Here is a 144,179-nt window from a genome sequence, read left to right as displayed (position 1 = left end):
GTCAGGCTTGTCTGGACAGAGACACTTGAGGAGTTCTCCAACGGAGAACTTTTCATTTAAATGTGTGTACCCCCTTTTTAAAATGTATTTATTTATTTATTTATTTATTGGATGGTTGGTTAAATTGTTGTCTACGGGATCTGCTTAAAACCATCAGAGTACATACAAAGAACAATATGCAGTGATTTATGGGTTACAACATAAATCACTGCATATTGTTCTTCGTTTCTGGTTTACACTCTCAACCAATCACCCTTCCCTTTTCATCCTGATGACAGTAATGTCCTTGAGATGCTTCTGTTTCCCATTTGCAATAAAAAAAAAGAAGAAGAAGAAGAAACACACTAGTGGCTGCTTTGATGTGAGCTGTGTACATGTTTACATAAATTTTAAAGGGTAAACTTTTTTAAAAAAGCCACCAGTATTCATCACAGCACCTGTCTCCCATTGACCTGAGGCCAGTGGACATGTTGAGTTTCAGCTCTGAATCACACTATAATGCACTGAAAATAAAGAACAGATGAGTCACTGCAGTGGAGGAGGGGAGGAAGCTTTTGAGTTTCGTTCACAGCAAAGCAAATAAAAAAAGTGTGATACATAATGTAAAGAAATAGCTGTGACAGACATGTTTTATACTGAATGTAAGTGTCAAGATAAGTAGACAGGAGAGATAGTGAATCATAAAGATGAAGCCTCTCTTGTCCTTGCGGCAAAAGCATGAGAAAGAGGCTGATATTGAAAAGTGAAACCATCTGTGACGATTTCTGTGTTTGGACTACACACACACACCTCCAAACTCACACATATTCTTAATGATTTATTACCCAGGTATTGCCTTATCTCCATATCCATGACACTGGTCCAGCCTGCCGTAAATAACCTTGTGTCCCCTCATTAGTAGGACAGCCATGTCTCCTTTGGCCTCATTGGTACGTACCCTCACACAAACACACACCGTACCCCTGAGACCGGGCCGGCCATCACCATCATAAATCCATGGGGCACGCAGTCTGGCAGCAGGGGATGGGCAGCTAATTATCCAGACAAGCAGAACTGGGCATGGAGGTGACCCAGACGCACACACATTGGGAAACCCAGAGATACGCAGAGAGAGATACAGGCCGATGGCAATGCATTTTGGGTCCTCCACTGGAGGGGTGATCTCCCCACTCTCACTTCATCACTGTGAGTTAATTAATCAATTGGCTTTACCCACTTGTTGCTCATTAGAGTCACAGAGGGTCAGAGCTAAGCATTCACTGAGTGGAAGGCAGGGAAACAGCCCGGACAGGTTTTCACTCCATTACATGATCTCATTGGATGAAGACATAATAAGCATCCCATTGGCCAAACATAGCTTTTTTTTTTTTTGTCACCTGCCGGGCTACCCACTCTCAGAGTCTCTGCAGCAACTACTAAGACTTGTGTGACTGCTGGATGTGTAACTAGGCAACTGTTTTTGATTTGCCACATCAACTTTATAAGGTGATATTATGTCAGTGTGTGTTTGTGTATGTAAGCTTGCCACACTGCTTCCAGGTGTCCAGGACAAATCACTTACTGCAGCTTTGATGACAAGTCATGATTATTTTGAATTTTTGCTAGTGATTTTCAAATTAATGCAACATTTTAGATTTCTGGATGCATTTGTTCAACCATTCTGGGTGCCCATTGGTTTACATTCATTTCATTAAAGTAAAAAAAAAAAAAAAAATCAATCAATTAGCTCTTGAAACCTGCCTGACTTGTGTAATCCATCACCGGGGACATCATGTCTGCATTCATTTTTTTCAGTTGCATGATCGCTGCATGGTAATACAGATTGATCTGAAATGTCTGTACAGCATAATGATACTGTAACTTTGACAAGAATTAATGCAGACCTGGTGGTCACTGTGATGGATTGCACAGCTCAGGAGTGTGTTAAAGGGGTATTCCACCAATTTTACACCTGACATTTAGTGAAAACAGTTGTATAATGTTCTCTGTGATTTTAGAGGGGACTTTCCAGAGCTTGAAATAATGAAAGAAGGTATTGAACTACATTATTGAAAGTGTGGCATCCAGCGATTTCGTAACTTGACCCAAACTAATGAGTAAAATTCAGGATATCTCAGGCTCTGCAGCTTTGGACCGTTCTTCTTTGAATCTGTCTCATGTGAGTCCCCTAACTATACATTTATATATATATATATATACACACACATATATATATACACACACATATATATAAATTATAAGTAAAAGGACATTATTTTACCTTACATACAATGTCTGGCAATGCAAGATCACAAGGCTACACAGACAGCCACACTCATGTTCACACCTGGACATGACAGGAGATAAACATCTAACACTCTGAAAGCGAAAATGCAGAGAGGTCAGAGCAGTTGAACTTGAACCTGGGTCCCTCTAACAAGGTTTAGATATTTTAAGGCAAAATCCATAAATGTAGACTCACAAATGAGTCAAACCACTTCCTCTCAGAGTTGGCACCATGTAGCTGTCTCCCACCTGGTGTGATCACGCTCCAGTGGGTCAGCTCGGGAGGGGGTAGGCGGTGTGGGGAGAGGGAGCACAGCTCCCCAGCCTCTCAGCCCGGCTGCTGATAAAGTCATACTACTGCTGCTCTGGGTATGTTTTGGGGGTGGCACTGACAGACAGGCGAAGACGACCTGCTGTGCTGCAAGGTGCCATGGAATAGTGAGGTGGATGAGTATGTCTGTGTGTGTCTGTTTGTGTGTGTGTGTGTGTGTGTGTGTGTGTGTGTGTGTAGTCGAGTTGATGAGCAGACTGTGAGTGGGCTGTGTGTGAAGTCCCAGCAAGCCTTAGCACAGAGGGGGCGAGAAAGAGATAAGGAGAGGGGGGCAGAGATGACAGCCAGGAAAAGACAGAGGCCAAAATCAGCTGAATGACACAAAAGACATCGAGTTTGACAGCACCTCGCTGATAGATTTGTCACATGGCATGAGTTGATATTTTGGTAATTGAGGAAATGTATATTTATACTAACACATTTTGCCCAGCGTATATGACATAGAGGCTTTGAATTACCACGAAAAGGCCAAACCGTTACCACCACAACACAGACTGTTGTGTGTCAAGCTCTGCTTCTGTTTATCAGAATCTGTCACATAAATCTGTTGTCAGGGGCATCTCTTCAGCATGGTAAAAATGGAAAGGTAAAACTGCATACATGAAAGGTTCTTAGCTACCATGCCAAGTTTTAGAGTTAGATGAAAGGTAGCTTTCTCTTTTATATGTTTGTTTTTGAATATTTTGTGGATGTAAGTGTAATTTATTCAGCACCACTGGACGACTTCTGCCTTCACAATTTATGACCCTGAGCAACGTTCAGAGTCAGTGCAGGAAGTGGTGTTCTCTTTACTTAGTGAGGCAGAGTTTTAGGGTGTGGAGGTCAGGGTGGTGGATGGGCGTGGAGCCTGACTTGGATGTGGGAGACCAAGGTTCGTGACCTGTCTCAGATCTGCAATTAACAGTGGGTTTTTTTTAACCCATGACTATGATCTTTCTCTAAGTTTAACCAAGTCATTTATTTGCATGACCCTGATCATGACTTCACCACAGTGTATTTGTCATTATGAGAATCCACACTGTAGTTTCCATGTGCAGGTCTTTTAGAACAACAAAAAAAAAAGACAGACATTATCAAAACATTAGTTAAACTTTGGTTCAGTGTGAGTCAGAATTCTGAATTCTACTCATTCTGACTTTTTTGGTTGTAAACTGAAAAGGGTTACGATTCAAAGGAGACCAGGGTTATGAGTGTAATCAGAAGTGTTGATGTGTCTGGTCACAGGTTGAGGCAGTATTAACTGATTTTTTTTTGGCCACTGGGGTGCATGAGAACAAGCTGTACATATAATACCACTGCCATCTTATCACCTTATAATGTTCTTATAGTGGTTGCATTAGCAAACAGCTGCCTATTTATACACCCAGCAGACAACATTACTATGTTTCTGGCCACCTGACAAATGCAACTCAAATATTCACTTTCCCTTTAGCTCTATCTCGTACAGTAGGTTTATTAAAGCTTTTTCTCTGTAAACAGTTGCCTGCTGCTGCTGAGAACAGGATTGATCAGAGTGTAGGGAATAAACCAAAACATTAAAGTTACTGTAAAAAGAGGTTTGGCCCATTGTTAACACAGGAACATTAATTGGTGTGCAGCTTTAACTTGCCTTCACAGCTCGATAGACTTCCCTTATATATACATTTGTTCTGCAATATTTTTTTTGCCTTTAATATTTGTGAGTCTTTTTAAGTGCAACTGTAAAAACCCAACATACTCCTTAAAACAAATACTACAACTAATAATAATAATTAATTAACATTAAAATTGCATGCCATGCAATCTGACGGTGTCTTTTTATCTTTATTTGTTTCTGTGAAGGAGTTTCCTTTGTTTTTGTTTCCTAATATGTCCTACCATGGAGTATGGCAGGCTCAGATCATCTTTTCATATCAAAACGTGAAATATAAATGGACCCAGAGCAAGATCTTTAAACTTATTAATCCCAAACCTCTGTCATGTTTCTTTCTCTCCCGCCCACCACCCTTGACATTTGTCAGAGCTGTGTCCCAATGCAATCAAGTCTGTGTTCTGCATGTCACACAGCAGCACGGCTGCAGCATGAAAACCCAATCAAGAGCACCAGCAGGAAACCAGTAGCAGCTAGCCACGCTCAAAATGGGATTACAGTCCAGTTAGCAGTAAACTTACAATCAGCATCTGTGTAACACAAGGCAAAAGCAGTACCTCCCCTGTTCCTCTGCTACTAGTGAAACCATTTTTTCCCCCAGGTTGTTTTTATGCTCTAGTGCAGGATAATGCTCCAAAAAGTCTGAAAAATAACTGTGTCTCAGCCACAGATGCTGAACAAATGGCAGCTATTTTTCTAGAAATTAGGTCTGAAAATGAACAGGTGGTTCAGTTACAGGTACATGCAATTTCATGGGAATAAACTGTCTCTGACAACAGCCCAGAGAAGTCTGGAATCAAATTGTCTCAGCTCTGTAAAATGGCTAAGACTTAGAATGCAACTCCACTGGAGCCAAACCTGAAACAAAAGCTGTCTTTGAGAGATATTGTTGTGCTGCAGAGTAGCCAAGCAGCAGACTACAAAGGCTTATTCCAGGCAAGGAATGTATGTTTCAGTGGATGGATGGAAAACGGAGGTTAGACTCTTGCCACCCCAGCAGTCAACTGACAAATCCATTTCAGTGACACACTACTGTACGCTGTGGACGGATCTGCAAACTGTCAACCTCCCACCTCCAGCACCAATCAGAGAGCAGAGGCAGGGTCATTATTCAGGACAATTAGCCAATGGGCTGGGTGTCCCCCATCGTTACTCACGGCTCATTTGGTCCCAGTCAGATGATGGTGCCATGTCCACTCAGGCTGCGTGTCACTCAGGGGGGCTGACACAGCCAGCTCGAGATCAGCTCATTCAGGAATACAGCCTGTCTTATTCACAGACAGCGTGTTAATGTGTGCATGCATTTATCTGTACCCTGCTCATAATAGGTGCTATAACAAAAACAGGAATAATATAAAAGGTGAAAAGAAATGCAGAGGTGGAGACACACTGACCATTCAGACAGAGATAACAACATAATAATAATAACAGGACGCTGAGCATCATCAAGCGTCTGTGGAGGGAAATATTTTACCGCGTTTGTCAAACACAAAGGTACTATGCTGTGCCTGATGCAGTGACAGCAGGTGATGCTTCAAGCAGCGGTCATGCATGTATGTGTATGTGCACAAGATCATACACACATGCCGAGACATGACTAATCATGTGTATGCATGACTAATCTGGTTAACACTCTCCTCCACCAGTCTGGCATGAGTGTATCATCCAGCAACCCACAAACTTGGATGGTCTGCTTGTTTGTATGCCTGTGTGTGTGTGTATATATATATCATCTTGGCCATTTACAATGTAGATAGCCTCCAGTCTGGCCTCCTTCGGTCCATAGTGGTTTATGAGCACAACTTTGTGCAACCATTTCCAAGGGTGTGACGTGGGTAAATAGAAAGTGGGATTTTATTCCCATATGGGCTGCTGCCCTGCCCGTGTCTGAAATTAATCATCAAGCACAGATGCTGCTGTAATGGTTGAAAAGAGTTCTGAAACAGATGAAACTCCAATAATTGCATTAAATACATTACATTGCATTCAATAAATGAATTAGATGGTATTGAGTAATACCTTAGTCCATCCATTCATCTACTATACCGCTTGATCCGTCAGGGTTGCAGGGGAGCTGGAGCCTATCCCAGCTGACTACGGGCGAGAGGCGGGGTACACCCTGCACTGGTGACCAGTCAGACACAGGGCCGACACAAAGACAGACAACCACACATACACACTCACACCTAGGGACAATGTAGAGTGGAGCAGCCAATTAACCTAATGTGCATGTTTGTGGGATTGTGGGAGGAAGCCGGAGTACCCGGAGAAAACCCACACAGGCACAGGGAAAACATGCAAACTCTGCACAGAAGAGCCCAGACTGGGGTTCAAACCTGGAACCTTCTTGCTGCTCATTCAAATTCAAGATACCTCCATTGTAGTAGTGCTTACACCTCCAGTTTAATATACACTGTTGCCCATAAAGTTGGAATAAAATATATTTTACCTCTTCTCATAAAATGATTCTGACAGTTTATTCTTGATAAAGTGTATGTCTTCTCAAAACTTTATTGATCAATCTCTTCCAAATTATTTCAACTTTATGGGCAACAGGTTATATTTTATACTTTTAGTATTATTGCCACAGTTTTGTCAAAGATTAAAAAAAGACTGAAAAATGACCGTTGAAATTAATGTGATCTGAACTGTAAATTTAGATATTTTTATTTGAGGGCTCGCAAAAATAACTTTCATCTTACAAGTCAAAATGTGATTAGAGATACATGTGTCTTTAATCGATGTTCCTGTCTGGTACATCCACTACATCCAAGACGTTTTATGGCATTTGTGTCATAATTCTATCTGGGGATTTCTGACAAGTAAAGACATTTCGGAAGATATAATACATTGTGATTCCCATGTCAGATTACAAACCTGACAAACATTGATAAGTCACTTTTCTTACGAAAGTAATGTCACAGTCCTCCACTTTTAAATTTTTACAAAAGAGACCAAAGGAACAAAGTAAAAAAAAAAAAAAAAAGTTAGTATGTGCAAGCATTAGTTTGGTCCTCTGCAGATAAACTAAACTTACACTGCTCTTAAGCAAAGGTTATACCATTTACTCCCTTTGTACTCTATACTAATGATCTTAAGACAAGGGGCAATATACTGATGCTGGAGTAAACCTGAGCCAATAGTGATTTATAGGATAGTCTGTATCAATAAGTTTAATTGAGGGAATACATACACTTTTAACACCCATTGTAGTATTGCCATTGCCCACCAGCTTCGATGTGACATTAATAACAGCTTGAGACATGATACAACCCTATAGAGTTTACAGCAAGTCCTTGGTACAGGTTTCTTTAAAAATTCTACATGTTCCCCACATTTCAAAAAAGTGTTGCATAACACCTTTGGTGGGAAGTTCCATAAAGCAGAGTATAATTTGTAGGATTTATAAGCAGGTGAATATATTAAATGACTCCGGTTTCCATTAGGCATGTTGCACCAAATTGTTTATCGACCCATATCTCAGCGCTGACACTCTCTGATTAATGATGTTATTAAGGAGGGAGGAGCAGTGGAGGGGAAGATGACAGGCCATTGTATGTCTGCCCAAAAAACACTGACCATTAATGTGTGTGTGTTTGTGTGTGTTTGTGTTTGTGTGCATTTGTGCATGTAATACTGAACAAGTCCATTCTGCCGTGTGTAAAATTAAAAATTTAATATGCACCTGATCATACATTTGTGTTCATTGGTGCATCCATGCATGCCGTATGTCCATTGATGTCCAGTAATGAATTGCTTTGGATGAACTGTGTGTAAGTGAGGGAGTGAACATACAGACATGCATGCACAGCGTGTATTGACAGACCCATCAAAACAGCAGTGTGAAGAAGCCCAACAGCGAAGTGCTTTGGTGCTTTTCCACTGCTCTGGGGTAATTTCTCGGCTAAACACGTATTCCAGTCAATTACTGCAGTAAATACTTATTTTGAAAAATCGTCCCCCATTCTGGATTGCACTTCTTGCCAAATTGAGGTGCTTTCATTCAGGATGACAATGGCCCTTTGAGTGTGGTTAAGAGTTCAGCCCGGTGTTTTGAACAGCATGCTAATAATGTTAACCACATGCCAAGGTTTTCAAAATGACAAGATATGATCCAGATTTCAGTGTTTATGCTCTGTTCTGCAGTGATGCCTGCAACAATACAGACCATTTTCCACTGCCACTGTAATGACGGGGAAGGCGAGATGATGTCTCACAATCATATGTTAGGAGTGATCAGTAGACCAGAACCATCTCTGGCGAAGCACTCTGTGCCTTTGCAGAACTACTAGCATCATAGAAGAAAGTTTTTATGCTGTTGTCCTCCTAGTGCTATAAGCAATCCCCATCACCCTGTCCACTTCTTAAAGTTTTCTGTCAGCCATCAGTCCCACTGGATGAAGCTCCAGCCACTGGATGTGAGCCCAGCCAGACAGAGATACTGTACGTCTAGGTGACCTTTGAGCTGTGGCAGGCTGCAAGTCATCTGACACTTGTCTCATTCACATCTGCTCCAGGACCCATGGGTCGCTCGTATGCGTGCTTGGGCTCACATGGCATGTGTGTAAGTGAGACGGAGAGAGTGAGAGAAGCGGCCGTGCCTCACTACACCTACGACGGATCAGTCGGGGGGAGGAGAAAAATGAACTAATCAGCCTCTCCAGTGGTGAAATCTCACCCAATTTATTTCCAAGCTAACAGGCGTTGGTTAATGAGCTGAAGCAAAGCATCCTCTCTCTTCCCTTTCTCTCTACTCTTCCTGTCCTCTGCTGTTCCACTGGTGATTCTGCACACCAAACCAATTACTTCCGAGCGCATCCATCCGTGTGCGCGCACGCTTACATTAGTGTGTCCAATCACACGTGTTCACAATCTAGCTCGAAAAGAGAGAAACACACACACATGCAAATGAGCAGATATGCTGTAGTCTAACAGACACACACAGACAATAAAACAAAATATCTCTGTGCACGTACTCTGAGCTCTTTGTTTGGTCTGCCAATTACTGAAAGTTTGTGAAAGGGTAAAAGGGCTGGTATTTAAGAAAACTGAGAGACCCAGACAGTGTCATTACCAAAAGATTTTACCAGACATAATATCTATGGGAGTCAAAGAGAAATAACATCATTCTGACTTTTTGTTAAGGCTAAGGGTGCAGCACACACAGCTCTCTGTCTCCCAGCTATATGGTGAAAAATACATAATTCCTTGCAGACTTTATAAATGCAAATCCACTGTGCCATTTGAACTTTTATGCTCATGCCAGGTCTTAAGAAATCTTTTGGAATGGCCATTTGGGTGAAACCTCTTTTATAGTCTTTACTATTCTGTGGTTTCAAAACTAAATTCTACATAAGCAGTGGGAACACAGTGAGAAAATGTTTTCAAAGTTCACATCCCTCTAAGCATTGTCAGTTTGAGAAGTTTCAGAAGTTGCACAGTTCTAAGAGACTCTGCGCTGTGTCTACAGAATATTATCAAGTCAGGAATGACCTGGTTTTCTGCATTAATTAGTCAGAAAATGATATTTGATCTTCATCTAAGTCACACGTATTGACAAAGAGTGTGTTTGAGCTAATAACACACAAACAATTATAATCTTCCATGTCTTTGTTGAACACACTCATTAAACATTCACCTTGCTGGTGGAAAAAGTTAATCCTTGGATTTAATATCTGGTGGAACATTCTTTGCCAGCAGTAACCTCAAACAAGCGCTTCCTGTAGCTGAGGAACAGACCTGCACAATGTTCAGGAGGAATTTTGAACCATTCTTCCCACAGAGCTGCTTCAGCTCAGACGTATTCTGAGGATGCCTGGTGTTAATGGCTCTCTGAGCTCATTACTCAACTTTTCCAGAGCTTCAGCTGATGGAAAACCACCACGATATTATCCTTTTAAGATATCTTGATAAATTTGGAAATGTCATTTTCCCCTCAATGATGGCAAATTACCCAAGCCCAGAAGAAGAGGTTAGGAGGCCTTCATTGTCATGGTTACAAAAATAAATAAATAAATAATTGGTTATGCATAGGAAAAAAACCCCAATGTCCTCCTCGACTTTGTCGCTCTTTATACTATGGCATCTTCCTCCTTTGCTCCCATCAGGATTTCCATGGCTACGAGACGTCGCCTAACAATAAAATGTAACAGCAGGTTGTAATGAGCTACTTGAACAGTCTCGAGGACAGTCTCGAAACAAGGTTAATTCAATCATCACAAAAATAACTCCTAGAATGAACTGAACCTCACACACTGAACAGAACATATACAAGCTTTAGACTAGTTTTCCCTCTAATCACTGTCCCTGTGATGCAAATATTCAAGCCATTTTTAGTCAGTGTCAACAGTTCAAGCTCAGCAGCTTTAAAATGCCTCACATACTCTACCTGAACCTGTTAACCTCCAATCAATAACTGCTGTACTTCTTCAAATAGTGACCAGGGCCTTTATTTACCTCAAATGCAGAAGGTAACAGGCGTTTATTTGAAGCAGGCTTGTATTAGATAGCCTTTTTCTCTCTGTTTGACAAATACAATTAGTCATACTTCAGTGTGAATTTTGTTCTGCTCCTGTTTTCTGTGTTAAAGCTGATGCATTACGCTGTTAGTGTAAACTCTACACCTCTCTAAAAGTTTCAAATTAAAAGACCTCCAGGGTTTCATTGGATAGAAACCCTTCATTTCTTAACAGGGCCTTTATTTTGAAACATTTGCAGGCATAGCATGCGCAACAACAGATGTTCAGGAGCGAATGAATGAATCAAACATCACCATTGTGTCAGTTTGACGACTGTGAAACATAGCGGCTCCATTTATTGGAAATATTCTCCAAAAACAAAATGTTTAACAGTAGATTACAGTAGTGCAGCTTGTGTGGAGTCTGACCTGAACACGTACCAGCATGCACATTATACAACAGGCACCAGGAGTTCATCTATTCTTGTTTTTTCCCCAATCTGTATTTTCGGGCCACACCCCTGGCTATTATCAGAGACCCGGCTAATGGCTTTCATTTGAGGAAATATGGTATAATACTTAAGGGCTCAGTCCACCTATAAGGTGCCAATACTATTGAACCTATCAGTGAAAAAGCATTCTCTAAAAGTAAATGGCTGAATGGCTCAGGTGACCTTTTGAGAAAATGCCAGTGGAGCCTTCCAGCAAAATCCCACATTCCTGGAACAGCAGTACTGACGTTATGGATGGGGATTTGCAAAATCTGTGGCAGTGAAAGGTGGACCAATCTGGTTTTCAATGAGGGCAGTTGGCTGACCAAAAGCCACTCTCTCTAACTTCTTTTATATGGACCACAGAGATGACTGACTGGGAAAAGCAGCAGAAGACAGATAAGAAGAAGGCAGAGTGAGAGAGGACTGGGTGTACTATATTCTCTCATATATGACATTAGGTTTCTCTCAAATGTATGTAGGCTACTGTATTTCCTATATAGCACAGTGAATATGGAAGTACTGAGTAAAAGTATAATCAAAAACTTATTTTTATTGAGCTTGTCACATATGTGTCAGTCCTCTGTTGAGCAGGCTTGAGAGTCTGCTGCTGTCATATAATTAAAAGGATTAGTGGCAGTGTGAATCGTGTTACACTTTTAAAAAGGAGCACTGAATGACAGATTCATTGTGCTCCACTGAATATTAATGTACAGATGAAAAATACATACAGTTCTATAGTACAGTATAGTATCAATAATAGAAAGGGTTGTTTTTTTTTATTCCAATCTCTGATCTGATAAATGTGCAAGTTTGATTAAAAGTGACAGTATTTTACTGTAGGCAAAAAAAAAAAGAAGTCAAAATTTACATCTGTGACAGCGTTCATAGGAAAATAATCTCATGACCAAAAGCATATGCAGCAAAATTTGTGAGTGCAAAGAAATTGATGTGTCAACTCTGATAAATCATTTCATGATTTCAAAGTCCCTAGAGGAGTGCTTAAAATGAGGTTACATGGACAGTTTATGCTATTTTTAAATGTGTAGGACGAGTTTCATGTACCCTTGAAATGCAATGTAAGTGGAGTAATAATAAGCGGGGAATGGTAGCTACAGATTTCACTGCTCTCTTCATATTCTGCATCCCATTCCTATCCTATCCTTTACCTCCGTGGCACCAAAATCCATCGTATTATCCATGTGATTAAGTGGTTTAGCGTGCATCCCACCGTGTAATCATCAGCATCAACCTGAGATTGTCAGGGCTGATTGGCTCTCATCTGCATGTTTTATGCAGAGACACGGCGGAAAAGGCCAAGAGTTCATGGCCGCAGGCACTGACACCAATCATTGCTAGCACCGGGCACCTGCCTGTCATGTTCCCATGATAGGAGTCTTTTCCTTCAGTGCAGTGGAGACTAGGCGCCCCTCTGGGTGCAGAGAAAGAAAAAGTCAGAGGGAGAGCAGTCTGTGCCGGCTCAAACGGAGTAGCTCAATATTCTATCTGAGCTGAGCTTCATGAAGGAATCAATAGAGACACAACATATTTAAGTGATGTCTCTCGTTCAATACCACGATCTGAAAGACTCAAAACCAAGGAATGATCTAAATCAAAATGTGCCCAAAGATCTTTGCTTCATTGTAAGAATACAGGTTTACTTAACATAGGATGGGAGGCAGAGGGTACAGTGGAACATTCTTCCTGTTGAGGTCCTGGAGGCAGACCCTCTCTCAACATTTAAGAGTAGGCTAAAAACTTTCCTTCTGGACTGCCAGGGCACTTCCCATGATGCACCAAGCCCTGTTCTCCTCCTCTCCGTCTCCATCTGTTTGCATACATAGCTCATTAATGCATGTTACTAACTCAGCATCTTCTCTCTCCCATAGTCTTTGGGTTTTCTCATCTCTCTCCCTCTCTCTCCCTCTCTCTCCCTCTCTCTCCCTGTCACATTCTGCAGGTGTTTCTGCCTCCTGAGCTGCAGAGTCTGGATCTGTGATTGCAAACCACCTACTGCCCCCATGATCCTGTGCTATGTTCCCTTTCCTCCTGCTCTCTCTCTCTTTCTCTACCCCTCCCTCCCTCCCTCCCTCTCTCTCAGATGGTTGCCCACCCTGAGCCTGGTTCTGCTCAAGGTTTCTGCCTGTTAAAAGGGAGTTTTTCCTCACCACTGTCACCAAGTGCTTGCTCATGGGGCATATTGTTGGGTCTCTGTAAATAACATTATAAAGAGAACAGTCTAGACCTGCTCTAAATGAAAAGTGCCCTGAGATAACTTCTGTTATGATGTGGCGCTATATAAATAAATTGACTTGGCTTGACTTCTTCACCTGTGTTTTGAGTGGGTCTTTTCTACTCTGCTCATCTCCTCCAAACTCCTTTTACACAGAGACAAAAGGCTTTTCTTAGAGAGGAAGAAATGGCAGCAATTAAAAGGCAAGTGGCTTTAACAAATTCTGTATCTCTGAGCGCTGCTTGGATAGTAATTAAGTCCTCCAGAGTGTTGCAGCCATTAGAGCTCCCAGCAACCAAATGAGGACACACCCAGCCCAGTGTGACCAGATTAAAAGAAGAGAAATCAGCCCCTCGCTGCTCCCAAACGGCCGCTATCGCTTCTGGCAGTCCATCCGTCTACAATGTACGACTTGAATCACCTTCCAATCAGTATGAAAGTGACATAAACCTCCCAGCTGGCTGCTTAACAGCACTCATATAACTGTATTTACACCAAGCCATTCACAAAAAATATTGTCTCAAAGCTTTTCAGAAAATGTGTGTACTTGTCTTTTGGGTATATTTTGTGGGATTACAAACTGCTTGTAAAATATGAACAATAACTTACTTTTACGTCCTGTCACTTTCTTGGCAACATCCAGCTTGAAGAACAGACACTGTGGTTGCTGTCAAATAGTGACCATGGTGCTCTGGTGAAAATGAAACTCTAACACTGTGTTTATCTGCTCTATTAAGCAGCAAACATTAGCATGTCCGGCTTCTAGCTTCCCTACAGTTACCTGACATCACTTCCAAGGCCAAGAGTTAGCTCATTATTAACAAACCACATTAGTTTGTGAGGAAGCAGGGTACTTAAAAAAACTCATTCACTACTAGCACATACACTATGTAATATTTCCCTACAAGCCTGCCCTGGATGCTGTCAGAATTTAGGCTAACATTAGCATATCTTGCTCTTTTATTGGATGTGGTAAAGGCTAAACTCTAGTTCAGTTGTTACTCTAGATTAGGGGTCGGCAATCTTAAATACTTATAGAGCCAATTGGACGGTCTCCCACAGGAAAAAAAACACCGAGAGCCACAACACCCTTTTGACATCTAAAATTAGGATAACATTGCATATATCGATTTTTTTTTTTTTTTTACCTGTATCCTATGTATAAAAAAAACTATAGTGTGTTGCATTCATTAAATCAATGAACTGCTACAGAGAACACGAAATTGTATTTCTGCATATAACAAAAACATTTTGAACTAAAATACTCACATTTTAGTGTCAACAGACATCGAATAAAATACTCAAGGTCTCTTTGAGTCCTCCTCATACTTAAAATTAAAAGTAAAAATCCAGCGAACCAAAAATGCCGTCTGTTTCTAAGTTCCGTCATCATTTTATCGCTTGTACTGGACCATGCAGTCAACAAAAAAAGGCCTATTTCACTGAACAAAGCGAAATATATATATTTGCAAAATAATAGCCGATTAAAATATTTATTTTGCCTGGTTAATGTGATTTTTGCTCCTGAACTTCAGCGCACAGCGTCTGTACATCAGGGCTGTAATCTGTCGTCTGTGAAACTTTTCTTGGATTTATTCATTGTTTACCTACCGGGGGTGGAAAAGCTCAATAGCTGGGTTTCAGTTAGGTGATTATGATAACGCACGTATGCGGAGCGATTTCATATGGAGGAAAGGAAGTAAGTTACATGTCAAAGCCAATGGAGGAAATATTAGCAGAGAGTCTGTATTGTACGGGTTTAGATCCCGTATCGAGACGGAGATACACACAATTAATCAAACAATATGTTGGACGTGACCCGCAACTCATGAAGATGAGCGAGTTTTCAACGGACGTTAAAGATTTGCCGACAATCGAGGCTGTTGAGATCAACAATTACCTCGTACTTCAGACCTCTTATTATACGAAACAGCAAATGAAAGCCTACAAAAGCCTGGAGGCATATAACTTGTTTTGTGAGCGGGTGGGTTCACAACCTTGGTACCAAACGGCTCAAAGACGATTATCGTTTGGTGTTTATTCTTATACTGGTTAAGTATAGCTAGCAGCTAGCAATAGCGGCTATAATGTAAACAAACACATCTTACAGGGATACAATACTAATGTATGACATGACAGCGAAATAGCATTTGGACTACTGAGTCAACGTCCCGTAAAACGCTAGGGCAGCCTAAAAAGTCCCAGTGAAGTCCATATTAGACTACCGGCAACTTAATAATTATTACTATGTAAATGAGTATGAGAAACCAAGTTAGCTAGCTAACATACCTTTGACGAAGTGATCACTGCAGACAGGGGCATCAGCAGACTGCTCCTCCGGACAGCAGACGTAGGTTTAAGATCCACCTTTTACGGCGTTGTTCTGTAAGTTTTTTATATTTCTCACCTTTGTGGGTGACTACTTTTGGTACTTTTTCTTTTTCTCTATTGGAACAATTTGAGCACCGGTAAACTACACAAAACAAAACAAAACATAGACATCATTCCACAGGGTAGATTCTTAGTGTGTCACTCAGCTAAAGGCTGAAACACTTCCTGCCCTCCATCCGAATTTGGCGCCCTCGCGCCGCTGCGTCGTGACGTCACGTAAAACCCACCGCAGGGTGTCGCACATCGGCGGTTGTGACGCGTATTTTCAGCGACAAAAAATTAAAAACGTTTTATTTTAATGTTACAAGATCACCATAATCTTCAAATTTAGAATTACATTTTAAAAACGAACGAACTACAATAAAAAATACATTTAAATTAAATACTCAATATTAATTTTCCAAAGTCAGAGCCAGAACATAGGGATGAAAGAGCCACATGTGGTTCTGGAGCCGCGGGTTGCTGACCCCTGCTCTAGATAGTGTCCAGTCTGCCAAACTCACCGGTTAATCCTTCCTAAAATCCTATTCTCTTGAAATGTACAAAATGAAAACATGCTGTTTGAAATTTCAAAAGCATGTAACAGGGTTATTTTGGAATGAAAAGAGTCTTTTTCATGCAAGTAACCAGCAATAAGTGCATTAAGACCCCATAAGGTTAAAAATGTTTTCATTATCTGTCTCTCTTGGTTACAGCACAAGTCACACACCTTATACTGACTGTAGTGAACATGTGCTTGTAGATAAGCACTGTTTACAGTGTCAGTGGGACTGAGTACAGTTCTTTCAATTTGTCCCACTCTTCCACACCTCCTGAAGAAATATGACATAGAGCTGCTTGGGGGGAAGCAAGGAAAACCCTTTCATTATCCCCGGTGTCTGCGGTATGGGAGAAATCAATAAAAGTGTCCATGCTGGATTCATCTATATTCTACTGTGTGAACCCAATACCCTCACATGGGGAATAGAAGATGAGTGGGTGGTTTGAGGGGAAGAGGTGAGGGAGTTTCAGAGGCAGGGAGGCTCGCTGGAGGGGAAAAGGAAGCTAGAGATGGATAGGTCAAAGAGTTATTTATACACAAAGTTTTTTAGTGCACTCACACAGGTTGGAGTAACTTCATCAGGTTAGAGCAACTTTGGGGAAGCTGAGAGAGTTTTCTAGATTTAGATGCAGGTGAGATCCAGTGGCTGCACAAATATTACTTGTGATCCATACCGAACCGCACAGGAAAACAGAGCTCTAGTTATTAGACTTGTTCCAAAGTCTAAGAGATATAAATGGAGACAAAAGCGTCTCTGATTTTTCTGAGAAACAAATCAAAGAGAAACATAAGACTGTTGGAGACGCGCTAGATAGAATAACAGACATTTCAACTGTGGAAGTCATGCTAACGAGGCACTTGTTCAACCTCTGCGAAAATCCACACCCACACACCTAAGTTCACACACACACACACACACACACACACACACACAAACACACACACACACACAATCTAACAACCACATCACCTGTCACTGGGAGCCTCATTAAGCTGACAGGCGCTGGCCTCTCAGGGCAGGCCAAGACGTCAGAGCCCTCTCCTTCCTGTCATGACATGATGGATCTCTCCACCACTGGCTGCCAAGCTGCCACTCAAGTCCACCTTCCTGTGGGCGTCCATCAGGAAACACTCACTAAGCATCCTGTTGATCAGCTTATTTGTATACTATATGTCCACCTTTTCCATCCACATCCAAATGTGACTGCATGTCGAAGGGATGATCAAGATTGGCTCTATTAGCAAGTTTTTCCCTGTCTCTTGCTGTCAACATGTGAATGGATGTATATTCATGGTGTACCAATGGCTAACTTTATACTGTACTCTATACTACCATAGCCTGTTTCCAGACGTCTGAAGCACCGCCCTCGCCTCCAGTTTGTTCAGTGGTTCATGTCAGTCTGACGTGCTGTAGGATAGAATACTAGGATTAAGAAGGGGGGCATCGCCTTCTTTCATTGAAAGCTAGCTACCTACATCCATAACTCAAGTGTGGATGGGATGGATGCAGGTGAAGGGGCAGCAAAAGAAGCTGAAATAGGCTATTACCACCTTATGAAGTTGTGTTGGCAAAAACCTATTTACAAACATGTTGATTAGTGCACCTTTTAAGGTATGTTGAGCTCGAAATATCTGCAGAAAGATAAAGTCTAACAATTCCTGCTTACCTTCTTCTACCCATATCCCCTGTCAACAGCATCACAAGATAGGTTTTCCCTTAACAAAGCCAAGATTTATTTAATCTTTGATGTAATACTGTCTTGTCAGCACAAGTGTTAAAATAACTCTAAAAATCCTGAGAGGAGTGAAAGTTTTGGTGTAGATAGGAGAAACACTCAACAGCTCATCACTGATGACAGCTCTGACTTTGATGAATTCCCATAAGAGTTTTGGTATCTTAAAGTCTTTGAGGAGAGCCGATAAACTGTCAGCACCACTGATGATCGAGTCTGACCGGACAGCTGTCAGCAAGAGCGTGACAGGGAGCGCTGCATACAGATATTCTGCAGTGTTGTTGGTTTGTGGGAAGCAGGTAGTTCAGTGGTCACGACACTGATAAGGTGAATGCAGGTGTGGATGAATATCTCTTGTTAAATCCTTTCCAATCACAGGGAGATGTAAATATTGAGACTCAGATGAACTAAATAAACATTTTAAGCACTTTGTCAGCTCTTTTCAGATGTGGAAGGTCTAATACTCAGCGCCTAATATTTCATAAATTCAGGATTTGTGACAAGTGTTACATTTGGATCTGATCACTGAAGTGTGTGTGGGGTGGCTGGCCCAATATCTCAACAAGCCTCATTCAACAACTCTAATGCACCACTTTGACCTGGTCAGCAGTTTCATGATGACTGGCCACAGATGACGTATTTCATTTCACCTCAAGAAAACCTTTGTGTCTGTTTTAAGACAAATGCAATAAAATGCATGGTCGGATGAATATTTGTTTGCTCATTGTCTGCTAAGAAAAGTGGTGAAAGTCATGGTAAAGCACAGTGAATATAAGTCTACTAAACTGACTTGTGACTTCTTTAGTAAGAATAAAAGAAGTTGGTTTGTAGGAAGATGTGTGTGTTCATACAATTTACAGCTAAAGCTGACTGAGGAGAGAGATTCTCAGCTCAAATCACTGATGTCAAAAAAACACGGAAAAGAAATATACTGTTTCCTTCACACTGTGGCCACAGTAGAAGAACGTGTTCTGCATTTCCTTGCACTCGCACACAAAATAATGACTGAAAAAGCCACGGTGTAACTTGTAGCTTAATCGGCAAAGCTAGGTATATGTAGCCCTGTATTCAATTTTCACCTGTATGAATGAAGAACAACTTAAAAGGAGGGGCAGGTGTGGATTTGATAGGAAATATCAAAGTACTTAATATTAATTGATATTACATCTTGTATGTCTCTTATTAAAAGCATGTTTTACTATGTCCAGACATGTCCAATTTAATTATTTTGTTGTTGACATAACCAGGTGTAGTAACACATAATGTGCTGTACTCAACTAAGCGCATTGGACAATGGTGATATAACTAAATTAAGTAAACATAGCAAATTTTTTTTATACGATAAGGTGGTGAAATGCTGCTGTAGAGTGTATTCCATACTGTCTGGAGTCTGTGAACCTCCCAAATCTGATATTAGATTTGTTTATTGACAGTCTTACACAGAGCCCATTAAGCCTTCATGCAAACAAATGTTAACCTCTCACTAAAATACTAACGAAGCTCGGAAGCTGAACACACAAAAGCACTAGGTCAGACACTATTTTCCAACATCAGCAGACTACCTGGAGACATTTGGGACACAAAGTTGAATGAATTATTGAATATTTTTCTTCAAACATTTCTCCTGAAGCACATCCAGACATCTCACAAAGTGGAAGTACAGAGGCATTGTCAGCTTTGGTGATAACAATCTCAGACACCTGACACCTCCACTGCCAGATCCCTCCGTCCAACATTCCTGTGTGTCCCTTTCTCTGTTTGTATCATCAAAGAGCAGCTGGTGGCAGGCGGTGCCCCTTTGAAATATGCGTCTGTCCGGTGGAGCCTTTTGACAGCAGACAGCCAGTAGAGCACATGGTGGCCTGGCCAGCTTGTACCAATTTAATGCTGGCTGCTCTCATATGCAAGTCCCTATGGTGACCCAGTGACCTGGGAACTACAGAGCGGGGGGCTGTTAATAGCTTGGTAGACATAGGTAATGAGTTTATCAATTAGACGGAGACTTGCTCTCATTTGTCCCTGTTATGATGTCGTGTTTTCGAAAGGGTTTCTAGGGAAGGGAAGCTAGGTGAGAATTTGTAATTGTCATTTCATTAAAGGATCCAGAAGCCAGTGTTCCATTATGCCTTGTTTTGTTGTGAGCAGATGTTTCCCATGCAGAGAAGGTTTACTGGATTTGCACAATAAATTACCCAGAAAAGACTGCAAGTGATGATGGCCCATTATCCTGACAAAGATAAAAACTGTATCGTAACCACACATTGAATTTCTTCGCATTCTGGTCTCAGCCTCATGCACACACAGAGGATACATAAAGGTGTGCATATATGTGCTTCTGCTTAAACTTGGGTGAGCTGCCAGGAACAGTGTGACAACGTGTGTGTTATGGGAGGTCACTCAGTATTCCTCTCAGCAGCTGGCCAGACGCTGTGAGCGTGAGGGTCCCAGGAGGTGAGCAGGCAGAGAAACAGCCCAAACCGGGGATCTTATTCTCACTCCACATCCGAAGCCTTGAAGGCCATGTATTATTCACGTAGGAAGACAAGGGATACACCTCAGCATGAGGGATGGCAAGAGGAAAGAGAGGAAAAGATGAAGGGAGTGACGGCAGCAAGCTGAGATGTGAGGATGACAGCACTTGAGGGACAGGAACATGTGAGCAGGAGATAAAGTGATACAAAGAAAGACAGACATGAAGTAACAAGACTGAAAGTGACAATACGATATCTTGATAGCAGAACAAACTGTGTGCCGTTGAGAGCCATGCTTCTGTGGCAAACACTTGAGCGTTTGATTTCACTGATTAGCGCACCTTCAGTCAGAGGGGAGGAACTAATCAGTGAAACCACCTGCTGTTGTGTTTGGCTCGAGCAGAATCCTGCGTAAACATAACTTCAACTGCACAGGGTTGGAGGCCGCTGAGCATGACAGTAAAGGCTCCTTTGATTGCCGTAGCTTTGCTGAAACCTCAGACTGCATGAAGAAACTCACACATATAGTACAGTTAGAAGATACAGATCTTCCTTACTTTGCATTTGTATATTCGTATAAGCAGGGGTGACAGTTTGTGCACATCACTTTCAGTGTAGCATTTAGTAGCCTAAATTTAGCACTTAGGCAAAACACCTGATATTTCACTCAGGTGTCGAAAAAAAACAAAAAAACAAAAACAAAGTGAGAAGAGGGTGAATATTGGACTTAAATTCATATGGACAGAAATACAACTCATCCATAACTAAAGTGAAATGTTGCTCTGAATTTGCTGGATGTTTTAATTGGAAACTGTTTGTTAACAAGCCACCCATATCAACTTTATGTCATGTCAGTGTTGTGTCTACTCCAAAGTGGCCAAAAATCATAAGGTCAATCAAAAAAATCTAATTATTGCAAGTGTAAGATTTTAGCTTTTTGACAGTTGGGGGTTTAAATTTATTCACTTTCTTTCAGCGAGTTAGTTGAGGAGATCAATACCACTCTGTTTGCTATATGAAGGTAGAGCCAAGAGATGGTTTGCTTAGCCAGCAAACTGAAGAAGCAAAGGGAAACAGCCAGACTGTTTTTTTTTTTTAAGATAAAAAAACTATCTACCATCACCCCTAAATGTTATTAATTGGAGCATTAGAAAAAGTTCTTATTTCTTTGTTGATAACTTTGAGCAATTTCTTCCTGCTGCAACCTTCACTGTTACTTGTGCTTTCACACATTGTCAGTTTCTCTCATTCGCACATTCTTGCATCATCATGTCTGGTCAGTCGTCTTCCTGCCTGTGCTCTTCGAGCCAGTTGGCTGTTGGATGCTCTTTAAGTATCAGGGTTTTTCTCTCATGCAGCCCACCACCTCCCAGTGACCACCATGATCTTCAGATTGTTCCAGAGGATTCAACCGAGAGGTTCTACTTGTCACTCGGTTCAACTTGGTTGTGTCTAATTGCCAATAAGATACAATTACTGTCTCAATAAATTGAGCTGTATATTTCTAACTGATCTCTCTGTACTGATCTGCTGTTGACAGGGATTTTCCATTGTTTTCCACCATCTGCCGTTGCAAACAGCTCAAGAGGTTTTTTGCTCTATTCCCACTGGAAGACAGCGTCTTCTTTTCGTGCAGCAAAGCGCTGTCTGTCTGTGTTTATAGAGCTTTCCAACAGATTTTCTGTGAATTTCAGCACAGCGGGGTATTATTTAAAATGCAGCAGAGTGGCTTGTAGATACTACCAGCCGTCTCAGCTTTGATTGTTCACACTAAATATATTAATGTCTCCAAATTAATGTGCTAATGATTTTTTGATGGTAAAAGCTGCAAGCCCATTTAAATTCTGACAGTGTTTCATCCATGTGTCTTCCCTCTTGCACCAAAGACCGCCCACACTAGCTTACCCACTCCCACTGTGTCATGTCTTCATCCTCAGGCTAACCAACAGTGGAGGTCAGTGAGGATTTCACTCCATCTCTCTCTTTCTCTCTCTCTCTCTCTCTCTCTCTCTCTCTCTCTCTCTCACACACACACACACACACACACAGCCTGCCTACCTCAATGACTCTAACAGACTCTCTGCCACGTACAGCTCTCCTAATTGTATGCACCACACACCTATCAAATTAAATTAGCACACAAAACCCTCTTATGCTATCACTTGGCTGACTATTCACCCACTTAATTAATCCAATTAATCAGAAAAGGTATATCCACCTAATCAAAACATGTGTGTCGTATCTGGCAGCATCATCAGTATCCACCTACCACTGCTCAGCAAAGTGTGAAGGGTGAGACGAGGAGACGATGAAACTTTAATTCTGGTTTTCCTCCTCATTTCATTATCCTCAATCATCATGACATTTTCCAAAGCCTCGTACACACACACACACACACACACACACACACACACACACACACACACACACACACACACACACACACATACACACACACAGCTATAGATTACACACAGATCAACCACTATACATATATACACACTCACACACACACAAACGTGTGGTGTAGCTGTGCCTTGAAGATTACTAATACAGTTCTCATTAGAACAGTGTTTTCATATTCTGTGTGTAGAACATAGAGTAGATAACACACATTATACAGCACTTTTTGGGAATCCATGCGAGATATAGAACCACAGACTTCACAGGAACAGTGATGTGCCCATCACTATTTCATGTTTGAATTAAGACAGGCCCATACCTGTCCTGGAAGGGCAGCCTTAATAACTGGTTGAGAGTTCATGGATGGTGGTATTGCTGCACGCTCATGTGAAATAATAACATTCCAAGCTCATTCTGCTGATGTACTAAAGAGGGGTCTCTGTATATGGAAGCCTTTTGGTCAAGGCTTCCTCCAGGGTGTCAGCAGCCATGCCTGCCTCTTTTGTCCTCCTCCACAACGTGACTTTGCTCAAGGACTTCTGCAACTCCAGTCTGATCAACTTCTTCCCCGTATACACACACCAGACATCTCTCTGTCTCTCTCTGCCCCCTCTGTCTCACTCCTCCTCCCCTTTCGTCAGGCTCCATTGACCATACAGATGACAGTATATAGACTATGGCACCAGTGTATCGGAACCAAGAGCTGAGGAGAGGGAAGGGAGAGGAGATATGAGACAAAACGAGATGGATAGAGAGGAGGAGAGAAAGAGAGTCAGTCCTTCCCAGAGCCTGTCAGCTTTTTTATTACTGTGATGTCTGTGCTTTTATCACCGTGCCCGCCAACAAAAATCTCTTAAAGCCAGCGGGGCAGCAGCTACAGAGACCTTACTGAATGGTGAGTTGGCCTGAACGCTCATTTGATCTGCAAGGCACTCGAGCATTGCCAGCGAGTCAGACCTCACAAGGGTCGGAAAGGGCTGCAGGCAGGATGGTTCACCTTGTTGACCCTGTACATGATGGAGGGAAGGGGAATGGACAGCCAGTAGCTGTGGTCAGTGTCACACACGTGTTCAACCAGAGATTTGTGGACAGGCGGAGGATTAGAAGACAGTGTTTGTACCTGACTCACCTTACACTGTGGACTGCTGGGAAGAAGGCACCGAAGCTCACGCAGAGAAGTAGATGTGTTTCAGATGTCAGCGCCCATATGTCTGGGTAAAAATGGAATGAAGATAGAAAGAAAAAAGCTGTGACTTAAAAAAACATAACACCATCAAATTACTCCAGCCAGGGACCTCTGTTGCACGTCATTCCCCTTCTCTCTTTCCCCTCATTTCCCGTCATCTCTCTGGTGTCAAATCTCTAATGAAAGCATAGAATGCTCCAAAAAAAAAAAAAAAAAACTAGAGATGTGTGATTTAGATGCTTGAACCTGGACTTGTCTCATCTCACTGAAGAGCTGCTAAATCTTCTCGAACAATAGAGTGTGAAGCAAATTGATTATCGATTTTAATATTGATTTAGGGGCTCTGCTGTAACGTTACTAAGTGTCAAGGCACACGTTCACTCATGCATCCTTGCAAAATACATGGTACTCGAAGCTGCTTGATGCAACGACTACTTGTTCTCTCAGTCACTAACTGGATAATACATTAAACCTGCAAAAATAAAAGGCTTCAGACCACTTGGGGGAAACAGAAACAAACTGTAAACACAACACTGACAGGTGGCAGTGATGTGCCAAGAAACACAGCGATGTACAGGACTGAAAAAAGTTGGCTGGCTAGCTTAGAGATTTCTTCTTTTTGAAGACAGCTGTGTGCTGCACCTGGAAACAACGCTGATGAGAGCGGTGGCAGTGAACCAAAACATTTAAATTGCAGGCCAGAAAACCAAGGCAATGAGTTAAAAAAGACGCTAAAGTGCTTCGTATGAGTCGACAGGAACTGCGAATAACAGCTTTCACATACATGAAGTCACATGATGCATTGTTAATATAAAAATATTGATTATTGCTGCTTTAAGTTTACACATTTAATTCAAGGGAATGGACTTGTACCATCCACTCCACTGGCACAGCAGGGCTGTATAAAATTGGATGTGCAGTTAATGTAATATGTTCCGTCATTGTGGGCTGTCTGGCTGTCTTTTGATTCCCTCCAAGGTCAACTCTGTCAGGAGCGTTTGCAATTGATCAGCACTGCAAATCTGCATGTCAAATTTCAACGTGTTGAACCCGACGTGTTGGCTCTAAGCATCGCGAAGATTTCCTTGGTGTCTGTGAGCGAATGCAGTGATCATGGCAATTTAACTGCTTGAAATTTTGCTGTAATAAAGGCTGGTGTGACTAAACCCTAAGAGTAATATTCTGATTCTGAGTCATAGTATATTTAAAAGTATGAATGATGGGAGACTTCAAATGCCTTCTGCGCTCTCTTGCTCACTCTGATTGCATTAGCGGGGACGCAGCCACCTCAGCTTTCATCACATCTGGCATACAGTAAGTAGGCATTAGGTTTCATAAAAGGGTGACATGACACACCTCTTGTACTGATAGAAACTGGCACTTAGAGTCTGTCTGGGTCGTGTCTCCACACACACACACACAGACTTCGGCTCCCACAAAAAGCAGCCAGTAGATACTATTACACATCGTCCTCACCGCTGCCCATCTTGTCATCATCCCCAATGAATATTTAATTCCTCTCCCCTTCACTGGCCTTCTCATCAAACGTCTGGTATTAATGTGCCACAGACGGTGTGCTGCTCCCCTCTCCGCCTCCTCCCTCCTCTGCTCTACAATGACTTGTGTCCCGGCCAATGCATTATGACTGGTAGGGGTGACTCAGGCTGGGCAGCATGCCACTGGAGTTTGGGGTGACATGAATGGAGAGGGGTTATGTTAGGTCACACACTAATACAATTCAGAAAAAGCAAGACCAGTCATAAGTCTGTGAGGATTTAAGAAACTCGAAATAAATTCACTTACAGTAAGAAAACTAACCTCAATTCAAAAGATTTTGGGTGACAAGGATTTTGCTGTTTTTATTGTGGGTGTGGAATCATCTCATGAGACAAGCAGCTCTACACATTATCTGGTTTAAAAAGCTTCCACTAATCCATGTTTTGCTGAGGACTGTTTATAAGTCCTCAAGGATCCTGAAGGGTTCCTGGGATCCAATTTGTGAGCTACTTAGAGGCTGTGTAAGGCACACAGGTAGAGCTTTGAAAGCATCTGTAATGACAATGAGTGACACGTGTCGTGAAACAGCTGTTCGCATAAAATCATACTGGGATGTCAGCAAATTGTATGATAATGATCCCTGAGGGAAAAGTGGCTGCAACAGGAAAAAAAAAATCATAAATATCCTTTTCTCAAGAAATACGAGTAAGGTGAAGAAAAATAGAAGACTATGGTGCACGTCTACAACAGTCTGCCTTATGAATTTGAGCAACGTGGTTATTTGATGGAACTGCTGACCACGACATGTTGCTGTTGCTTTCATTCCCCAGGTTGCTTCAGACAGATGCTGAGCTGAGAGGCTCACACTAATTGGCTGCATCTCATCAAGACAAAATACCAGCAGATGAGCCCAGTGCAGTGCAGTCTCTGCTACCATCAAAAGGCTGTGTGCGTTCAGTAGCAAGCTCTCAGACAATAGCTCTCATTTCCACAGGAGTGGTCAGAGGATATGAGGAAGCAGCCCTTCCTGTGCAGGATCCACATAAGCTACATAAGATGTCACAAACATGGCTGTGCAGGAAGAAGGCGAGACAGAGCAGTGCTGAAGGGAGAGATAAGAAACAATGAGGCGCAAAAAAAGGACCACCACTTCACTTTTTGATGTTTAAACTGGGAGGAACAGGCAAAAATGAGAAAAATGAAACAGCAGAAGAGCAGAAAAGACTTACTTCCAGATTACAAGTCCTGAACGGTACAGGAATCTTCCTCTTAAAGGAACCTTGACTTCAACTCTGGCTATAAAATTGACGAGAGAACATACAGTGAGCTATATCCAGTGATAGATATGAACAATTTGTGAATGGCTATACACTAAATGTAAATATATCAGCGTGCTGTGTAAATACTGCATTTCATAATAGCTACTGTCATCATGAATTGTTCTATAAATTTAACTCTCACACACAAGAGAGTGTGTTCATTGGCAGTAAACAATGTCAACATGTCCCATGAGTCTTAGTCACTGTCACACCGTCAGAGCCTCATGGGAGGTGTTGCTGTTGAACACTAACAAAATAGGCTTCATTTGTTTTAAGATGTCTTTGCTCAAATGCCAAGTGTTCAAATGTTACTATCCAGTGCACCAGAAGCTTGGAAGATGGACAGAAAACCCCGGGAATATAAAACCAAGGGAACAGAAGCTATAGCACCTAGGACTCTAAAAGAATAAAGTCGAGCATTTAGCAAGGTAAACACCAAGATATTGTTCTCAGAAGTTGGTGTACTGAGCCAAAACTAAAGTGTCAGTAAATAATGGACTTACGTTCCCCAGGTAGCCAGAAACAAAACTCCAAAGGGAAGATCATGTTGCTCTGTGTCTGGATGTGTAAGTAAGCAATTATTTGCTAACACACCGGCCACAACAACTTGAAAAGCTAATGGTGTGTCAGGGATGTGTTTCTGTGAGAGTATTTTAGCCCATAGTGGTCAAAGGTAGGCCCTTTTCACAGCAGACATGTTGACATACTGCAGCGGGAAAGGCAGGTGTGATTACCAACATTAACAAAGCTCTATTCCATTCAAGCGTCCCAGTTAAGTCAGGCTAGTAGGGCAACACGTGCATTACCAGGGCTGTGGAAGAGGCTCAGCTGAGTGGAATGAACTGAAGCCACTGTTAATGTTATTAGCTCCACCTGTGCTTTTACTGTTTTAACAGGTCAAAATGTCTGACGTGAAAAGGGTAAAAACTTTCAAATACACACAACAAAGTTCTTTGCTTAATTCTAAATTCACTAACTGCTGAATTGTTACCACAATAAAAAGTGTTTAATCACAAACACTAACTCCTGGTTTCTGGGTTGCTGTGGATTACTGTTGATAGATGATGTGCTTTGTCTGCTATTGGCTGACAGTGGAAGTTAGACAGGATTTTTTTTTGCCCCCATTTAACACATTAAAACCAGAGAGTTTAGACACATAAGCTGTTTTTGTCTATAAACTTTAGTATTCACCTGACACTGGATGTCCTTATCTGTTAGCAATGCTACCCTCTAGCACTATTGACCTAACAAACTGGTAGAAATATTTTTGCAAGGCTTCTTCCACCCAGCCTTCTCTGGAGTTGGGCATACTTCAGTTCAATCAGAGCTTTGCTGTCTAACACATTTTACATTATCCAGTGGACAGCACAGAGAGGCAGCGAGGCCAAGCTCTCAAGACAGAGCACAGAGGGAATCAGACACATTAGAGCAATAAGATTTGGGCTGAAAGTCTTTTACAGACAGCTCTGCTCTTAGAGCATTTTAACCTCTCTTAGCCAAACATCAGCTTGTCGTGGCTTTGCTCCGATTTGCTGCTTCGGTGAAAAGAAGGAATAATGAGATCAGTCTGATACTTATTGATTTTCTGGGAGTACTCCACTTTTTTTTTTATCCTTCGCTAAAGTAGCACAAATCAACTTTAGTTCTTTGACTCTTAAAGGATGAGGGTATCTGCATTTCTTGCCATCTTTATGAAAACATTCATGCCTAGCATTACACTGCCCCCTAGAGGCAAAACCATAAAACAGTTGAGCTAATTTTCTTCCAGTCAAACTTTATTCATGATCTCAGAAACAAAAACAAAAACAAAAAAAAATCAACTGATTCTGACCAAATGACAATAACACCCCACCTCCCTCACCCTCCCTTTCCCACCCCAACCAAACTAATCAACTCCCCCTAAATGTGGACTAATTGGAATATCTTTCAACTCAGTAAATAGTCAGTGGCCTTTTCATCTTTCAGTGAAAGTCAGCCACAACTCAGAGCAGATGAACTGAATACAGAAAAATAATTGGGGTCCATAGTTTTCACAGTGCATTACACAGCTGAGTGGTAAGACAATGAGCTTATGAAATTACAATTCTGCCTTATCTTTCTAAGTTTAACTCAAGGTCATGACAGAATCTTTTTAGATATTCTCACTTACTGTCACGTCTGTGTGTGGGAGTCTTCTTAGAGTTTACATTGCTCTTTAAAATAGCTTGTCACACACTTCCTCTGACAGATATCATTCAAAAAAAAAAAAATAACAGCCACACTTCTGAAAGCCATTCACAACTGATTAGACACATGTTAATAAATTAATCAACTATCAGTTATCCCCTGTAGCTCCCTACCTGCCACCCCCCCCACCCCTGGCCACCCCCACTCAAAAAACAAAAACAAAATAAATCTCCTCACAGAATTCAAACCCATATATCCAGCATCTTATCTACCATCATTTTCCTGAGCTAACAGAGAAACTGACATCAAGTCAATCTTGCATCACGCTTAACAGCTTATAAAATCCCATCAGGAGTGGATGGACAACACGTGGGCGTTCTAGATTTAAGTGACAACGGTATAAAGCAGTTATTGGCTCGTCAGCATCTTTGGCTGTGTTTCAGTCAGAGTTAGCAGTCAACAGAATCCTGTTTGTTTGTGATGGCATTATAGCGGTCAATGCAGTTTAAGTTCAAATCTATGGGTTCAAATAAGAGACAAAAACATATTAAGCTTGTGAAATGATGCTTAAGATAATTCAAAGCTTATAGTAATTCATCACCCTTTGTAGATCTGTTAAAGGTCTGTGGATATTACAAAGAGTTTTGTAGTTCAGAGTGTTCAATGGTCAAAATTTTCTAGCACAAATATCATTTGGACATCCTTAACTTCAATTTCTCTCATTATTTGTTGAGAACAGGTTCACAAAGGTGATATACAGCCAAAAGATGTTTCTCAAGCTGAAAATGTTCTTGACCCTTATTTGAGCCCATACAAACCAATATAAACCATAAATCTTACAAATCACAAAGCTAATACTGGTAGTTATGATTAGATCTAAAACTACATTCTGATGGAAAATTCCCTTTGCGTATTGTCTGAATCGAGCCCAATGCTGGTAGGCGAGACACTTTGTTTTCCACAGTGCCTGACAGTCCTAAACAATGTTAGATAGATATCAAAAGCATTCAAGTGCTTTCAAAACACAAACAATTTTAGCTGACCTAGATAAATTACAAATGTATAAAAATGGCTCACAAATATTGACAATGTTTTTTTTAGACAATGAGTGTTCTGGGGAAAAAAAAAAGGTTCTAAAAAACATACAAAACAACCTGTTAAATGTCAGCTATCAGTCCAGTGAATCTGAATGGCTAATGAGGTGGTGGTCATTGCGTGTCGAGTGGTTCACGTTGGGCTTCACATGGGGCTAAATCACATCTTAGCGAGCTAAACAGTTTACCAGCACCTGTCATTAGCCGCAGCTACTGAAGAAGTTTCACCCGGCTAACCCAGTGCTTGCCGCGGCTGGGATTGCAGGTGCCAGTGTGCTATTTAGCGTACAAAGGTGTGGTCTGAGGCGAGCCGTGGTTGTGGCCTCATGTACGCCTGGCTTTCTGTCTCTTAGCCTGGCGTTTGGCTTCATCCACGGCGGCACTGTCCCCACTGGCTTGGGCCATGCTCCTCACTCCCTGGATACGGCTCACGACCTGTAACAGCAGGGGGATCACCTGCAAAACAGGTCAGCAAAAGGTATTAAACAAATGCTTTTTGGATTAACAGTTTCTTACTTGAAATATTAAGAAAATCCCTGAAAAAATGTGATTAACTTGAATGAATGAATGAATAAATAAGAACAGATTATGAGACATGAAAACTCCACAAAGCAGGACGTTCTTCTTTATGTCGTTCCAAATTTTAGGATTTACCACGATAAGGCCAAAGTCCAGTGATGTTTAGACCAACTAAATGGATTCAGAAATTCGATAGTCGAGCAAGAAAAGCTCTTTAAACACATTGTCAGGAGCATGTACCTTCTCGTGGTTGTAAGCTGCTAGAAGGAGCAGCAGAGTGAGAGGCAGAGCTATGTAGGAGCCTTGGGCAACATCCTGGTCAGGCACTTTACGCTGTGGGAAAGCGCACACACGCGCACACGCGCACACGCGCACACACACACACACACACACACAATGTTAGATGAGACAATTCCAAGAGAAACAGCCCGATCAATACTGTTTTGATTTAAAAAAAAAACAAAAAAAAAACAAACAACAACCTGTCTCTCTGTGTAAATCATGATTCCTGTTGTTCTTTGCAGTGAAAGAGGAACATGCTCTCCTACAGAAAACACTATCAAACAGCAGGTACCGTTTAAAATTTGGTTTTAAAGAAAGGATCTGTGTCTTACAGTGGGGTTAAAGGTGAGCGTGACGTGCTTGTGGTAGCCAGTGGAGGTGAAGGAGACCTGGGGCAGAGTGAAGTCATACTGCGACCGGGACAGCGTGGAGTACAGCATCAGAACATAAGTCTGGAGAAGACAAAGAGAGGTGACTTTAGGTCTACCAGCAGCATGTCCAGGGTCATGATTATGCCTAAGGCAGTCTATAAATTTAGTGAAACACAGAAGCACATTAAGACATTAAGGAGACTTAGAGCCACTGAATAATGTAGAGTACTGAAGTCTGGCTTCTGGTTTTATGAGTCTGAGCAAAATTTTTCAGTTGTGTAGGATTCACTTCATCACTTAAGAGTTACCTCTCCATCTCTGTCCAGAGGAGGGAAGTGGAAGAAGAGGGACTGTCCCAGAGAGACGCTGTTGATTGGATTGTCCAGATTGTCGCTTTTATACAGCTTCACCTGGACAGACCAAAAGAGGATAAAGTAAGTAAAAAAAACAAAAAGCAGTAAAACTTCAACCATGCCAACTCTGCATAGACCTGTCATGTGACCACTGCGGGGAAGCTGCAGAGATGTTTGAAATGCAGGGATAACGTAAACTAAGCAGTCGTACCGATAGTGTTGGGAGATGTTCAGGGGACGTGATGACGTTTCCGCTGAGGTCAAACTGATTGATCTGCCTGAAGGCGATGATGTTGACCCCTTCAATGTCACTGCTGCCAACCTGAGAGCAAACACATGGAGCTTTATGTACAGATACAACCTTGAACTCCTAAAAGAAAACACCAACTCTGCATAAAGCTTTGTTCAAGTCACACGGTATGATAATAACAGAGAATTAAGAGGAATTAAGGCATTTCCAGCCTCGCCAGAGAGATTAGGGGGCCTGCACTTTTCAGACAAGCTAAAATTATGAACTGAGAGGTTTAAACTTGCAATGGGATTATTGCTGCTTTTGTTCTGTGTATAGAAAAGGACCCATGTGATAAGGCTGCTGATAAGTCATAATCACAGGGTTCCCACAGTCATTTTAACAATTCAATTAGAAAAGTTTTCCATTCCCTCCAATCTAGTTTTCATGACTGTGTTACTGCAGTGCCAAGCACAAAGGAAAGGACGATGACATTGAAAATATGTTAATGTTTGGTTCAAAGTTTATCCTTGACCTTAGAAACAGATGTTGAGAAAACAGTCTCACAACAAGGTGGACTTAGTGGCTGTTCCAGAGCCAAAGTTAACTTCTTTAAAATCTTTGTTTCAATCACCCAATTCACTATTCTACAAAAAAGTAGTATATCCTCACATTTGAGAGGCTGGAAAGAGCAAATATATAAAGTCTGACAAGTTACATTTTAGTTTAGTACATTTCTTAAATTTTTAAGTGAATGACTGTTTACACATCTGGAAAGATGGGTGGACTGTTTACACATCTGGAATGACAGAAAGCCCATAGTCATTTTGTTGCTTACCTCTATAGCTCTGTGTTGTGGTAGCGCCCTCTCTATGTGGTCGTTGCCTTCAGCACGCAGCTGAATCAGATATTTGCAACCAGGCTGTGAGAAAACATTCTCTTAATTAAGTCATTTAAGGTTTACAGTAAAAAGACTAAAGAGACACAAGTCTCAAAATTAACTTTTTGTTCTGTCTGCCAATGGCTGGTAAACATTTTTTCAACTGGCCATAGAACTGCATAAGATACGATGCCATGAAAAACAGTTATTATTAATTACCCATTTACTGACCTTTTTACAAAGAAATTATAATCATGAAAATTTCAGATGCTGTTGTAAGGATACTCAACTTTTATTTTGAAATGTTATATGTGATATGTCAGACCATTGTGACTCAGTTCGTTCTAGCTTGAAACTCTCCAATCTGATTTTAACAGTTCCTCGTGTCCTCACCAGCAGACCCCTGAGTCTGAAGCGGCCCTCCTCATCTGTGACGGTGTCCTCGCTGTAGAGGCTGCACTCTCCTTGACCCATCGCCTCCACGGCAACATCCCGCTCTGCATCCCCGCTCAGAGACTGCACCGCACCGTAGCAGCTGAGGACAAACGCACAAGATCGCGACACTAATAAGGCACATGTGGAAAGGGAATTACGGGATTCACACACAACCAGCACATAAATACACAATACTGTGCAGAAGTTTCATGCACTTTAGACATTTCGATTCTTATCCATCGCAGAGTACCATTAGCAAGGCGTCTGATCTGTCTCAAACTCGTTTTGCATCATGACAACGAGCCCAGACATAAAGCTAGAGGCATAAGGAACTATCTTCAATGACTGGAAGAACACAGTCCTGCAACAGATGGTCCGACCCCCACAGATCCCAGATCTCACCATCAGTCAGTCTGGGATTACATTAAGACACAGAAGATGCTGATACAGCTGAAACCCACAGGACTGAGGCAGGTTCTGCAAGTTGCCTGGATTCAACCTACCTGCCAAGCACCTTAAAAAGCTGTGATTTGATTTAGGTTGTATCTGTTTACTGCACTTTGTATGTTGTTTACTGATAAATTCTATTCCTGGCACTACTTGTGATTCTTTTTACTGCTAGTGGCTAGAACTTTTGCACAGTACTGTATATTAGAGTCACGTAAAGTAGATGCTGAAACAGAAACATTTATGCTTGTAGGGCAAACTAAACAGGAAATAACTGTTTGTGGTAGGTTTGTATACCTGTATGCAGTCTTAATCCCAGTTATATCAATACTGAGGTTTTGACCTTCCTCCACTGTAATCATCTGAGACGCAGGCTCAAAGCGGAACTCCTTCATCATGGGTTTGAAGTAGTACTGACCAGGACTCTGAGGAGACAAAAGCAGTGATTATGTCAAATGAAAAACAGAAAACGTATACATCAGGCAGAGCACAACAGAGGTCAAAGCATCTCTACAATCAGCCTCACAGCTTGGCGGACTGATATCTTCCACCACAGAGAGAAAAATTACAGTGGTGGAAGAAAATGAAGAAATAGCTGGATCCCTACCAGGTTATTAAAGGTGAGCAGGCCAGTGTCCTGGGTCAAAAGGTTGGAGCGAAACTGTCCTCCACTCAGAGACAGAAGGACGCCTGACAGGGGCTGACCATCCTCTGATTTGATCTGTTGAAAGAAGGGAAAGCGTGGGAAACTATAGGTTACAGATCACAAGATTTGACAACTAACAGATTGATTAGACTAATCAGAAACAGAAACTGCACATATTTGAAATAAGTGTTAAAACTGTGGCCGACCTGGGAGGTAAGCGATTAAACTCCTTTAATCTTTTCAAAATAAAAGATCATGTGGACTTAACGCCCGTTGTAATGAATAACGAAGCCAATCTCTCAGACACGTCTCGAAAATCATGAAATCACTCAGTCATGGCTCAAACTGTGAGAGTCAGATTGTGAAATAGTGGGCATAATCAGGCTGACAGGTGGGTTTAGTGTCTCTAATGTTCTATTTCAGAGGGGATCTACAAAAGAAGGATAAACAAGGGCACAAAACTCTTTATAAATGCTGTACAGAAGATTTCAAAGCAATTTATCACACAGCCTGAAAGGGAAACCAACACTGATCATTTCTGCCAGGATCTCATGGTTGCTGTAGATAATTGCAGACCCTTTTATCAAAGGCAGTACAAAGGCGAGGCACTGACAGCACACACAGCAAAGCAGAAAAACGGATTCAACTATCAACAGTGATTTTTTTTTTTCTTTTAATTATATTTTACAAAAACATACATTAGGAACTAACAAGGGCTTTTCATCATGTCATTTCATATTCACTTTAAACCACATAATCAGTGAGAGTAGTAAATGCGAACAAAGAGCGTTAATTGTAAGTTGCTCTGGGTGAAAGTGTCAGCTAAGTACTGCGGATGTCACAGCGGCTGGTGATTACTGGGATGTAATATGTATGTGTATGTGAGGAGGGTGGTCACATGTACCTTGAAGGTCACACCAGCCAGAGCGAACGCCTTGAAATCTCCCTGGGTTCCCTCCACAGGACTCAGGACGAAACCCTCTTTACTGGCACTGATGTCGTACTGTCTGTCGCTGTGAAGAGGACCCACACTGGAGGACAGAAAGGAGAAATAAGGTGGTGAGGGCTGCATGTCTATAAATATGGTTACTTTACAAGCCAATATATAATACAGAATGGTAAGATAAAGTTAAGTCTGACCAGTTGATGATGAAACAAGAGAAAATACTACTCACAAAAAGGAATTATTACACTTTAACTGGATAATGTTGCATAACTGACATCTTCTCTAATGACTCTGATATTTTAAAGTCAACCCAGAACCATTTCTTCCATATTCCTGCGTGAGGAGAACTATTTTTTTTCGTTCAGGGCTCAAGGCAACAGCTCAACAACCCTCCAGAGACCCAACACATTCAGAGGATCTTTCAGGGGGCAGAATGTGAAGGAAAACTATCATTTTGATATCTAAAATATATCATTATAAATAAAAGCACCTAGTATGTAAGAAAGTAAAATGTTGCCATGGAGTCAGTTAGCTGTAGGCTCCAACTCGTGCCCGATATTTCTGGTTTACATTTGTTAACATTGTGGCAAACTGCCACCTTCAAAAGTTTGCCGAATTAGATATTAGCTGTTCCTGTTTGCAGTGCACCCATGGATGTGCAGATGAGTATCACTGCATTACTCTGACACTGAAGAAAACTTAAAAATGTAATGTTTCTCTGGCAAGTTCTGTTGTAAGGAGAATCGTTTTTTCTATGATTTCTAAGTGGATTTAGGGATTTTTATTTTCAATAGACAGAATCAGACAGAACTGTATTCTCGGGAAGTTGCACTGAATCTAAAATGATGTCTATTCGTGTCTGTCTGGGCAGATGTGACTCTCTGCAAGCTGCTCATCTGCATGTAAAACAACACCTGTATGACAACTGGAGAAGAAAAACTGAGCAAGCTTTAATAAACAGTAGAAATCAAAAATACTGGTTTGGTGCCACAGGCTGCTCTGATGCAGTCCTTCATGTCCTAAAAGCCTTGTCACTCCTGTGTGCAGCTTTTGACAGTATTTATCATGAGGCCCTTTTGAACAGAGCGCACAATCCAGTTGGTCTCTCTGGCACAAATTGTGACTTGATGATCCATTTGGCTGACCACCTCTAATAGAGCCCTTTAAAACCCATTTCAACTCTCTGGGCAAATTATATTAGAGTTTTAACTCGAACCCACACACTGATGCTGTTCCTATAGTTCTTTGGGCCTTAATGTATTTATGGATCTGCATATTAGTATATAATTACCTGCTAAGCACATAGCAGTACTCTAACAGCCAATACCATTACTATAATTTATGATAAGATAAATCTATGACGGGTCGCAGGCTCTGGAATATCCTGCCCCTACTTTTATGTCCAAAAGCTACAGAAAGGCCTCTGGACTTGCTCTCATACCTGTATGCTCCCATCTCATTAGTGGCCACAGTAATGAGGACTGCAGATGCTCCTCTTTCAGTGATGGAGATCTCGACACCCTGTAGCTCTGGAGACACCTTCCCCTCCAGGAAGAGACCTGCACGTCCCGTAATGTCCACCAGCCGACCTGGACAGGACTCTGTCAACAGCAAGAGTTAATTTTTTTCTTTATGAAACCAATGAAGATAGAGCTAAAATACTGTAAGCACAATAGTATACACTTTTGTAAAGAATTATTATCTAAGAAGCAGCTATAACAAAACAAGGGCACATACAGACATGGTAAATTTGTTAAGATTACAATGTGTGTGAAGGTGTTTACCTCCAGTGATAGTGGCTTCTACCTCAGGTGGGTAGAACAGCAGTTCCTTGGAGGAGGGAGTCACTGTGATCTTCTCTCCAGCCCTGTGAAGTCAGGTACAGTGAATATTAACTCACTGCATCATTACATGGACTCAAGACTTGGTGTATTATTATCACCAAGCCAAAGTGAAACTATTAAAAAAGCACTGTAACATTATCAGTGAGAGCCTGTGTTTTTGTGTTTGGGAACGTTTTGAGCATCGTTAAAAGAAAAAGTTGTGTGGGAAATTAATTTAGTGGAGAAACGTGCTTCCACAGCTAAAGGCTCATTCCACTTTGCACTACTATAAGACACTGAGCACTTGCATGTGCAAGAGGCACATTCCAGAGTGAACTGAAGTGTTGAATTCCTTACTTTGTTATGTCCTAAAGAGCAAAGACAATAAAAAATGAAACTGCAGTGAAAACACGGTGTGACTGACCTGGCCCAGTAGGAGAACTCATAGTGGAATGGGCCTGTCAGTTCATCAGCCTTCTCTTGGATTGGAGGGCTATCATCTCTGGCACCTCCGTCCTCTTCGGCGGCGCGACGCTCCCGCTCCTGACGGCGTAGTTGAATTTCTTGCAGCTGCTGCTCCTGCCGCTGCTCTTCCAAGCTCCGCAGCGGACCCAGCACCAGAGCCGGCTCGCTCTCGATGGACGACCTGACCAAAGAGAGGGTGGGGGAAAAAAAAAAAAAAAGTTGGCAATATAGCGTGTAGATTCTCTGTAGCGAATGTTAGTGACCTTCAGAGCTTGCTAAAAATGAGCTGAGGCATGATGAGTCTCACTTGATGGTAACTGTGACGTCTAGAATCTTGTCGGTGGTGATGAGCCCAGTCATGTGATGCCGCACTGCAGTGAGGGTCAGGATAGTGGGGGCCGAGCTGTTAGACACAGGTAAACCTATGTTACCTTCTTGAATTGAATAAAAGGAGAGCACTCTTACAACCCAGAAACAAATGGACACAGCATCCGATTACTTACGTATCGTAGGTGTAGAAGTCCTGCTCGAACTGATGGCAGGAGCGAGGGGTGACTTTGTAAACACCTGGACAAGCCATTTTTAGTTGATTAATTACTTTGCTCCAGTTTTATATTTAGGTAAGTCTGACACAGACCTTTTGGCTCAAAACACTGCGCTCTAACTATACACAAGGGAGCGGCTGGCGCACCGATATTTTCTTTTCTCAATATGCTAATTCTTACTATGTTTAGCTAATGAGAGGTCAGGAGAATGAACCTTACCGGGCTTGGACAGGCAGAATCGGTTGACTCCCTTAGAGAGGTTGTACATGCCGACGTTCTCAGGTTTGCTGCCATCTTGGAAGAATTCCTGTGCAGAAAAAGTCATTCAGGTAGAATCAGAAAAATAACTGTGGACGCGCCACCGCCCGTTAACAGCACACGCCAGGTGTTGCTAATGTAGTCAGTTACTGATTACTAACCAAAGTGATGGCATGGGAGAGGGAGCAACGCAGGATGTAGCCAATCTGTCTGAACTCCACGCCTAAGACGTCAGAATCCAGAACTTCCACTTCCATGGACTTGTGCTTCCAGCACCACTCCTCATGAGAAATACTCACTGAGAGGTGGAAAAAAAAAAACAAACAAATACGCTCAAATTAAAAGCAACAGAAAAACAAATGAGTTGGTGTTTGTTGAAAAGGATTAAATCCGTCTCACTAGCCTTGGAGGAAAAACATCAGATGTCATGATCACTTGAGGTTGAGGCTTTCCGCAGAAGGATCTCGTAATTATCTCATCTTTAAACAAATGCTTCAGAAAGTAAACTTCTTGCATTACTCTGGCCTGGCAGCACCACAAGCTGAGTAAACACGCCTCAAAGATGCTGTGTGTGCAGATAGCTTGCAGACACACAAACAAATTGTGTGTATTGAACTGTGAGGGAGATAGATGCAGCACCAGAAGGTAGGGAAACACCAGCTGAATAATGTCTGCTCCCAGAAAGCCGGTGCTAAACACCAATTATGATCGAAAGATGGTAATTACTAATTGATTTCCCCACAATCGTTAAGAGAATCATTACTGAGATTTCTTGATGGACTCTGAAATGCAGGTAGGATGGAGGAATCAGTTTATGTGCTATGTTTGCTTTGACTTCTTCCAGTCCAAACCTGTATGCTGACTTTGCATTCAGGCTCCACATAAACGCTGAGGCACTTGTACAACTGGCAAAAATGCATGGTACAAACACTAGTTTCTGATTTGTAACTGCTGTAACAAAGCCTGAACATTACCGTTTTTTATAAAATATTAATAGTAGTGGGTCCAAACCTTTGTATTTCCCAGGCAGAACGTTGTCAAAGGAGAAGCTGAGGACGTCGCTGCTGCCAGACAGAGGCACCGTCCTTCTCTCTCCCTGCCGACTCACTGGTTGCAGGGTTACCGAGAGGTCATCACAGGACGCTAGAGGTCAACCAGAGGACATAAGGTCAGCTTGAGTGAAAAATAAAAACCTCACAATTCAATATTCTTGTGGGCTGAAGCTGTGTCAGGTCCCTCATCTTATCCTAGATCATCTTTTTTACTCCCTTAATAATGACAAGCAATTTAATAACCCACATTTTCATTAGAATACAAATCTCTATTTTATTAATACAAGCCATTTATAACTTCTTTACCTAGACAGTAGACTTTTCCAGAGACAGAAGCCATGAACTGGGTGAAAAGGAGGTCTGTGAGGGGTCGGTCCACAAGGGAGACCTCCAGGGCTTGAGGCTGAAGAGCAAGGCCTGCTTTCACCTCTGCCTCAGGGAGAGACACCTGGACACGTGGAAGTGAAACCAAAGTTATATTGTAGAGAGCCAAGTGTTTATTATACTACACAAACTGAAAACCTAGCTGGTCCTAGGGTCTTACATGGACGCTGTAGTCTCCAGGTTTGGCCTGAAAGCAGAAGGCCCCCTGAGGATCAGAGTCGATGGTCCGACTGGAAGCCTTGTCCTGGCCCTGGTGTGTCAGGGTGACCTTGTAACGACCCTGCTGCTTCATGCCCTCAGGCAGGCGACTGATCGAGATCTGGCCACACACACTAAACCTGGTGTGGGACCAACAACACAACTTTATAATTCCAAAACATATAACTTGATATCTTCAAAAATTTAAGTGGACAGGCCAGTGTACCCTGCTGTGATGATGTCGGGAAGCTGAGGTGTGTTGGGGGCAATCTTCACTGTGATTGGCTCGAAGAACATGAGCTCCTTGTTGACACGGATGGTGTAGGTACCAGCTGTCATGTTCTCCAACCGGAAAGAACCATCCTCCTTACTGACGACTGTGAGCGGCAAAGCAAGCAAGTGTGAAAACGTGATTACAATACGAACCACTGAATGCACTTCCACAATATACTGGCTGCAGTCTTCTAGTAAGGTTACCTTTGATCTGGTTGTTGAGTGACACCGTGGCATCAGATACACCCTCTCCACCGACGCTGTTGAGAACTCGGCCTGTCACTGAGAAACCCATGACTCGGAAGATGGGCTGCACGTGGAGCAACAGAATCAGAACCACATGTAAGTAAGTGTAAGTACCACACCTAAAATAACTAATGACGAATATTTAAACAAGAAAATGGAGATCTCTCTTTACCTCTAGCTTCAAGCTGTTGTGTTCAACCTTGAAATTCATCCTGGATGGAGCAACATCAAAAGTGATCCTTTCTCCTCTGTAGAAAGGCACCTGAAGTGAAGAATTTCACCAAAGAAGCAGGAAAAATAATCATGTTTACATGAAAAAGACTGTGAGAGAGGTAGAGTTGTTCTCAATGCAGTGTGCAGCATAAATTTCATAAATTCATTTTTGATCATATTTATGGCCAACAGTTTTTTTAGCCATAGCCGTAGCCATTCGCTGTGTTTTACATTCAGTAATTATCTCTCTATGTGTTCATTTTTTAGTGGTACTGGTAGAGTCCGCCATTTCTGTTCTGAATTCAAAAAGCCTGCTTTCTATTCTGCAGTTGTGGTAACAGAATGATGTAGTCCTGTACTCCTGTCCTTCGACATGCTTATGTGGTATATTCAAGTGAACTGTGAAAGTGAACCCTAAGAAACATCCTCAAAAAAAACTAAGCATGGGGGACTTTCAGGACATAATGCAGGCACGGCATATTTGTATCTCATCAATCACAAAACAAAAAAACAAAACCCTTACCACAGTGTAGTCTCCACTGGCCAGAGAGGGGAAGATGAAGGTGCCATCCTCCCTGGACAGAGCGCTGCATAGGTAGACCAGGGAGCTGTCCCCAGAATCTGCCCCCTCCACTGGGGAGGTGTTACAGCCACTGACGTCCTTGAAATCACAACAAACACACACAAAAATGGAGTAATCTAAATTTATTGGCTAGGAAACACAGTGTTTCCTCAATCCACCACTTCTTCTTGTCATTATTATATAAAATTAAAGAGAATAATCTACAAAACACTATAATAGAGTCAGACCGTTTTTAAGACACTTTAAAAAGCATTCAATTTTGCTATTCCCTAGCTTCTCTTGAGATTAAACCTGACTTTGCCTGTTCCGAAACACTCAAAATACCAAGAGAAGTAGGAACTCTGTTAAAATACAAGCTGCAGAACACTTTCTTCAAACGCTGAAGCACAGATTAGTCAAGCAGTATGACAGTTACAGTTTCTAAAATAATGTTGGTTTACCTCTCTCTTGACTGCGGCTGAGTACAGTAGGAAGGTGACCTCTTTCATGGGCTCTCCATCACTTCGGACTTCCCCCGAGACATCGTAGCCTCCAACCACCAGATGGTCTGCGGCCGGGGCATTGGCATTGGAGACGTGCACTGAGGTAGAACTCTATCGGAGGACGGCAAAGGTCACCACGTAAGTTACAGCGAGAACCGGAATAATGACACTGTCAGGAGCCGTGTGATTACTGCTGGAGATCATTAGTTTTAAACCTGCTAACCTGACAGGGAACCTTATCAGCTGAGCAAGTCGGTGAGTGATGAAGTTTTCCACACTCAAGTGATGCCGAATTAAAAAGACCTCTGAGATCATGCATTTTCTCACAGCAGACGCCACTCAGACAGTACCACTGTGATACTGTGGTACCCAGCAGTGTGTTATTAAACACTGTGGGGGTGAAAAAAAAAAATCTTAATTTTCTCTTAACCTTTTCAAATACACCAACCCACCTATGGGACAATTTGGAATTGGCAGCGCTCAGTCTTCACACGGACTTGACAAATTATACAGAGTTTGAAAGCTCTAGGTCTAATGATCATATTTCATTCCAACAGCTGTTGACATAGAATTGGTTGAGATGGCTCCAGATGCTACTACAGGCCTTATATTCCCTTTAAAAATGTTTCTATTATTTCTTTGCTTCTGTAATTTTGGTTCAGTGTCTCTTACACTCATTCTGACTTTCTGGTTGTAAACTTTAATGAGTCACCATTCAAAGGAGACCAGGGTTATGACTGGAACCAAAAGGGTTGAAGAACAGTAATCTTTTTATTTTAGGTGCATTATTTTCATCAGGGTGTCTGTTAGGGGATTAAAATACAGAGTTAAAAATACTGTCCACAAAATGTTTGGATGACAAAAGCTACTTCCAACCTGCTCCAGGGTCCAGGAGGGATGGGAAGCCGTGATGTCATAACTTCCAGGGAGTACTTTGAAGAAGGTGTACCTGTGTTAGCAAGACCAAACAAAGGAAAGGTCGTGAAACGGCACACAATTTCAAGTATATATTTAGTGCAGAAACACCTGTGTACCTCCACTGAACACAAAGATGCGAGCCACTTACTTTCCTCCAGGCTGTGTGATGACACTCTGGAGTTTCTCCTCTGTTCCCGCTCGGCTCAGTTTGACTTCTACTCCTGCCGGACCCAGGAGATGGCCCTTACTCAGAACCTGAAAGAGACACAATACGTTAGGAGGGAAAAGCATTACACAACAGTATGAGATATTTAGTGAAATGAAGCAATTTGCCTGACTGATACTTTTCCCAGAAAAGCTTGTAGAATGGTGGATACACTAACAAAATAGCTTTCCTTGGTATGTAAAAGAAAACTGAAAATGAAAAAGACCTGAAATGTTATCCACTCAAAAACAACTGAACCTCACTCTGTCATAAAGCAGAGCGTATTTACATCCTGCATAAAGCCGAAAAAGCTGTTGATCTAAGTGACATTGTTAAGACTTAACCCCCTTTCTGTGCATATAAGGTTTTTCGATTAATGAGGGAGGAAATTCTAAACACATCTCACCATTCCTGAGACTGAAAAACCAGTGAAAACAAAGTTGATGTCTTCCTCTTTAGTACAGATGTCACTAACTCCATCCACATGGAGCTCGACACTGGTAGGCTCTGGTGGGAGTTAAAATCAGAGAACAAAGACATAAAAGCAAGTTCATAAATGATGACAGACGATAATAACAGCTCGCATTATTAATAGTTTGTAAGCTGTGAGGATGCAGCTGTGATCTTACCAAAGCTCCATCCAAGAGGAGGCTCAATCTTCAAAACAAAGTCTCCCTATGTATATATATTTAAAAAAAAAAGTCAGATAGATAATCATAGTCAGTGGGAAAACTGAATATAGGAGTACCTGAATTAGTGTTTGCCATACCTTGTCGTAGAGCGGGATCATGAAGTAGCCATTGATTGGAGCACAATCCGTCTGATATTTCAAGGAACCTTGTTTGGTGTACAGTTTAATCTGTACATGAGAGAGGACACAAGCAGATGATGAAGTTATAATCATAATTACCTCACTTGAAATGTTAATTGCTGTAAGGCCAGCCACAGGCTTGATTACTAAGTTACATGGCGCACTGGTTGGATATCTCGAATCGGCTGTCATCAACAAACAGACCAGTCTATCTGGGATTTGGTTCATTTCACTAATTAACCAAATGGCTAATCCCACGGAGCCGGTGAATGAGCAGGGATTAGGACTGGTGGCCAGTATTTAACGTCTTCCTCAACAACACTGACAGATTTTAAGTTTAACAGTGAGCAGTCATATATAAAGCAATTATGTTAATGTAATTCAACATATGGGTTTTTCAGTCAACCGTGACTGCGCACAGAAAACATGCAAATTAGCTAAATAGCAGGTAGCTAAAATACTGTTTAACTACATTAACCGCTCTAATTTATGTTGGCCAGCTACAGAGAACTAACTCTGAGTTAAAATATACTTCTTCTGCGGCCATTTCATTCAAACTGTCATTCAAGTAAATCTCCAGTCTCCGCCTAACCTTTACCTTACTACGATAAACCAGCTAGCTGCTAGCTAGCTGCTAGCCGGGAGGTCTGCGCTCACCTCGATCAGAGAGTAGTTGATTTCAACGTCGGACTTCACAAACCCCCCGCATGCCACCACTATGTCATCAGAGGACACGGTCAAGAACTGAGAATAGATGATACAGAATAACACCCAGAGGGATCCCATGTCAGCCCGGATCGTAATTCTCAACATTTTGGCTGACTGAGCCGAGCCAAAGCACGCTGCCTCCGGTTCCGCACCAGCTGAGCTGCTGTCACTGACCCAGCAAAGACACTGGCGGCGGCAGCGACCTCTGCTGGTCCGGAGGAGCCATGACAGGACAGTCATGACAACTCAGTGAGGGTAGAAAAGAAGAGAGCAAAACCAAAGACTGAGGAAAACAAAATGATTCGACTTATTTTAATATTTATTTTTCATGCAAATGGTTCAGTGTTAAAGGCAGTCACATAAAAGGCACCTAACTTAAAAAACAGTACATTTACCCAAAATCTGACCAAAATAGTATTCATAGTACAAACACACCCACCGTCCAAAAGTTATTTTAGGGTTACAAAAACTGAGCCACAGTATTGGTAAAGATAACATGGTTACAGGTTAGTATTATAAAATGTATCAGTATGTTTCTTTAAATTATTGTACAGAAAATAATGATGATATAAATGTTAGATTTCAAAACACACAAGAAAAACAATGAATGCATAGGACTGTATTTAAACATAACTGTACAAGTAAGAAAAGGCTAGTGTTGATACTTTTAAAGTGCATAAAATTCAGAGAGTGTTTTCAAACTCCAGTAGTTCTAGTAATGCAAGTCCTTCTCAGAAGGAAAAGATGAGAGACAGGAGTTACAGTATCGGAAAAACACAGCAAAAAAACAAAAAAACAAACAAAAAAACCACCTGGCCAGCAATGACTGTTTTGGTTTACAAATACTTGCTGTGTAATAGTTTTATGGTAGATTGTCCACAACAAAACACTGAAAAAGTACAACGCATTAATGCCAGCAGGTTCACAGAAGCTCCCAAGTTTTCACAATTAAAAAAAAAACAAAAACAAAAACATTCAAACAATTTTTCAAATCCTGTACGTTTGTCCAGTCTTGCACCCGGTCTATATCATAAGGTTGTCTGCCTCACACATGAGTGGAGGAGTCCGGAGGTGAGTGTGCCAGGAACAGCGCTTCATTGAAATTGTTGGAGAAGCTGGTATGGTAGCTGGAAGTGCTTCTGCTTCTGCTGAGCCTAGGTTTGGACGCTTGAGATTTGATCGCTGAGTGCCTCTGGGCCTGGCACAGCTTCTGGATCAGGAAACGTTTGTCACGGCCCTCCTGGAGAACATAACGGCACGCAGACAGTAGTTTGTGTAAGAATAAAAAGAATAAAGAACAGATAAGAATAAAAGAAATAAAAATAAGAAAGGTGCTTGACATGACCGCAGCCAAATCTCCTGAAAACATGTATTCCTGTGCAAACCTACCATGGCTAGCTGATCCCTTAGCTGGTTAATAACCTTCTTGTGAGCTCCAGCAAGTGCAACCACATAGAACATGGCCAAACTGCAAAGAAAATGGAAATACTGTTTAAAAATATAGCCACACAGAGAAAGAACAGTTGCTGCAGGCTGAAAGACCTGAGTGAAACATACCATGTAAAAACAAAGAAGGAGACAGCAAAGGCCTCTGATGAGAGAAAGAAGAGCAGGGCTTGGACTCCATTGGGCAGCTGGGATACCGTAGTTGGCAGCACCTCCCAGGAGGTGGTGTAATTAACGAATGGTCCACAGGCCTGGGAACAGTTTATTCTGTGCAAAAGGGAAGGGGAAATAAGTGTATACGCCAAAAGAATACATAAGCAGTAGCAATGAGTGAATCTACATGTACTGAGTCAATAACATGCAGACAGAAATGAGAATATTCGTATCTCCATTTATACTTAACCAGCTAAAATTCTTCTAATAAAGCTTCTAATAAGCTTCAGACATTTAAGTTAAGACGTAACATGGTCGTTACTCACTGGGCTACACTAACAGTGACAGGCACACAGGCCAGGGCCAGGCCAATCAGCAGCACGCCAAGGAAGAAGAAGTTGGAGCTCGACGCTCGAAACGGGCGCGTGGCTGGACGGCAGTTATTTATCAGTGATACCTGTAAAAGTAAAAGGACATCAGAAGCTGTATTCTTGATTTTGAGCCATGTAAAAAAAAAAAAAGAGAGATAAAAAAATCACCTTTTTGATGTAGAAGATAAAGAAGTACTTGATGGTGCAGATGGCAGGCAGCATCGGGCAGTAGAACGTGCCGATCCAGCAGATGGTCTGCCCGTAGACGATCTCTAGAACATTTTGAGGAATTGCAAATTCCTGCTGGCCCCACCACTTCACCAGCCCACAGTCACAGTACTTCACAATCAGCCTGGGTAGGACAGACCAACGCACGGACACAGTTAGATATGACTGAAGAGCAAAGAGCGGGAAATAATTCCACTTAAGGAAAAGGAAGAAAATTGACTGTAATAATAATAAAATAGTTCAGTGATCTACTGGATTGTTGTGAAGACTTACTTTCGGGGAAACTCCACAAAGATGGTGACTGCGACAATGATGATGAAGTCAAAGATGGTGAGTTTGTACATCTCCTGGCCCACACGGGTCTCCCAACACTGTGGACAACAGCATGGACATATGGAGAGGCACAAACAGAGGGACTGGATTTCACTTGCTTGTGTAATAGTAGTTTAAGAATGGATTTTATACTGTAAAATTAATTATATACCTTAAGTTGTAATAAGTCAGAAAGTACTGAACAAATGAACAAATGAACCACAACAAAGTTTTATATCAAGACCAAAAAGGTTGGTACGGCCGTTACAGCGTGAGCAATGTAAATTTAAAGAGGCATAAATCATTAACATTCTAAAAGGATCTCTTAATAGCTTTGAAATCTCAAAGATCATTTAAGAAACTCATTAAGCACGGAGCTGCTGGTATGCATGTTGACACAGAGATAAAAGTGAATTTGACGCTCATACCTGCAGAATACAACAAGAAACCATCGAGTGCTGTACTGGAATAAAAGAAAAGGACTCACAGAGTAAAGCAAATGGTTATAGCCACAGGTGCAGGGCTCCTCTTTACACGTAGTGATCTGGGACCATAGAGAGAAAAGCAAAACCCCAATACTGGTCAACCGCATGAAGACACACCTGTGAAGAAAGGACGAAAGAAAAAGAAAGACAGACGAGGAAAAGGCAGCAATTTTCAGTCATTCAGTGTCACTGGAACTCCAGCTATTTAGCTCAAGTGTTATATCTTTCACTTCATGAGCTTGTGTTTGCAAATATACTATTTTTCCTCATAGTATTATAAGTTAACAGGACCATCAATAAAAAGTAAGTGGTCAATAAATGGAGGTCAATTGTACCTCATGAGAGTGAAGCGGATCTCGAAGGCAGGAGAGTAGTCCTCATAATTGATGATAACAGAGAAGAGGAGGGGGGTGATGAAGTTGGCCAAGGTGATAACAATCGATGGCAGATACTGATAGATGAGATCCACAATAAAATTCTCCTGCAAAACAGCAAAAACAACATTAATAACATTAATTAAAGGAATTACCTTTTGAGTATTCTTGTTGAAGTTTTCAACAAGGGTAGTCTGAAGTTTGTTTGTTTTTTTAAGTTCCCAGGGGATTCGAGGCATGTATAAGGGATGGAAAAGGAGAAAAATAATGAAAAAAGACAGGAAATGTCATGCTTGCAACAGAAAGCAACATTTCATTACCTTTATTTTATCCATCTGTGCTTTCTGGGAGAAGATGGTGGCTACATAAATGCTGTAGAAGCAACCAGCCAGTACACCGATGACAAAAAGGTTGAGGATGAGGCGGATGAGCAAAATCCGACACTTCTCTTTGCGGGTGCGATCCGCTATTTTCTGCTTGATCCTCTCTTCTTCCAAATCCGTCTGGGGATGTGCAGGTTTATAACGAGGCAGGTAAACAGTCAGTGGAAGCATCGATTATATTGTAATTACAACATTTAAAACATCTCATATGGTATAATTTCTGAAAAAAAGAATATTACATCTGTCTACATGACTAAGAGGAGCTTTTTGAAAGGAAAGAAAAATAGTTATCCAAGAAGATACATAAAAATCATGGACTTCCACCCAAAAACAGGTTTGCTACTGTATCGAGACTGAATCTGAGCTTGTGTCAGCGTGTAAAAATGGTCATTGTTGCACTATCTAACATGATGGCTCCTGGCAAATTTCGGTATATAAACACACCTCGTCCAGCAGAATGATCAACTAACCTTGAGCTCGTAGAGCAGACTGCTCCTCTTCAGCCTCGCAGCGTTCTCGTTGGTGATGCAGAAGTCCCAGCCAGCAAAGATCTTGTTGCAAAAACTCTGAAAGCGATCCTCATCCTGAACCAGGTTTCGTTTGAATCCCGTGGCAGACCTTGAAGAGAGAGAAAAAAACAAAACACTGCCACAAACTGATCACACAAATAAACTGAATTTGTCATGATTTTGTCCTTTCAGTACCTTTTAACGATCCAGATGAGACTGAGGAACAGGTATGCTACAGTGGCCAGCAGGTATGCCAATGGCAGATTATAAGTGATGTGTGGGAAGTGGATTTTGTCCACCTTGTAGTAGCCGTAGAAAAGATAGGTCTGTTCCAGAAAGCCCTGCAGATGAAGCCAAATTGGTGCGTTAGGAGACCACATGGAAACTGTTTTACTCCAGAGACCATTAAATGTAAAGTGCAGGCACTTACTCCACCAGACAGCAGATCTGTAATGTGTTCATGAAAAATAACCAGGCCTCGCCGAGCGCTGCTTGGATACACACTGCACGGGCTACCTGTATGGAAACACCGTAAATTATAAGCTTACGACTATTTTATGCTTAGTTTATGCTCCAGGACGAAAAAAAAACCCAAACCCCTCACCATCGTTCTGGTTGTAGGTGGTATTCCCTGAAGCGTAGGGGGCAATGATGATGGGAAACATGACGAAGCTGAACATGAGCAGAAAGATGATCAGGTTGAGCATGACCAGGAAGCGCAGGAAGGAGAAGTAAGACAGGATCCCTGTGCCAAACATCCCTGAATGAAAAGAAGACCAAAGGGAGAACTTAAGAACAACAAAAGCACAGCTGGTACACTTTCTGTTAGGCTGAAAGTGTATTTAATCATTTCAACCATCCTGAATAAAAATCAATAAATGTCTCTGAGGCTAAAAACACAGGTCTCTGATAGTCAGATCATCTCATTCATCTTTAACCTTCTATCAGGTGAATGTCTCCCCTCCAGAGCTTCAGGGAGCTCAGCCATTCTTGGGCATCTTCCTTCATCCGCCTCAGATACCGGCGGGTGCTTTGCCTCCACTGTCTCCAGCTGCTGAGCTCTCCAGCCTCCTGCAGGCGCTGCGTCCTAACGGGTTACACAGTCAAATTCGTTGCTTATCAAACTATATGCAACTTTTAGAAAACAGTGAGTAATGAGTTTCCAGTCCCTTCAAAAGTGGAACACATCTGTCATTCATGAAGGTGGTAAGGATACTATAATAATGTCTTTCCTACTTGTCTCTGCGTTTCTCAGCCATGGTCTTGGCTAGTTCTCTGATGGGTCTCTGCTCCGTCTGACCCTTCTGCTTCTCCTCATGTCTGCTGACTGTGCTCACGGCCCACTTCCCACTGCCAGAAGAGCTGAGCCGAGCTCTAGAGCTGTTTCTCCGCTTGGAGCCACCAGTCGACGACTTCCTACGGTACAACAGGGACTGGTAGCTGGGGAGCTGGTCCAGCAGTGGGTTACTGGTGACTCTTCCACTGCGATCAGTGTAGAACACTTGAAAAGGTGAATAAATACGATCAGAAGAAGAAGATCAGATCTTACAAAGTTAACAAGTTAACGTTCAGTCAGTTTTCAAGCAAAAATGCTTGAATTTAATGCCTTTGTTAGTCATATCAGACAGTTAACTGAATATCTTTGGGTTTTGGACTGTTGGACTAATAAAACAAGCTATTCACATCCATCTCATTGGGCTGTGAGAAATCATAACTCCATGCTTTGTAAACACTCTGTTCTCAATAAAAACAGTTATGAACAGAAATGAGTGAGACACATAAGTTCTTCAGGAGGAACTTTTCTTCTTCAATATTTTATTCTCTACCAATTTTTATTATCTTGACTGCGACTGGAGATATTTGTATTATTCGGTGTAATGAAGAGACAGCCAGTAAGATCATATCACTGCAGTGGGTTAAATTATTGTTACAGCAAGTACCTTTAAAATAACAGAGTCCACAACTGCACACAACATGCAGCCATCTTACGACCGGACCTTTTAAGCTTTTTAGGACTTTCCTGTAACTTATCCTCAGAAATCTCCTCAAGGTGTAGCTTATGACAGCTTCTGTGTAGGTTTCCAGCGCTGGAAACAAACTCTGTCTGCGACTAAAAGAAACTTGTCTCCCTTGTTTTGTATGTGTCCGACACCAGACAATGGCAAAAACCACAAAGCAGAGTCAGCAAATAAAAACACCAAGAGCGAAATTTCGATGCGGTAAAGAGACTCAGACAGAGACAAACACAAACTAAGTCCCTGAACTCTGATTCTTGAGCTCTTCCTCAGACCATTTATCAAATCATAAAGCAGCAGGCCAAACTTGTTAGCCTGTTGATAGCGGCTGTTTGATCTTAAAGTAGCAGGCTAGCATTTTTAGCCTCTCAGCTAACTGTGGAAGCAGTCCTGTTAATTAACTCATTAGCTTAATTTATCGCACTAACTCCGTGTTTACCTGAGTCGACCTCCATCGCGTCCTTTTCTCATACAATAATTGTCGCTACTTATTGTGTAATATCACGGTTATCTAACAATTAACCTCGCAGACTTCGTCAGCTGGGAGCTGATTCTCCAGCTGTCAGGAAGATAACACAGCCTTTCCCACACAGCACTTCCTGAATGTGGATGCGGCTCCAAAAGCTGCTCTGAATTCACACTGACCGGACTTTATTCATGCAGTTCTATTGTACCTTATCCTATTTCATTTCATTAAATCTTATCTTATTGATTTTAGAACAGCACTATAATCCATGCTTTAATTACTAATCTCTCAAGTTACATATCTAGTTGGATGATGATAATGCAATAAATATCCTACAAAAATTAAGCTGTTTAAATACAATTGAACTACTTTTATTAGTTTATTATATTTATTATTTATTGGTTTGTTTATTTATTAGTTTACCAGATGCAAAACAATAAAATCCCAGCTTGTAATGTATAATATTAGTGTTGTTTCCATGGCTGGCCTTCCTTGGACTTTTGTGTATGTTTTGACCAGGGGAATTTCCCTTTAGTTTGTAAGTACTGGAGTCACGTCCAGTTTTTCAGAGACCTTCCCTTTGAATGACTGAATGCTGTTTGCGGATTGTAGATTATTATTTTTGGCTTATTTATCTATTTATTTATTTATTTATTCATTCATCATTCATTTATCTTTCATCTGTAGAAAAGTTCAATCAGTAAGTACCAACAGAGGTCAGCCTACAGTAGATACAACATGGACACCCACCTTAAATCCTAATAAGGAAAGCAATTAAATTTTAGCCTTTAGGGATTTAATTAATTTTTTTTTTTCATGACTCAAAGCTTCCTCATGAGATTTGCCTGGTCTATGCAGAAGCAGTGGACTTTTACCTTTATGTGTTTAGCGCACACTTCCTGGTAGCCCGACAGTCCTTCATTTTATCTCCCTGACTGTGGGTCTCAGGCTGATTCACAGGTTACTCCTCAGCCTTCGCAGACTCTGTTTGAAGAACTCAGCCATTTTTCTGTGACTCTTGAAAATATATTCAGGGACTACTTTCATATATCTTTTCACCAGGTAAGCCGGGTTTGCAAATGGAGCAGAATGGCTTAATATAATGTAACAGGATTTTTCCTTTATATAACCTATATCCTATATCCTCCCATACACTACTTGTAGTCCTACTTTGTGAGTTTTTGAGTTCTAACTTTCATTTTAGTTTCGTCAGTTTTCTGTAAAATTTTATGAAGTGGCTCTCTGTGAGAACCACAGACCTATGGTACTAAATGTAGAAACCAAACCTACTGAATGAATTAATGATGAACAGATGAGAATGGGACCAAGAGATTAAATTACACGAGCTTCCCCTCGACAATGTAGCTGTCACTCTGAGTACAGAGAGCCACTTGGCCTCAACATGCAATGCTGCTTATTTAAGTTATATTAAAGTTGACTTAGCTGGCAACTGAAGCCTATATACAATATGCAGTGAAGCCAAATAGTCTAATCTTTCTCATGATATCTTAAGAGACTGTATTATACTAATTTATGGTTTTATATATTTAATTGAGCAAGTTGTTTGTACAGTTTATTACTGCTCCTGGACATACAACATATTGAAGAGTGGCTGCGACAGAGTGAACTGAAGGATTGCCGCTGCCTCCGAAGAAGAGCAGAAGGATCAATTTGAAAAATCTCATGACAAGTTACAGCAACGGTGGATTTTTCAACCCTGCTTACCATGACAGCGAGACTCTGGAAATTGATAGAAGGTTTGTGGTAATACACTAACATGAAATGTGGTTTGTGGCTTAAAATAAATGTGCATCAGTGCATAATTTATCCGGTAAAAAAAATCTAAAACTATTATTTCATTTATCAAGGAATGTGTTTGACTGAGTGCTGTTTGTTGTTTGCACTTGTAATCAGGGGGCATATATTGTATGGGGAACGAATGAACAGACATCTTAAAGGAACAGGCAGTTTTGTGGATGTGGTATTTATCCTGGCTTCATCTCAGGGTGCAAGATTGGTTCATACAGGAATTTTAAGGTCTAAAGACTTTGAAAGCTTCTAAAAACCATTACAGTAAATTTCAGAGGTAGATGCATTAGTCCATTAGTCTTTGAAGATTACTCACAAACTTAATCCTACTCTTCCTTGTAGGATATTATATCTGTAAAATTACCCACAGAAGAAAAACATCACCTCCACAGCAGTCATATCTATGACACGCATTCAGTTACAGATGATTGTGTCATGGTCATGACTTGAAATTCCAGTTCCTTTCTGAACTGTTAATCCCAGTCCTCTTAGGTATCATAAACACATACACGTACAACCTCAGTGATAAGAAGTTTGCCTTAACCATTAAACAGTATTTGTTTTATGGGGCCTCTAGGTCTTCAAGTAAAACCCACCACGCGAATCCCTATGCCAGGGAAGCCCCGGCCTGGCGGGGTGACAGGGCAGAGACACATAACACTTCCATAGGTCAGACCAGCGGTGATGATGCTTTTGCGAGAGTACCCTGGGGTGGTTGGCAGGAGGAGAGCTGGAGGGGGAGAGAAAGCATCCCCATGGGCCTCATCTCAACACGCCCCGGGAGCCCTTCATGGCAGCATGATTTCAGTGAGTGGAAGATCCAATTGTGACATTAAGTCTTTGTCTACAAGCTAAAATCCATGCTGGATTGTATCAGAAAGAAAAAGCTAAATGATTTTGTGTTTACTACCTGTCAGTTGGCTCTACAAGTTTTTTTTTTTTTTTGTGCCTTCGTGTGTTACTAAGCGACACTTCTGTTGATACCTCTACTCTGTTTCTTCTTCACTTTTTTAAATTCAGATCACAGTACATTTCAAGTCAACCCTGACTCTCATTATGATCGATCACTGTCCGTTCGACTTCCTTCTTCAGTGTCAGGTAATGATTAAACTAAACTTATTCCACAGATAAAAACTTCTTTTGATAGTCATCGTCTATTAAAAGTTACCATAAACTCTCGTTCTGTTGCCATGGTGTTGCTAAGTACACACAAAGTTGTATAATGTGAGCAATAGTTTAAACCATATGTGACATTCATGTTGATCTATCGACTTTGATTATCAGTTAGCTTAGACAGCCTAGTTGGGTAATTATTAATAGAGGCTGCACAACAAGGAAGTTGGCAAAGAAAACAAAATACAGGGAAGGAAATTGTTTTGGGAATATTATCTGAATCTCAAAGGACATAATCTGAGAGAATGAATCCTAATGACTTGATCCCCTAAACATTTCTTTTTTGTGGTTTTGAGTTAAATATGAACTGTTGGGTGGATTGCCATGAAATTAGGTTCAGGTAATTCTGTATTGCTCAGGATGAACTGAGACTTCACATTCTGTATAGCACCATCATCAAATCAAAATTTAAATATGTTCCGTACTATGGTTTATGGCTAAATACCTGTACAACTTGTGTTTCATGTTAGCATTGTCATTCTAAGCATGTCAGCATGCTGATGATTTGCTTTTAGTACTGTTGTGCATAAGTACAGCCCCAAAGACAAAAACAAATAAAAGTAACAAATTGAAGCACATTATCTTTCAAGCTATAATGGAAGAGTAGATGTTTAAATGTGTAGGCAGCAGCAGGTGTTACATTTAAAAAGGCCAACTTTGCTTCTGTATTTCCCTTCTGCTCCATGAGTTTACAGTTTAAAGCCACTCTTCTCTCTGTCCATCTCTGTGTTCATCCAGGTAACATGACAATGCGATGGAGGGGAATCACAATGAAAAGGATGAGCATGTTCCCTGACACTGATCCTGCCCATGTAGCGTTCACAGAGGATGCCATCAGGAACGAGATGGAGAATGGTAAGAGCCCATGACCGGTGTCGGGTTATTCCGTTGGATTTCTGCAACGTGGTGTGTGACATCTGCTCTGATGGTAGTTGTAGCGTGTAAAGATAACAGGGAGGACTGGACTTGTCATCTTCTGTGTCACAGAGGAACAGAATCTGGTTAAGGAACTGGTAGCCTTGTCAACACGAGACCGAATCCGGGCCATTCGGGACCTTCCAATGAGCTTTGAAGAAAAGAAACATATCAGGTGGGTTTTAAATCACAAGCAGTTAAAAATGATAAATGTCCTTCTCAGAGTCATTCTAGGGAGTAAGTTAAACATTACCCCCTTACCCTCTTAAGGATGTAGCAATATAGATCACTGGAGGAAGAGTTATGTGAGCAAACACACAAAGACACCTGCTCTTTTATTTAGTTAAAATGAAAGCAAGTTTAAAGGTTTTCTGCAGACTGCAGCATTGCGTCACTGTGGCAGATCTTGTACTTATGGACTTTACAGGGCTAATGTCAATATCATACCAGATTATTCTCCTAAATTATTTTCACAGGAGCCAAGTTCTGGCATTCAGGTCCTCCAAGCAGTCTCGCCAGTTCACGTGTTTTGCCGATTGTTCTGAGAATGTGTCACTGGTGAGTGTTTCATCAATCATAAAACCAAACTCTTTCTGAATTTAGCCCTCTGATTCATTACCCATGCTTCTTTGTCATACATGTTACAGGCTGTTTTCTCAGTTTTTCCGCAGGTGTGGTTACAGTATAAGGTCGGCCAGGCAGACCCTGGAACTGTGGCAGGGCATCATGAAAGAGATCGGAGGCAGGTTTGGCACCAGTGTCCTCTCCTATTTCGTGTTCCTCAAGTGGCTGCTCATGTTCAACATTTTCTCCTTCCTGGTCAACTTTGGTTTTATCACCATTCCTCTGCTTGTTTACGACCCCTCACCCAACATACCTCCAAACGTGAGCTTCAGAGGACTGGAGATACTGACAGGAGCTGTAAGTGGAGGCTCTTATCAAACCACCTACCTACTTCACAGTCACAGCTATCCAAATGATCCCTATTATATATATAGTAATTTTTTCTCTAATCAGTATTTTTAAGAATAAAATGTATGTTATATGTGTATATTATGTGTAATGTGAAAGGGTCCATTTGTAATACAAGCCCACAAAGAGTTAACACCACCTGTGCAGTTACCCCAGCTTTACAGAGCATTTTATCATCTCTCAGCTCATTGTTTTGGTTTTTCACAGCTTTACTGTTTTGGTTCACTCTCACCATTGTCATTAGCACTGTTTGCAGATACAGTAGGCATCTGTGTCCAGCAAAATAGCTCTCATAAACCCACTGCTCCAAACAGCAGATGGACAGAGTTACTGGCTGCTTGGTATCTTAGAGCATTTAACAGCTAAAGAGCCAAATATTTCACAGAGGAGTTGATGGAAACCAAAACAGTACTTAAAGATGAGTGAATTATACTTGTTCATCACTGCTTAAATGATAAGGTCAGTCCATGATAGGGTAATTCTGTCATTTAATATTTTATTAAATTTAAACTCTTCCCTCTGCCACGATGGCTACATGACTGATTTTTGTTTTGGTTTCTCCAGGGTTACTTCAACTACACTGTCATGTATTACGGTAGCTACAGCAATGAAACGCTTGTGGGTCTAGTGGACTACGACATGCAGCTGGCCTATTTCTTTACCATTGCAGTCTATATGGTGCTGTGTGGGGTTGCGGTTATTTTCAGGTCAGTTCAGTCCTCTGTATAACACCCGGGATAGCTCTGATTAACTACATTTATCTGAATTTTCCATGCTCTTTTTCTTCCTGGTTTATAGTAGTTTAAAGACAAAATGTCATAACTGATGTTACTTATTTTTCCCATCATGCAGCATGGCCAGTTCATTTAAGACAAACTATGTACTAGCAGAGTCAGCTTCAAACGGAGCATGGCAGCTTCTGTGCAGCTGGGATTTCAGTGTAACCAATGAGAGAGCAGTGAGACAGCGCAAGAACAACCTCCGTGTCCAACTCAAGGTGACTATTATTGCATTTCAAACCTATATAGTTCAGACACATCATAAAATATACATTGAACTAATGGACATTGAATGCAACTGATAATATCTTCACAATGAGTTTTCAGACAAATTTCAGACGGTGAACTATAAGACATAAATTCCTTTTTGCAGACACATCATGTGTCTCATTGCTTTTCCTGTCTGTGTTTGTCCTCTTGCCATCTCTCCAGGAGTCTTTGTCAGAAAAGGCCCAGGGGGAGCTGCTAACCCTCTCTGAAAAACTGAAGCACTACGGGGTTTATCTGGGTTCCTGGCTTCTCTCCACTGGCTTAGCTATTGGCTGTGGAGCCAGCATCTACTATCTCTGCCAATATGAACAGCAGGTACACAAGTCAAGATAGAACAGTGAGACTTATTGTTAAATAGGGGTAGTTGTTTTTGTTGGATATACACTAGAGAATATGAAAGGATGTTCTTCCCTGTCTGTATAATTTAATTATTGTCATTCCATTAAAACTAGTATTAACAGAAAAATCTTGCACAGTTGTGTGTCCTTCTGTTTTTATATGAAGAGAAACAGCACATATAGATAATACTTTATGGCATAGTAAAGTATTTGGTTCTTAAATTCCATATCAGCACCATAACAACCTCACAACCTTAACAAGAGTAATGTGTCAAGTCATTTGCCAACAGCTCGGTTTTTGATTAATTTCATTACATGGAGCTCGTTGTCGAGCACTATCTTGATCTGACCTCCATCTGTTATCTTTATAGCAAGCAGCGGATGTTGCCAACTGGTCTCTGCTTCAGGAGGCAGAGACTCTCCTGGTTCCCTTTGTGGTTTCTCTGATGAACCTGGTTGTCCCGCTCTTCTACTCCCTCTTCAACAAGTTTGAGCTCTACTCCAGCCAGCGTAGACAGGTCTACGCTCTAGTAATCAGGTTAGATGGCAGATATTTTAGTTTCTATCAAGAAGAGAACAAACAGAAGAGAACACAAGAATTAAAGGGCATAAGATCGAGGAATATGTTTTTTGAAGGAACAGAAATTTTGGGAAATACACTCGCTTTCTTGCTGAGTTAGATGAGAATATTGACACCATTTTCATATTAGTCTTTTCAATGTCAAGCTGGAGCCAGCAGATTAGCTTATCTTAGCATAAAAGACTGGACACAGATGGAAACAGCCTGGCTCTGTGTGTAGATGACAAAAAAAAAAAACACCTAGGTCCTCAATCTTCTCATCCAACCCTCAGAAAGAAAACAAAGAGTATTTTTGAAAATGTTAAACTATTCAGTGAACTATGAATAACGCCTGAAATCTATCTTTCTTTTTTCTCACTTACAGAAATGTCTTACTCAAGATGTCCATTCTGGGTGTCTTGTGTTATTACTGGATGAACGTGGTGGCTGAGAAATTTTCGGTACGTTTGATATGAAACAACACTTCATTCTCTGTTTGTAACCAATGCAAGTTTCACCATATCATCCGTCTAATTCTTTCCCCTGCAGTGTTGGGAGTCCATGGTAGGACAGGCTTTGTACCGTCTGGTCATTTTTGATTTCCTTTTTCTGATGTTGGGATCCTTCTTTGGAGAGTTTCTTAGCAAGTAAGTTACGCAAATTATGTTTATTTTATTATTAGCAAATACAGAAACAGGAAAAATTAATCTCAGATGTAAATGATATTCATCATTTCTCCATTGCAGTGTGATTGGGACCAGATTCCTACCACGTCTGGGGGTTCCAGAGTTCGACATAGCCAGAAATGTCCTTGAACTCATCTATGCACAGACTCTAGCCTGGTATGAACAATACATTTAATACTTGTTATTCAAATAATTGGACACTATCTATTAGAACAATTGTATTGTAATTAAGACTCCAGTTTCCTGTTAAAAGTTATTGTACCCTCTTTTTACTCTCCATAGGATTGGAATCTACTTCTCTCCTCTGCTGCCTGCCATCCAGATTGTCAAATTGTTCATCTTGTTTTACCTAAAGAAGGTAAACACAGGCTCACAAGGTTTGGTTTGCCTTGTAAACTGAACTGCCACGATGACACACTGCTATCAGCAGAAACAGTGCTTCCTGAGCAGCTCTATGCTCCTTAACGGCTCATGTTACTGCATTTGTGCACCTGGGTCAATAATTAATTTAAATCCTTTCATTATATTGACCGTGTGCTTTATTTTGTGTTGTGGAAAAGACAAGCAGGGTTTTGGATTGATGGAGTGAACCTTTGGGTTGCATTGTAGTTTACCAGGCAAGATCAAGATCAATCAGTCCCTGAAAAGCAAATGACTTCAGTATAACTGGTAATTTGACCCAGGCCAGATCTGGTGTTGCTGAATGTTTCATGAACATGCTGAATGACCTTTCAAGCAATGCTATTCAAAAGCTCTGATGAGATCCTCATGTTTTCTATTATGGAGTGAAACAGAAATAATGACTTGGCTGAAAATGAGCTTGTAGTTTTGTAAACTTTAATAGCACTGAGCTATTGCGAGAATAATGAATGAAAATGGAGTATGTGTGTGAATGTGTTTGTTCATGTGTGCATGTTTTTGCACTTCCCCAGGTCAGCCTGACCCAGAACTGCCAGCCTCCCCGGCGAACAGGCAGAGCAGCTCAGATGCAAACAATTTTCATCGCCCTTCTCTTCTTCCCTTTCTTTGTGGGGGCCTTGTCCATGGTTGCATACACCTCTTGGAGGTATGTGGATGTGGCCCGTTTTAACAACTATAAAACCTTTATTTCAAGTTAACAGCTTGCAGTCAGATAAGAATATTTTACAAGATCATTACCTTCTGAACAAAATTCCAACAAAACTTGTTTGACACATTCTGCATTTTTTTTACCAGTACACTAATCCCCCCAAATCAAACATCAGTCTTGTTTTGTCCACCTTGTCTCTCCAGACTGACTCCATCAGATCAGTGTGGTCCTTTCCGGGGACTCAACAGTACCTTCAGTGTGGTTGGAGTCTGGATAGGAGATCTGGAAGAGATCCCTGGATCTCAGTGGGTTGTGTGGATCTACCAAAACGTGATCAGGAGTGAAGTCTTCTATTTTCTTATCACACTCCTCATCCTGTAAGTGCATAGTGCAGGTGCTATGCTTTGTGTGTGCTACAGATGCTTTATTGTAAATTCTAAATTCAGTTGTGAATCACATATTGCACATATTTTCAATTATTACGGGCCTCCAGCTCAAATCTAAGAGGAAATTCCATCACAAAATCAAACATTAAACACAAAGCACATCTGAGGCTGATGGGAATGACATTAGACATTTAATGGACCTAACCATTTAATTTAATGGTTAGGTCAACACAATGGACAATCAAGTGTGTTCCATATGTGTTACTGTGGTAACCTGTCATGTCCAAAGCAGGAAACCTTTCAGATCATTAAATTTATTTGTGTGCATACAGTGTGTGTTCGTGTGTGTGCATTCATGTACATTTTAAAATCTCTGTGTCAACTATTCAAACTGATTTCTGCGACATTTTCGCTACCTGGCCATGTTTTTATTGCTCAGGGTCGTCATATACATCTTCTGGCAAGTCGTTCGGGGCCGCAAGGAGCTTATTGCTCTTCTGAGACAGCAGATTGTAAATGTGAGTGTGTTTGAAAAATGTCCCTTGAATGTGTCTTTTACTCAGTTTATTTTGTTTGCCTTTGGGAATACTTACACAACCTTGGGTGTACTTGAAATTCATTTTTTAGTGAAGTCTTTTTTTTTTTTTTTAAATTTCCTTCCCTCTATTCATCTGTTTTTCTCTTTCTTTTTCTCTCACCAGGAGGGGAAAGACAAGTCCTTCTTGTTAGACAAGCTCCAGAACCTCCAGAAATCTCAACCTACTAAAAAACCCAAACAGAAGAATCAAAAAAAGGTTTGATGTGACATTTGTGTCTGGCTAACTAATCGCCTTTCACTCTGGGATTTGTCATCAACCTCACTGAATATTTTCTCCTGTCCTTAAGCAAACCAAACGGCATTCAGATGAACGCTCTTCAGGTGGGCAGTCCAACTCAAACGCTATGGTTCAGGCTTTACTTGCTCGCCAGCGACTCGAAGAGGAAGAACAAAGTTGGAGCGCTGGTGGAGTGCCTGTTCCCTCTGACATCTCCGCCTCCAGCGCTCTGGTGCAGGCCATGCTGGCCCGTCAGAGAGCTGACAGCCAGGATGAAGATCTGTACGAGATGCCTGACAAACACCCGTCATCCTCCAGCGCCTTCGCACAGGCCATGCAAGCCAGGCAGAGGGCTGAGGGTCAAGAGAGGGACGAATACTATGGTACAGCAGGTTCTTCTGAAAACCCTGTCAACAGATCCAGCGCTGTCATGCAGGTGATGCAAGCCAGACAAAGAGCAGAGGAAGACAGAGCCGATGGCACAGATGACCTGCCATCTTCTGTGTCAAGTGTTATGATGCAAGTCATGCAAGCCAGGCAGTTAGAAGAGGAGGAGGAGGAGGACAGGTTACAGTGGGTCCCTGCTCCCCCACAAAACCCGGCTCCCCCAGGCTCCAGCGCTCTCATTCAGGCCATGTTGGCCCGGCAGCAGGCCCAGAACGAGTACGATGACGGTTACTGAACAAAGGGGTCTGATTTTATCTTAACATGGGGACAGGAACAAGACAGAAAAGACAACATAATGGATTTCTTTAAGGTGTCTGAGATCAGTCCTGTCATTTTATAATTTTGCATCAGTTACCGGAAAGGGGTGATTTCTCTGGAATTGCAAAACATTTAGTCCTGCTGTAAAGGCAGAAGAACAAAGATAATTACTGTAGCAGGGCTTTGAGAGAGTGCAGGTTCACCTCTTTAAGCACCTTTTTTACAAATATATTTTAATAGTATATTTCTATGACTGTGTATAAGACTTGTATGACAAATAGGTAGTACAACGTATACTCAATAGGCCTTATCTGGTGCCATTTCAAATGTAATTTCTGTATCATAAACATAAGTTGTTAACACTGTATATAGTGTCTGTGAAATGTGGATGAACACGTGATGCAAATTAAAGAAAGGAAAGAAAAGAAAAATTCATTAATGTCCCATGCATATTACATTGTAAAGTATGGCATTATAAAGCAAAATATCAAGGCCAAATTAAAGCACCAACATTTATGGAATGAAATGTAATTTTGCAGACATGGTCTGTTCAGAGAACACTGCCCTCTGCAGGGACTGTGTGCACAATACCACAGCTCAGATGTTGAGCTTTAGGTTCATCACACTGTTTTCTCAAATGTTATTCTTGGACAGTGGTTCTTCAGTCATATTAAAAATCCTCTCCTCACATTTGGACAAAAAAAAGAACAATATCACTGAATATGCACTGTTTTGGTTTCTAAAGTTTAACTATTAGACACATGGTGTCTCATACATCCACTCTCTGAATGTGCACAAGGTTTAAAGTTCCCACATTGCAAATCCTGGGATTACATTTATGTCTCAAAGTGAAATATAAGGTGACTTTAGAGAAACTTTCCCCCTAAAAGCCTTCTGGTATCAAACTCAAGTAACAGTTGCTTAATATGCAAAACCTGCATTTATATATAACAAATAAACATTGGTATTAACACTAATGCCAATTATTTGCCAAATTTGGTTTTCACTCATATGGATGTGATACTATACATAGACATAGATGATGAGGGGGACAATCCCCCAAACACACCCGGCTGAAATTAGGCCCTTGGAAGCAACAATGGCCAAATCCACCATATTTGTCCGAAACACTCAGAGACACTTTGATGGCATTGAGTTTTTATTTTCCTCCAACCAAAGAAGATACATCAAATAAAATGACATGCTATACTGGAAATGTGTGATAGTCCACTCACAGCTGATCATTCTAATCCTGCCAAGCACTGACCCTTCATGCCACATAAATGTTATAAGTTTCACAGCATATATATTTTTTAATCTGATTAATGCATGTGTGTGTCACAAATGCTTATTTGGACTTCGTAACACAATAGAAGTAACTGATGTGAACATCCAACAAGTGAAATAATACACAATTTTCCACCACCATTCTGTTTACAAACATACTGCACACATACACTCCACAACCTATTTACAATTTATATACTGTATTTAGGCACATCATTTGCAGTAAGTATATGTGGTTTTATTTCACATTTTATGAACACCAGTTGAACTGTCACCCTGTCTCTGTGAATAGACCATTAGATCATTTGCATTGATTTACTGGTTGACTGAAACATGTTTTGTAAGGCTATTAGCATCTGAGAGACCCTCACTATATTTGTAAGGGTATACTTAACATTTTATTTTTAATCTACATTGTGGTAGATTACACAAACCGAGAAATCAGCTTCATTCATGAGATTAGCTCATGTCCAATTTTTCCGGGTCTGTGCTGGACTGCTGAACTTGAACCTGGTGAGACTTGAATCAAATCTCTGTGACCTGTTTCGATTAAGGCAGTGTTGAAATGTATTAGATGGAGCTAAAGATCCTGTGAGGCATTCATCCCGTACTGAGCACAGAGCGGAGAGGGACAACAATACCTCCGTCCGTGAAGCTGCCACACTGAGAGAAATGCCACCACCTACTGTCCCGTCACATTCAGCACTGTTCCTCTCCTAAAGATGCTGCAATGTCGCTCAGGTCCAGAGAGTCAGCAGGTATGGGAGTTTTCCTGCCGCTTTTCGGGGTCTGGCTCGAATAAACCTCCACAGATTTAGAGATGGAGTGCACGGAACGTTCTTGGAAATATCCGAACGCCTCCCTTGCGTGTTCCTCACGGATGCTTTGCTCGAAGGTCTTCCGTTTGTGCCTGAACTCGATGACGGTTTTCGTATACGAGTTGAGGGTGGTGACCGATGCGCCCATACAGCAGGTAAAGGACGCCCAGGCCATGCTGATTTGAACAGAAGAAAAAAAAAATTAGACAAACCAGCACATGCTGTGACTCTGCTGGTGACCCCAGCTTTGTGATGAAAAATGGTGAACACCTGTGTAAATCCAAATAGCACTTTGACATTTTTCCCTCAATATTTTGTGGATGTTGAGATTAGTGCCAATCACTATAAGTCCCTCGGCTCCCCTCATGCATGCGGGGCCATATGTGAGATCAGACAATCATATCGTCATCTCATGTACCTTTCAGGCAGGTTGGTTAATGCCAACAAAAGGTCAAGAATTGCTTATCCTTTAAGATGAATTTTCAGCATACTGTGCGTATTGTAAAGGAGTGAAATATTATCCCCTTATGCAATTCCAATCACGCCTGTATTGGGGCTTTGGACACCAAAGCCTAATCCTACCATAACATGAGAGCTTTGGGCTTTTTTCATTACAGTTAGTGAAGCTAGGGAGAGGTGAGAGCAGAGCTACAACCCACTATTTGGGGCTGCTGCATGCAGAATGGAATTCCTCATCTGTTTGCCTAATAGGTGAGTTGACTTCACTTTATTTATATACCTCTCTAAATGCTGATTCCAAGTGCTTCATATGAAATTCCTAAACAAAAACAAATTGAGTATGATCTTTGAGTTTAGTCATACCAGAAGGACCAGCCATAATCCCAGTTGTAGGGCCTCCAGTCAGGTGGGCCGAGGCTGACGGTGACCTGAAAGACCTGTGTGTACATCACATGAGCCACCATTCCAAGAAGACCTGAAATCATGACATAAGGTTCAAAAGCAAAATATTCACAAGAATTCAGCAGAAGTAGGTTGATTTTTTTTCCACAAGCACAGACTCAAAGCATTTTCATGAGCACACAAATATGCATATATGTAAACACAATAAAATAATACATTTCCAATCTTTTTAGCCGTAAATCCCCATTTAAATAGTTTATACTTGTTCATTCTGAGCTTTTTTAGACATAGTCTACAAAACATATCTTATCACTGCATCATCTTTAATTCCACTGGTACTTTCTGTGCTTTCATCTCATCAACCACTGAGAGAAACTAACAACGTTTTTTCACCTTATGACATTGTCACTGTGACTCATTCTGCTATTAATCACATTCCTGCCTCATAGATTTTCATTTTAGTTTGGATGTATTCAGGAACATTACAGGAAAACTGAAGAACTCCTTGGTTGGAGAGAGATTACAGTTATCAGTGAGAGCTAACTTCATCTTCTAAATTTATCTGAAAAGCAAATTATGTTGTTTGAGCCCTTTATCAGACCACATAACCAGCCATGGAAAATAGAATCACTAAAAACTCTTGAATATAGTGCCTTATACGCAATAAAAAAAAACTCTCACAAAAACATTTCAGTTAATGACAAATAAAATCAGAATACCTGAGAGCACAGTGAAGACAGCAGCGAAGGCATTGAGCTTGAGCCCATCGATGACGTTGCTGGAGTGGACCAGCTCCAAACACATGAGGCTGAAACCTACCATCAGCAGGACAATGTACAACATCTCAGAAACCAGGGAGAGCCACAGCATCCCTGCAAAACAGGAACAGGATTTGATTGCAGTAACATTACATTAAATCAAAACTGAATTCAGTGTAATATAACCCATTGTACAACAACCCCATAGTCAGCTCCAGGGAGGTCTTTAGTCTCCGTGTTCAATATTAGCCTTAGAACAGACACTAATATGATTGATCTAACATGTCGGTGGTTTCTAATGCCACTAATTTAGGCTGATGGTAACAGGAAAGAGGCTGAATTTAAGCTAAGCTCTCCAGTGTTCTCCAAGCCTTATTCAGCTTCCCAGTGAATCAAGCCAAATGTAATCTGGATGCACAAAAATATCTCTGCCTCTTCTTCCCTCTTGTTATTCAGTCATTCTGACACTTCACAGATTGGCAGGAAGCGAGGATTTCCCAAAGGAGAGTGTCAACACAGCTGAAAATCCTAAAACCTAACACCAAATGCTTGTAGCTTCCCCTGTGTCCCCATCATTTTATATTAAAGGGATAATTCCCAAACTGAAAGTGGAGGACTGGCAGACTGAAAAACTGGGAAGTTGGAGATTAAAAATGATACTGAGGAGGTGTTTATAGGCTGTTGAAACAGTGGCTGTGCACAGCTCAGCAGATAAAAATGACTGTAAAGTTTTCAATTCAGTTCATGTTTGATATGATAACTACATTAAAAACTGAAGTTTGAAGAACTTTTCTATTATGATTAGACTGACGATGAGCAGTGGACACTCACCTTTCTCTGATGCAGGGGCCAAATCAATAAAACTTCGGCATCTCTCACCTACAACACAAAAACAAAATACTGTCATGACAGCACAGTATATAGGCAGCTGCACTTTATGTAGAATTCTCTATGCAGCTGAACAGGAATAAGTGAGCCATTTGTTGGCAGCAACGTTCAGAGGAGGACATAGGAAATGTCAAAGGTCAGAGAGAACCCGTTTGGGATTAACAAACAAAAAACTGAATACAGAAATGCTCTTAGTGCTGAACTGATACAGGCTTTAGTCCAAGTCCTAATCTGTGGTTAACTCCCAATTTCTGTCTAGGTGTGTTTCACAGGATCAGCTCAGACAGTGCGTGACCTCCTACCCTGTGAATCTGCACAGTAACATGAAATTCAGGGTAAAAAAAAAAAAAAAAAAGACAAAAAATGAATAAACAGAAAAGTTAAACAGGAGACTGGGGCTTCTGATTTAGTGTCAGCGGATGGTGTGCTGGGCAAGACCACTCAACATCTGGTTCTTGAATTACAGGTACATGCACAGAAAAAGAGTAGAGATATTTTTCTGTTTAAAAAAAAAAAAAAAGCCCTGCAAAAACACTCACGCCTGTTAAACCTTGAACACACTGTGACATGTAATGAGAGCCTGTGTTAATTTAACAAACAGGATATAAAAAGTCACCCTTGACACATCGCATTCCTGCAGATGTGATGTTTTCCCTCTGTCATCTGTCGATCGGAGAGTGTCGCTGGATTTGTTTTAAGTGGAACACTTTAATCAGGTACGTGGAGGGTGGCAACAGCTGTTTTGAGGAAAAACTCATCAAGGCCCCTGTTACATAATCCTTATTAACTCAAGCTGTCTCGCCCCCCCCCCCCCGCCTCCATCGTACAGCCATTTGATGAGATAGACATGTACTAGCAATTCACTCTTGAGAAATCTCAATGTGCAGTTCATGTCTATTCCTGAGGATTGTAAAAATGTATTATTAGCGGACGTACAGGGTTATACCAGAGATGTGTTTCAGTGGATGCTGGAATAATACCTGATCAAGACTCAGCGAGGCAGCCAGAGAGGACTTCTGGGTCCTGATCACACCTTCAGCCTGTACTTTTCATGACCATGATCACTTCTGACACTCATTTCCTTCTCAGCTCAGCTCCCCCTTTGGTTCCCTTGTTATTAAATCTTTATTCCAGTATGATCAAATTGATTGTCCATGAAGCGGAAGTGGTAATGAAGCTTGAGCACACATCATTCACTGTTTTCTGCTCCTACTGGCTTAAGCTCTGAAGCAGTCACCTTCTGCCACTATCAAGTGCTGCACAGTCATCCAGTTAAAGCCCTGGTCTGAGCACAATGTGGAGTGTGAGCGCCGTCCCTCTGTCCTTCTTTTTACTGTCTTTAAACAGAAGCTCCTGTGTGCTGCTGTTTGCTCAGCATTTCATGCCAGATAAAACCAGATAAAGCTAAGCTAAAGCTAAGCTAAAGTTATCAGATATAAGTAGATTGATATTATTGGAGGGTATTATCCTGAAATTGTCACGAAATGTAATATCTCAGGGCGACTAATCTCTATTTGAACTAAGTTACATTATGATGAATGAGGAAGGAAAATGACAGATGTTAAGAGGTGAACATTTGTTTATCTGAGTTTGTGTTTTAAATTGTTTATGGCCAGTCACTGGTTAGGTGAGGGGGGAAAATGCAGTCATATGCTTGGAAATTATTTTTTAGGTGTTATAAAGTAGCTCCTACGTTTTTAGATTTTAGATTCCTACGTTTTCAAAAATTGATTTGATTTTCAAATTAAAAGCACAAATAAAAATATAAATTTCTAACAATAAAATGTAAATGTTTTAAGATAATTTCACTGAACATTATATTGAAAGATGTCCCTCCTTTAAGGGTCACGTAAAGTTTGTAAAGTTAGACACCTCAGCTCTATAAATCAATTCAGTTGTGACATGTGAACAGTGAAATGCCTCCTTAAGCACCAAATAACTGTGACTAAACGTGAAATATAACGTCAAGCCAGCTCTGCACACACACACACACACACACACACACACACACACACACACACACACACCTTCTCTTCTTACTTTCATCGTGGATGTTCTCCTCGCATGAGAACCAGATGCCGGTGTGGAACTGACGGAACAGGAACCTGTCGTCCCCGGTCTCCCAGCTGTAAACCACCTTGTTGGGGTCGGTTTCGTTCACTCCGTAGTCTATACACTGGTGTGTCCGCAGCTTGCTGCACTTCGGCTTGGGGACTCTCTGGGTCCCCACGCACCAGTAAGTCGTTATGAACGCGGTGATGGAGAAAAACAGCGCGAAGAAGTTCAGGCTAACCGACAGAAGGGTCCTGCATCTGCGAGTCGTCTTCATTGTCCGTGAGAAGGATGCAGCGGCGCGCGGAGGAGCGAAAAGTTCATGGGTGCAGAGTGCTGGAATAGATGCGCGAGCCCCGACCAATTCCCAAACACACCAGGTGTGGTAAAGGTCCCATTTGGCACTCCACAGTTTTCAAATGACTCCAGTTAATGCGCAGGATATAGACAGCATCCCTACAGCGAACTCAGCTCTGTGCTAAAGTGTCACATTCCCATCATTAGACTTTTTTCCCCCCCTCTCTCTCTCTCTTTCACATGCGGTGCCCCACGAGCGTCCAGCCTATAGGATGTCACGTTGTCAAAGGATTTGACACTCACAACTTCCATCAAGTGTGGATTTTCTTATGATGCTCCCCCCCCCGTCATTAGGATGCCTCCCTCCCTCCATCGCCTACAAACAGCTTATCAGCCACAGCGATCATCAGCCCGGGTATGTGTAGGACAAAAGTTACTACTTATATAACATACAGTTGTATCTCAAAGGGAATATCTTCACCCAGATTTCACTGTATAACTTTATGAATTTAAGAAAACTTCTCAATGAAGATGATTTAATTAAAGAGCGACTCCAGATTTTTTTTCTAGTAAATCTAATACATTTTCTTTAAGTAGGTCCTAATATAATATAGTAATAGTAATATGGGTCAGCATGGGCTTAGCAGGCACCTACATCTCCCATAATGCAACCCAGTAGCTATTCTAATTACACCCTCCCTGCAGCACAACTTGTTGGACAGGATTTCTGTAAAAAATATTAAGTTTCAAGCTCAGTCTTACTGGGGTTAGTAACTTCTCAAACAAATTTGTTTGCAAAAACTGTAGTTGTTTATACTGCGCTTTGTCCGTTTTGTCCATTTATTTGTTATATTTTATTAATCACACCCCACTGTGTTTTGTGTCCAATGAGAGTGTATCCTACTTGTAAAAGTAATGCTCCTAAATGAAACTGGAAGCACAAAAAGAAATTAACATTTATCAGTGATACATCAATAAAGGATTAACTATCTAGTAAATGAGAACAGTAAGGGATAGTACAGTTAACTTTAGGTGCTTAGCTACTAATATTACTATATAATATATAATAATATATAATGAGTAACCTAAAGCTTAGAGCAGTTGGTACAGATAACTGTACATCCTACAGATACTACTTTACTGACTTATGTGTTTAAAGTTTTAATTCCCGACTTCGAGTCAATCCAACATTTTGGCTACTATTCAAAAAATATTCTGAACAAATATATATTTATTAGTCAGTAAAATCAATAAAATGTTCAGTTATTTCTTGTTAAATTCCAAACAGCAGTTGTTGTTTATCTGTTAGTCCTTGCCTTCGTTTCTGAGAGTTGTTTGCGTTTTCAGAGAAGCTGACCCGTGCTCTCTTGTTCAGAAGGAGGTCACGGAGAGGATGATGAACCTTTTGCTGCTCCTGGCCAGACTGATGGTGGCCTGATGAGCTCTGCGCACTGTGACAAGCAGAGATGACTCCACGACACGTGAACATCTGCTAATCTGAACTGTGCTAGAGAACAGAGTCAACACAAATGTTGGCATTTCAAAGATGTTTCCCATGAGTATCGCAATTCTTCGTGTGAGAATGAGCTAAAAATACAAATCGTTTGAGCCTCTTGGCAAACAGTGTTCACAACCCACAACAGTAAATGAGGCCAGATAGGCCTGACATCTCTGTTACCTCAGCAGTGTGCCTTCATCTTCAGCCCCGGAGGCTTAGCTCCACATCAACATGACTCTGAAAACTGACAAATCAGGCCAAGGCTCTCCACCAAAGTGCCCCAAATACTGCTGAACAAGCTGCTGGTGATACCGCAGGTAATTACTACATTGGCAGGGTGTTGGATATAAAGTTGAGGAGTGAAAGTTACACACACTGTTGCAGTCACACAGGGTTGAATCTCCCACTTCAAATATTATGTTCTAATATTTGGCTTAAACTTACAGAAATAACAAATGTAATTAAAGGCTTTGATAATGGTTGAAAATATTCCAGGAGGAGACCCAGTGAAACACTGTTGGATAACTCAACACTCCCCGCTCTGTGAGTAAGACCCCTCTACACATCTCAAAGCTTCAAAAAGTGCTCTGTGACCTTAAATCACCCAGAGGTTCTTGCCAACAGCTAACAAGAGTCTTACTGAATATCAGCAGCATATTGGAAGTCAGAATACTTGGCGACAGTCTGGTAAACACTGCTTATGACGTCCATATGGATGGCGATAGGCTGTCTCCTGTGTTTGTGGCAATAACAAGAAGTTAATCCCTGCTCTCAAGTTAACACATTTTAAGTCCTTTGCTGCAGTGTGGGGAAATGAATGTTCATGCATGCACCAAAGCCTAAAGTAGGAGAGTAATTTAGTTTGCAAAAATTTCAGAAGAAGCAATTCTATTAAGTATGCAGCTCACACCACCTGGGGATACATGTAATATGACTTTCAGACTTTTTCTGGAGAGGTTAAGTATGAGGGCAACATCTGACCTGTGCTGTGGTACTATGGTAATATGAGACAATAGGAACAGCACTTAAAGAACATTGCTAAGGTCAGGGCCTTTTTCAGCTCATTATTCTGGTTTTCCTGTCTTCAGCTTGATTGTTTTGGTTCACTCTCACTGCTGTGAAGTGGACAGTTGTTTCTAGTGAAAAAGCTGTAAGAGCTCACACTTTTTGCTTTGGGCCAAATACCAGACAGGCACAGTTAGTGTCTGGTCCAGCTAGACTAGCTAGTTGAACATGCTGCAGCTAAAGAGCCTGGATGTGTCCCTTGGGAGTTAGTGGAGCTCAAAACAGAGCTAAAAGGAGAGGGACTATTTCACTGACATTCATCAGGTGGCCAGAAACATGGCTCCAAATACAAAGTTGATGTTGCTCCATATCTACTGGACGTATAAAAAGTGACTGTGTGCTGACGAGTTTGCCATGTCAGCTTAACATGTGATGATATGTCGATGCTGTGCTCACACAGCTTGTTTCCTCCAAGTGGTTAAAAAAATCTGTTATTGCACATTTAAAGTGAGACTAAAGCAGCTTAAGTAGAGATAACAATCTTCTAATTACATAGGAAAACTTAAAGCCTACACACATACTTGCTCAGTTTAATACAAGCTGGAGTTTTGCTGCCACAGCCTAACTTCATCTCGTATATGGCGGCCAATGTTAGCTATCTGTACATGGATATAGCTGTGTCACTGACGTCACTGCGCTGACTTCATTATCTTCTCTACTTGTACTTCTGTTACACTACACTTTTACTATTGTCCTGTACGTTAGATCCCAACAGCATATCAATAGCTCTCAGGTTCAACAGCTCCGCTTCATTGCTCCTTCTTTTACTTCTCTTCCATACTCTCCCAGCCAGCTGCCTGCCATACAGTACCATCAGTACAGACTGTAGTCGTCACACTGTGGCCTCTTAATTTTCAGAAGTTAGTTTACATGGTCTTTAAATGACTGAATTTGCAAATAGTTTTTCTCAAAGTTAGGGAGGACTTATCTCTCGACAATTTATTTATTTATTCACAGCATTTTTTGTTTTGTTTCATAAATAATTGTTTTGTCTTGTTCTAAGTTTCTGTGCTTGTGTCTTTCTGTGTTCATGTTCTTGCACACTTTGTGCATTCAGATCTATGAAATCTGCAATGCAAAGATTATTATTGTAGGAGGATTATAAGAGGATGGTCCTATTATTGGGCGTGACTGTTAATTCTTGTGTCTGTGGCAGTGAGATCTGGGATTAACACTTTACATTTATACAAGCACACAGTTTTTAATATACATTCAAACTTTGGTTTATGCCCTATAATCTTAATCACTGAGAGGACCAAATCTGTATTATTTATAGTATGTGTCATCCTACTACCATATTTTGTCAGTCATAGTTATATAAACATGCTATGACATATTCTATATGGAAATCTTACATAAGTTATCTGGGACAGAAGCCAGAATGGATTTCTCTGGCTGCTGGACTAGAACTGATCTGTTAGGATTTGATAGGAGATAATAAGAGGAGACATTTCCTTACAGCTTTGCCTAAGCCTGGGAATCACATGGACATGAGCATCATGAATGGTCACTGAAGACGGAAAAACAGTGGGTTCAGAGCAATTTTTAATGTTCTTTTGTTCCTCCGAACGTCATCGGACACGCACAGCTGCAGCCTTTGCAGTCAAGATGGCCAAGCATATAGCCACACAGATTAATGTGAAGATGTGATTATTTTCCCTTTATGGGATCATTTCATATCCATGTAGAGTACGGCCCCATGTCACATGCAACTGCACCATTATCAACTGAAAAAAATGCATGGCTCAAAAAGGAGCTTTTGGTATTGTGCATGTGTATCCATGTCAAAAGAGATTAAAAACCATTGCATTGCATCTTTTTATTTGGCCTTGAATACCTTTGGAGCATATTATGTGGCATCAGAGCGCAAGATTGTAAGGCCTAAGCTCTTGATAGACACAGACTTCATTTGTATTTCTGTGGAAACTTCCGCTTAAAGCTGCTAAGAGTAGAATTTGCCTCTAAACAGATAGCCCCTACGGATTAGTCTTCATAATCTGCCGTTCACTGATCCTCGAAATCATACTGTCTGGGTGCTCTGAAATCAGCTTACAGTGACAGTAGATGGTGTGCGAGTGGTCTTATGATTGGGATTGCGTGTCGTGTGGGCTTTATGTACAGTAGTGACGAATGAGAAAAAGACAATTGTTTAGGGAGAGTGTCGCTTCCAATCTGCACACAGAGATATGTCACCTGCTGTCGTAGCAACATGCCGTGTGCCTTTCTCTCGCACACACCGGCATGAAATGGTTCAAATCTGCAACACTAGGCAGTAAAAGTAAGGCTATTCCTTCTGCTGCACAAACAGATGCCTGGTGGTTGAACTGAGCATCTCCGGTAACCTCTGACTTCAATGTGAAAATCCACTTAGTACACTTCAGCAGAATGGATTTCTGTTGTGTGTATGCATCGAAATTGAAATCACTCAGATGTACTGTGGCCTAAAAAAAAAAAAAAGCTTTCGGAATGGATAGTACATGCTGGTGCGAGGACAGACAACACAGACAAAATCCGTTTCCTGTTTTCTTTATATGGATAGCATTAAGAATCCAGACAGGATCTAAACGAACAACTGTCTTTTATACAGTCGTACAGTATATTAAAGTTTGATTACAAAGACACTTGGGCAGTCGTCGGGTGCAAAATACCAGATGGCGAACGAGATGGGATGAGTGGACTATAAACTATGGAGCGCCCTATGAAGCCTAAGTTAAAAATAAATGTCAATGTTCGTCATTGAAAACAGTCAGTCTCAGTTGAGTTGATGTGATTGACTTCTATTCCTCAGAACATTAATCCTCATTATTCAGAGGGAATTTTCTTGGAAAACACTTAAGGTATAATCCATGTGGATCCATTTTTTTTTTTTTTGGTCAAATGAACTGTGGTTAACAAGTCGTCAGCGTGAAGACCGATTAGCCCTGTGTGTGAACATTTCTCAACCCGCATTAGAGGTACCATTATAATTTATTAATGAGAAAAATTCTAGACATGTCATCTTTAGCTATAGACAAAGCAAACACAAATAAGTGTCCTATGAAACAGCACCTTCAACCAAGTCTGATGCGGTAGACACACATTTTAGAACAAACAAACAAACAAGCAAACAAACAAACAAACAAACAAACAAACAAACAAACAAACAAACAAAAACACATTAAATTATTAGTCTAATCATTCTCCATGTCAGAGGTGATATCAAATATAAAACAGAAATAGAGAATTTGATATTGCTCTCATGAGGACAGGCTGGTTCTAGAGTACTGGAGCCGCTTCTTATAAATAACAAGTTGAAGAAAATGAGTGACACTTGTTTTCTTATTAGGAATGTGCTGTTTTCTCCCTTTTTCTTTCCTTTTTGCATCATGGAAATGTCACGTATGATTCAAGAGAGAACACTGTAAAAATCAAGCAAGGACTTTCTGTTTTTGGCTCCTTTTCAAAAACAGGGGAAATGTTAATGGATCCCGATGTTAGAACAGGAATGTGGTATCACTCCTCCTTTCTTTGTGGTGGGACAGAGACGTCTACGCTGAGCTGGAAACAGCCAGTTTCTTCAAGTGGTCCATGAAGACCTGCAGGCTGACGTCATCGGTGAGGATCGGGGCTCCTGTCTCCTACAGATGCACAGGGAGGACAAAAATAGTGGTTGAATTATTTACCCACTTTACAAACAAACCTTTCCATGACATAACTCTGATCCCATGATCACTTAATGAATTAAACATGTTTATCAATGCGAATAGCTTATGCAAGACCTTGTTCTCTTGATAATCTCTTTCTCAGACTGCCAGAGATGTATTCGCAGCATTTGCATACAGCAAGTTATAGTTCAGCTCTTCCTTGACTTGGGAAATAAGAGATTCCTCATTTAGACTCAGAGGTTAGCTTATCCAACCTGTGTTTGCTGACAGTTTGACTTAAATCTTCCGAGCTGTCAGTGCTGGATGTTTTTCATCCAGCCTACAGACAATCCTGGGATTTTAAAGCTTTTGATTTTGACAAAAGGAGGAAATGAGACAAACTTTTATTCATCGTTTCATACTTATATGTGGTTGTGAGGGCTCTGTAGGAGGTTGCACATAACCTCAGCTGAAGTGCCATGAAAAGGCAGATAAATGATATTCTACTGAATCTGATAGTCTGGAGAAAAGGTTTTATCTTTCCATATTTAAAAGCATCTTTACATTCAATGAACTAAAACCAAAAACAACCTGAAGGTTTAGAAGAGTTTTTAAGATGCCATTTTGCATTTTGATAACCATTTGATAACCTATTTCCCCTTTGGGTAAATCTGATCTCTAAAAGCAGTGTATTTAAATATTGCATGTTGTAGCTGTACTGTACCTGTCCCCAGGCGTAGAGGTTGTTGTGGGTCTGTGACGGGTTGACCTTGGAGAGCAGGAAGCGAGCCTGTGAGCCTCCGTGCTCTGTGTCGATGTAGCGCGGCATGGGGAAGCGCGTCTGCAGGATCTCCTGTGCGTCGTCCAGAGGAGCCTGCAGCAGCTGTTTGAAGTTCTCATACTCTGCCATTTCCTGGTAGCCTGCCTTTCGCCACTGGGCTATGGTCTGGAAACAAAGAGGAAAGTGACAGCATTAAGATATGATTGCTGGTATCACAAAATAATTTGACAGCCTGGTCTGCTGGTAATATAAATGAATAGATGAATTATTAGTCTGGGGCCTGCTGTCTCACCTCTCCATGGTAGATAACCAGCTGGAAGAAAGTGTCCATCAGCAGGATTCGATCTGGCAGGATACTGCTGCTGTCCAGGAGCACAGGCTGCGAAGAACAAATCCACCCAGGACACGGTTAAGAAAAAAAAAAATCCAAGCAGCAAAGACATTAGCACAATGTTTCACGCAGAGACACTGTGAAGAAGCGTCTAGGAACGGAAAGTTGGACTCTCCTATCGTAGATAACAATGGTGTGGAGGGTGTGAGGCTGACCTCTGGTGGTCCATAGAAGGAGTATGAGTAGAGGATGGGCTGGATCATGATCAGGGACTGGGTGAGGTCCTGCCTCACAAAGTGGTGCCTGTAATAGGATGACTCATCTGGGCTGTTGTTGAACACCTGCAAGAAGGGTGACCGCCGCAGGTGGAACATAAACTGCAGGGAGAGGACAGGAGAGGACAGGAGAGGAAGAAACAAAGTTATTAAAGTGAATAATCTCAGGTCAAGAACCTGCCAAAGGTTTCTGAAAAGCAGAGAATCATATTGCAAATCAGTTAAAATGGTGACAGTCTTATAATTACAGTTGATGAAGTCACATTTTAATCAGAATAATAAAGACAGCAAAACTCTTATTTGTAATGTCTTTACAGATTCAGATGGTTTACCTGTGGGTAGAGGGACAGAGACTCCGACAGTTTGAAGGATGTAGGATCATCTTTATTGAACTGGCCAAACTTTTGACACTGCAACCAAGGGAGACAAAACATTGTTTAAATGCTGAACATACCACAGAATAAACCTTATGTAACCCTGGCACGTCATGTAGCGGAAACACAACACATCAACAATCACAGAATTACGTTTTAACTATTTATACCAAACAATCCTAACAATGCCAACTATGTATTGTTCCTCTCATCACAAAGCATAGGCGGGGAGTAATCTGGATGTGGGAGTGCCACTCACCAGGCGGATGAGCTGCCTGTCGAGCCAACGCAGGACATCGGGCCCCTCCTCCGACTCGGCTCTGAAGACTCCCATACGAGCCATGAGCACGGCGGCCGCTTCTTGGTCGAAAGACGACTCGATGTGCTGAATCTGGGATTGTGCATCTGCCCAGCTTGGGTAGGGACAACAAGAAAGAAAAAAGAGAGAGAAAGAGGGAGGAAAGTAGGGGAGGAGAAACCACAGATGCGCAGGTGAGTGTGGGCGTGGTGTCAATGACGCACATGCGTCTCTGAAGGCGTCGTCCTAAATTGCAGGAATGTAAACATCCTTTTGAGCGAGGCTAATATTGATTCTAGCTGTCACTTTCTTGACTTAATGCCAGGCTCATTATAACATAAGTCTTTTCAGCAAAAGACTTGTTAGCTTGTTAATAATAATATGACAGTTTGACACAGAGCAAAGTTTTAGGTATAGTCTTTCCTGTCACAAATCACTTAACAGTCTCTATGGCAACAGTAAAAGCAGAGTCTTACTTCCTGGCGATGGTGGTGACCCGTATCCTCCTCTGTGTGTTAGAGTGCTGGTACTGGGTTACAAACTGGATTGCTCCTCGGCCACCCTGTGGGACGGGTGCATTGTGCTACACACACAAAACAGTGGACAAAGTAAGACGTCAGTTGACAGTCATTCCTCTCTTGCATGAGCCAAACAAATGGCCTTCTACTACAAGAAAGAAGTGACACAAAAAGCCATTGTTTGCCACAGTTATTCACTTGTTCGATGAGATTAGCAACTGTAGCTATCAGCAGCGTACTGTGATCCTGTCCGCTCAAAAGCTACGGTTCAAATCCGTGTCTTTTACCTGATTCACCACTTCGAAATAAATGCCCAGAGTGGTGGAAGGGTTGAGACTGCACACTTTCCACTGGTTTGTACCACCGATGCCCATCTCCTACACAAAACAGAGAACATTTTTGGATGAATGCTGCTAAATAACAGCTCTTAGATTACCTATTGTGAGAGTAAAGAATCTGAAACTCCCAGTTTTATCTGACTCACATTCTCTGAAACACAGGAACCTTTGGAGCTGAGTGAAACACACGGTCCAATGGCCCCGCAAACCTTCAGCTCTCTTGACGTCTGTACAGACAGAAAAAAGACAAGACGTACGTTCAACCTCTGCAGCTGATTAACATCAAAAGCCTAAATACAGCAAGTAATGACAGTTACTCTGATAGTAAACTGCTTCGTTACCTTGACTTCCAGGACACCTCCAAAGGCCATGCGGAAGTCTCCATTGTAGTCCTTATTAAAGACTCTCTGGAAGGTTTGCTTGAACAGGGAGGTATTGAAGGAGTCTCCCATCACAATGTGGCCCCTGATAACAAAGCACAAAAAAAAAGTATTAGGATGCTAAATTAAGCTTAAAGCAAGACACGCCCTCAACCCATTAAAAAAATAAGGGCTGACGCACCCGGTGAGATTAGATAAGCACTTCATCTCCAGCAGTCCAGTCTGGTCCAGGGCACAGGCGTAGATATCAATACTGTGGCCGTTTACTGCTGAGCGGTTGGCCAAGGCTTCATAATACTGTAAAAGAAATGAAACAATTCGATGTCAGTGAACACATCCACAGTAGAAATTGTAAGAAATGGGTCTGTCTTTCATAGGTGGTAAAAGGTTTTTCACAATAACAAAAGGAACTTTTTTATAATAAGATTTCACTCAAGCAGTAGTACTGTACTGGACTTTGTATGAGAGGGACATCCACATCATTGTTCACCTTGGTGGCTTTCTTTAGGTGCCGAGCGTTGTCCTTCTGGATGTCATGCCAGGAGCGGATGGGGGTTTTCAGCTCATCACCCACAACCATGCCAGGGCCCTGGGTAGGGGGCCCTCCGATGAACAGCATCACGCGAGCCCCTGTGTTGGGGAACGTACCCTGAAGGGGGTAGAAGAGCAGGAATTTGGTTTCAGTTAAGGGCAAATACCATTGGGCCTGTTCTCAAATTCCAATTTAAGACTTTTTTTTTTTTACTATGACACAAAGCAATTGTGTGGGTTTTTGCCAGCTGAAATATACAGTATGCAGTTTAAACTTTACTGTTCATAAATTGGTGCTTTCATAGGTAAAAAAAAAACAAAACCTCAGTAAGTTCTGTCCTGTAGCACTTGAGCTGAATCCCTGTTTTTAGGCTGTGGATAATGAGCTCTAATGGACTACTGACCTAGTTCTCAAATTTGCCATTTAATGAAGAGTGTTGTGGAGGGTACTGCCTTATTAAATAAATTAGGATCATCTGTACAAATGCAGCCACAGTAATCCATAACAGAACATTAAAAAAACAAAGTGTTTAATAACACTGAATGTGGGCTGATTGATTTTTTTTATTATTTGTTGATGTGAAAGCTAAAAATAAATTTCACACTGAGCTAGAAAAGCTGAAATCCAGCTGAACTCAGACATTTATAAAGGCCCAGCAATGAGCAAACCTGACATCCAACACTTCCAACAAAGTCCATAGTCCAAGAGTCTGGGAAAGTCCACGACGCAATGATATATTTGGAAACATGCCACATAGTGACAACGCTGCCTGAATGAGCTTTTAATGTAACATTTGATAACGAGTTCTACGTAAATGCTGATTCATTTATGAAGGGACCAAGTGTACTCATTCACAGAGAACGATTAAACAAATGAGTCGGCTGATAGTGGACCGCAACTGCTTTTTGCAGCTCTGCTTTGTACGTAAAAAGACCCAATCATCGAGTCAAATGCCTCTTGACAAATCACTGAATCTGAAGCCAAATTTATTCTGACCAGGACTCTTCTCCTATCTGCTGAAGGAGAGTACAGCAGGGGAATGATCTGTTGCTCTATCAGTTATATAACTCTGTAGATTAGCAGTAGGAGAAGAGAGGATAATGAAGGTGAAGGGAAAAGACAGAAGTCAAAGCCTTTGGACCGACAAAGCACATGTACTGTTCTTGTTCTTGCGTGTGTTTGTGAACACTTACACGTGGCACAACTGTCTTGAAGAGGCCAAAGTTCAGGTTACTGTGAAAGATCTCAATGAATGACTGCTAATTTATTTGTGCCAAGAGCATCTGTGTGTGTTTGTGTGTTTGTAACCAGGTTAACTTTTGTTAAACCACACATAGAAAGTACAACATATCCACAGGTCAGCATTATCTGTGTCTGCTTTATGTACAATATTATTTGTTTTTCTGTATGTGTGAGGACTCTACCTCCAGCAGGCCGACAGCAACAGACAGTGCAACACCAGTGGAGCGGAGTGGACGTTTGCCCTGAGGGACAGGCCAGGGGTCTCTCTGAAGCTCCCCAAGCAAGTCCGTCAGATTCATATCAACTCGGTGCACAGGCTGAAGGAACCTGGATATGAACACACACACGTATGTTAGACAATGAAAACAAGCAGCTACCATTAACTGTCAAAAGACACAACAGAGGTGTTACTGTTTCTACATACTTGCAAGAGGCTGAGGCATCCTGAGGGGCCACTGGACGGCCTTGGTGTCCTGTTGCTGCTGGCTTCGTTAAACCCAGCATCTCCTGAAACACACGCAGACAAAAACAAGTTGAACAGAACGTTTTCGTGTCAGCTGCAAACTTCCTGGAAGACTACCAGAGGCATTGTCAGAGTCATTTGTCATAGTTTGTCAAAGTTTGTGACACAGACACTCAACTCTTCATTTTTCTCATTCCTCTGATTCCCAATGACTTGGCCCCAACCCACCTGGATCTGTTTGGAGTTCAGGTCTTTGGTGCCCCTGAACACGTAGCTCTTGGCGATCCCCTCACAGCTGAGTTCGTGAACCTGGACCATACGTCCGAATGTGATTAGGCCCACCAGTGCATTGGGTGGCAGCAGGCTGAGGGACATCTGCAGGGACTCCTTGAGGGCCTGAAGGTCCTCCTCTTCCAAACACGTGTCCACCACATAGAGGAAGATCAGAGGGGCTGGGGGCCCACGCTATAAAGAGGCAGGAGAGGAAAGTCAGGCACTGGTGAAATCATAAGCCTTGTTTCCACACTGTCATATTCAGTGAGGCAGTGGGAATTGTTCATTTCATATTTTTATTGTTTTGTTCTTGTCTTCAGAGAAGAAGGTGCTAAATTGACTTTTGGTTAGTTGATAGCTGAATGTATGCCTCTAAGATATTTGCACAAGCAGAGACACTCTGTGATCATTAGCAGCTCACGTTACCTTTGAAAACCATCTGTATTATTTATGATGCTACGCTTGTTAGCCACAGTATTTGTCTGGCCCTCACTGGTTGCAAAGTCTAACTTTAATTACTAATGTTTACTAATGTTACTAACTGCATGATTACGGTAAACTAATGTGCCACATAAGGTGCTCCTAACTGCAAAGTATATAAATATTTCTTTTGCAAACATGTACGTGAATCATGGACCTTTAGTAAATCATTCCTGAACCCTAATATTTAGATGTGTCACGGATGCAGGGTGACACTCTACTCAAATCCATGGCTTAAAAATAAAAATAAGAACTCTCCTATTTTATAGGTTAATATTGGAAATCGTTACTATTCGCCTTTGTACAAGTAAATCTTCAGTGCATACAATCCTCTATGCATAGGGCTGAGGTCAGAGTGCTGACATGTATGTAGTATTCACCTGTACTATGTACTCAATTGTAGAAAACTGCGGCATGAGTTCAGCTGGTTGGTTCACTTCTGATATGCCTGCGTAAGATGGAGGGAACTGCAGAGACAAAGAGAAAACCAGATTAACCAGCTTAATAAATGAACACAGCTGGTCCTTGTTAAGTTATTCAGGCTTAAAGAAATGTTGGCAATAATTAATTTCAAATAGAAGCAACTAGACTAAATCGTGCGGTGACCGTCAGTACTTACTGGGTTTCTCTGAAAGCAGAAGTTGCATGCCCATATTTTTGCTCTGAAGTCCACTTGACTGTAAAAGAAGGATCAGAACAATTTAGGGTTTGGATCCAATTGGCAGGAGTGTCCCTGTGACTGATAATGGGCTGCGCAAGGTGTATTTGCAGTTCTCATATACCACACCCAGTACTTATAACACATCAGCATTTCCACATGCTGATGTGTTAAAAAAATATTCAAACACACTGCATCAAGTTTGAATCTCTACAGCCTCCTTTCATCCTTATTCACACTTACTCTTAAGAATACTAAGCATTACTTGCATAAATGGTTAAACCCAATTCCCATGTAAAAAAAAAAAAAGTAAGCAAAATGATACCATGAGTCAAAAATAAAGGATGTTTTCTGGTGTTTTGCACCTGAAAAAACATCAAACATACAAAAATGTATCATGGTCATATGGGTATAGTTTTTCTGTCTGACTCACCACAGTGGGTTAAGCACTGCCTTGCAGTTGGCTCGGCTGCACAGAACTGGTTCGTATTGGACCGGCGGCAGGTCAGGCCTCTCCTTGAGGGGTGTGAAGAGGCAGGAGACAGGGACCACGAGTCTGGTGGCTTCCAGACGGCTTGAGGGCCAGAGGTTCCAGCTGAATCTCACCCCATCCCTGTCTTCATTCTGTTGGATGAACTCCTGGTAGGTTGCCATCTCCGAGCTTCAATGGAAAAAGAGCCCAACACACCACAGATGAGGTTGTTGTCCCAATGGAAGAACTAGATGCAGTGCCGGTGACACTGGTAGTCCACACTTGTTTCTGCTTTTCCTGCTGCTGTCTGCTTGTTAACTCTACCTACTCAGACTGGCTGCAGCAAACTCTTTATACAGGCGCTCCTTTCTCTCCTGTGCTAAAAGAAGACGAAAGCATGACGCACAAATGTGTAATCGAGAAACCTGACCAGCGTGTTTTGATGAGGAAAGACAACAGCGCAGAGAAACCCCAGTGGTATTTATAGGCTCCACCTTTGCTGGCATTTGTCACTGAACCATCTACTCTACGACACCTTTAGCAAAGCATCACCAGGGATCTTGTTTTAGCAACTGTATACTCTCCCTCTTTGTAACCATGACCAGAGGACACAATACAATAGCATTGCATGGGAATTACAAGAAGAATGTGGAAAGACGAACAAAACAAAAAGTTGCAATCTATTGTCAGCAAGACATAATATGCAGTGTACAATGTGCTCTTAACTACTGTAGGCCACACAACTGTACACCACCTAGAACTACAGCACCTGATTATTTTCATGATCTGTCAACCATTTCTTCAATCAACCAACTGTTCAATCAATACGGTAACTGTAAGTGAAATTTCAGCTATTCAAAGCCCAAAGTGACATCTTCAAAGAATTTTTTCTGCCTCATCAGCAGTTCACAATCTAAAGATATTTAGTTTATCACATAAAACAGACAAAGGCAGCAAATTATCACAATCTGGAGGCTGGAGCTGGGAATCACTTCTCAAAAATGTGATGATCTCGGCTCTGTTAGAGCACCAGATTATTCTGAATTGTGGATTTATTTTAAGCAAATAAATAAATAAAGATTTGACATTGCATGTGACAGTCATATGGTCTGTGAATGAGGATTTTTTTTCAGATTTTCACAGTAGCTAAAAAATATACCTATGCCAAAAAATTAAATGTAACTAACTTTAATTGGGTGACCTCTGCATCTAATCACAGCTGAAGCAATTAGTGGATTAAGTGATTACTTCATCAACAGAAGAATAAACAGCATCTAATTTGATAATTTATTAATCACGTGGGTAATTTTTCAATCAGAAATAAACTTTCCCCAGCTTCTTCCGCCACATTGCTGCTCCTCTCCATCTCAAGTCATAATAAACTGTGGATTATTGTGGTTGTGATGGAGTGATGGTCGAACAAAACAAAACAAAACAAAACAAAACAAAACAAAACATCTGAAGACAACACCTTGAGACGTTAAATGGAAAGTAAAGAAAATGTCTGTTGTCCTATATGCAGCGCTTTCTTACGGAATGTGACCTTTGCCCGGCCACATCTAAATAAGGAGATATAGAAGCAATATTAGTGAGGGTATTTCGCTGATTTGTCCCTTTTTGCCCTCTGTGGGAAAGTATGTGGAAACCTTGTCAATTTCTTTAAAAATAGACATCCCTACTTTGAACTATTTACACGGTAAAATAAACCTGAACACCTAGTCTACAACACGGGCTACAGGCCACGTATTATCACTGATGAACCCACCAGAGAAGGCTGGTATCTGTCTTGAACAGAACTTCTACTCTGAAATCATCCAACTATTAACATTTTCGCGGTCTGTGTTCCCGCGTTGATTCACACCAAACTCGTTCACAAAACATTATTTTGTTGGCAGTTATCACTCAAACATCTTCAAGCTAGCGCTACGTTGTACAGCTGCCGGTGGGTTAGCTAACGGAATGTAGCATTAGCCCACTTCCTGTCCCTTCGTAAATGGAAGCGGAAAGACGGTCGCTCTTCTTTTGAGCAAAATAAAATCCACTGCTTACCTTATATGTCAGGTTTGCCTCAGGTCTAGACAAGAGCGAAAGAGTACGTTCTATTAAAAAACAAGTTACAGCATCTGGAGGTCAAAAAAGCCGACGGATATCCAGGGACACGGAGGGACGACGGTGAGGAGAACACTCCCTATCAGCCGGCTTCAGCACTTTACTAGAATGACGTGTTACTCCAAGATCAGTCGTCTCCTATTGGCTCTTCTTTCAATGGCGTCAATACGGCGTCCTCGGCGTACGCACAAGAAGCGAGTGACTATGGGAAATGAAGTTTACGGGAGTTGGAGTAGCTGTTATCCTCTAACGAAAGTATTATACAGTTTGATAATCTCCCTGTTATCTCAACACGTAGTTACCGGGTGTGTAAAGAGGTAATTTCTACCTGTTTATTGTCTGTGCTTTGACCGTTTATACAAAGTGAACTAGGCTACGTAGTCTGCCTAAGAAGGCCTACAGTTTTGTGGTACTTTATTTGGATAGTTCTACTCCACTAAACGTTAGAGTGAATTATTGTCCTCCTGCTTCGTTTTCCGTTTATTTGAAAGTTATTAATTAACTCTGCATGCTCCGATTTTACATACAAAAATGTGTGATCGTCTTATGAAATATGATGCATTTGTATGTACCCTGTAGTAATACTTAATATTTGGTTACTCCTAACCATGTTCACCTGTTAGTGTTTACTACTGCTCACAGCAATTAAAGCCTCCTTTCAAATAAGTAATGATTGGTAAGTAGCATATCTACTCTGCTTTATGTTTTATATCTCAAGGTCACACAAACCCTTGTTGGTCCCCATCACCATCCATGGTGCTGGAGTGAAACTGCAGCCCGTGGTCATGCTGCGTTCAAGGCTGCTTTCGTATTCGGGGGCATTTTGACATATGCCTTTGTCAAAACCCTATAGGCCTGACAGCCCATATTTTACACAGCCTATATTTTAGTGACTGAACCTTCAATAACCGATGATTGAATATACTCAAGTCAATAGTTTCAAGTTGAAATGCTAGACTGCAGTGCACATAAAAAAAACATAGGACCTTAAGGTTGCAGTGAATGAGTAAGCTACCTATGAGGAAAGTGCTACAACAGGACGACAGAATATGAAAAGAACTTTTATTCAAGCAACAGTAATGGTCCGTTGTGTGCTTTAACATGTTGTAAAGTTGATTACATTTTTCAGAGAGTCATTTTTGGCAGTCACAGTCCAAATCAAATGTATTCCAAATATGTGCTGCCTGTCACCGCACAGCGCCAGTGAGACATTTGGGAATTTGAAGGAAACCTCATCTCTCCAATTCAATTTAAAGTAAATCCGACAAGAATTGAACTTCAGCATTTCGTGCAGCTTGTTGAGTAGAATGACTGTGAACGTTAGGTGGCGCTGTAGCCAAGCTGTATTTTTGGAGCGGCACAACCCCCTGGAGGCAGAGGGAGAGAGAGAGAGGGAGAGAGAGAGGGAGAGAGGAGGGGCGGGGTGGGGGTTTCTCCTCTCTCTCACTCCGTGCACAGCAGCGGACTAGCTCCTCTCTCTCGCAGTGTGCCGAACCTAGAGGCGGCAGGTGTGTGCACCGACTGCCCGCGAAGCTTTTCTCACCTTGACTACATTCAGGACTGATTATTTATTTATTTATTTGGACACTAATCCGAGGCGGTAACTCACACTGCAAGTCGGCAGCACAGAATCCACCTCGGGTGTGAGGATGTTGCAGTGATAGACAGCAGAGCATCTTCTCCGCTGTTTCGCACTCAGCCGGCATCGTCAGCTGTTGCTCTAGGAGAGAGAGAGAGAGAGAGAGAGAGAGAGAGAGAGAGAGAGAGAGAGAGAGAGTGGAAGTGTCGGGAGCAACAGAAAAGGCCAAACTATGCGACCAATTTCCAAACGGTAACCGTTTTCTGCCCTAAGTCGACCGGGGAGCGGATGCGAGCAGAGGTTGTCAACGAGCCTCTGAGTATTTTCTGCCCTTTGTCGGTGCCGGAGGAGCTGTGCCAATGGAGAAAGCGACTCCGCCGCCCCAGCCCCAGCTCCAGCTCTCGATAGCGAAGACTGAAAGTCCAGCGGAGGATATCTCCGGCCTGACTGACGAGGAGCTGCTCAAGTGGTCCAAGGAGGATCTGGTGCGGCGGCTGAGGCGGTCTGAGGCCGATAAGATGAGCGTGATTCTGGACCATGGGAATCTCATCCGAGAGGTTAATCGCAGCCTCCAGCTACACTTGAACGAGATCAGGGGGCTGAAGGTGAGGGGAGGAGGGGGGGTGGCGCGCGCCGGTGAAGGATGAGATCATAGGTTTGGAGCGCACCTGAGAACGCGCATAGCAGGAGGGATGTTCAGCTAGAGAGCGCCTCGGCAAGCATGGAGTGAGAATAGATGGTATCATTGAAGTTCATTGTGCCACTGTGTAGGCCTGCACGAGGCTCTGTGGATGGATTTCGAGCCTGTGTGCTCGCAGGCTTTTATGCATTCTCAGCCTAAGGCAGAGTTATAGTTTTCATTCAACTTTTGCTGGAGAAGAGGGAAATTCAGGCTTTTAAAAGTCAAGAGGAGTTTTATTAACAAATGAAGGCATACCCGTGACCATAAACTATGAGAAAATGCATCTCTGCAAATCAGCTTTCAAAACACAGGCCAAGTAAAAGTACAACAGGCCAGTGAGGTATATTCAGAATCCTCCTAATACTGAAAAGGAGGGCATCTCCCTCTGTAAATCTACGGCTCTGTTCATATGCCAATGCTCAAATCTGGCGTCCAGACCTCTCTCTGTCCACACACACACCTTACATTCCTAAAAAAAAATACACATAAATCTACCGTGTGTGCAGGATAATTCGCCTTCAGAGCAACATGGCATTTGCTTTGAAAGTATATGCAGGCATTCTCTTTTTCAGTAACCTTTTCTCACGCCTTCATTTTTTTGCTCTACTAATAAGAGGAGTATGGCACAATGTCCACAATGTTTACAGTTAAAGCTGAGACACAGCCTGAGGTAGCCTCAGATGAAGCACATGGGGATCATTTGCCTTTCTTGGAGACCTTGTCACCTCTCCGCCCATCCAAGCTGCCTAATTGCACAGGAAAGAGCTGGATGTTAAGAAAGGGAGAGAGAGAGAGAGAGAGAGAGAGAGAGAGAGCAGGAGAGGGAGGTAGGGGAGAGTTAAATCATTACAGAATGATAGAGGAGGAAAGAGGGAGCTGAGGAAAGTATGCTTAAGTAAATGGTGCTTGGTATAAAATGTTGAGGGCACATAGTTTCTCTGCCCTAACCCAGTCTTATTTCTGTGTGTGGTCTCTCCTTCTCCTACAGAGCGTTCTAATCCACATTATGTACTCCACATTGAATGCCAGTCAGTGCTTTTATGGGAAAGATGGAGAGGATTAGGATTTCATTTCATTATGATTGCATACAGCGTTTGACTGATATCTAAAAGAGCAGTGAAGTGGATTGAAATTGGACAATGGTTGCAGCGATTTACTTCGAAATACAATTACTAGGAGAAAAACTGTTTTGTTTTGTACCAAAAGAAAAGCACATTTGCTTTCTTCCTGTGCCGATTAGCATTGTCTGAATTCATAATGCTGCCTGACGCTTAGGCCTAATGCCCAGTTTAACTCATCTCTCTTTCCCTCTTGTTTTTGCCTCCTTTCCTTTCAGGATATTAACCAGAAGCTGCAGGAAGACAACCGTGAGCTGCGGGACTTGTGCTGCTTCCTGGATGATGACCGTCAGAAAGGAAAGCGTGTCTCCAGGGAGTGGCAGCGACTGGGACGATACAGTGCCAGCATCATGCGCAAAGAGGTGACTCTCTATCTCCAGAAACTCAAGGAGCTGGAGCTTCGACAGGAGGAGGTCATCCGCGAAAACCTGGAGCTGAAGGAGCTCTGCCTGCTGCTGGATGAGGAGAAGGGGGTGGTAGGTGGAGGAGGTGGCGGCGGAGGAAGCGGAAGCGGAGGGGGTGTAGGGATGGGAGGGTGCCGCAACTCCATAGACAGCCAGAATAGTTTGCTGCTGGTCCCTGGGCAGGGGCTCCTGATGAGAGACGTCGGGGACGGGAGCAGCACCTCCAGCGCTGGGAGCGCTGACAGCTCTGATCACCCTCATCATAAGCAGCCTCACCTGACTGTGGGAGTGGGCGGTGCTGGGGAAAAAGGGAGCCCCGAGCTTGTACATAAACCCAGGTGTAGCAGTATCAGTGGAATAGGAGGAGGAAGCGGGGGTGAAAGGGAGGTGTCCAGTCCCGAGCACCCAGCTGGACGCCACCGGAGTACAAGCCTGGAGTACCCGTACACCCTTCCCCAGCTCTGCCGACCCCGCTGCGGTTCCATATCTGTGCCTGACCACAGTCGAGCCATACGGGGCCTCAGCCCGGAAAAATACGGGAGGAACGTGGGCCGACGCAGTCCGGAGCAGCACCCCAAGCACCACAGCTCTGACCTCGTCCTGGGCCAGAGGCAGCACTTCCTGAGCCAGGGAGGCAGTGGGGACCTCTCTCAGAGGCACCACAGGAGCAGCATTAGCAGTACAGGCTGTGGGAGCCCCGAGCCCCGACACGCACACTTAGGGACCAGTGAGCACCATGAAAAGGGCTGCGTGGTCCCGGGGGGCAGCCCCGAAACTCATAGGCACCAGTACAGTATGAGCCCTGACCATGTGAAGTTTGGCAGCCCTGTGAGAGATGGACAGAGGAGGCCAACTGGAGACGAGCTGTCACCCCATCATAGGAGCATCTACAATGGCATGAATGGTAGGTGTGTGTATGCGTGTGTGTGTGCATGGCAATATTTCTGTGTGAGTGCATGATTTGATCTTCTAATTAAGCACCCCCCTCAAAGAAACCCAAATATACTGAAATTATCTAACTTTCCCATGCACACAACCCCATAAATGCAGTCAATGGCACTGTGCAAAATCTTTTCCTCACAAAGATTTACACGTTCACTGGGACTCGAGCTACACGGACACACTCAAACAAATCTGAGAACAGTTAACACAAAAGCCTCTCAAGGTTTTGCTAAATGTTTGGTCTTCTCTCTGTACTTGAAGGATACAGTAGGATACAGACATTTTTTTTCTCTCTATAAAAACTCAAACATTTTAAAAGGAGATTTGTTGTGTGATCTGAAATGCACTTATTTGATTGAGAAAAAAGATACACTCCTCCTCATTCTGACTGCTGCAAAATTTACAGCATTATTGATTTTTTTGGCGTCTCGAGAGGAATGTGGGTTGGCTCAGTGGATGAGAGAGAAAATACGGGGTTCAGAAATATTTATTTTACATGCTCTGTATCTGAGTTGAACAGATTCAGCTCAAATGATCCATGCTCAGATTTCAGCTTGTGGTGTCTCATAGTAGGCTAGACAACGAATTACCCCCAAATCTTTGCTGCAGTCGTGCCCATCTCTGTGAGATCAGTGGGAATTAAGGATGTCAGAGAGAAGAAGGAATATCAAAGTACCAACTTGGCTGCTGTTTAAATACCCCACAGTGGCTGATAATGATTTCTGGGGGGAAAAAGTGCTGAGTGGCACAGAGCTGGCAGAAGCTAAAGGACAAATTCCTCAAGGTGAAATATCTGCCTGACTTTGCAAAAAGAGGCTGAAATTACAAGAGAAACAGAAACAGTCTACACAGAGCAGAGTAAACTCAACACTTACAGGAGCGATTTCAATTACCTCTTCTGAAGCTATGCCAATACAGTTATGTAAGCATGTGTGTTGAATGTGTGCTATAGTTACTGAATAATGAGCCATTTATGCCTATTGAGGATTTGTATTGATATGAATCATTGTAAATAGACAATTAGAAAGCAAAGACACTCATTACTGGTTACAGAGGCTGCTGTCTTTGCTAACGTTAGATAAACTTAAAGGGGCATTCCATAGATTTTACACATGAAGAGCAGCTCACTAGTTACAGGGAATGATACGCTGCAGCAGCAGCAGCTTTGTCATTGAAAAACGTGGGTTCTCACCACACAGGGAGGTTCTAATGAAGACACTACACTACTCATGTAGGAGAATGGAATTCAGGGTATCTATGCCTCTGCTGCTTCAACTGTGACCATTCTTTTAGTAAACCAGCTTTTGAGAGTTCAACATCATGAAACTAAAACACTAAATCACTGGAGTACCCTTTTAAGAACGACACAGTAGCCTCCGAAATGTCAGTCCAGTGGTAAACATGCCCTCTCTAGCCATTTTGCAATCTCCACAGATTGCACCGGATTATTACAAAGACACACACACAACTTTGATTTGCATCATCACTCTGTTTCTATTTTAGCTCTCTGTGCACTGTATAGCCCTATAAGAGATTTCAATCTTGGTGTAACCTGAGACCCATATGATGTTTGCAAAAGGCCACGCCACATTAAGGCCTCACAAATCCTTAATTGGAAAATATTGTGAGTGCATAGGGCACTCACTGCCCCTCGAGCATGGTGGTTTTCCAACTGTGGCATAACTGTTTTGAACTTAGCTCAGAGTGAAAGGCACGAACCAAATAGCCTTTAACCAGGTCCATAAAGACTTCATTAAACTCGTGTGTGAGAGTCGTGTGAGTATGCGTGTGAGTTGCTGTGGAGCCATATTGGTGGATCATGGCTTATTGTCTGTCAGAATGGGTGTTCATCTCTATCATGAACACGTCCCCACAGGGCCACCATGCCTCCACCGACCTGACAAGGACACTAACTTCAAGTGTCACAACACAATACTTACACTTAGATCAAGACATGCAATCAGAACTTAACCAGACGCTGGAGATTTTGCTTTTGTGGTGCAGATTCTGAATTAATTGTTTTGGATTTTACACAAAAATACCACCCTCCTGTCTCTGTTAGATCAAAATGCACTAAAACACCACTCAAACAAACTACAGTACGGACAATGAAGAAAATAAAGGATAAGAAACATGAACAGATATGGAGAAAGACTTTTGTGAGAAAAGAGAGCAGCTTTGTGGCCATGTCCGTGTGTGTCATCCACTGACCCATCCTTACTGCCATGTCCTTTTTTGGACGAAGAGGGAATTTAATTCCTGTGACGATGTAGTACACTCGCTTGGATTATCCTCTAAGCCCTTTGCACAGTATTATTTCATTTTTTTATGTATTTGCGCAAGTGCTTGTGTGTGTGTGTGAGTGATTTGGGTGGATGTGCTGAAGTGTCCCATCCAGGGTCACTGTAGCAGTGTAGGGTTTTTCTATTCAGACAAATGAAAGTCTCATGTTCATGGGATTCTCGTCAGTGCTGAAGCTCAGGCCATTTAAATTTCTGTCAAAATCCAAAATGAGAGCAAAACAACACTCTGACCTCTGCAGCATTTGAATACAATCTGCTGTGTGCAGCTTATTACACATAGTCTATTATATTTACAGCCGGGAGAAAGGAATACCCCAGAATGACTAACCAACACTCTTGTTTTAGTGCGGAAAACATGACAGAGACACTCAGTTCTACTAGAAAATCACTAAGTGGTGTAACGAAAAAGGCATCTGGAGAATTCAAGGAGTACTGAGTGCACAGTGTAAAGATAAAATAACTGCATGTCACTTTGGAGTTTTACAAATTTCTGAATAACAATAAATGTTGTCTTGCCCATTTAAAATAATGGGCCTGTAAAGCCTGTAAAGAAGTTGTATGTGATGTTTGTCTGTATAGACAATGGCTTCTTCAGCTCAGCGATGCCTCAATTTGAAAATATTAGTTTCATTATTATATCAGTCTTTCCATAGGATGGAGACCTTCTTAGTGACACATAATCAGCCATGAACACTGTCGTCTTCTGACCCAGACTGGAGGGGTGACTGTGCGCTAAGCCTATAGGATCTCTGCACTGCAGAGGGTCTTTTTCAGAAAGAGGAGAGACTTAATCATGTTTTCTGCTTTAGCAATCACAAGTTCTGCATATTAGCTTAAGCTGCTCAGATGATCGGGAGGAGAAAGAAAGGCCGCATGGGAATAAAAAGACATTACAGTGTGTGGGAGAACCTCTGCCCTTGTGATGCCAATGAATGTCACCCACACACACATGCACAAACGCACGCACGCACACACACATACACCAAATGCTTGCCTTGCATGGCAAATATGCAGTTTACAGTGATAACATTTACCACTCGAAATTCTTGGTCATTTTAGAAACTATGCATTCCTCCATTTCACATAGAGACATGTTTCTCTTTCCAGCGACCATTGATTTTGCAGCCTGAAATGACAACTGTTGCTAACAGATACATAAAATGAAAATTAAATTAATAAATATTTTTATCTATCTGTTTTAAAATGAAAATCATGTAATAAGATCTTAGATATACAACTGACAGCTATCAGCTATCATCATATAAAATGATGCTGAAAGGACTAAAGATGCGTCTCTGAGGCAAAAAGTCAGGATCCATACCAGTCGACTAATGACTCATGCAGAAGACATCGAAATATAGAAGTAGCATTGTTGTTGTATTGCAAGGTTAATTCTACTTGAACATATAAGGAAAAATGTAAGATCTGACGGTTACTTCATTCAAACATAATCCCTGTTTGGAAGCATAGCTCACTGGGGAAAAACATACTTGGGCAGGGATTAGATACATTCTTTGTTCTCATTTTCACTTTTACAGAAAAAAATTTAAACTAACCAGTGGGTTTGACAATCATAGCACCATCACAGGTAATGAGTTTGGCCAGGGTTGCTGGAGTGTAAAATTCCCCAAATCCAATAAAGAGCAAGACAGAGCTGTTAACATTTGCTTTTGGAAAAGGGATAAAATAACACCCTCCGAAACGTTTTAAATACAGCATATTGCTCTAACTACTGATACTCACCACTTCAGTATGTGTAGAAATCAAAGCCTGACAGGTCTGCTGTGCCTAGTTACAGTTGCTAAGCTATGATTGGACAGCTGCTGTTGGGCGGAGGGGTTTATTAAACAGTTTGTTAAACATCTTTTTTTTTTTCTTTAAGAGAAAATGAATCTTTGAAAGAAGCGTTTGGTGAACTTTTGCATTTTCATGTCTAACTCAGTTTGGTGTTTTTGACTCGATGAGAACTGACACACGCTGGCAGCGTGGTCCAAATGTTTTTCCCCCATTCTCGAGCGTACCATATCTGATTGAATTAGCAAAGATCATCGCACTGTCTCATTGATTCTGCTAATCTTCATAATTGTAGCATCAGTTCAGACTATCCAGCTCCTCCGGCTGTTGTTTAGAAGTGCTGCTGCCTGTCAGTGCAACAGGAAATCATCTCTGAAGCTTTGGCCTCGGATAATGTTCTCCCTCTCCACTGTCACAGAGAAAGCCAGGCTATCTCTCCTCGCTATGCCTTGCTCTCTCCATCCATCCTAATTAGCTGCCAGTGTGAACAACCAGCTGTCTGACAGAGAGAGAAAACTCTGATTACAAAGCCCTCTTTCTGGAGAAGGCCGGAGGATGTACTGTTTGCCAGGCTGAGCTGAGGAAAGAGGGTTGAGGAAGTATTTGAGTGGATTACTAGCTGTTTTCTTCCCCTCCTCCACCTCCTCCCTATCTCTTTCTGTCTTCCTCTTCATAACACATCTTTTCCTCGTCCTCCGACTTCCACTCTGTCCTCTTCTTCCTCACTCGTCTGCCAAGGCGATGGATGGAAAGCATCCCCTTGACAAATTGTGAAGTCTCACAGCCTAAGCGGCATGAAGAAACTCAAATGTTTGTCACAGCTGCTTGGCATGAAAGGATTTGAGGGAGCATTAGGCTGCTGTAACTCAAATGGATTAGTATTATTACCAGACAGCCTCATCTGTATTGCCACTATCCAGCTTTACCTTTCATTACTTCTTGAACTTGCTAAAGTGGCATAATGTTGTGTAGATTGACTAGTTCAGGCACATAATCCTGAGTTTCCATCTGCATTTTTCTGCAAGTAAAAGTTGTATTTTTCATATTTAAACTGAGTAGGTAGTCCCTTTCTTGATAGGTGTTATCATCTGAAACAGCAGAGGAATAAGAGCAGGTTAAGAACTCTGCAGGTCGTTAGAGCTGAGGCCTTCAGAGATGTGTGGTTCTCATGGTGGATGACTTTATCACAGCTCCACTGAGGGGAAAATGTTACTTTTAAATGCTATCATGGCATTTGAATTTGTAATCACACCTGAGACCAATTTTCCCAAACACCCCTGCCTATAGGCCATCAGAGCAGCTATTAGCCAAGAAGTGCATGATTAAGCATTTTGTTTATCTACCTCTGGTGCATATCATTGTCATTTTAATCCAGCTGCTGTCAGCTTTGTGCTCCTGGATGGAGCAAAGACTCATTTATTATTGCTGTGCACTACTTAAACAATGCAAACTTATTTTTGGCCCCACACTGGCAATTTCAGCCAAGTACTCATGACAAGAGTAATGTCAATGGGAAATGGAGTGTGAAATGTGTCTGACAAAAGAACCAAAATTGTTTTTGACAAGCTAAATTATAAATTAGGGAAAGGAAAGGAACCAGATTATGTACTGCAGATATAGCCAAGATGAATATTTACAATATTATGAGCCTGCACAGTATCTGGACTCTCCGATATTCAAATGTTATTGTTCATCATTCAGTCGGAACATGAACATGTTGAGCAGTTAACTGTTGTAGGATGCTCCCAAACATTTCTCCCCCACCAGCAGCTCCCAAGTAGCTGTGTGAGTTATGCAGGAGGCTGCTTGGCGTGTACTAGCGTCGCTCCAGCCCAAACCCCGGAGGTATGTGACAAATGTTCCACAGTAGCCCCAGTCATCCGGTAGACACGCAAACCCAGTGGAATGGAGAACAGTCTTTGTCCTCTTACGCCATGCCAATGGGGAACGGCCCACTGAGCTGAGAGGAAATTAGCTTGCTAGGCCAGGTAATTAACTGGAAGTTGAGTGGCTGCCATGTACGAGGGCAGGACTGGGCCTGAGGGAACCTCTGTCAGTCCCAAAGTTACCAGCAGTAACCACATTTAGCTATGTTACATTTACTTCAGCTGTAGCTGTTTGTCATGCTGAGAGCTGGCAGTCTGAGAGTGTCAGGTGATCGGGTGGGGGTGAAGGATGAGAGTGGATCTGAGACAGATGTAGCTGGGCACATGTACTTCATGCAGGCGTTCACTGAGCGGGATGTTTGGCAGCTTTCAAGTGTTTTTACTGTCATACAGTACTGACTGATTACTATCATGAAATGAGTTATTTAAATCGATGTACGTTCAGTGTGAGTGAGTTTGCTAAGGAACATTAAGAAAATAATATCAGAAATGAATAGTGACCTCTGGTTACCTCACTTTTGTACGACTCAAAGCAAGTCTAAGTGATTTTTAATAGCTGCCACTGTGGCCACGTGACATTTTCAGGATATGATAAAATGCTACACCAATCGGACCAGAATTTTCTTTCTATATTTCCAGTTTTCATCCAGTTAACATACAGCATGTAAAAAGTATGAATCCCAATGTCATATTATGTAATTCTGTGCTCGTCCACTCATGAACATTCATAAAATAGGCAGCAGAGTTCTAACAAATGATGAAACTGATGAGAAAGTTTATCAGGGGATTGACTGTTGAGATGCTCCTTGCATTCATGATGGTCAGTAACGAGGCAAAGAACCGTATGTTTCAAAATCACAGATGCACACTGTGAGTGAACAGAGAGCACTCTTCTTCCTGCAGATCATAACTTTTCAACTCACCTCTGGTCTCGAGCAGTGACACCGCTCCCTCGTGTGTACCAGATGTGGCTCTTTCCGTTGATGTCTTGCCATGACCGAATAAAGCGCTTTTTTTTCTGAAGGACAAAAATTCCATCATTTTGACAGATAGGTGAAGACGGCTTAAAGTTGGAATCGTCACCATAATATGCATTTTATGCTGACGAATCCAACTTCTAATTTGTAAGAGGAAGGATGTGTTATTTCTGATTTCACAAGTTGCGTCGTCTCACTTTAATGCTCGGTTAGCGTTTTTGTGGCGTCAGTGTGTTGTGCATTTGTATCACTGGTCAAGCAGCAGTGATGAGCTGCTTTGCTGCTGCCATCGCTGTGATGATGTTCACAGCCCCACCATCTGTTAAAAGAGGGATAGAAAGTGCGATAACATATCGGGAACATGTCAAAAGCTCTGCAGCTGACAACGTTATTATCTCTCCCTTTCACAACACCCAGGATGTAGTTATCCATTTCCTGGGGCATAAATTTATCTCCTGCCCATACTGTGCATTATGTGCATTTGATGTAATGTTTCCCTGATGAGAATGACAGCGAGGCATGTGTGCAGCTCCCATTACTGCGGATGAATGGGCTGATCTTACCAACGAGGAATGATTGGCACCACTGTCATTATATTTATATCATTATCTCTTACTAGTTCTCTTTCAGTGATGTCTTTTGGTCTGTGAGATTTCCTCTCGGAGATACTGAAATCAATTTCATTACCCCCCACTGCTCCAGACTGACTGGCTTATTTCCCTTACTGTTACAGCAAAAGGTACATTTAATTACTTCTTTCATCTGGATTTGTGAAAGCTTTGGCTGCAGGTTAAACATGTAATTGAGAGAATTCTTGGGTTGCTTTGAACCACGCTGGATGACCATTTTCTGTGCTGGTATGTTACTTTTTTTAAGGGTTTCATTAAATACATGATGATGAATTCCAGGAGAAAACAGCTTCATGTTGATATTTCTTTATATTCTAGTTGCATTCAAGAGGTATTTTTTTATACTGTATAACAGAGTGTTAAAATCTTATTTTCACTTCTCTAATGTGAGAAGAGCTGTGTGAGGCATGTGCAGTATTTTAAGAGCAGAGAAATGTAAATTCTTGTCCACACCTTGATGAAACCCCATAGGCACTGCACACCAGCGTTAACGCCATCACGTTTCATTGAATTTACTCAATTTTAATGTTGAAAGTGGTTGCACGCAATACATTCATCTAAATCCAGACATATTTTTTAAGTTGGCTGTACTAGTAATTTCAAATAAATTATATAAGCACTTTCGGCACGAAAATTCGTATTTGTTACTTTTTTGTATTTCCTTAGTAATTCTAACTAAACCCATGTTTAATTTACTTAAATTCATTATGTAATTCATATATTGTGGTTACATAATTTGTTATTGTGCTTTAAATTAAATTGTTTTTTTCTACATTATGTAAAATATGTTAATTCAATTCACAATTTTATTTAAAACAATCAAAATGCATATGTAGATGTGGGGGTGGCCGAGAAACCCGGTATACAACAATGAGTTGTGGCAACAATTCCCAATTCCATTTTATTTGACAAAATTAGAGTCTTGTTCAAAAACTTCACAGTAAAAAATGCACATTGGGCCAACCAGAAAGATAAAAGTAAGCAAAAAGGGGGGAATTCTCAAGAGCACTTCTCAAGAAGAATCAAAATGATTAAATTGTTTTATGCTACTGTCACAGGGAGACCCCGTGCACTAAAGTAAGGCACATGTGCTACACATGTGCCTTACATGTGCTCTTTCTCAGGTAGATTTTATCAGAATGTTGATCCTGGTGTGAAGTGCTGGTGGTGATGTGTGTGGTATGAACATTTGGAGGAGGGGGTGAAGGAGAGAAGTCACACTGTGATCATGTATTTGATTTATTGAATTTAAATTGTGTTGACCTGTCTCCTTTGTTGCACTTCTTCCTCTGTCAGACCAGGAACAGCCAAACCTGAGCTGGAGCGGTCCATTTGGTTAAATAGGAGGGTTCACAGGGGAAGAAACCAAGTGTGGTAGAGTGGGAGGGGTGTTTTGTCTTTTGTGGTGAAATGACCTGTATAAGTATCTTGTTTAAAAAGAAATATGTGTTTTTAAAGTAAGTTTAACTGAACTTCTATTTGATAATATGTTATTTAGTATTGGGATTATTGTAAGTGTGCTGGAAGAGATAATTGATATTGATTTCTTGGTGCAGTCCACCAGTATAAAAGTGAGGAGGCTGTGGTGGCCGGAGCCTAAAGGAGAGAAGCACAGCTCCTGAACACAGCTCCAGATTATAGCTCCTGCCATGGGCCCAAACTTTAAGAGTATAACCAGAAAGGCAGTTTAGAGCGAATTCTTTTGTTCTGTATTATTTTGATTCTTCTTGAGAGGTGCTCTTGAGAATATTTACCCCCCCCCCCCCCTTTTTGCTTACTTTTATCTTTCTGGTTGGCCCAATGTGCATTTTTTACTGTAGAGTTTTTGAACAAGACTCCATTTTATTTTCAAATAAAATGGAATTGGGAATTGCTCCACACTGCCACAACTCATTGTTGTATACAGGGTTTCTCGGCCACCCCCACATCTACATATGCATTTTGATTGTTTTAAATAAAATTGTGAATTGAATCAAAATATTTTACATATGTAAAATAAAACAATTTAATTTAAAGCACAATAACAAATTAGCTAACCACAATATATGAATTACATAATGAATTTAAGTAAATTAAACATGGGCTTAGTTAGAATTACTAAGGAAATCAGAATAACAAATACTCAGAATTTTTGTGCTGAAACTACTTACATAATTTATTTGAAATTACTCAAAAATATTAAGTACAGCCAACTTAAAAAATATGTCTGGATTTAGATGAATGTATTGCGTGCAACCACTTTCAACATTAAAATTGAGTAAATTCAACATTTTTTTCAGTGCATCCTTCCATGCCTTTATGAGACATAACAAATAAATTCTATCTTTCATTGCATTACACTAAAAACCAACCACCAAAAGTTTTTTTTTTGTTTTAATTGCAATACATTTCATTACTTCTATCTAAATGTGAAAGGCTTTTTAAGATGACACAACTACAAAAGGAATAGTTGTTTTCATTAAGGAGGAGAGAGATGAAGGGGTCTGAGAAAATATAAACAAGTTTCAAAGGCTTCTGGGGGGCTCAGAAGACCAAAGCCACTGAATGCAGACCCTTGGTGCTAACTGAGGCAGCAAAGAATTCTGGGATACTTGTCTAACATCATTCACAACTAGAGAAATTACCAATATTGCATCTCATCCCCGCCCACCTGAGCCACACACACCACAATCCTCTACACGCTGTTCTATTATTCAACAGCATTGAGGAATGATGGGTGGTGACATGTTAAAATAGGACAACAGGAGTTTATCTTGCAAATGTCTGCTTAAATATTTAATCTACATTTGAGAATCATAGCAGGATGCACACCACACCAAGGCGACTGACAATTCGGGCCCTTTCAGATTGTGGAGGGTCTGATGTGGGGGCCTTGAACACAGAGGACAAGAGCAACTACAGAGGAGTTAGGGACCGATGTTGTGACAGCGCTCACTTCTTTAAATCTTTCTGACAGTATTCTGTTTCTTTTCCCACTCTGCTGACCTCTTTTGTTTAAATATGAATCTGACAGAATTAGTTGATTTTAGAACAAAGATTTTAAAATTTTAGCACCCATCCATCAAGCTAAACGAGCTTGTTTTTGATCACTGATAAACATAAGAACTGCCGGTGATATTCACCATGTGATGCCTAAAGTCCATGCATGAGTTTACACATGGTTTCACAAGTATGCTCTCTCTCTTTGATGTAGATGTGTATTTATGTCCCTGAGATCGGAAAGGCAAAAAACTACACACACACACACACACACACACACACACATACTGACTGTAGGCTTAATCAGCCTACAGGGCACCAATTATTCAGCTCTACTCCAGTGAGTTTCATACCCTCTTCAGTCCACAGTCTCACAGTGAGCCACACTCCAGACAGCAGGGCTTTAAGTTATTTCCTGTTCCTACCTGCTGCCATCACTCACTTCATTACAGGGCTTAAACAGCAGTCAGTAGACACTTACCATTAATTATAGCAGCATGACCGTTTTTGTTCTCTTCTTTGTGTATTTTTACTTTCTGCATAACCTAATGTGACAACAACTGGTAGCTTAAATGATAAAAATGTCATTAAAGTAAGAGTAGCCAGGATTTCTGAGAAATATATATATATAAAAGAACAACCGAGAGCAATTAAAGAATCCTTTCAACCAATAACGTGAGTCTGAAAAGCTACTTTTTCTTCAAAGAACAATCATATACTGTATGTGTGTGTGTGTGTGTGTGTGTGTTTAATGTACTTGCTTCTTTTCACTGCCATCTGAAGCCACTATGCAACATCACATCACAACACTTTCCTATTTTATCCCTATCAATCTCACAATAGTGCAGTTATTTTAAGTATTGCATACTGTGTTAAATATGGAGAATATATCAAGCAATGTGAAAGGCAGCCATTTTGTTTGCAAGTTTGAAAAAGCCTCCATAAACAACCCCTTGATTTCACTTTATTTTTTTTAATCAAAATGAGTTCACCTTTGGTCATATTTCATTGATTTGATAAAGAAGTGCAGGCCACCAGGCTCTCTGCAGCACTGACTGACAGCTAACGCATCCATGACTGGCAGCCAGTGTAGCCAGTCAGCGTGCTGGTGGTACAATCTAATGCAGCAGAAATGACCAAAGAGATGAAATTCCACAAACCTAAAGTGGCATCAACAAGGCGTCACCAGATTGAGCTTCTCTGTGAGTCACTGTTAGCCGCCGACCAAAACACTGACTTGATCCATAAATATCCTGCATATTTTTTCCACTTGGTTTGTGTGGATGTGTGTGTGTGTGTGTGTCTGTGTGTGTGTGTGTGTGTGTGTGTTATAGCCACGCATAAGCTCTGTATTATGTATTCAGAACATACCCTCATGCTCCAGAGTTGCACGTAACAGCACTGACTGCAGCTGCCTGAGGGACGTTAAGACGAGGAGCTCTCCTGCCAGGCATCCTTGCTGACTGACTGACTGACTGACTGACTGTCTGATTGTCTGACTGACTGCTAGCTAAACGGAAGGTCACTGCTCTACCATGCATCTCCACAGGCTTTCCTGCCCAGCCAGCCTGAATAATTTATGTGGCAGATTTTTAGGAGATCTGAGGGAATGGCTATGTGAAATTACCTTGCATTGATCCTGTAAGTTGAGAGAAGGAGAAGCAGAAGGGGGGGGCGGGCTGACAGATCAGAGAAGAGTGAGAGACGAGCAGGCCTGAGGAGAGCAGGTTCATGTGTTTACTGGCTTGATTCAGACATCAATAACAACTTGATTACTGGTGTTAACAAATTATACAGCAGTCACTCAGGAATTTTTTGGTGCTTTATTGTTATTGCTTGGATCCCAGCCTCCTCGAGTCATTTTGCAAACTTGTTTTTCATCAAACAAAAGAGATCTGATTGTGTTAACGCCTTTAAAAGAAGATGGTCTTGAATCTCTTCTATGAACTGTTCGATGATGAGTTATATAGTTAATAATTGGTGCTGCAGAGGGAAAAAGGTTCCCCATCCGTAACAGTGATTTATTCAGCGTGGGAGCAGCTTCTCCCAAGCCAATCTCACAGATCTCTTTGTGGGGAAATTTAGAGCCTTTCACTCGAGCTCTGGTGTACAGAGGTGGAATTTAAGGGAGCTTAGGTCCCACATTATTCTGGAGTAATCACATTATCTATATACTCCTTCTCTGACCCACAACCAAACCCTTTCCCTCCACACATCTCTCACATCCCGTTAAATCCAATTTTGGTTTTAACGCCCTGCCCATAACTAAATCAACAAACACCGTCCAAGTGTGCTATACGTTTTCTCACTCTGTAACTCTCCTTGAAGAGGTCACAGATGCTGGTTAGAATTCAGAAAGAGCGACTTTCATTAGACAGTGATCAAGTTCACTTTAAAGGGATTCTCTGGATTTTGGTAGATGGCTGGTGTGTGTTAACAGGACTGCTCCGTCACAAGACAGCACTCTGTAATCTTGTGACCCGTGAGTGTGTGACTGCCGACCTTGAGGCAGCAAATCCATTAAGCTAATTGTTCTTGTGCTTGAGCGGTCGACGTTTGAGTCCCAAGACCGAGAACTGAGTTAGCATGATATGTTGAACAAGAAACTATATTGTTTCCTCCAGCTGTCGGTTCAAAAGCTCCACACTGAGTCTTTCTTGACTGACATATTTTCTAACTCCTTCATGTTATACACTGCAGATGTACACCAGTCAGCCATAACATTAAAACCAGTTACCGGTACTTTTGGTACACTGTGCAGATGTAAGTACAGAAACGTCAGAGTGACCATAGTGTCAGACTGACACAAATGACAATGCAGTGAGTCAAAAATATCAACCATACTCGAAACTTATCTGGACGTCCTAGACAAGGTAATGAGCTCAGGAACAGAGGGGCGCCACCCTTCATACAGCAGGGCGATGACAAGGTCCTGCCGACAAGTGTTTATTATGAAAAATCATCTGGAGCACATCTGGAACTAATCCCATTGTGTAGAGGACACTTGGTCTAATGTTCATTTTGCAATAATATAAGCAACATAAATTCTTGTGTCAGAACTCTGGCGTCAATCCAAAACCACATTCAGAAACAGCTGGGACGTCACTGTTAGACCACAGTATGTTTGTATTGATCCATCAGGGAATGTTCAGACACAGTTGTGCTTTCAAATGTACCATCTATAGCTATCAGCTACAGCTCTTGTAGACTTTCTGTGTCTTTGTTTGAGTTGGGAGTCTCTCAGCGGACCAGTACAACCTGCAGGACGAGGGTCTCATGACAGACAGAGGCAGCCGAAGGCGTCAGCAGGCTACTTTTTGGTGGCCTTGCTAGCTAGAAAAAGCATACCGGTACACGCAATAGTAAAGAAGTGTATAACATAGCTTTCACTGGAAAGGCAGTGATAATTCATACAGAAAAGATTAATGTGTTTCATTTCTTTATTCTTTCATCAATTAGCCACAACATTAAAACCAGTTATGTTGTGGCTAATCTGTGTAATTTCTAGTTAATCAGATTTTGACAAACACATTTAAGGATCTCTTCAATAATACTGTGTAGGTTGCACAGAGAAAATGCTTCCACCATCTCTGCTCAGACTGTCTGTCTGGTGAAAGATCAGATAAGGAAGAGGACGCAGAGAGCTGGAGTGAAAATGGAACTCAGATTCTGTTCAAAAGGTAAAAAAAAAAAAAATCTCATTCAAAATCCCATTGACCTTTCTCAGTAATATGTTGTGGGTCAGTTCAAATGTCTAGACAAGGATGATACCTTTTAGTTAAAAAAAAAAGTTTATTTAATATTTCTCTTTTATTTTCCTATTCCCTAATGTTTCCTTGCAAGCAGAAACATCACTGCCCGACAAAAGATAAAAGTTCACGAGAGAGTGGAAGGGTCGCGGTCTGTAATAAGAGCAGGACAGAGAAGAGAACACTGTAAAAGTTTTTTTTAGATTGCAGAGATTAATAGCTAAACAAACTGAGAAAAAGGTGAATTGAGCTTGTAAATTTTCATGGGAGTTGTAGTTTTTTTATGCTCACAAAGTAATCATTGTTTAAATTTTTTAGAACTATAAATGTTTTGGTTTCTTATAGCAACGGCTGTAGTGGAGGATTCCAATTTGTCTTGTTTGTAATCAGGTATTTGCTCTTTTTTTTCACAAAGACCAATGAAAGATTTAGAGTTGTGCGCTAGCTATGGAGGCTGTATACACAAAGCTGCTGTAGCTATGATAGCGCACATCGCCTCAGAAATATAATTACCACATGGTGATACCACATGGAGAGCATAAGACGTGCGAGTGGTCAACATGGACTACTTGTGTGTTTTTTCCTGCAAGTAATCTACTCTAGTAAGTAGTAAGTAGTGTTCTCCTTTGCAGTAACACACATCTTGCAAAGCCATTTCCTCTGAAAACCTTCTGTTCGCCACAAATGTCACTGTCTATTATAGTGAATGAAAGTATCAAGCATGGCTGCAAATTAAACTGGACACATCAGACAAGACTTTGTGCTCAAGAAACTGAAGGGCACCAACCATTTGTGTGTTATGAACATTCATCTGGAACACATCTGGAACTGATCACATTGTATAGTATGTTCTTGGTCTAATTTTAATTTTGTTCTAATATGTCCAACATAAATTCAGAGCTGACTTTATTCACAGCCTGCAAAAATTGTTTAACCGCCATTTTTTTTTCCGACATCAATCCAAAACCACATTCAGAAACTCCTGGGATGTCATTGCTAGACGCACTCTATGTTTGTATCGATCCATCAGAGCATGTTCAGACAAAGTCCTTTCTCCGAATGTATCAGCTAAATAGCTATCAGCTACACATCCTGTAGACTTTTTGTGTGTTTGTGTTTGTGCGTTCGGACGAAGCGAGATACACGTGATTGTGTATTTACTGCTCTCTTAACAGGTCTGCGAGCTCTGCTTTAACTGTGAAATCAATTCCATTCCACACAACTGACCTCCAAATGAAAATACCCTCCAGCCCACTGCTGCATCCCCCCGACTCTTTAAAGGAATTTTCATATCTCTCCGTGCCGTCTTGCCCCCCCCCCCCGAAGATAAACAGAGTGAGGGGAGGGGCAGGGAACGTAGTGAAGGTGGCCCCTGGAATCTTTTGCAGAACTCGGCGGCCACAGGAGCATTATGAATCTTTAATGTGAGATGTTGGTGAGCCAAGGAGAGGAAATGTGCTGAAAACATGATTATAGACTCATGGGGAGGAAACCATTGGTGGAGAGACACAAAGAGATATATCAGGCAGGGGAGCAAGAATAAAAGAATTGTTTTGAAGGGCAAAGGAGGTAAAGAGGGATAACATTTTTTTTTTTAGAGTGGACCGCTTAATCAAAGGCATTTTCCACAGCTTTTACTGAACCAACTGAACCAGCGAAGTATAACAGCAAATACTGTATGTCCCATACTTTATAACAGCTGTAGATTAACACCAAATTGTTTGACAAGATTTCTCCTGAGGGGCAGAAATAAAGCAGCAAAGGAATCTGTGGTCAAGGGTGTCAAGATGGAGTCAAGAGTCTGTCTTGTGTGTAAGGCCAGTGAAGCTGGGTGTGGTAGTGTGATGTCCTACACTCGTCAGTGTGTGACGAGAGAGAGCATGACTGAACTATTAGTGGTCAAAGCTGTTCAATCTGTCTCATTCATCAAAATAAATCCTTGTTTTTTTTGTCTCGCGGTCTGCCCCCCCCTCTATCTCCCTCCACTGTTTCACTTTATATTTTAGTCTAAGATTTGACACACTTGATGATTAAAGTGGAGATGAATCTGTCCGCCTTGTGTGTGTGTGTGTGTGTGTGTGTGTGCGTGTGTGCTACGATTCACATTTGGCCACACTGTGAAGGTTGTTGCCGCTCTGCTCGCTGTCACTTGCACCATTGCTGCTGAGATTGAAACAGACGATGGGGGAAATGGGGAAAAGTTGCAAATGCTGCTCTGTACAGCACAACACAAAGTGGTGCCTATAGACCTGATTCTCCTTTTACTTTTTACTACCCATCTACAGTGTTACTATTATCATGTAATGCTTTGAGTTTATAGAAGAAAACAATAAAAGATCTAATGAAAGAAAAGAAAGAAATATACTATATTTGCTTTCTTGCAAAGAGTTGGAAGCAAAGGGAGCCAAGGTAACTTAGATGCTGCCCCAACCAGCACCTCCAAAGCTCAACAATGAACATATTTCTCTGATTTAATCAGTTCACAAACAGAAATGTAGAAACAGCACTTTGTGGTTTTGTAGGGAGTTATGTGCTGTTGCTTTTCAGTGAAAAACAGCTGTTGCTCTTCACATCTCTGTTATGGATAAATAAACAATTGTTGGTTAAGATAGCACTACACCACACAGAGCCATGCTAACTATTTCCCCCTGCTTCCAGTCTTTTTGCTAAGCTAAGCTAACCACCTCCAGCTTTAGCTTCATACTTAATATACAGACATGACAGTGGTATCAGTCTTCTCAACTAACTCTCGGGAGGAACTTTTCTTTCAGTTATAGTGCAGTCAGTTTTTGCATGAGGGGTGCAGTCGTTTTCTATAAACATATTCCCGATTCCACCCTTTCCATCGTAATCAAAACTGCCAGAAATCCATCAGCATATTTTATTTATCATTCATCATTCATCATTTTCTCTTGTTTTGGCAGTCTAAACAGACAGTCGTCAGCTCTAAATCATTAGATTAATGAGGCTCTTCTTTTGTCAAAACAACGCTTTTCAAACGTGTCTCTTCCTCTGTCTCTTTCCTCCTCTCTCTTTGTCACAGCTTTGATATCAGCCGGGTGCTGCACTAACAACTGTAGAAATGTCAAGCTATGGGACAGGTAAGAACCCCTCGCCACCTTGTTTCTTTTCCACAAACCTCATTTGTGTTAATTAGAGTCTTTGAATGAGAAGAACAGTCAATGAAGGTCATTGTCTGTTCTTTCCACAAGGGTCCATAATCCTGTAATTAGCTCCCATTATTCTCATTTTCTATACAGCGAGCTTCCTTTAGCTGAAACCTATTTACATGTAATTGTTGGGTTGGAGGGTACATGTGATTTATGAGGAATAATAGGATAATAAGTATAGGAATGTTCTCACTTTGTTCTCTTGCTCATCAGTAGGTGATCAACAAAATATATTGTGATCCTGTGTCATTGCAGGGTTCTTCTATGACTTAGTCCGGTGTACGGGCCCCAGATGAGTAATGTGTTTGCATGCTTGCTCTGGCCCAGGTGTAATCACAGTGGGTTTACAGTGGGACTACAGAGTTAGAGGTGACCCTTTCCTGTCCCCGTGTGCCATCCTACATCTTCAATCAGGCCCCAGTGGGAGGGCGAGATGGCTGTGTTAATATTTAATGACTGCAAGACAAGACGTACCTCCCCCTAGAGGATAGTCGTCCCCCCCAGGCCGCTCCTGTCGCAGAACGCATGCACTACCATGTAAAATGGCATAAGTCACACACAACCTCATGACCCTTCTTCCATATATGGCGACTATTTTCTGGCTGTGGATGAAAGCGTCTTCCTCCTTTTCGTTCACATTAGTATTTTCACCCCATCACTCCCTCTATGCCTGCGCCTTTTCATCCCACTCCCACTTACCTCATACAAAAATATCAATGACTCAGGTGAGGAAAGGAAGAAAGTGTACTTTATGTCAGTAGATGATTTGCGAGCTCAGAGAAAAGCAACAAGGATGTGCTAACAATGCAGACTGAAGTCAGGTCTCATGGCCGTCCCCTCGGCTCTCTGCTGCACTGGAGACAGACGCAGGCAGGAACAAAAGGATCTGTCACTGATAAGCAACATAAAAGCCTGCAGTGATGAACATCTTAGTCACTCAAACTCTCTGTCTCTTTCATTTGTTTCGCTACACAGATTTTTGCTGCTTCTGTCTATTTAACCAGCTATCTATCTACTGTGTGAGAAGACAGGACAAGCTGTAACTAATGGCTTTATTAGCGGTTAATAAATAATTTGCTAATACCTAATGCTTCGGTAACAGGCCATGAACATATTTTGGGATGCCAGATTGGGAAAAATCTCTGTGTCCTCCAGTGCTGCTGAGCATCTGGATCCATTCATAAAGGATTTATTAACATTTACATCTGCAGACTTAATAGGTTATTGTAACAACCCTGAGAAAAATGACCTTCAAGATTAAATTTAGTATTTGTGTTGGTATGAGAGGCAGGTGACCTGTATTTATCTGGCAAGGTGAATAGGCCTTTTCTTCACAGAAGACAATTTTGCTTCAGGTGCAGGATCCTGGCATTGTGCGTGCTGGCTCACACTGCTATGAATTACTGGGACACTTGAGCTGAGCGGTTGTTATTAGTAACACCTGTGCTTTTCCTACTATGGCAATGACACGAAGTCAGATGTGTGCTGTAGAAACGAGAATTAGGGTTGAATCTTATCTGTTTGCACGGCTAATGCTTGAGTATTAATCAACATGAAGTTGAGTAATGCTTCCAGAGTAATGCATGCAGAATTTTAGTGGCGCCCTATTACTTTGCAAGCGATTATCCAGCAGCAGTGCAAACAAAAATGCCTGATCTCGTCCCATTGAAGCTGGATTTCGTATTAAGTGAGAGGCGTAATCCTGACTTTATTCTTTCTAAACAACTAAACATAAGGCTCGGCTCATACCAATACGTTCATAATAAATAACTGATTCATTTCATTCAGTGCTGCTATTACGTATAAAACTGTACTAATAAAATCTCTTCTTGTTCTTTTTGTTTTCCTGTACAGCTTTGATGCCTCTTCTTGACCACAACTTGACCAGTTAGGCTCCTCAAACAGAGGAGGGGTCGCAGCGGTACAGCCCTCCTGCGTCACTGGCCTTGATAGACACGAGGGCCCCTGGGCGCCACTGTCCACGGCTCCACATGGTCTGTTGCCCATGGCCTCATCCATGTCCACGGCCCTGAAGCAGCCTGCCTCCATTTTTTCATTTTTACATATCGAGAGTTAAAGGGGAGAGGAGTTTCTTGAGAGAATGCAATTCGTGTAGACTGCCACAGCTAAATGGATTAGAGTGGATATCTCTCCCTGCCAACTGTGACACGGCTACCTCCCAGAGAGCACCCAGAGAGAAGGGGAGGGACGCTGGGGATCGGTGAGAGGAGACAGAGAGGACCCTGCACTGATGGTGCTGTTATCCCTTGTTTACAAATGTAGATCATTGGTGGAGAAGCACATAAGTTAAACTTTCTATACCCTGCTGTTCTCAACTTCAACTATTTTCCTACACTCTTTCTCTCTTCCCTCATCGGGTCCCTCTGTCGTCCCATTTTTTCGACTGTCTCCCTCCTCTCCTTCATCTTCAGACATTCATCATCCAAAGTGTATAATGAGACTGGTGTAATCTAATGATCTGTCTCTCAGTCTCCAGATCCAGCTGATCACATGATTGCCATCGTCTCCTCTCTCCCTTCCTCGTAAAATTCTAAACTTTTTCAGCCATTTCAACTGAACTGAAAAACAAAACAACAACAAAAAAAACAACAAATTTGTCAAAGATGTTCTAGCGAAGATAAAAAAAAACAAAACAACCTTTTCCTGTGTCTTAAACCAAGATGGTCAAGATTACTAGCTGCTGACAGATGTTCTAGTTCTATAAAATGCAATGTTCAGGTGTAATTTTTCTTTTTTGTATTATCTTCTTTGCTCCCTTAAAGCGCCTATATTGAAGCTGGGGAGAAGATTATGCGTTTCTCCATGTTGTTTTTTACAAGGAAGTAAAGTCCAAGTAAAAAGTAGATTATTGGATTAGTTTTCTATATATCTCTATATATAAATATAATATGATTATTATTTTTGACTTACTGGTATTAGAACTATTATATGAAGATGCATATGATATATATATCAAATAATAAACAGACTTCTTTATGTAAAAGTGCATCATTTGTTCAGGTTTTATTTCAGTGTGCTGAAATGGCGTGGAGGTGAGTGTGTGCTGACCTCTGACCCTGCAGTCAGAGGTCACATTGGACACGCTGCCAAGCTAATTTTATGATTAGGAAAAAAATCTATAAGTCACGTACAGCAGCAGTGACAAAAAAAAAAGATCAGAGTTTAAGTTGTTTCTCAGATGTTTGAACACTGTGATAACAAACAAACCATTTTTGTTAAGTGTGATTACAACAAATAGAAATCTACTTGAACTAAAGTAAACGAGCTCTAGCAAAAACACATGCTCGCCACTACATGTTAAATGTGACACCCTCACATGTTCCCCCATTACATCCCGTCAGATGGGAGACAATAGGATCAAACTGAAAAAGAATTTCCTGTTAAATCTCTGTAACTGAAACAGATGAGTCTTCCTTCCTCTGCACCCGTCACCTTCCTTCACATCCTGACCGACAGACTCAATCCAGCTGTGCTCTAACATCTGCTACTTAGGATTTTACCCACCATTGCATGTGTGTTTATGGTTAGATCAAAGGATGTGACTGACGAAATTCTATATTTTTGTTAATGTCAACAAATCCCAGATAAAAACCAAAACCAACAATGCAATAGTCTCAGTGCTTTCCAACTTCCCAGCCCTGTCTGGGGCCCAGAGCCCATTTGTTCCTGAAGCTATGAATCTTTTAAAACAGGTCTCAAATATATAGTTTCATTTAAGAAAAAAAAAAGGCCACATAATTTCCTAAAACAAATCAGCACTGTGGTTTATCAGGAGTGAAGACTGTCTACAGGGATGGATTCATACACACTTCCTATTCTATTGATACTGGCAGCAGGCGGGGATGTTGGACTTGACTCAAACAAACTACAGTGCCTGTGTTCACTGTAATGAAGGGACACGTCATCCTGTGCAAATGTATCACTCATTGTAAGATGGAACTCTGTGGCTCAGAGCAATAAGATCTATCAGACTTTAACTAGACAGACTCTACTTGTCGGTTGGATTGATTCATTGCTGATTTCTGTGTTTTCAGGAGATTTGTTGACTATAAAAAAAAACATAAAATATCACCAGACTTTTATTCTTAGCATTTGCTTAACGTCTGTAGTTGTTATGGTTATGGTTAGATATGGGTACTCCTCCTGGAAATGAATCAAAGTCAGTACAAGGTCACAAATGCCCATATGTCCTTGAGTGTGTGTGTGTGTGTGTGCATCACTGTGTATTAGGCCGTCCACTGGGTTGCAGTATTAACTGTACACTCACAGTTCAAATGAAAACAAAATGAGGCTGATCTGATTTGATCTGATTGCTCAGAGTGATTAGGGTTTACTTATTTGCCTGAGAAAATCTCTTTAATGAGGGTCTGTGCTGTGCTGGTATTTAAAGCCAATATCTTGGCACTGCAGTTACATATAGTCCTCCTATGGGATGCTCTGCTGGGGGGCGTCTGGGGGATCTGTAGTGGCTGGTGGAATTTGAGTGATTGCCTTATCTGTAAAGCACTGTTGTTGCAGTGAATGAAAAAAAACAACAACAACTCTGTTTATAGATGTGTACAATTAGAGGGACGCTGCTTAGATGCAGAAAAAAAGGAAAGTCCTTATTTTCAGTTATGTTGTTGTGCATTGAAATCAGTAGTGAGAGAGGAGAACACAGAGGAGAAATGTTTTAATCATTGGATTATTTTTAGTGCGTACAGTTGTATGGTGTGCAGGTAGTGATATAAATGTAGTGTAACGCAAATGTCCCTCTGGGTGCGCTTACCTGATAAATTCTCAGGACATGTTGAGCTTTCACATCTCTGTAATACGTGTGTGTGTGTGTGTATACAAGTATCCTGCAAAGATGTACATGTGTAAGTTTATGAAGGAGTGTGGACGTAAATGCGTGTGATCATGTGCACGTGTGTGTGCTGTTCAATATGCAGAGTCATGTGGATGGTGTGTGCATTCCAGCCAGCCAGACAGGGGCAGGTTGATGAAGACACACCCCTGACTGTTTATCCAGGAAGACAACAGAGAGTGTGTGTGTATATTGATTTGTAAGCATCTGTGCAGTTTTTTTTCTCCTCCATAATATTTATGTACAGTAAGTGTGTTTGTGTGTGTGTGTGAGAAGTGTGTCGTGAGCTGCAGTTTATGTGTGTGTGGGTGAGAGCATGCAGCGCCACTGATCTGCTCTGCTGCATTGCAGCACATCCTGCCCATCCCGAGGTCGCCGTCGTCCTCCGCCAGGGCACTCTTCCAAGGTCGCAGCGGGTCAATCCTCCCCATCTGCATACCCTGCCGCTGCGAGGGTAAATCTATAAACACCACACCAAATCTGTCGGCTGTCAGAGCAACGAGACACCAGTAAGAACCAGAGCTGGAGATAACCACACTCAGGCTCCATGGTCACAATAATCTATCAGAGCGGGAGACCAGGCATGTAATCTACCCAGATGACCGGTCGATCAACTGGGAAAAGCGATCAACACAAGATGAACTACTGGAGCACACACACTCTACATGCAAATACATGCGGCAGAAGTCACATGTAGTGACACTTTGACCTGGGAGCTGTTAGTCTGGTGGAATTTACTGTCAATCTGTGGAAGATGAGGACTTTTATGGGAATCGCCAACAGGCATGTGGAGCGAAGGCTTTATGACCAAAAATGTCCTGGTTTTAATTTGTAATGAACCAGGGATATGATTGCTTCAGATGTTACTGACTCAGTTAACATGTAGAAAAAGAATCAAATGGAAATAAACACTTTTAGTGCATTATAAAGCACACTAATAATGAAAAACAACGCAAACACAAACACCACATGAACTTGCAAATGCATGTGCCTACAATTCACACAAACACACTGCTTTGAAGATTGACTGTTTTACTGTTTTAGGGCAAAATCAAAATCAAACAAGTGATTTTATTCTGCTGCCATGGATACAAGTAATTGTACAGCCTAAGCACACAACCTGAAAGCACCCACGAAAATCTTTGTGGAAGAAAACCTCTAAATATCATCTTGCTTTGAAGGTTAAACTCAGTGGTTGTCTTAGAATGAGAGGCAGATGACCTGACAAGGGTGCACAGTTAAATCTGAAAATTAAGGTTTAATCATTTTTAAATATAGTACTACTGAATATGAATCACATGCTTATTGAGTGACTCATTGTCTGACAAATTTCCTGTAATTTGTAAACATATTATTCAGCAAAATACATGTGAAAAAAGTGAATATAAATGCACGATTTAATCACTGAGAAGCTTTATTCTGTGTTAAGGGATAATTACAGTTTATTACAATGTGGGTAACACTGTGCTCACCAGGGTTACAGCTGAGATGTGGGTAACACAGCAACATCATAACAATGGAGTCTGAGGGGACGAGAAATGAGCACATTTGGTCAAAGTTGAACCAGCAGACAGCAGATGTCTTTCCTATGCTGTGTGCAGGCTCGGTGTGTTTGCTGTGACCTGTCACTTGTTGTTGCTCTCCTGTAACCAAAAAAAAAAAAAAAAGATTCTCCGAAAGGTCACCTTTTATGAGCTAAGAAAAACTCCTCTGTTTTCAGCTTTGTGACACTGATTTCATTCTTATTTTTAAATGGTTTATTTGCTTAAACCTGCAATAACAGAATTGCAACAAATTGTGAACACAACTTATCAAGAACTTGATATGGTGAACTTGTTAGCAAGCAGTTGCTCATTTACACATTAAGGAGATAAAAAACAACATTAAAGGTCTTGGCCACCTGTCAAATAAAAGTCCAATATTCACTCTTTAGCTCTGTTTTTGGTCTCCACCAACTCCTAACAGAAATATCAGATTCTTTAGCTGCTAAATTCTCCACTATGTTCACCAGCCAGTCACTAACTTTTTCTGTCTGCTATTTAGCTCTGAGCCTGTACTATGCATTGTATTTTTTGAGCTTTTTCAAAACAATGTAATGAGGGCCATGAGAGTGAGACCCAAAACAGTAAACTGTCCAGCCAGCCAGCTAAACAAAGAGCTGATACGATAATAAAGCTCTGTAAAGCTGAAGGCGGCTGCAGATTCAGGTGAGGTTTAGATTCATCACTTTCCATTGTCTTTTGATTTATTGTTAAAATAAAAATATTTGTTTTTACCTGCTTTAAGTTATGTAATGTAAAGCCAGTCTGTACTATGATGAATGTTTACATCAGACAGTTTGGGTAATAATGCTGCTATTCCCCTTCATTTTGTCTTTCAAATAGGTTTTGCTCATGTGGGGATTGTATGAAGTATGTCCCTTCATCTGATTGCTCATGTTTTTTGCCCTGTCAGACTTCTTTTTAGACACATTGCCCAGCTCAGATGTCTGAACAGCTAACTCTGTGAATACAATACTGCCAATAAAAGTGACAACCATAACTATGACAATGAGACCTAAGCTGAAATGGACATTGCAATAAAACTGTACTGTGCTACCACAAACACTGCATTTGCCAGTTGAGTTTCTGCCATCACTGACAAATACTGAGAGAATTTAGGCACAAATCAAACAAAGAGCACTCTGAGAAATGCAGTTTGTGACGTCTGACTGACTTGCCTTCTGACCATGTCTCTTGTCCAATGTGGCTTCGGGGAGCTGTTTGACACGGAGTGGCTTGTTGTACAAATACTCAGCTCAGCTCATCTGCCAGGATGTTTGGGGTTTTATTACATTCATGCAGCAGGAGGATTTCAATGGGGATATCAATGATTTATTATCTTGATACAATGGAAACAAACAAATAGATCCCCCCGTGATTTAATGTAATACAGCAAAGCCTCAAATTTCCCTCATATGAAAGAAACTCGTTTATTTATGTAAATGGGTGGCATGCCAGTGCTCTCCCTGGTGAACCACTACAGATAGGGCAGTGCAGGAGCAGTGCAGGGGAAAAAAACTATCATTCATGACACTGACTACAGGCTTTGAGGAGACAGAAAGAAATGTGGAGTTTCCTGTATATACACTGATTTGAATAAATGCATACACGCATGAGCTCTGGACAGGAGTTTTATTGTTTTCCATAAATGTGACTCACAAAAGCAGTGAGTGCAAACGTTTGCGTGAAGTGATAAATGTTTTTGCTGCGTCTGCATCTGAAGCGAGGAAACGTAACTCCTTTGTGATCGCAGCCAAACAGTTTAGCTGTAAACAAAGCATCTCCACAATCTCGCAGTCTGAAAAAAGAAAATGTGTTCAGCTTCTCACCCCATGTAGGTCACCATCATAAGCAGGAAAATCACGGCGATGCTACATACGTCTTAGGCTCGTTTGCTAACGACCCATCTCTAGTACAATAGGAGTTAATTACATCCTCTAATGACTTCACACACTAAGGCTAATGGCCAACAGAGATAACAGATCTCTCATTACCACTCTGAACATATCTTGGCTGGGATGGAGGACTTATTAAACAAACTGCACATTTCATTGTGAGGACACTTGCCACGTTCATATGGCTCCTGCTGCAAAAGGGAGAATTAAGCATTTAAATCTGTCATTCAGTGCTGGTGCCATTTAAACACACATTTCACTTGTGAGGTAATTGTGCTTTTTGATAATGTGAGACTAGCACTGCAGTGGGGTTGTGTGGTGAAGGAGACAAACAACTGTCATGGAAAGTCAGCAAATTATATGACATTTCTATTCCTATACATACGGATGCAAAGCAAGAATTGTTTGTTTTCTGAGGGTTAAACTTATTTCTGATACCAGTAGTTCACAGCCTCAGATTGCTACTATTATGTTTGGGGATTTTTGGTAGTTTTAAAGGTATCCTGTGGTTTTGTTGAATTTATTTTAATGTTGAAAGTGGTTGCATGCAATACACAACATTCTGATAAAATCTAGCTGAGAAACAGTGTGTAGCGCATGTGCCTTACTTAAGTGCACGGGGTCTCCCCGTGACAGTAGAATAAAACAATTTAATTTAATTTAAAGCACAATAACAAAGGTAACCACAATATAATGAATTTAAAGTTTGCAAATTTTAAGTAAAATTTAAGTAAATTTAAGAATTTTAAGTAAATTAAACATGGGTTTAGTTAGAATTACTAAGAAAATCAGAGTAACAAATACTCAGAATTTTTGTGCTGAAACTGCTTATATAATTAATTTGAAATTATTTAAAAAATATGTCTAGATTTAGATGAATGTATTGCATGCAACCACTTTCAATATTAAAATTGAGTAAATTCAACAAAACATTTTTTTCAGTGTGCTAGCAAGCAAACAAGGATGTAAAATATATACAGTTTAAAACAGGATTCACACAATGTGTTTTGGGTTGAGGAAAACGGAATGCAAACATAACTTCTGTTTGATTACTGGGAAAAAAAACCCTTTAATTGTTTTTGTTCTTGATGTTTATTGAGTAACAAAATGGTTATAGTACATTTTCAATGTGTATTTGGTAGTTGTAGTTTTAACAAATTTGGGAATTTAGTTTAGTAGGCACAGGTTCAGAATACCAATTTTAAAAAATGCACAGTGTTCTGCTCCACAAAGATTTCTGTCATCAGTTGGAGTCCTGGTCCTAGATGCTTCATTAGAGCATCCTCAGAATGAATGAAAACACTGGCCCAGATCTTCCTCTACACAGAGAGTACAAACTACTGTCTTCCAAGGCAGAGCTTCAGGGTGCCAAACTGGAGGAAAAAATAACTTCTAGAACTATTTTGTCTGTCATTCAACAATGCTACCCAGTCAAGAAAGCATACTGAGGCAATGAGGCAGTACACTAACTCATGTTATGCGCCTTTGGTGACTCTGTCATGCTGACTGATGGACAGATGCGCTGATTGATCGATGTGCAAGGACTTGGCACCAGAAAGCATTAATTCTATTTGCAGTCGCAATCTGTGTGTAATTAGCATCTGATTTACTAAAGGCAGCAGCAATTATGCAATCAGTGACTGGTAGCGCCTGCTTTCCATGTGCATTCTGCAAGAGAGGGAGAGCTTAAAAGGTACAATTCAGTGGTGGGATTTATGTGAAAACGGCTTCTCTCTTCCAATTTCCCAAGAGACTTTTTATGATGTGCTCACACTCTCTGCTGTCAGTGAGATTTTGGTGTAGAATAAAAGTTAATTAAATTTTCTCTTTCACACCAATATACCGCCACAAGATGTACCTGGTTTTCAGAGGTGGAGAATTTCCCACACAAAATCACCCTTGCATGTAGAGATTTTTTTTTTTCGAACATCTTAGACAAGAAAAAAAAAAGGACTAAAAGGCATTATTTTATCAGAGAAGAATTTATCCTATCTTATCTTATCTTATCTTACTGTCTTCCTGCCTTTATTCCTTGTTTCTTTGTTGCTTTGTCTCTTTTTTCTCTGTCTCCTGAGTGGGTGAGCAGAGTCAGGATTGGTGAAGTGAGATGTTAGCATTAACACAATGCTGATATGCAGTGACAGCAGTGGAGGCAGGCAGAGGTAGGAGCTGAACTCAGAGAGAGACCCAGCACTGACTCATACCGAGGTACAGGGTGAGAAGAGAGAGACCGGAACCTTACGCTGAACTCACATGTAAAATTGCCTTGATTCAAAGACCTCTTGTCCACATCCTCTCTACTTATTTATTTATATATTTTTTTTGAGTTTGCTGTATGGTCAAGTGTTAACGCTCTTTGTCCCAGGGAAGTGATATGACTGTTTATTTTTCATCCTTCATTCTCTTCAACAGAAAGTGTTGCTGCACTCATGCTAAGTGTCTCAGAAATGCTGTTTGTCCTGCTTTGTCTGTTGTACTGTTTCCTGTGTCAGTAGAGTTAACTGGTAATGAAAACAGCATGGACCAGATTAAAGGATGTGAAGGATGTTTCATTAATGCAGGACAGAGCAATCCTTCTATTCGTTGCCTTAGTTACTGCTCACAACACACAGAGACAAAGAGTTGTAACTGAATCAAATTAAGTTAATGATGGGATGAGCATTTGTCACAATGGACGGCAATTAAAAGTATAGAGACTGATAAAATGATCCAAACAAAATGAAGGACAACAGTGTGGGAGGAGTCGGTGTCCACATCTTTAAATTGAAATTCAAACCGTGTGATTGTGCTACACGGTGCATTAATACTATGTCATATTCAATAAAAACTTAAAGTAAGTTGTACAGTAGAATGTACTAAGAATTCATAAATCAGATTTGGGAACATACACCCATTTACTTTAGGCAAATTGCACAGCTCTGTCAGATAATACTATCTAGTGCTGCCTTTTACTGTTGCAAATCTCCACTCCGCCTGACATCCCTGTCTGAAGAATGTAAGAGGAAACTGATAAATCTAACATGAACACAGAGTGAACATGGACAACACATCATGCTGGGTGGTATAGAACATTTTCCAAGAAGCTAACTAGGACAGCGCAGGCAGAGAGAGCCTCAGCTGGACATGAAGCTGCTGAAGGAAGTGGATGTGAATTCACTGCACTGCTGGGAGGCAACAAACAGCACCTGGTACAACAGCAAGTTTGTATCCTCTGACGAAGGGAGAAAGCTTTCAGTTGATGATTTGCTGCTTAATCATCGGACGATCTTTCACATATTGCAGCAAAAACGCATCAGCTTAGCAAATGTGAATTTCTAATGTCTAACGTTATGACTTTCAATCTGTCTCTGTCAAAGATCAAATTAAGAGAAGACAGCCTCTACCAGAGCAATGACGCCAGCAATAAGCCATCCTACCCAGCTCCACACACACACACACACACACACACACACACACGCACACACACACAATGTAATTATCGTTTGACCCAATACAACAAGAACATTTGAGAGCCAAGCTGCAGCTGTATGTGTCCAGCTTTTCACCCACTTCAAAGAGACGACAGATGCTTTGATTAGCTTTCTGATGACGGTAACTCTCTTTCTCTCTCAATCTCTTTTATGTCTCTTTCTTTATCTTTCCATATTTCCTCCCATTTCTCAAACCTGAATGAAAAACGTAACTAATGATTGACCTGAATTGGTTTAAATGACCTCTGATGTTTTGCACATCATAAATTCAGGATGTGAGAGGTAAGCATTCCAATAAAATGTCAGTGTATAACTTGACAGTGTTTCCATCGTGTGATGTTTGCAAAGTTTAATGTCCTGCAGAAAGAGAATTTTTGGACAAAATGCTGAAACCAATAGGGTACCATTTTAGCTCCTCTTCTCACAATGAACAGGCACAAGGGTGCAGTCATGGTCATGCACGGACACACAAACACGTACGCCCAGAAGATGAGGTGAGAAATAAAGGGCCATCTTGGATCGTTTCACTGTATTAGTTTAGCTACAGGGCTTGAAATAAAGGATGAGATGACTCCTTGGGGACATTTTTGATGACTTTGTGCCTTCCTGTTCTTTACCACACTGACATTCCAAGTCCCATTTTTTCCTCTGGTTTTACTATCACTTTAGAAATAGCTGAACCCCAGCAACCATTTGCAAAAGTAGACTACTGCCATGGTGCCCCATAAAATAAGACAGAACACAGTGAGAATGGATTAGACATCCATGCATAGCATAAATGTAAAAATAATCACGATAACTATGTAAATGATATATGATAGTTGGATTAAAATATAATCTCTGCAAAATGATGCTTTCACAGATCTGTTTTGGATTATGAAGCTGAGCCAGTTCACAATGAACCAAATGGTCTTGAAGTGATTATACTGGTGGTAGCTCATACTAATGTGTGTCATGCTGATGAGGGGATGGGGCAAAAGGACAAGTTGAGACTCCTTTTGACTGACCAGAGATGATAAAGGATGCTCAGAAGTTGGATTAAAACGTACACTGATATGATTTCACACTCCCCTCCTGCCATGAACATTAATCTGCATGCACGTCAATATGCCATCACGTCAATATGAAAGAAGAGGATATAGGTGTTGTTCCTGAGAAACCATCAGCTTGACAAAGGCTTTAGACAGATTTGTTTGGGTCTATCCATCCTGTTGATGGGGAGACTCTGTTGGAAGGAAAGAATGGTGGTGACGAGAAAGATTCAATGAGGCAGAATGAGCTGGAGTTTGGATGGAAAGGCAAACACTGCAACACACCAGTGAGCCTGCAACTGCAAACCCTGCTGAAAGGGGAAAAAAAGATTTATTTTTCTATTTAATTATTTTGGTGATTTTACTGCTTTCACTGTCACTCGTCAACTCCAATGCTAACTCCTGACCCTGCACTGCAAACAAAGCAAAACATTCTGTAATCTGAAGAAATCTCCTGCCAGTAAATAAAACCATCTGGCAATGACGTCAGCAAAAACTGTCTGAGAAGATTTTTTGAAACTGCCTTAAATATCGGGGAAAAGAGCTTTTGCAATGAAGACTATAGCTTTAATCAGTTCTGGAAAAAAAATCAAATAATCAGATAAGCCATCTCAAATCAGATGTTTGGAATATTAGTGTACAGTCTGTTTTTCCAAACTTGTTTCTTGACAAATCTGGCTGAAAAACAGGTTAAATGTCTTGAGGAAAACCAAGACTAGTTATCTTGAAACTTGATAATATGTTTTTGGTTTGCCTTTTTTGCAGTGTGGGCAGTAGACACCCATGTAGTTGGAACAAGTGTGGGGGTTCCTATGCTGGAATGATGTTAGAGGTACCTCTGCTTCTCCTGGGATCTGAATCACATGTAAGCCCCAGTGAGTAAATAGTAAGGACATCTGTCCAGTATACCAGCATTTGTTTCTCATTTCAACAATTTTTCCTTCTGTATTTAGTTCCATTCAGCTCACAGTTTAAATTAGTCTTGAGGATGGTTTAAACTGTAATAACACTGCAACAACAACTAGCTCCATGCTATCTCAACGATTACTTCACTAGATGAAAAACACAAATTTAAAACTTGCAAAAAGTGCTGTAGTATACTGCTTACTCCAATATGTCCTGATAAAGGGAAACTATTGGTCGAAGTGAAATAAAATCAAACTATGCTTTTCTTCTACTGTAATAGTCTGGTTCAGAGTTTTTTAGTCTATTAATGTGAGGCTGCTCTGTAGAGCCAACGCTGGGAGGAAACACTGTCGAGAATAAAACAGTGCGGATGGTGTGAAACAGTGGATGACGTGTTAGGAGCTTTGGGACAGGAATCAGAGAGCCTGAGACAGGCTGGAACAGCCCTCCTGCTGCCCAGCAGGCCTCGGCCTCATTAGAATCAGCAGCAGTTTGGTTCTTTGGAGTGTGTGTCCGTGTGTGTGTGTGTGTGTGTGTGTGTGTGTGTGTGTGTGTGTGTGTGTGTGTGTGTGTCCGTGTCCGTGTGTGTGTGTGTGTGTGTGTGTGTGTGTGTCCGTGTGCGTGTGTGTGTGTGTGACAGTGCGTGAGTGTTTGCTTGCACTAGCTGGGAGGCCCAGTGGGCAGGAGCAGATGCTCCATCCTCACACTCAAACTCCCCCAACAGAGTGTGTTATCTCTCTCTGACTAAGGCTTTTTTTGCTTGCCTCCTCTCTTTTGCTGTCTTCCTCTCGCTTGGCCTTTCAACCTCTGATACTCTGATGTGTACATTATATATACGGCTGATCACGTTATACCTATAGCACAACTTTCACTTCAACTATAAGCCCAATAATAGCGTCCATGCACTGCTCTCACTCTCTTATTATTCTGTCTTTCTATAGCACTGAGATCATACTTTTCTTCCTGCCTGCATTCATCTGTAGTTCCCTTGCATCTTCACAGCAGAGGCTTATGCACTGACCCATGATAACATGGCCGTGCTCCCTAGCAGAGCCAAACTGCAATGATCCCTTCCCTTGTACGAGCGGGGCTGCCATCACAGTGACCTGATTGGCTCAACATGTGTGGTCATGCGGTTCACATGCTATTTTTAAAAGTTCAGCTTTCAGTCATTGTGAAGCTGCTGTGTATCACTGGAATTGTTTTGACATTTCACTTCTGTTTTGTTCTTTCCTTCAGAAAGGTGCTTCATCACTCTCTTCTGATTCTGTTGTAATTTCAGTGTTACACACTGTGAATGAAAACACTTTCTGCAGCTGCTTCATAGTAAAAGTCTTGCACTGGTTTTGCTCTTTTAATAACAATCTCAGACTGTCGGCTTGTTGATCAGTCAGTTGGTCCACCATTTTGGTGGACTATTGCCTGATTGATGGCTTGCTGTTAAATTTTGTGCAGACATTCCTGATCCCCAGAGGATGAATCTTTCTGACTTCGGTGATCTCCTGACCCAAGTTTAGTGCCCCCATAAGATTGATGTTTGTGGTTCAGAGTGAAATATCTCTACAACTTATTCACTGATCGCATGAAATTTGTTACGTAGATTCAACAAAAGATGTTCTACTGACCTTTACTATACAGCCACCATCAGGTCAAATTTTTACACATGTAATGATAAATTTCATTATATGATACTTGATGGATTGGCACAGAATTATTTTCCACACATTCATGGTTCTCAGATGATGCATCCTAATAACTTTGGTGATCCCCTGATTTTCCCTCTTTTTAATGAAAAATCTTGACAACTCTTGAATGGATTGCTATAAAATTTGGTAAGCCCATTCATGGTACACAGAGGATGATTGTGATAACTTTGATCACCTGACTTTTCATTGAGCAGCCTCTAGCTCCGTTTGATGCAAATCTGTCCACAGTTTTGGCACATTTTAGCTTTTAGCTTCATCAGCATATTTTAAAAATGGCAAAGCTGGGAAGATGGTAAAGAGGTGGCTGCAAGGGAAGGCTGCGTCACGATAACTACATAGCGCATACAGCGGTATATTGTAGACAAACCTCAAATCTCCAGCTGATCAACCTAACACCGTTCCCCATCTCTGTCACATGAAAACATGCCTGGTGCTGTGCCTGCATCACAGGGCTCTGATCACAGTTGCTCACAGTATGGCATCTAGCTGTCATGACAGCAACAATTCCCCAACTGAGATGTATCTGTAAAAAACAAAGTTTGTTGGGCAGCATGGTTTTTAGGGGTTCTTCCCAGGCAGAGACTTCTGTATATTCAGCTGATGTACAGTCAGCAGAGGATGATGTAATGTTGACTCAGATGACGCTATGAAAAAAGTAAGGAAAGGGAATCTGAACAAGTTCAAATGAGGCAATAAGACTTTAAAGCTGGTGAAAGCTGATCATCATCATAGAGAACATACATATGATTGACACTAACTTGAAGAACAGCCTTATTCTTTAACTGGCAATATATTTAGCAAGGAGGTTTCTGCTTGTTGGTTAAACCACACAGTATTCCTGAGCTTCTTTCTGTGGGAATGAAGCATCCTCCAAAAAGGAGTCTCATGTCTGTTTACATATTAATACGTTTCTTTATGGAGTCATTCAAGCTTTAATGCAATATTGGTGGTACACACGTGTACATATACACACGTCTATTTCCAAACAGTATGTAAGCCCTGCCCCAGACCTCCGATTATGTCTGCTGTCTTGTCCTCTCTGGTAGCCTCTCTGCCCTCTCTTATCTCCAACAAGAAGCTTTATCATTTTGTCAGAGCAGCAGTGTCAACAACCCAGGCTAAATGGCCTTCTCCAAGACCCATTTGGCTCCCCATCGATTAAAGACCCTGCCATCCCGATGGGCAATAGCAGCAGGAGTAGAAGGGAGGGATATGTCAGCGGCGAAGCCCCGTGATGGAGTGACTCGGCTCGGGCAGAAATCTAAACTTGGGTAGGGTAGATGGAGACGGTAGCAAGAGGAAGACCACTGAACCTCGACACCAGTAAATATCGGATGGAGGCTGTTTACTGACCTGTCAGAGAGCAGTATTGATTTCCCCTTGTGTCCAGTCTAAAGAGGTAAACAAGAGAATAGAACGAACACAGTTTCATGCCTACGAGTACCTGTGAATCAATGCGTGCAAGCAAAGTACATTGTTCTTTCACCTGGACATAAATGGCTGAGCTGTAACTCATGTGGATGACACGTTTATTTTCACTGAGAAATGTTTTATTGGAACATCTGTGCCACTATCTTTAGCAGCTTACTGAACGTGAATGGAACAAATCTGATAGGCAACAGCAAGGAAGAAATCTGAATTAATAGCATACATGATGTGACCTTCATTTCAGTGGTCTTGACATCACGACCTCACACTTTAGATGTAGACAGTAATAGAAAGAGCATTAATGGCTTTAAATCTCAAAATGTATCCAGCAAAAATCAGCCACATAGAGGATTATGAACAAGGTTTTGGAAACCCATATGAACGTAATGTTTGAATATACAGTTTAAGCCTGAGAATATACAGAGTGCATCTCCTACAGGACGGTGCCTGTCTGTTTCACCTCAAAGAGCCAAGTCTGGAGGGTCTGCAAAAACAGGCCAAGCTGCTCTTAAAATGGCCACCGGGGTGGGAGATTTATCACACCACCTGCACACTAGTAAAAAGAGATCATTTGCTCCCCTTCCTCCATACATAAACTGATGTCTCATTCCGGGGGGCATAACATTTATCATGGCACACTTTCTGCCACTTCATTCTACCCCCCTACATCCAGACATGGTGTCATGTAGTAATAAGAAAATCTAATGTTCTTTTTTATGCATCGGTACAGATGCCTCGTCGGACAGGAGTCACAGCGATGGTTAATCGTACAATGTCAGTTACAGTTAGCGTCAGATTTGCATAAATGCATGCAGGTCAGGTATGTGTTGTATTGGGGGCAAAAACATGGAGGTGGGGTAATCCAGAACGCAGGTTTTAGTTTGGAGGCTCCAAAACACAAACCAATCAAGCAACTGTTCTGTGTCTGAAGCAAATAGCAGCAGACAGGCTGTCCTAAAAGAACACACAGCATATCACAATACCAATCCTGCAGGTTCAGAAAACCAGCTGTCTGTTCATATTTGTCCATAGGTCCCCTTCAGTGCCTATGACACGAGAGAGGACTTTTGTAAATGAGGCTCTTGCCGCGATGTTTTGCAGTAATGCTGATATTCAGCAAAGCTTGGGTTGAAGTGTGTCAGCCTCAGTTTAACTCACACGGTATCCTGGAGGACTTTGCTCGAGGACATAACAATCGCTGCGTGGCTTCAGCGCAGAAGACGAGAGAGCTCTCCAGCTGCAGCCACATGAGCTGCTTATAGTCCTTTAAATAGAAGTACTTGTAGGGTTGTTTTAAACAAAAGTGGGCCTTGACATGGAGTGTGAAGATACACACACAAGAGCACATACACACTTCCCCTCTATTTTCAAACACACCCTCAAGTCAATGGCGTGATTGAATTTGGTTCTCCCTTTCTTGCTCCCCAGGGGTCCTGTTGATTGGGCTTGGCAAACACAATGTCGTGTGTGTGTGTAACAGAGAGAGAATAAATGTGTGTATTTTCGTTGTCGTACACACGCACGGCAGAGTGGTGATTCTGATCTGCATTCTGAGAGGCTCTCCAGTCCCTGGAGCAAAATCAAGGCGAACGTCCTCCACCCATCCTGATGAATCACTTCCAATCAGGTCCAAAACTCATCCAGAAGTCGATGTCTGTCACTAAAGGAAACCTCTTACAGCTGATGTATACAATTAATCTGGTAATTCAACGGATTTCAGACTGACTCTGTCAGTTGATCATCAGAAGGCTGTGCAACTATCAACTATCACCTATCTGAAATTCTCCAAAATATTCTGTCACTGTGTTTGAACTCATCTTGAAAGAAGATAAAAACATGAAAATCTATTTGTCATGAATAATGTGATATTATCTATAAATAAGCAATTCAAAGTAATGAGTTCAATGTCGAGGACAAATATTTTCAATAGCACATAACTGCTATTATCTTTTGCCAGGCTCTTTGCCTGTGTAATGTAACAGCTTTAACACCAACTGAGAGAGAGATAAAGATGAGCAAATGAGAGAAAATGAGAAGAATTGTGTGGTACTCACTCTCCCCCTCTCTATGACTTTGCACTTTTCTCCTTATTAGTGGATTCAAACCTTCCAGTGTCCTGTCGGGGACAGCAGCAGCACCAGCAGCAGCAGCCCAAAACTGTGGCCAGAATCTCTAATGAGAGGTCTAGAGAGATAATTGATGGCAATTTTGAATTTGCTATCCATTATACAAGCCTTGAACACTTTGGTTTAATGAGAATTAAAGATTCAAAAGCAATGCATTTTATATCAATCAGGCAAACAGCCCATGGGAGAGGACGACGGGAGGGAAGAAGGGAGTGGAAAAGAAGGGAAGAAACATCGCAGAGTGGGCAGATATGGCTCTGAAACCGGCAGCAAAGAAGGAAAACAAGATCACCCACAACTGTGGCTGAGGATGTTTATGGCCACAGTGTATGTCCTTTTTAATAGCTATGTTATGCTCAAATTTGTTTACCAGCATGTTCATGTGTAATGCTATTTTGTGGTTGAATTTGCCTGCAGGACAAGGGTGTAGGTTTGATTTTATGTTTGTTAGGGACATTTTTTTTGTCAGATCGCCAAAATAATAAGTGCACTGCTCCACTGTCTCTCTTTTCTCTCTCTCTCTCTCTCTCTCTCACACACACACACACACACACACACACACACACACACACACACACACACACACACACACACACACACACAGAGCCTGACTGCAGAAAGTTTGCTTGAATTGAATGTTTCCTGATTTAAATGTAATGTAATTACATATGTAATGTTTTTTTTAAATCTGATTTTAAATTGATATTTTAAGTTACTTAAAAAAAAAATTCTGTTATTTTTCCTTCAGCTCCTGAACTCATGGGAATCTTTCATTATCAGGGCTCACCTGAGAGCCTGCAGTTCACCTGTCTGTTGCTCAGGCTGCTACTGACAGGACTTTCAGAATAAAATGATTCCTTAACAAACAGATAATTCAGACAAGCTGTGGCTAATTTACCTTATAAATAATGTTCATGTCTTAATGATCCACATGCAGTAAGAACTCTGCTCTTGATCCACTCATTGAAAGGGGGTAGGGAGGCATTAAATAGTAAATATTTATCCCAAAAATTTCAAAGAAGATACATATTTATGTTGATTACAGAACAGTCTAGCTGAGCTCAGCTGTTACTGACACTTCAATTCTTCATCAAAACAGGACCTAATGCCCTAATTCACTTTGGGAGGCATTTTCTCCTCACAAATTAGCAAACACTTAACCACCAAAGTTTAAACTGATGGTTATTGTCCACTTACAACATTAATTCTGTTTTCAATTCTGTGACATTTGAAACCTTTAAACTATATTTTATTTATCCTTTCAGATTCACCACAGCTCATTGGTAACTCAAGTACGGCTACTGCTGAGCTGTAGGTAGTTAACAACAGTTGATGGTTGCCAGTTTATAGTTGAGTATCCCCCATGTCCCAGTCTTTCACTCTTTGTCATAATAACCAACATTTTACAAAAAATGCACAAACCTGGCAGCTCATAGTTGCTGTGTAGATCTTACTGGTATCATAGAGGGGAGTTGAAATAGTAAGATCATTTGAGATGGGTAAAAATACAAGTAGACATTGGTAGGGGCATGCCCCGACTGTCCATACCCAAATCTACGCCCATGCTGTGCAATGAGAGCATTCTCCAGGCTAATATTTTGTTGGTAAGAAACTGATATTTGTGTGTCCTCAATATGAAAACAGATTTGTATTTCTTCACTATGACAGAATCACTTAATTAAGTTTCATCTGATTTTGTCTTTACATTATCTACTGTCCAAAATGCATGAGATCAGATCGTCACCTATTTCTACTCAGAATTTGATGTTCTATTTGTTGACTGAACTGCACTGTGGCTGCACATGTAGGTGGTCTCTCTTTTCATCAGCACTCCTGTATGAAAAAGGAACACAATGTCCTGCTGACAGCCTTCAGGCAGACTGGGAATGTCAACTCAAACTGCCACGATGGAGAGTCAAAGAGAGGAGGGATGGTGTGGAGGAAGCACAGGAGGGAAAAGAGGAGGAGGAGGAGGAGGAGGAGGAGGAGGAGGAGGAAACAGGGAGGATGCCACAACAATCAGCGCCCTGCAGACAGAGGCATGCAGCTCAGCACTGTCGGGGAGTGGTGATGACATCAGAGAAGCAGTGGGAACAGCCCGCTGATTCTCACCATGCAGACAGCATGGCCTCCTGTGCAGTAAAGCACACACACACATACACACACACACAGAACCATCAACACAGACACAAATATTAGCATTAAATTACCATTATCGTTACTTTATTCACAAATTTCTCTGATGTTGTATTATCATTAGAGACAACTAGAGACAAATCAGCTGAACCTTTGGCACGCTACATTAGCTAGCACCACCAAGTTGAGGTTTGGGCTTAATTATAGTGAATCTGAGTAATAATTTGTTCATCATTCAGATATAGAGTAGATAGAATTAAGTTTACTGTAAAAGGAGCACACATACACTGAATGTATTTTCATTATGGTTTGAAAAATATTTAAAAACTTTTTTGGTTACAGTTGTAGAACCACACTGTGGCTGCTGGCAGTACAACCGAAACAATGAACTGAGAGATGCTAAAACACTTAGTAGAGCTGAGGAGAGCTGTAAAATGAGTGATAATTCTCTGTTTGTCACCATCAACAAACATTTTCAGGTCTGTTGAAAAGACAGAGAGTGTAACCATAGAGACCTATGGTACAAAAATATCAAGATATGAAGTTAGACTTACCACATTTGAATATTTGGTGTCCGTAAGGTTCAGTGCAGCCTTTGCTTGAATGGGTAAGCCGGGCTCTGTTGTACTCATGAAAAGCATTTTCAACCAGCTCCTGTGCTAAAAGAAGCCAAAATTACCCCTGTGACCTGCCTGAGCCCACTTCGATAGATAATTCCCTTTACGTAATCATCTTAACATGATTAATAGACTGTGAGAGTCATCTAAGAGGTGACTTTTGTTAACCTTTTATGGGTATTTCCCTCTAGAGGAGCTATAAGAGGCTTGGCTATCGTCTGTTTCACCATCAGGGCAAACACAGTCTGCCAGCCCTGATATACTTCTATGACGTGCTGCCTCTTTCAGAGGGAGGGGGGAAATTAAGGCCATAAACTCAAACATATTTCCCAGTAAGCACATGAAGAGAGCATAGATAGTTTATTGTCCTCAGGAGGAAGTTTTTTTTTTTTTGCCACAGGCAGGTTCAAGCAACACATGTACACATTATAGCGTATTTCAAAGACATATAACAAATACAGTACCTACTAAAAGCACATTTCACAAAATAAAGCCATAGTTTATACAGACACAAAACAAAATGCAGTAGCTCCATCAAGGCAGAGAGTTGTTTTGTGGGCATGATGACAAACATAAACACAAAACATTATGCAGAAGTATATTTGTGTACATATAATATAGTATACATCAATACACACGCAGGCAGGTACACATGCACAACCTTCCCTGCATGTGCACATACATACACACTCACAGAGCAGGCTGTGACAGCAGCAGGTATCCAGTAACAGCGCAGGGCTGGATAGTAACTACTGCAGAGGCCATTTGACACCTCCTCTGTGGAGATTCAGACGCAATGCTCTGGCAGCACACTGAAACACAAGCTCACGCTTCCTGAACTACATGCTTTACAACATTATACCATTTGTTCTGAATATTTGAAAACTTTACTTGTGCCTTTTCTTTGTTACTGTAAGCATCTGCATTTTCTTTACAACACATGGACCTGGACAACATTTTGCTCATCATTTGATGCTGAACAAGACACAAGCCCTGCTATCAGACAGTCTTAGAAAGCTTGGTATTATGGCATTATAGAAACTAATGCTATTCTAATGGACTCAAGATACATATGCAGTAATACTTTAAATTTGGTGTTTCCTTTCACATTCATATATATATATATATATATATATATATATATATATATATATATATATATATATTTTATTTTTTTTTTAGAATCACCTCTTATGGTGTAGATAAAACTGACCTGCTTCACAGACATTACATTATGTCAAAAACAAAAAGATTTTAATGTCTGTTACTTCACTTCAAGGTTTATATACTGTAGTGACCTCACATACTGAGCTGGTCTCCTGAAAAGCGAAAAGATTGCTGCACTGACAGCAAACATCAGTTCACAGCAAAGTGCGTAGACTGTGGATAAAACCACTAAGCCTTTTGCTTGCTTGCTTGTGTGTGTGTGTGTGTGTGTGTGTGTGTGTATGTGTATGTAGGATGATGACAGATTTAGTTTGTGGAATATTAGAAGCCCATCACAAGCGAAGCAAACAGCAAACAAATAGTGATCTGTTGGACACGTCATGAACTCACACATGTGCGTGATCACCAATGCACTCAAAGATTATTTGGAAGCAAGCTTTCACTCTGCCAATATGGTACATGTTGATATTCATATGCCCTCCACCACATACACATACACATACACACACGCACATACGCACACGTTTGTGCTCCCATCTTTGTGAGGATACTCACTGACATAATTTATTCCCCAGCCCCTTACATTAACCTAAATGCCTAACCCTTACCCCTACTCTAACCTAAATCTAAATCTTAAAAAAAAGTCTCAACCCTCAAACAGCCCTTTGAAATTGTCAGGACAAGACAAAATGTCCTTGCACCAATGGTTTCTAACAAAAAAGAAACGAAAAAAATTGTCCACGCAACCATAAAATGTACTGTTCACTCAGACACAAAGACAAGTATTATCGAAACAGTGCTGCCATCCGCACATCCACAGCCACATGACCACAACATGATGTGGCCCTGCTAATCCGAGTGGTCATCCTCTGGGGTCAGGGCTGACACACACATCCAGCATTCTGACAGTGATTTCCCTCATGTGCTGTTATGCAGCTGCCACTTCAGCGTGTCCCCACCCTCCACACACACATACACAAACAGCAGGCTGCCTGACAGACTGCCTGACAGGTTGACAGACTTCCTGACAGACAGACAGATAGACATTGCCCAGCCTACTTCTACACCTGCCTCTATGGTTTTGCTGTCCCTGCCTGTCTGTCTCCTTGGCTTCCTCGGCTGTTAGGATAAGCGCCTTGCTCACCATTCAACCCCTAATTGTCTGGCAGGCTGGCTTACCTCTCTCTGGCTTGCTAAAAGAAGTTATAACAGCAATCTGTTGACTAAAATTCACCCCGGCTGGCTTTACAGGCAGTCGCTTGCTGATTGTCCAACCCCCTACCTGTCTAAAAAACTCCCTACCCAGCTCAAAGGATAAGCGCCTGACTCTGCACCTGCTAAGCCTTCCCCCAGCACAGGGACCTGGGGAATGCACAGCACCAAGCCCTTTAATAAGAATATTCAGGCAGGCACCTGCAGGGGCAGCTACTGAGAGCTACTGCTGGGCCTTTGGGATGAGGGGATTACTGGTGGTGATGGGAGACACAAAGCCACTGACAGAGGGATTCTCTCTCTTTTTGCCTCCATATGTACACTCCCACATTCTTTATTTTACCAGGGATAATACTATACTCATGGTAATACATATTTGGTTAGTACAGCAAAATGCAGAAAAAACTGTTTTAGTGGCATGGTTCTGGGGATGGCAGCGCTAGTCTGTCAGTCTGTGAGTCCACCACTCTGGTCAAGCCTGAAATGTTTCAACAACTATCAGATGGATTACCATGAAACTCAGTGCAGACATTCACGGTTCCCAGAGGATTAGTACCAATAACTTTGGTGATCCTCTGCAGCACAAATCATTCATCTTTTAAAAAACATTGTATTACTTTGCTTTAGTTATGTCCACATGAGAGAAATGTGTGTTTCATACAGTTTAGAGTGGGGGGAAATGTCCAGTTATGCTAAGCTAATGGACATTATTTACTAATTTGGTCAAATGATAGTGGCACAACGTTTTGTAATTTGAGGTATGCTGTGTTGAAATTTAAAATCATCAAGATCTTTCATTCTTCATTTGACAGAGATCACAAAAGCTAGCTAAGCTACGTGTCAGGATTTGGACTTGAGATGTAAGTTACACCTCGAAGTTAGTGGGTGTAAATACCAAATAATGTCTTTGTACAACTTAGTTTGTGAGGTGCAACCCATTTTAATTTAGTGATGTGTAGCCCACTGAGAACCAAGTTTGAACTTACAAACGGGACCTAAAACTGAAGAAGCATAATGAATTCAGCCATCTTGAATGTTATTATTTAAACCTGTGACTTTCCTAAGTGTCAGAACGCGGTGAAAAAGGCCTCTTAATGTAGTATCTACATTAGCAGTCTGTTCTCATGCAAAGTATCATCTGCATAAAGTATTTTACTTATTTTAGTATCTTAATGCAGAGTTATGCAGGACTATTAGCTATTCATCAATTAGCATTTAGTGCCTGAGTTTTTTCCTTATTAAGAACTTAATTTATTGTGTTGAAAAGTCTGACCTTATGTTTTTCCCCACTCTCTATAAACTTCTCTCCATGCTCCAGTAAAAAAAGGGAAACATTTTCAGGTCAGTCTCCACTGGACTCGGGGAAACAAACGTCCTGCCAAGTACTGTAAATTGTGAGCTGCTCAGTTCAAACAGTAACAGTTTAGTGCAAACTTTACACCCTTGCTCAGCAATAACATCAGCCCTCAGGTAGTTAGTCACGATCCAGGATGAGAAATCAATGGCAGTCTGCAGTCTGGTTTCACTTGGCTGAGAGGAGAACATTTAGGTCTGCTTGACAAATGCTATTGTTCACTCTTACAGCACAGGCACTGACACAACTCACAGCTTGTTATTGTGCTTCTGCTTAAAATAGGAGGTTATGTGTCCTGAGTTCTGGAGTTTTGCCAATGTTTTATGGCCTGACTTATCAGAGTTAGGAACTTGGCATTATAAAAAGAAATACACATTCCGTCATGTGTTTTTGTTTGCTGCTGTTTAGCAAAATGTTATTTTTGTGCTTTACATCAGCGTGATGCCTCCGCCTGACCCCAGTCACCGCTGTGCCTTTACTTCACTCCTCCACTCATCACTCTGTATTTACACCCACGGGACAATATGGATGGCCAGTGGACAATGTCACTAAATACACACAATAGCACACGCATACACACAAACCTGAACAAATATTTTCCTCGCCATGGGGAATTCTATTTAGTTTCATGAAAGTGAAATGAAACCACACACACAGGTGATGAGCCAATATTGTCATGACTGGAGGGGGGGGGGGGGGGGAGTGGTGTTTAATAACTTACTGAGGGACAGAGTTTCCAGAGGTGGGTGGAAGCAACTTTCTCAGAGTAAACCGTGGGTGGAGAAATTGGTGTCCTGAAGCTTTCACACAGCTGGGGGGAGAGGAGAGGCAGAGAGACCAGGGCTGATGTGGCAATATATCCTGAGAAATGTGAGTATGAATTTCCTGGGGAGGGAGTGCTGATCAAACACAACACACAAGAGCATCGTCATAAACACATCTTTTCAAGCTGCCACAAGCTGTATAGAAAGTAAACCTGTGTGTACACTTACTCCCTTTCCCCTGCTCATACTAGTCATCACACGCCTCGCAGTAAATATACAGTGCAGTAAGTAAGTGCGTGAATCCAGTAATCATCCTCTGGATCATTTCCACAGTGTCATGACACGTGACCCGCGGTGTCCCACCGGATCAAAGTGAGGAGGCAGGATATGACAAGTGACACAGAGGATGCTTCAAAAGTCCCACTCACCATGACTCATTGTTAACTGCCCCTGAGGTTAGCATGGCTGTCACTCATACTGTTTTCCAATCAATGCAACTTCAGCAGACATACTTGATTATCGCTTTAATGAGAGAGCCCCGATTGATTTCCATTACTTTATCACAGGCCTGGATGCCCCAGGGACCTGGTTTAATTTTCCTGGTATCCATTTACCCCTAAAGCTGGGTCATAACATGCCACTTATTGGTGAATCATTGTTAGAGTCAATGAATTGGAATGACATGATTATCTCTGGTAATGTTTGTGTTGCTAGGCAATGGCTGGATATAATATCATAATATAATACATTAGAAAGCAAATGCAAAACAATGACTTCTCACCTGTTCTTAGTGTCTGCAGCATAGTCTCTGTCGCAATGCAACCCATGTGTGTGTGTACTCACACAAACACACACATGCCTGCTCCTCTCAAATTTAATATTCCTCCTGATTATTGCCACAACCTCAAACACTCCATGGTACATTAAAGGGAGCCGACATTACTATAAGAAAGTGCCAGTCATGTGAACAGTAGCTGGAGATACCCCACTCCTGGACAGTGTTGGGCAGTAGTGACAGACAGCGAAAGCCACAGAAATTACTTTTTCAGTAATAAGTGCTGTGAACATTGTAATAATCAGTCCTTCTGTTACAGTTAGCCACTAATCACAGTAACACTCACTCTGACAATTTGGCTGATTGGCTGGGGTGTTACCTCACTTGGATGGCATGGGTGATAAGAATTTTGGTAGTGCGTTCAGTGTCAGGTTCCTTTTTTAGCTTGGTGTGTGTTCATACCAAAAAAAAAAACACTGTGACGTTCTGCAGTAGTTCATTCACTCTTTTGATGGCTCAAACTGTTATTCAGTCCCAGGCTTGTACAAGCACTATACAATACATAAGGTTGATGGCTCAACAGCCACCTACTGTATTTGCAAAAGAGTTATCACACTGCGATCGGTTCTGTAGCTTTTCCTGTCTTTTGTTAAGCTTTAAACTGGTAGATAATCACAGCTGAGCTAACTCTATCTGATCTCTGCAGTTAGCAGGACTCAACTAGCTGTTCCTGTAAATACCTCAGAATCACTGCCAGGCTGCTCGTTAAACCACAATGTCTTGTTTTCTGTTTCCACATGTGTTAACGTCAGGAGATGTGATGTGAGGTGTGGAGGCTTTGGAGTTATTTAAAGGTCCCTTTGACAGAAGTGATGATTAATTGTCAATTAGAAATATATGTAATGAGTAATTGATTATATTTTCAAGTTTCTTTCCCAGCACGGTTCCCAGATAATATAATACTTCCTGTCACCACTTCAGTCGTCTCCCCACCCCCATTGCCAGCTGACAGCAGTGAGGAATAGCCAACAGATCATCTCCTCTTGTCAAGCAGAGGGCTCCAATTGAGTCCCATCCTCCAAACCGACTGTGGGAGGCGTTCATGTACAATATACATAACCTGTCTGCATAAATATGCATTCAAGCGTGTGTATATCTATGCATGCCTGTGTGTTTGCACTCACCTTATCTCTGTGTATATTATGTCTCTTCCTGGAGCATCACCACACCTAGAGTGCAGACAGCTGGTGAGTTAGGGGGCTTGCTGACAGACCTTTGAGTGCTCTCTGCCTCCTCTGAATCCATCAGAGCTGTGATAGAGAGCTGTGAATTTGTCTCTTTCACTCAGATTTATTGAAATGATATACCCTCAGTGTCTCCTCCTGGCACAAATTTGAGACTGCATTTTAAAATAAGAGCACTTTGCAGCTTGAGAGCTGCAGAGAAATTATTGGGGAAGTGTTGCCATGAAATGTCGCATGAGCCCAGAGTTTAAACGCTGTACAGAACACAGTGTGTGGCATGCAGATGTTGTTTTCAGAAAATGATGGTAAAGCTTGATAATTACACTCCTGATCCAAGTTTAAGGATTTCTCCTCCACATTAAAAACCCATGAGACTCACTTTTCTCTCATGAGAACGATGCTTGACCTTATAACGCAGGCATTTACATATAACCTTAAGCTTTGCAGCTGTACTTATCGTAGGTGGTTTATGTGATGGGGATCCTGGCAGCCCTAAGGACGGCTCTGGACTGAGGAAGACAGATCAAGTAGCTTCTACAAGGTTAGAGGAGAGAAACCGAAATTTAATTATCCTTAATTTCACCATGCAAGTTAATTAGAATTGTATACATTGAAGGTCTGGCACCCACCAAAAGGTCTTTTCAGGTTGAGAGGACAAAGGACAATAATTTAACAGAAAGAAATAAACAAGCTGAGTCTAATGATTGTAGTGGTAGGCCTGAATGTTAAAGTGATAGGATTGTGTTTTATCTGGATTTAAAAAAATGCAACAGAGTTGTAGCATTCCTCCTCCCCACTGCGTCTCTCCACCTTCTCTTGGGATGTTTGTTGTTACTGAGGAGGATGTTGTCCTCTTGGTGACAACTGGAGGAGGATGACCCCATCTGCAATATCCAGCCAGCCAATCCCAACCAATCACAAACCAGGTTGCGCTGAGGGGAACATCTCGATAGCTTGTCTGCTGTAATCAGGGTCCTGACACTGCACTCAGGCAACCTTGACTCCCCACCCATCCTCCACCCCCTGCTGAAGCCAGTCCCATCACATGCTATTACCTGTGTAGCCTACTAAAGAGCGTTTGAGGAAAGGTGGTGGAGGCTGTTTTCGGTCAACCTGCGAAATAAGAAATGCCTCAGTCGTCTCTGTGCTCAAAGTGGGGAATTCTAGGATAATTGGGATGGTAAAGGATGGAAAGAGCAAAAGAGATGAAGTCAGCTGAGCCCAGCCATAAGGAATTATAGACAGAAGGACAAAATTTTCCCCTCATCTACATCATCACTCACCCTTCCTTAACTCTGATACCAACAAGGCTGTTTCAAACAAGCTCTTGACCATTAGCCTTGTGGTGACACAGATGGAGCCTCCATGACTGCAGGGTTTCAGAGCTGTTGTTTATTTGAGCACATACTGTGGAAAAGGCCTATACTGTTTTGACGTAATCAGGTCATACAGTTTTTGTGTTGTGTTGAACAGAACAGGGACATAATGCTGATCCTATACCTGATCTTCCTCTCTGTCTTAGTTCTCAGCATATGTTCTGCACATCTGACTGGCCAAATGTTTTGACAATACCATTTTCTCAGTGAAAGGGGGGGGGGGGGGGTATTAGATGACAAGTTGAAATGTGTTTTCAACACATGTAAATGTGATTAATATGTAAATACATATAAATTATATTGTCAGTAATATACATCAAGTATATTGTACGTGATCCCATTTAAGGAAAAACCATAGACCTTTGCATGGGATCCCTGTGGGGCTTGGGCTGGGATGATCTATACCCTTTGACCGTTTCCTGACGGCGGGGGCTTGATGACAAGTACGTGTTTCCTGGCGATAGCTATTATAGTTCATAGTGAGGGAGAAGAAGAGGGAGCATTTTGACTACGTGTGATGAATTAAACTAATTTTTCAGTGAAAACAGAATTTCATTAATGCAAAATAAAGTTTACACAAACATTTAACTTAATGTGTTTTCGTGCACAAGCAGAAGTCACAGAAATGGAATGAAAACGGTTGGTGAGAAAGTCCTGTGGTGATGCAGCGAGGTCACAGTGCAGCCGGATACAAGACTCTTTTGAAGTTTAAAGGCTTCTTTCAACCAGAAACAAAGAAAAAAAAACTGTGGGAACATGTTCTATATAAAAACTGAGGGCTGTAATATTACTGTACTATACTATACTATTTGGCTGTATACTATATGGCTATATACTATACTGTAATATTCTCAGTGTTAAGCAAGGGTATGGACCAAGATTATTTAGTGTAGAATTTGACTCTGTGTGTTGCTATATAGTTTTCAAGGTCAGTGCAGTGTGGCTTTATAACTGTAAATGTCCAAGGCATTACCTCATTAATTTAAATTAAGACATATTTGGATAAACACCATATTTATCATAATATTATTACTGCGCTTATTCCATTTTTTTCCTCATTCTGTTGCTAAATGTAGCAGTCGAATTAATCAAAAACATAGTTGTTTAAAATTGCTTTAAGAAATTGCTTTTTTTTGTTTCGCAGCCGGTTTGCTGACTGATAGAACTGAAATGATTAATTAGTGCAGAGTCTCCAGGGATTCAGATGATCACAGTTTTTCAGAGCTTGTTACGATGTCAAAGTGCTTGTATTGTCTGACTAACAGTTCAAAACCAGAGGACATTCAGTTTACAATTCAGTTCGGACTCTGTCCTCTACCAGCCAGTAAACCTGCTCAGATGCAGAACACAGAGAAGCAGCAAACTATCCCCTGAATATTTGATATTTTCACTTAAAAAAAATGACTGATTATCAAAATAACTGCTCATCAAAGAGTATTAAAATATTTACTGACCTGATGCTGTATAAAAATTGCTTAAGATCATATTGAGATTTTGTATAATTACCTGGTTATTTGATTTTCTATGGAAGTATTTGAGACTTTTAAAAAAAAAAAAATACATTTAACAAATACACAGACATATCTGTCATTATGGCGGTGGAGCGTTTTCCTCTTCTAGTGTGGTGAAGTTGGTTGGACTGTCAGTCTTCTGCCCTTTGTGTCTGAGACACAGTGTCCTGATCCTTCTTCTCCTCATCCTCAGCTCACAGCCAGCTCTCATTACAACACAACACACTCACCACTGGGCTTTACTCTGACAGAGAGGTCACACTTAATGAGAGCATGTTTCAGAAATTACTAACATGCAATCGTTAGTCCTTTGATGTTAGTTTTATGTTGTCTTTTTCTTTGGCAGTGTTCGTTATATGAAGGAGGAAAATTGACCATGCTACGAGCATTTCTGATGACATCTTCAGTGGCTGTTGCTTCCAGAGAAGGAACATCAGCTTTAGAGGTAATTGCCTGCACATGATGTGGGAGCTGTGCATCTCACTTTGCTTCACTCACTAATGATAGGTTCTTTTCTCCTCTTCCTTGATATGGGGTTGCTTGGTTTGTGGTGTGAATTAGGCGGATTGAATAGGTTAATAACAAGGACAATTTGCCCTTAATTTTGACTGCAGGACTTGGTTCTTTTCTCTACCATCATCCATGGTCGGTGAGAAAGAAACAGCTAGAAACAGCCATTTTCTGTCCACCCACTGAGCTCAGCTCGGACTGTATTGATTTTTGCACTGGTGGGTGAGAGTGAACTCCCACAAAATGAATGACCAATAGAAAAGAATATGGTTTTTTGAGGTAGAAGGGTGATTAAGGGCAAGAGAGATTGGCCTCAGCACTGAGGTGGTGGTGCAGCTCAACGAAAGCACGCTGTCTTTTTCAATTCAAAATTAATCCACAACACTGCCCCCCCCCCCCCAAAAATGCATTCTCATCCTGTTATACAGACATAGAAAAAGCTATGTCAGCACTGAGCCATGGCCATTTAACACTATTGTGCTTAATTCTTATACATTATGTTGACATTTCTATAGCAGCAGTAGCAGAAATGGACCCAAGTGACAGCATTCTGTTGAAATATGAGCATACAAATGAATTCTTTAAGAGCAGTGTCAGTCTTGTGGAGGAGAACAGCACTGGCAGTAACCAGGGAACATCAAAGAGTGACTTATCATGTTGGAACAAGCTGGTCCCATATACATGCATGGACAACTATGTTTATCGAAGCACAAAATAACACCACGCATTCGCATATTTGGGCACATACATATCTGATCTGCGGTATTCCATATGGATGAAGAGGCCATGATGAGAAGAAGGACATGAGAATAAGAAATAAAATCCTTTGTACGGGTGTAGTTAATGGACATGTCCCTCTCTTCAGTCCATCTCCTTGTTTTGTGAACATGCCTCCTGTGTTTTTCCTCTTCTCACATTCTCTTTCCCACCTTTCCACTCCTATTTATCACTATTCTCTATCTTCCTCCAGCCCAGCCATCCAGTCTAATACTTAAATAGAGGAAACATTGTGCATCCTTCAAAGACGCAACCCACCAATCGGTCCTGACACACACACAAACACAGCCCCACTCTGACAGGGGTGAGGAGTTGCTGTACCCTCCGCTCTACCAGCCAGTAACCCTGCTCAGATGCAAATTCAAATGTCAGCTTCCTTTTTCCTCAAAGGCAACGTCAGCTTGGTGAATGAGTGGGATCTTAAAATCAGGTAATTGTTTTAGGCAGATCGTTGAATTCACTTACTGTAAGCCACTGGAAGGTGAAGATCAAGGAGGGACAGACACACAGACTCATGGAACACAGACACTTAAGAAAGGCTAGATATTTTAGATTATGTCTGGTCTGGTCTTTTATGAGCTCGTAGGATCTTTTCTTTTCTTTTTTTTTCCAATTCCATAAGTCTTTGTAGAAAAATTGACCAATTTCACTGACTGGTTCCCACCCATGAAATATTAAATCCTCCAGAAAGGGATTCTTTCCAAGCACTCAATATGACCTCATGTTGCACAGGAGATGGTATACCCATATAATCTTTGTAGGCGCTGGGTAACTATCTGTACAAAATGTCCAGTTACTAAGCCCAGTTGCTCTGGCTACATCTGTCAGCCTTTCTGTTCTTGCATAGCACATATCAGTTAGTTAGTAAGTTAATTAGACAGATGTGCTAACGATTGTGGTTCACGTTGTACTTTTGAAAACGCTAAAAAAAAGACACGAAAGAAAGACAAGTTTTGCTCTTACTAGAGCCCCTTTCAGCTCCACCTAGAGTTTGACAGGCCTGTTGTGCCTAGTTACAGTTGCTACGGTTGCTACAGTGTGTGATTAGGGGAAGGTTTTAGCGAACTGTCATTTCTTCTTTCCCTCTGCGCAGCTATGACAGTATGTCTAGCACAAATGGTCTTCCTCTGGTTAATTTGACAGTGTGAGCAAACCTGTATGTACAGATGAGCTGGTATAACACGTCGTGTGTGAATTGGGTAACTGATGTTATGTTATGTGATGTGAAAGCACAAACGTCATTATTTCTATACATTTGTTTTTATTGAATGGTGGGATATCTGTGCATATAAGAACCTTCAAGACCACAGAAGTGCTGTAGTTAAACTGACCAATCAAACATTAAGTATTTATGTATTCAGCTTTATTTTCAAACAAACTGGCAGCAACATATTATATTGATTATGTTGTTAATTTCCCCCCAGTGACGGAGCACAATTCTTGGCAATTCTTTATTTAGATTTGGAAACAACCAAATATCCAAGTGTCTTATAATTCTTAGTTGCCTTTAATATGTTGTTTCTTTAACAGTGATTTGATTTGTTAAGTTTACTCTATTACTTTTGTGGTATTGTAATATTTGTAATATAATAAACATAGCATAACATTCTAAGAATATTTTTTAGATGTGATGTTTTTGTATATAATGTTGATTTGACATTGACATGCATGAAAGCATCCCTGACAAAGATGATGTTGTCATGTCCATATAGAATAAGAGAAGAACTGAGAAAAAGGCATCTGTGTGTGGGTATTTTTTGTGTGTGTTTTGTTCTGTTGACAGGAAATACATAAGTTAATTCAGGTAGACCACAGTTGGAAAAAAACTTTTTGAGTGTAAACAAATCAATCAGTCTTGAAAGTCAGTTATGCTTATTGATGTGTCCTCTTATTATAACTTTTTCTATTTTTCTTATTATTGTATTGTGCTGATGAATTTCACTCTCAAACCTTGACATTAGGTTTAGCCCCTGAGTCTCTGCTGCTGCTCAGTTATAACTTGTTTGGTAAATGGTTTACTCATTTGAAATTCCATGCAAAAGAAACGCAGCATTCAGGAAATCACCACTATCTTCTTACATTAAGGCAAATTAATTCCTATTGTTTTGAAGGCGACATAATACAAAATAAACAGAAACAATGTCTCTCACTGGCTCTCTTTCTCTCTTTCTCTCTCTCTCTCTCTCTCTCTCACACACACACACACACACACACACACACACTCACACGCCTCAAACAGTGTTAATATCCTTGTAGCAACGCCAAAAGTCCAGCATGGTTATGCACAATTTGCTTCCTTCTCACCAATAAACTGGATTAATATAATTTTCCCACTCACAGCCATGCTCCCCATGTCATATCAAACCATATATCACCTCATCAATTTATCTCCCCTGGTACTGCAGCAGACAGGTGATGAAGTTTGGACTCACTCATAATCTTATTATTGCTGCACTTCCCTGCTCTGGACCAAGGCCAAAACACATATTACACAAATAAAACAAGAGACAGACAGACTGGGGAGAGGAAGGTGCCTGCACCAACCTCTGGTTCTCTCCTCTCACAAAGCTCTGTCACTGACCGGGATGGATTTGACATTTATGTCCAAATCCTCTGTGGGCCAGATGAATATGGACTCAAAATAGCTGTAATGGTTGAGTTTCTCGGGTGCAGAGGTTCAGCTTGTGTAGAAATTGAATCTGAAGTTGAAATACCAGACTCCTAAACAGAAAGCAAATGCTCACTTCAGAAAAATCCAAATTCTCCACCATTTATTTTTAAAGCCTTTGGCATAAATACTTTTTTTTCATAGTAATGAAAGAAATATGCTAATTTAAAATGTATAATTTCTGTAAGTCGCTTTTCAACACACACTTTCAAACACCTTGTACAGCAATTTCACCATCAGCCACACTGCTTGCAGCCATTTTTTTTCATGAATGTTGCTAGGTATCTAGACATACCTATTCTCAACCCTAAACTCTAGTGATCAACCGTTTCTTCAAATTGGGGGAACAGCCATCAAACAAGTATAACACCAGACTCATATGAACAATTTGTTGACATTACGTTGAATTCTTCAGCAATTTTGGGAAAAGGTTGGATTTGGGGCTCAAAAGTGCTGATTTCTGCGTATGGAAATTACAGACTGGTTAAGGTCAGGGGAGATCATAGTTAGGAAAATAAACACTTGGCTGAGAGGACAAACCTGACCTCTACGCCACTGCTTTCTGCCTTGCTGTGTAAAGGGCACACTACTTCATGCACTGACATTTGAAGATTGCCATTGGATGTAAACTGTGAGGTGCAGAATTGTCCAATAGAAACATAACTCCTCTGAATACAGGGCTTGGATAGCTCTAGTAATATTACTATTCATAAAGCACACAGCATTGGCTTTGGCTTTATTTGTTAAATCCATAAAATGGATAACTGTCTAGACTGCCGCACAGCAGAAAGCTGACATTATGTTGTATAACACGCTGCTGTGGGGTTATCTAACTTGCATCAGACAGAGAATGAGCATAAATAGAGGTTAGCAGTTGCTGTACAAGCTGATAATTATAGTAGTGCTGTGTGAGTGACGTGGATGGGAATCTGACCTTGGGTATCATGTACATGCAGGACAGGAAAGATGTGGAAAGAGGAAGAAAAGATGGCGATCTGCAGAATGAGCTCCAGACAGAAAGAGAATAAGAGGTGGAGGCGGGCCACTCCCTGGGCTGGGCTAAGGGTATGATTTTGACAGTGTGCACTTAAACGGAGACAGACAAACTAATCCACACAAGCGAAGGCAAAAACAGCAATAGTGGAGCAGGTGCAGACAGACAAACAAGAGACAGGCGGACAGATGATACTAAACACATGACGGGGCATCACTGAGACAGACTGAGAGAAAGAAAGGTGCGGGGCAGGGCCGCACTTACCGTGGGTGTGAATTTACGGTGGCGTTTAGATGTCATCTGCTAAGGTTAGTGTTGCATTGCTGGCAGCAGCAGTCTGCTGGGGTGATCACAGCTCAATCAGCCCAGGCTCCAGCCGAGTGTCACTGCCAGGGACCAGCCATTCGTTATGGCACTCTAAATGGATATCTGGGGCCGCATGGCGACCATAAATTACTATTACTCCTCCCTTTCCTCTCCTCTCATCCCTCTCAGTCTCTCTCTCTTTCCTCTCCTCTTTTCTTTGGTTCTTTTTATCATTTCTATTCTCTCTCAATTTTATTTCCGGCAGTTTTTCGCCCCTTTTTTTCACCTTTTTCTACATTACTTACCACTTTCATTCTAATGGCGTCTATCATTTGCTCTGCCCGTCCGCGATTCTCTCTCCTAGCTTTTCTCAGATAGTGCAGAGTAACAGCGGATTCATAGATCACTCAAGAAAAAAAAAAAAAAAAAATGGAAGTCAAAGCATTCAGATGGAAAGCCATTGTCTCTGTGTGGCCCCCAGGAGGTTTTGCAAAGCAGTCAATATGTTATAACTGGCCTGTAAGTACTGAGGAGCACGGATTTTAGAGGCTGCTTCTGAAAGCAGGCCTGTGTACAGGTAAATCACATGAGCTCATCACTCCAGGGAGAACTTTACTGTGTGCTCATCAGAAAAGAATAAAGCTATATCCTTGCTTTCCTTGTTCACTGGGGAAATTTCAGTGTGTGTGTCCATATGTGTGCGCGTATTGCGTGTCACTGTGCACACACGACATTGCAGCAGGATTGCTTAAAGACCACTGGAAAGAATATCTCCTCAAAAGGCACTTTAACATAACAAATGTGACACATGCAAATGTTTTCATGAGACAAACATGTACACTGATGTACAAACGCGCACACACACACAAATACACATGCACAATCTGTGCACTGCAGGCGTCTCCAGCCCTGAGGACAGTTATGCTCTGTTGCATGTGGGTCCTTAACCCAGCAGAGTGTGAATCATAGTCCAGAAGTCAGGTCACTTAACCCTCTGTGACTCTCCCCGCACATCCAGCCAGACACACAGACAGTGTGCTTCAGCTTTGCTCTATATATAGCTCCTTTATTTCCGGGGGGAGTTCAGGGCAGATGAGAAGTGGCATCCCTTTATTTAGATCAAATTCTGTACGTTGATGCATGAATTTAAAGCTGTGGTAGACTGAAAAACTAATTATTCTGCTTCTTCTCAGAGATTATATATTGTATTTGACATC

At 41.4% G+C, this 144,179-nt stretch overlaps 5 protein-coding genes across 6 annotated transcripts; 2 read left to right on the top strand and 3 right to left on the bottom strand.

The window, feature by feature from the left end:
• Positions 1-28,824: 28,824 nt before the first annotated feature.
• Positions 28,825-51,335, bottom strand: nomo (nodal modulator). The gene is given in 48 exon segments (XM_041035949.1): positions 28,825-30,664; positions 30,968-31,060; positions 31,342-31,461; positions 31,689-31,790; positions 31,945-32,055; positions 32,801-32,884; positions 33,236-33,377; positions 34,022-34,149; positions 34,332-34,445; positions 35,275-35,401; positions 36,758-36,917; positions 37,101-37,183; positions 37,564-37,785; positions 37,912-38,007; positions 38,108-38,171; positions 38,369-38,456; positions 38,569-38,705; positions 39,419-39,550; positions 39,766-39,907; positions 40,004-40,181; positions 40,268-40,418; positions 40,519-40,624; positions 40,733-40,822; positions 41,297-41,434; positions 41,797-41,949; positions 42,715-42,787; positions 42,905-43,011; positions 43,368-43,468; positions 43,591-43,636; positions 43,731-43,820; positions 44,430-44,598; positions 44,600-44,643; positions 45,532-45,720; positions 45,870-45,948; positions 46,038-46,193; positions 46,406-46,536; positions 46,619-46,802; positions 46,952-47,049; positions 47,478-47,592; positions 47,811-47,956; positions 48,170-48,352; positions 48,703-48,850; positions 48,937-49,082; positions 49,172-49,257; positions 49,346-49,501; positions 49,680-49,828; positions 49,978-50,242; positions 51,196-51,335. Coding segments are annotated over 48 exon segments (5,970 nt in total). The 5' UTR covers positions 51,212-51,335; the 3' UTR covers positions 28,825-30,532.
• Positions 51,336-52,905: 1,570 nt separating this feature from the next.
• tmc5 (transmembrane channel like 5) lies at positions 52,906-61,675 on the top strand. The gene is made up of 20 exons (XM_041036617.1): positions 52,906-52,979; positions 53,609-53,838; positions 54,052-54,129; positions 54,943-55,059; positions 55,192-55,294; positions 55,596-55,677; positions 55,780-56,040; positions 56,656-56,798; positions 56,944-57,088; positions 57,303-57,455; positions 57,850-58,016; positions 58,423-58,498; positions 58,587-58,684; positions 58,784-58,879; positions 59,006-59,081; positions 59,656-59,789; positions 59,996-60,169; positions 60,618-60,696; positions 60,880-60,972; positions 61,064-61,675. Exons 1-20 carry the CDS (start codon positions 52,906-52,908, stop codon positions 61,673-61,675), a joined length of 2,991 nt encoding a protein of 996 aa, XP_040892551.1.
• Positions 61,676-63,684: 2,009 nt separating this feature from the next.
• On the bottom strand, positions 63,685-68,639 carry LOC121180794 (germ cell-specific gene 1-like protein). The gene is made up of 5 exons (XM_041036441.1): positions 68,351-68,639; positions 66,254-66,301; positions 65,384-65,536; positions 64,626-64,737; positions 63,685-63,979 (listed from the first exon to the last, which is right to left on the bottom strand). The coding sequence occupies exons 1-5, from the start codon at positions 68,637-68,639 to the stop codon at positions 63,685-63,687; spliced, it is 897 nt and encodes a 298-aa protein (XP_040892375.1).
• Positions 68,640-74,037: 5,398 nt separating this feature from the next.
• Positions 74,038-84,467, bottom strand: sec23b (SEC23 homolog B, coat complex II component). The gene is made up of 19 exons (XM_041036451.1): positions 84,310-84,467; positions 82,222-82,449; positions 81,750-81,807; positions 81,511-81,597; positions 80,606-80,842; positions 80,339-80,421; positions 80,097-80,241; positions 78,631-78,789; positions 78,322-78,437; positions 78,102-78,225; positions 77,907-77,987; positions 77,710-77,799; positions 77,381-77,487; positions 76,866-77,019; positions 76,565-76,642; positions 76,173-76,334; positions 75,919-76,005; positions 75,570-75,791; positions 74,038-74,839 (listed from the first exon to the last, which is right to left on the bottom strand). Exons 2-19 carry the CDS (start codon positions 82,440-82,442, stop codon positions 74,750-74,752), a joined length of 2,301 nt encoding a protein of 766 aa, XP_040892385.1. The 5' UTR covers positions 82,443-82,449; positions 84,310-84,467; the 3' UTR covers positions 74,038-74,749.
• Positions 84,468-86,279: 1,812 nt separating this feature from the next.
• Positions 86,280-108,589, top strand: ccdc85al (coiled-coil domain containing 85A, like). Of its 2 annotated transcripts, XM_041036452.1 has the most exons (4): positions 86,280-86,553; positions 87,967-89,056; positions 106,455-106,512; positions 108,436-108,567. In XM_041036452.1, exons 1-4 carry the CDS (start codon positions 86,308-86,310, stop codon positions 108,452-108,454), a joined length of 1,413 nt encoding a protein of 470 aa, XP_040892386.1. In that variant the 5' UTR covers positions 86,280-86,307; the 3' UTR covers positions 108,455-108,567. The 2 variants fall into 2 exon arrangements, with proteins under 2 accessions (XP_040892386.1, XP_040892387.1); XM_041036453.1 differs by lacking the exon at positions 106,455-106,512 and having other exon boundaries at positions 108,436-108,589.
• The last annotated feature ends 35,590 nt before the right edge of the window (positions 108,590-144,179 follow it).

The sequence above is a fragment of the Toxotes jaculatrix genome, chromosome 4 (genome assembly GCF_017976425.1).
Source record: "Toxotes jaculatrix isolate fToxJac2 chromosome 4, fToxJac2.pri, whole genome shotgun sequence".
NCBI classification, from domain to species: domain Eukaryota; kingdom Metazoa; phylum Chordata; class Actinopteri; family Toxotidae; genus Toxotes; species Toxotes jaculatrix.
The sequence above is the reverse complement of the archived record's forward strand: the minus strand, read 5'-3'. Positions and strand labels throughout refer to the sequence as shown.

Coding starts and splice junctions, on each gene's coding strand:
- tmc5 (XM_041036617.1), top strand. CDS start 52,906: ATGACAAGTTACAGCAACGGTGGATTTTTCAACCCTGCTTACCATGAC. Junction 57,089..57,302: donor ACCTCCGTGTCCAACTCAAG/GTGACTATTATT, acceptor CCATCTCTCCAG/GAGTCTTTGTCAGAAAAGGC. Junction 59,790..59,995: donor GTTGCATACACCTCTTGGAG/GTATGTGGATGT, acceptor TTGTCTCTCCAG/ACTGACTCCATCAGATCAGT.
- LOC121180794 (XM_041036441.1), bottom strand. CDS start 68,639: ATGAAGACGACTCGCAGATGCAGGACCCTTCTGTCGGTTAGCCTGAAC. Junction 66,302..68,350: donor GGAGAACATCCACGATGAAA/GTAAGAAGAGAA, acceptor TTTGTGTTGTAG/GTGAGAGATGCCGAAGTTTT. Junction 63,980..64,625: donor GATTATGGCTGGTCCTTCTG/GTATGACTAAAC, acceptor TGTTCAAATCAG/CATGGCCTGGGCGTCCTTTA.
- sec23b (XM_041036451.1), bottom strand. CDS start 82,442: ATGGCAACCTACCAGGAGTTCATCCAACAGAATGAAGACAGGGATGGG. Junction 76,335..76,564: donor CTCTGTCCCTCTACCCACAG/GTAAACCATCTG, acceptor CTCTCCCTGCAG/TTTATGTTCCACCTGCGGCG. Junction 75,792..75,918: donor TGGTTATCTACCATGGAGAG/GTGAGACAGCAG, acceptor CTTTGTTTCCAG/ACCATAGCCCAGTGGCGAAA.
- ccdc85al (XM_041036452.1), top strand. CDS start 86,308: ATGGAGAAAGCGACTCCGCCGCCCCAGCCCCAGCTCCAGCTCTCGATA. Junction 86,554..87,966: donor ACGAGATCAGGGGGCTGAAG/GTGAGGGGAGGA, acceptor CTTTCCTTTCAG/GATATTAACCAGAAGCTGCA. Junction 89,057..106,454: donor CATCTACAATGGCATGAATG/GTAGGTGTGTGT, acceptor TCTTTGTCACAG/CTTTGATATCAGCCGGGTGC.